This window comes from Adiantum capillus-veneris, chromosome 13 (genome assembly GCF_014529385.1).
Source record: "Adiantum capillus-veneris isolate H3 chromosome 13, ASM1452938v2, whole genome shotgun sequence".
In the NCBI taxonomy this organism is placed as follows: Eukaryota; Viridiplantae; Streptophyta; class Polypodiopsida; order Polypodiales; family Pteridaceae; genus Adiantum; species Adiantum capillus-veneris.
The window spans coordinates 10810986-10955164 of NC_140943.1; the positions used below are offsets into that span (position 1 = coordinate 10810986).

The 144179-nt window shown below is 42.6% G+C and overlaps 1 protein-coding gene across 1 annotated transcript; it reads right to left on the reverse strand.

The window, feature by feature from the left end:
- Positions 1-27650: 27650 nt before the first annotated feature.
- Positions 27651-95902, reverse strand: LOC147443602 (receptor homology region, transmembrane domain- and RING domain-containing protein 2-like). The gene is made up of 5 exons (XM_086526412.1): positions 95504-95902; positions 55211-55438; positions 28255-28650; positions 27998-28189; positions 27651-27916 (listed from the first exon to the last, which is right to left on the reverse strand). Exons 1-5 carry the CDS (start codon positions 95700-95702, stop codon positions 27903-27905), a joined length of 1029 nt encoding a protein of 342 aa, XP_086382538.1. The 5' UTR covers positions 95703-95902; the 3' UTR covers positions 27651-27902.
- Positions 95903-144179: the final 48277 nt, after the last annotated feature.

The following is a 144179-nucleotide window of genomic DNA, read 5'->3' on the forward strand; positions in this document are numbered from 1 at the left end:
TATTTTGTTTATTTTTGCATCTTTTGCTAACCTGAGATGCCCTTGATAACTTGTTGAAGAAGCACTTAATTGTACACATTTGGATAATCTAATGCCTATCTAGTTCTCTAACATTATTTTTGTGGTAGTTAGTTAAAATATATTTAAATGCTTTTGTATGTGGTGTTTTTGGACAAGGTAATTAGACTTTTATATGAATTTACAATGGTATTCTTTTTGGTTTGTAGTATTATGTAATGGTGGCATAGAAATAACCAAGCTAGCGATGATTAGGCATGCCAACCAAGGAAACTATTGAAAGTTGGCTTGCGAGCTGAATGCTTGAATGAAACTATCAAGTTTTCTTACTCTTGCTTTCAAAGGAAAAAGAAGAGGGATTAATGTGCTTGTGTACTCTCAAAGAGTCGAACTGGGGCTTTCTCTTGGGGAATTGAAGGTTTTTGGGTGTGGTCAATGGACTCAATCTCTCCCTCTTTTGAAGAGGAATTATTGGGGCGTGTTTTTGGGAAAGGAAGTGCAAGCTTGAGTGCAAAAGGATGGATGCCAATTCTTGAGGATAGTACCAATTTGTGATCATAGAAGAATTTGAGTGTATGTTGGTATGAGGGCTTGAGCATAGAACAAGAAGAGACCATATTCATGATCAATTAGAAATTAGGAACAACTTCTTTTCACTTTTTGTTAGTGTCGGAGCTCATGTCAAGACTTTTGCCCATGTTTTTACATATTTTTGGTGATCATTAGGGTCGAATCGATCATTTCTTGTACATATTCTCATCAATTTACTAAATTCAACCTAGAGTTAGTGTCGATTGTTGTTTTCTCTCCGTTTCTTCTCCTCTTATATCTCTCACAACTAGAGGCATGACACGTTCCCAGTCTCCTTGGGAGAACAACACACTCTGATATGTTTTCGATATGTTTTTGGTGAACCTGACGCAAATCTGTTGATCGAGGTGAGAGAGTGACGATGGAGTCGCAGATAGGGATGAAGAAAATGCTACAAAAAATTACAAAAATTAGCACAACCATGCTTCTTCAAATAGATTCAAAAAGATACTAGGTTTTGCTGTATTAATGCAGAGGTTCAATGCTTTCTCAATTAGTAATAAAGAGGTATATGGATCAAAGCAAACATAACTGGATGCTATGGTAGGAGTGTTGGACCCTATGCACATCGAGTGCAACCTCTTTGAATGTTACAATCCAAAGGATACCTTACATGCTACGAGATAGTGATATGGTCACGAGGGGTACTAGAAGAGCTTATGGCCAAATTATATGGGCGGGTGGTAATTCCAGACTTCGAGAAATAGATACAAGGTCTTGCGAGAGAATATGGAGACTTCTAGGAGTATTTTAAAGAAGTTGTTTTGCATGCAAGCGATGAATACATGGCTAAGAAGATAGGATACAATGATGAGCAAGATTTAGGATTCGAAGAACAAATTGAAAGTATACCAAGCTGATATTTGGGTTTAGGTTCTAGCAAAGCTGGAAGCAATGGTCATTTCTTCAGCTATATGATTTTTATGGTCATTTCTTCAGCTATATGATTTTTCCATAGACGTTAATGCTTTGAGAAATGCAATGGAGATTGGTCATTAGAAGCCAAAACTAAAGTCAATATTAAATTTTCACAGATGCCTAAAGCTAATGGCTATACCATTAATAGCCCAGGTGACGATGTGAATGATGATGCCTATTGTTTTTTGATGGGCTTATAGAGGGTATATCTATGGATTATCTATAAGATGCCATGGATGTATCACATGAAGGAACACAAACCTACTCTTATTGCAAGAGAGGCCCAATGCGTACAATAATGGTGCAAAATAGGAAGAGGATGTTGTTAGTGATGCTTTCATATGTGGTTTATATGCATATGATTCGGCCTGTGAGGATACCCCTACTGATGGGAATTCCTATTCAAAGGGGTGGAAGGTATTGCAAAGTGAGGACGGTTCTCCAATTGACACATGAATTTTTGAAGAAGTCCATATAACGGAATTATGTATAGATAATACCTTGTGTATGACATGCTATTTGATTGACGAATGCAACAAAAGATATCAAGGAAGATTCTATATGCCTTGTGCAAAGTTGTATGAAGAAGAATTCAAAGCTTTTGCATATGATGATGGTGTGCAAGATTCTACCATTGTAGAGGATGATACTGAACATTCATCAAGGAGGGTGCTATGATATCTATGGTTTGGGGCAGGTTACCTACATGTGCTATGAAGCAAGGGATTTCTTGGTTATTGAGTGCCTATGCTCTATTGATGACAAGTTTTTATGCTTTCCATATCATCATGGAGCGATTTTGTTACATATTGTGGTTATTGATTTCAATGCAGTCGGCAAATGTCGGAGGATGTGCAAATTAGAATGGATAGATGCCGTGACACTCCACGTCTAGAATGGGAAAAGCAAAAAATAATAAATTTTGCGAGTGTTCAAAAAATGTGTGTCTTAGTTCAATTTTGAATCGGTTGAAAGGAGGTTAAAAAGGAAAAATCCTACCTAGAGTTTTGCAAAAAGATAGTGCTTAATGATTGGATTAAAGGGATTTGTGTATGCATGGAATGAAGGTTTTTTCAAAGCAGTATACGAGCTTGAGGAATGGTTTAATGGGATTAAGGTATGTCCATGATAAAAGATTTTTCAAATCGCTATCTTGGACGACACATAGCTTGGGCAATGACTCATAATCTTTTGGTCTTTGGATATTACAATTCTTTTTTGGGCTATTGGGAAATTGAATTTGGAGATTGGGACTTTGGCCACTGTATGGCTTCCCATGTGAAATTAAGGGAAAATAAGCTCGAGATAGTGTGAAGGGGGTGAGGAGGGAGAGATTAGGCTCATGTTGAGTAGGGAAAAGGTTGGATGGCCACGCTCCAATGAGGAGAACTCATTAGAAGCCATGGCAATTTGATTTGGAACTATTGGGATTCGGCCTGCCACATCATCATGGGGTCTTGCAGGCCTTGTCACGACACTGTGACAATAAAAGATGGATGTGCCAAAAAAAGAGATTTTGGAGGGGCTATTCTTGGGAAAATTAGGGGTACAAAAAGGAGACGACGAGGAGGAGGGTGTTGGCTTTTTTGCTCTCGGCTAGGATTTGGGGTGGCTCTCTTTGGTGGAAGCTGTCTTATGGTGAAGGTAAGAAGGAAAGAAGGGCTCATGAAGGAGGAAAAGGAGAGGAGGAGAAATCTCTTAGAGAGATCTCTCTCGATAAGAGTAAAGCGGAAATTTGTGCTCTTAGATGGGGGAGAAGGCTTGGCTTGTCCTTTTGGGACGAAATTGATGGGTTTTCCTTGCTCACTCTCTTGGAGAGTTGGAGAAGAAGGGTGTCCTCTAAAAGGGACTTTTGGCTTGCTTTGTGTGCAGGCTTTGGTGATCTCTCTTGGGAAGAAGGAAGGGTTTTTTTTTTTGGGGGGGGGGATAGATTGTGATATTGTGCTCTCTCCCATGTCGACAAGGCATAGCTTGGGAGAGCTCACTAGGGAGGATTCATATCTAGGTTTGGACAATTTGACAAGGGAGAGCACTCTCATGGGGAGTGGAAGAAGAGAATAACTTGGAGGAATCTCTCACACAGTTTGATGGGTTCTCTTTTGGTGATTTGAAGAAGAGGTTTTGGCTTGCTCATATGCAAGGATTGGGGTGCTCTTCTGATTTTGAAGGGAAGAAAAGAGGGATCGGTGTGCTTGTATGCTCTCGAAGAGGTGAATTGGGGTTTTTTCTTAAGGGAGTGAAGGAATTTTTGGGTGAGGACATTGGAATCTCTCTCTCTCTCTCTCTCTCTCTCTCTCTCTCTCTCTCTCTCTCTCTCTCTCAGGAATTATCTGGGTGTCCTTTTGGGAAAGAAAATGTGAACTCGACTGCAAGAGGATGGATTCCAATGCTCGAGGATAGTACCAATTTGTGATCATAAACGTGCTTGAGTGTACGCCGCTATTGAGGGCTTGAGCATATGTTGAGAAGGGATTAAAAAAAATGATCGATTGATAACCAGGCATCAGCTTTTCATTTTTTGTTGGTGTCGGAGCTCATGTCGAGAGCTTTATCCATGGTTTTTCTTATTTTTGGTGATCACTAGGGTCGAGTTAATCATTTCTTGTACATATTTTCATCGATTCAATAGATTCAACATTAGAGTTGGTGTAAGTTGCTATTTTCTCTCTTTATCTTCTCCTTTCTCATATCCCTCAGAGCTAGAGGCCTGGCACCTTCCCAATCTCCCCTAGAGAACAATGCACTCTTGACATTTTTGGTGAACTTGACACGAATATAACTGGGGTGAGAGAGCGAATTTGATGATTAGGGATGAGTTGATCATTTATTAAACATATTTTTATTGATTCAATAGATTCAACACTAAAGTTGGTGTCAATTGTTGTTTTCTCTATTTCTTCTCCTCTCACATATCTCTCACAGCCATAGGCTCAACGTCTTCTCGGTCTTGCCAGAAGCACATCGCACTCTGATATCATAACAGAGCTCAAACCTTCCGATCATCCTCGAGCAATCCCAGCTTGCATGCAATCTCGATCTCGGTCTCAATCACAATTTTGATTGCACTCCCAATCACAATCTCAATCACATTAGGGTCTTGCTAGAAATAGGTAGTTTTGTCGTTAAGAAAAAGAGCATTGAGCTTTCCAGCTCCAAAAATAGCCCCAAAAGAGGATCGTCCACTCGCACGCCTACCACTTGCCAAAATTAGCCAAAACACATGCACATATAAAAATAACATATGCGATGGAAAATTAGAAGATTAAAACTTTTTTTTTTTGGTTTAAGTTTTGGAAAGGGGCCCTTTTTGGAGACTTGTAACTCAAAAGCACGAGAGAATTTGCGTGAGCTTGTAAGTTATCAAAATGTTCATCTCTAAACAATTATCATGAGGACACTCCACAAACGAAATCATGATCCTTATTTCAGAATCAAGCGTACAATTTCAAAATACCTCTAGAGTGGCCTAATTATGCATGAGTCTACTCACAACCCTCACTTTTTTTTGTAGTACCAAACAAGCATCGAAATCATAGAAACAGAAAACACTCAAAGAGACAAACACTTTTTATATACAAAACAAAAATTTCACCGATACAAAACTTCTTCAAATTCTCTAGAAAGCGTTTCAAACCTGCGTGCAAGATAGGACCTCAACAAGGTGAAAAAAATTCAGTAATCAAAACTAAACTTTGTCTATAGACTCTAAACATTTTAAAAGATAATTTGAAAAAAGAATTATCATGCTAGCATATTACATTCTCCCTAAGTCAAAACAAACTTTTTTTCCTCAAAGTTGAAAGCGAAATACTTAAATCTACCCAAGAAGTATCTTTTAGTGGATATACATTTCATTTGATTAAAACTTCCCTATTCTTAAGGTGCTAAGCTTGCTTATCCAAAATAAAACTGGGCTTCACTCTTAACGATCCATTTTCCTTTAGCTTAGACTTGTCTTGAAGCAACACGATCAGTGTAAGCAACATACGGTTTCAAAATCAAGGTGTACTTTAACATGTAAAGGCAACTCAAGCTAATATACAAGCGATTAAATTATTTCTAAAACTTTCAATAGCCCATCGAAAAGGGGAGAAAGTGTCTTATCATTTCCAAGAATGAGGTTTGATCTTTTTGGAATGGATTAAAAAAAACCATCTTTCCAAGTTTGAATTCAACACGTCTTTCGTGCTTATCATAATACCCTCCCTTTTATTTGGGCATATCTGATGTAGGCTCTCACTTTCACTATTCCCCTTCCATCTGCTCAAGTATCTCCTTAAATATCTACCTTATTAACAGGGTCACAAAACTAACTTGCACAATTATAACCATACATTGCTTTAAAAGGAGTCGTATGAAACATGATAAGAACTATTGATGAAAATTTAATCAAAGGCAAATATTTGTTTCCATTAGTTTGATTTTCATACATGTATGTGTGTGTGTGTACACACACACACACACACACACACACACACACTAAGTTACATTATACGTTAAGTGTTAAATGTATTATATGCGTTTAATGATCGTATACTACATTTGATTAAATAAATCGGTATTATTATATGGTGACATGTCATTGAATTTGGTCCTTTGTATTATTTCTCTGCACTTCAATCAAAGTGTACAGTTTATATATGCAATTGCCAGTGCCTCTCCAGTGGTATTTCACACAATAAAGCATCAAACTATTTGTAAAAAGTGATCCTCTTCTCCCCAAAAGAGGCAAGATATAATTATTCATTAAATTTAGTTTTAATGATATGATTAAATTTCAATTATTATAATTTGTAGTAGAGTTTGTTTTTGTCCTTAATTTTTAAAATTGAATATTTTTGAATAGTTTAAAAAATTAGAACTGTGCTCTTTCTATATTGGTGTTTTTTCACACTTAAAGAGGAGAAGATTAGGTTTGTAGCCATCTATGATTGTCTTGGAGTATATACTCACACTTGAAGATGGGTATGTATCGTAAATAGAGATTATTTATCTTTGTGATAGAGTAAAAGTGTTTACTCTTGCACCGAAGATAATCAGTTGTTTCGCTTTGATTAAGATTTAGGAATTAAAAAATTCTCCTTGTGTTAGAGTGATAGAGTCACACATAGTAGAAGTTTGATCAAGTTTTTAATTGAGGCTTTTTTATCGTACTTGATGCTTATCTTATAAGGTTAGAAGTGCTTCAACTATGATAATGTTATCACCTTGTTGTGTTTCAGCAGTTGCTCACACTTTCGAGAATATTTTTGATTAAAGTTTCTTGGCTGTACTTGATGTTTATCTTGTCGCTTGAAGTACTTCCATCACAATGATGTTATCACCTTGTTGTGCTAGAGTAGTTGCTCACACTTCCATGATGATATGCAATGATCAATACAGATTATTTTTACCAATGTAATTTGTAAAAAATCAAGATAATGTAGCTACAATCCAAAATTGATCGTTGGTAACCATCGCATTGAGTTAGAGTATTATGCTCACCTTTCGAGATGGTCCGATGCAACAAAATATTGTTTAGGATATGATTCTTATCATTTGTAGGTGTAAAGTATGCAAAATTTATTTCAAAGACCTAAATAGTGAATTATTTTATCTTTTTGGATGTGTGCGTACAATGAAAAACTGTTGTTGGATACGATTGACTATATACTTTTAATTTTTTGACATAATCAATTAATAGATTGTATACTTTACATGTGATTAATAAAAGGATCAACTTTACAAATTACAATTGTCTATTTTTTACAAATCTCTTTCGTGCAACATGGTTCATTGTTTCAAAGTTGTGTGCATGCAACTCTTATGGCCGGAAGGGAGAAAATATGCATTTCATCAACACGTTGACTATGCAAATAGGGTTGGTATGTTTGCTGATCTTTGGCACATTAATGCCATTAAAAAAAGTCAGCACACCTATGTGGTGGAAAGAACTGGTGGAGAAAAGATAGAATTGCAATATGTAGCTGTCAGAGTATTATTAGTTGGTGCTTCAAGTGATAGTTGCAAGATAAATTGGTCTCCATTTGACTTCCTACACACTAAAGAGAAATAGATTAAAGCCAAAACAACCCGAGACTTTGGTATATGTGTTTTGTAACATGAGATTGTTACATGCTCTAACCAACATTGCGATGAGAGCAACTGGACATTGCTTTGGTATAAAGCAAATGCATGAGGTAGTTGCTACTGAGGTGCAAAGTGATGGTGAGTCAGAGTGGGAGGTAGCTTTAGAATGTTCAAACATGGAAGTAGTTGATGACATGGTTCCGGTGTTTGATTGTGATGACATTGTTTAAAATCACTTTTGGTACAACGTACTTGTAATCAACTTGGGTTTGTTGGCCATATCTTATGGTCTCTCTCTTTTTACCATGTTACTTTGTGTCGTATTGTCTATCACTTACATTTTCCTTTGCGTGGCCACTTTTCTTGATGAGTGTATTTTGAACAAAATAGTTCGGACATAAGTCTTTGCATTGTTGACGACTCAATGGCTCGCCCTCCAGTATTGATTCATCCTTTTGAATACATAAGTCTTTGCATTGTCGACAACTCAAGGGCTCGCCCTCTAGTATTGATTCATCCTTCTGAATGCTGGCAATAACTAATAAGTTCGAACCTCCACATCGAATTTTCTCCTCACTGATAATTCATTGTGCCTCGTCGTAATTAAAGTCTTCAGCCATATCCGCAAACAAAACACTAAAATTTAGCAACCCTATAACCAAGGCAAATCTTTTGCAAGTTAAAATTCACAAATTAATATACAAACAATGACATAAATGTCACTTAAACCAATTTCAATGATATAATGAGCTTGAAGTTAAAAACATTACCATAAACTGTCACTTAAACCGTGATGTGATACTTAAATTAGCATTGCATTAACAACACAATGAGAATTTTAACCCAAAAAAAGATGTTTGTATTCATTCATTGTTTGGTCGTAGACTAGAAGAAGATACAACATTTATTCCAATTGTGTGGGCTCCATTTATACAAAGGGACAAATCAAAAGTTGAAGGTCGATTTTGGGGATTTCTATCTTTGCCTAAATCTAGAGTTTTATGTCTTTTTTTTTAACAAAGGTTCTTAGATCTGGATCACTTGGCTCTGCAGAGCATGCAATTAAGTATGCGTTTCAGAACCCAACATAGAGAATATACATCCGTGGCTTTAGAAAAGGGAGGAGGGTTGGTGGAGATACACTCGGGGGAAGCCTAAGGGTAGTCTCGAAGGTGATTATATTTCGATACTCCAAAGACAGATTTGTTAGCTTTGGAAATGTCTTTGTGGTTGGGAATAAGCTAGAAGTGTCCCAATTTGTAATGCTGCAATAAACACCCTTGTCAGCAAAATGCAACATAATGTTGCGAGGGTGCAGTTCGTTGTGCAAAAAATCATGGTGATGTAAGTACTTCAATGTTTGCAATAGAGCATTGAAAATGTGTATGATATTGTCTTGAAAGGCTCTATATAGCCAGATGTCTGCAAAAAATCTTTGATGGCAAGCTTGCTTCCATCCGAGTGACATGCTTGTATCCACTGCTCCACATGGCCGCCGTTCCAGTATATGAAGATAAGCATTGGTCGTGGGGAGTGTCGCACGATGCCAAGTGGCAGGATAATGCCTCAATTGTTGATATTTAAAGCTGTGGATTCTTCCATGGCTTGTTGTGTAGCAGTTGGCCCATGTGAGTGGATCTTGAATACTTTAGCTGCATACACAAGGTATGAGAAGGCAAGATGTAGTTCACGAACTTACTTGACATATGCCCATCTGCCTTCTCTGAGTTAAGGTGCTTGCAAGTGGAAAACATGCCAGTCCTACAGGAGATGCAACACTACTGGATCATTGCCTTGGGCTAGTGCTCCCACGGCGGTAGGCTGAGCGGGAGTTTCCACTTCTGTCAAAATTTTGTCAACGTATTGACAAAATCATTGAAAATGGAAGGCTTTGCAATTTCAAAACATCGACGTGACTGCTTCTCTTCAACACCATGTAGATAACGAACAATAGCTTTAGTGGCGCTTTTTTTATGTGCTTGTGATAGCTTTGTCTCTGACATGGCTATCAAAACAAACAGTGATATATTTAAGAGAGAGAGAGAGAGAGAGAGAGAGAGAGAGAGAGAGAGAGAGAGAGAATAAATCAAACATGCTAAATTATGAAGACATGTTTTCTAATATCAGTGTTGAATATTTAGAGAGATGACCTTGCACACTGCTTGACCTTGATGTGATGAGGCTTTGAATATATGTGTTTGAAAAAAATGGAAATTCCAAGGGCTCCTTTTGTCAAATTTTGAAAATTGGAAGCCTTGGTACATTTTTTGGCAAAGTGTCCGTGTGAAAATGGATTTTTGCAATTTTATTTGATATATGAGGCCAATACAACATGTACAAGCAAGGCTTAACAAAATTTTGGCAAAATGGTGCATTTTTTGGCAAATAGATAATAATCACGATTATTATCGCGGTTATTATCTATGCTTGAAAATTTTTACCAAAACTGATATTTAAAGTTACACACAAGCTCACTAGGTCTAGTACATAAACTTTAGCCCACTCAAACTTGAATTTATTGGCTTGAAGTAGATTCCCCCACTTGGCTCTCTAATATCTCTAGTGTTGTCTCCGACTGTTAATAATGATGACTTTACGTACTTTGGAGTTATGAGCTTGTACGATAGGTCATGTAGATCCCCCATGTCAAATTTGGATTGATTCACATTTGATTTTTTTCGGTGGGTCAAAATTGATGCTTTGCACACCTTTGACCGTTTTTTGATGCCATAGGTCATATTGATGTTTTTCCAAGATCCCAACTAGGTACATTGTCTACATACTCCATATAGAAGCCCCTTGTGAAGTTAGAATTTGGTTCGAACACTTCGGTCTATGCTATGGCCCCCCTCAAGTTTGGTTCACTTTGATGCACCCAGCCGGTTGCATTTTGCATCTATCTATCCCGAGGATGCCCTAATGACCTAGTTTTTTTTTGGGCTACCCATTTGATGATCCCACAATAAAACAAGTTATTAGTAGGTTAGGAGCTCCTCCCTTATGCCTTGTGTGAGATTGTGCACTGTCGAGTCCGTTGGCTTACAAAGGCGAGTACAAAAAGATCTCCAAGAGCTCTCTCCACAAAAGTGACAAGTAAAAATAAAAGTAATTTTGGCTTACTAGTATATACATACATGGACCTGTATAAATCAAATTCTCTCATACCTCTTGATTAGTACCATCAAGTCATGAAATATGCTTTCTTTTCAAAATCTCATCATTTCAGTTTTTGGAAAAATTACAACTCTAGGCACCGTGGGCCTAATTGGGCTTCTCCATCACCGCTATCAAAATTGAACAAGATTTGACATCCTTGTGTTACATATCCTCATGATCATTAGGGCACATCTCGTTCCTCCATCTGAGCCCGTTTGCTATATATTTATCATTAAATTACAATTCCAAACCAAAAAAATAAAATTTCAAGCATAAAATTAACAAAACATACTTAAATACAATATTTGTCCATATTTTTCTAGATAGATCCATTTTGATTGATGTTTTGGCTATAATCATTAATTTATAGACTCCAAGAGCAAGCCTTTCCTCGTCTAATTGTTCAAGGTTCCCCAATATTTTTGATAATTTGTGGCCCATCCAGTCAAAATATTTGGCAACTCTAGGTGTTGGAAGCAAGATTTCCATGGGCCGTATTGCATCTAATCCATAGACATGATTGAAAGGAGTAGCATTTAAAGTAGTTTTGTGTGAAACTTTATAAGCCTATAGAGCTGAATGTAGGATCATTTTCCAATTTGTGCATCCAAAACTCACATTTTTTTGTAAAGACAAAGCTAAGGATTTTGTTCATGTGCTCTATTTGACCATGAGCCTAAGGATGGTACGTTGGAGATTTATTATGGAGAACCATAAAGCCAATTAGCAGGCTCTCAATCACCTCACTAAGAAAATGAGTACCTTGATCACTCAAATCTTGATTGGAAGTCCATACCTCATGAAAACACGTTCATCTAGGGATGCAACCATGGTTCTTGTATTATTATTTCTAATAGCACTTGCTTCAACCCACTTGGTCAAATACTTTGTGGCCACAATAAAATATTGTGCGCGTGTTTTGTAGGTTGGTGGTTGTATAGGATTGACAAAGTCTATCCTCCACTTTGCAAATGCTTTAGCTCCCATCATTGTTCATGACGACATGCTGTTCATTTGGGTTGGCATTTTAGCATGTTGGTGGGCATCACATCATCTTAAAAACTCTTTTGCATCATTAAACATTGCTGGCCACCAAATCCCAACCATTAATACCTGCTCTAGCTACGGTTTCATGATAAAAGTGACCCCCCCCCCCCCGTTAGAGTTGCATGTGCTTGCTCTAAGGTTGGAATATATTCATCCTTGTTAGCACATAGTCTTAGCTATTGACTCATTTATACAACTATTTTCCATTGGCATCATGTATTTGACCACTTTTGTCTCAATAGCCCTTTGGTGACATTTACTCATATCTCAAGGGAAACTCCTGTGTGTTAGGTAGTTGACCAAATATTTGCTCCATTTTGGTAAAATGGATATTTGGAATAAGGTAGCGTGAGGTATATGTGTTTGTTTCTTGCATTGAGAGAAATGTTCTACATAAGCATGAACATCTCCTCTGATTGTTGGCCAATGTACCCCCAACCATGTAAAAATTCTCATGGTTTGGTCTTCAAGAAAATGGAATCTAATTATCTTTGTATGGGATTGATTTAAGTAGTTGGCTTATTCTTCTAGAATTATGCACAAGAGTAGGATCTCATCCTTGTTTTTCTTGGATAAAATCTTCATGGTAACAATTGATTCAAAGCAAATTTCTCAATCAATTTTGGTGGCGTAGGAAGAGGAATTTGTGACTCTACTTGTTCTTTAGTAATCATAGTAACTAGATTTTTTGACTATCTAGGGATCATTTCTATGGAGGATAGATAAGCATCAAGAAAGTTATCATCAACTCCCTTGGAAGGTTCCCCTGAGGTGATCTTAGATAAGTGATCAACTCTTTGATGTGTGGTGCCCATTTTAACAACCATTGTAAAATCAAACTCCAGTATAACAATGAATCATCTTACTATTTTTCCTATATTACGTGGCTTGTTGATTAGATGGAATAGTGCCTGGTGATCCCACAAAGTACACAAACTTATTTGCCAATTAATACCTAAAAATTTTGAAAACATAAATCATTATGAGGCCCTCGCATTTTGTTGTGGTATAAATCTTTTGAGTTGTATTCAATTGCTTGCTAGCATAAGAGATTAGAAAATCCATAGTTCCATCTCCTAATTGTGCTAGTATGTAGCCAATACAAAATTAGAAGCATCAACATGCACATGACAATATTTATTTAGTATGGAGCTTTCAAGATTAGAGCAAAGGAAAAGCTTGCTTAAGCTTTTGAAATGATTCTACGTATTCTTTGGTGGAACAAACTGTGTGATTAAGCCATACATGTGTTAGCGGATTCACTAAATTGGTGCCCACCTCGCCGAACATCATTTTCCCACCTCCATTTAGAAAGCCCTAGGTATAAAAGTCAATAATTTCAAAGTAAAAGGAGGCTTATCTTTTGAAAGAAAAAAATTTCTTGTACATATGCTCAAGCGACCAAGCAGCTTCAATTTGTAATCAACATAACTAATGATTTCGTAATCTGGTTTTGATTCTAATATTTGATATGTGTTCCTCTTTCTTTGCTCTTTCATTCAAGTGTAAGCATTGTCAATTTTGTTGTGGTTTGCGACTACGTATCTACAAGCTTAATCTTTAGATTTGAGTGCTTAAATCACTATTTTTTGACGTTTTGACCATAGGAGAGTGTTATTAGACCTTAGGGAGACCTGTTTGGGCTATTTTGTTGCAATTTTTTTGACTTGGATGATGATGGATCGCAATCCATGTACCTTGTCAGAATGCAACCATACTTTGTAGACTTGTCCCTTTAGGCCTATGAAGCTTCCGTTAAAGTTTTGTGACGATCCAAGTCTATTTAGTCACTGGAATGGCGTGATCACCTAGAGCGGTGAGAAAGGACATATGAATAATTTTTAATCATTGAGTGGTGATTTGCTTGTTAGGTTCACTTCTTGAGGACTGGCAACCTCAAAGAGTCTCCATGCCCCATCCAAGTCACTTCCTTGAGTATTGACATATTATGTTAGTGCCAGATAGCTATATTACAGACGTCCATCTTGGTGACTCCGCTAATATTGGCACCATTTTCGGGAAATGATCCTTAGATGGTGAGTGACGTAGTGTTGGTGCATCCAAAGTGTGTTGACCATAGCAAAGGGCACAAGCAGTGATGTGTATGCTAACAGGTGCATGGAAAAGGGATAAAGAGGGTGTGAAAGTCCTGGGTAGACAGCTTATAGCTGAAATGTATGCTTAATGTGGTTTCATAGGCCAAAATGGCTCCAAAGTGGGCCAAATGGGATGGCAAGGAAAGATGTTCGAAGGGTTGGCATTTTACTTGAGGATGTAGTGCTTGAAGTTCTCTAGAGCTAGTCTAGATAGCTCATCAAACGGAGCCCAGATCATGGAGATATTATGAATTGAAGTTGGTGCCAGTTGCCTTCGAGGTGACGACATATGAATTTTGTCGGTTTTGGTGGCTTCAGTTTGCAGTCTAGGGAAGGTTGAAGTGCAACATGGACAAGGTGGGTTTGAAGCTAGTGTCGTGAAATTTTAGTACGACTTGACGGCTTGGTCATTGGATTGGTGGGCAGTAAACTGTAGACTGGTGATTGAAGGCAGAGGAAAAAACAATGAATTTTTTGTGCCTATTGTGGCAACTTTGAAAAGATTGGAGAGTGGTTTGATGATGAGCTGCCATGTGGCACTCAGCATATCCTGCATACAGATTTTGGAGGTAAGTTCAAGGGTAGTTAGCCTAGATGGCGCATTCACTTGGGACACCAAAGAGAAGTGGGAGCTCATGAGCTCCTTGGCTATGATGGCATGTGGCACTCAACATATCCTGCATACCGAGTTTGGAGGTAAGTTCAAGGGGTATTTAGCCTAGATGGCGCATTCACTTGGGACATCAAAGAGAAGTGGGACCTTGTGAGCTCCTTAGATATGGTGCCCCATGTTGGCGCTGCCTGCACGGCCACAACCGATGCTGCTACGGGCTTTAACAACAGCGGTGGTCATTCGTGATGGTATACAACTTTGTGGGCACTGTGGGCATCGTTGGCGGTAGTTGTGACAGTGATGATGTGGCATGGCCACTGGGGGCAGTGTTCTCGCGGCCCAAAAGGGTGCCCAATTTTTTGTTGAGGATATATGGCAGAGTCCCACCCTTGTCACGGTGTCATGACAACAAGGGGGGCCCTCCCATGAGCCGTGAAGGGAAAGCTTGCTGAGAATAGAAGTTGTTGGCCACATGCAAACTTCAAGCTAAAAAAAGAAAAGTTGTCAAACAAAATAGAGGGTGGTTGCACATGCCCTTAAGGGTCAATTTTTTGTAGTTTTGGAAAAAATCTTGGGGCCAACGAGAATGGGTAGAAGAAGCACATGCAAATTCAGGTATGACTGAGAAAACTCCATTGGTAGGTGCTAGAGATCAAAGGGTGCGGTTTGCAGATGATATCAAAGCGGGAAAAGTAGAGGAAATCCCAGATAAGGAGAACGAAGAGGAAGTGGAAATTGATGATAGCAGTTCTATGGATGTTGATACGCCATGGGAAACCGATTCGTCCCCCTCAAGGTATGAGGAGTTTGATATCTTGCATGTGGATAGAGATGTGAAAGATGTATTTGTAAAGCAGGAGGAAGTGCAAACCAATGTGCTTGATGAAGTCTAGTGGAGGAATCTAGGCCTACAACAGGGGACATGCAGGTGAGGATGCTATGCGGTGCCATGCCGATGACTATGCTAGTTAAGATTGCTATGGAGAGTGCTACAATGATGCAACAAGTACGGAGTGTTGCTGTGAAAGATGAAGCCAACTTGGCTATGGAAGGAGACCAGGGCAGTGCGGTAGAGGATGATTCTCTAGGCTTCTTTGGTTGAAGATGAAGTGGAAGGGAAGACATATGAAGTTGCCAAGGATGAGGAGTTGGTTGATCTTGAAGGACCTAATGATCAAGAATGGCTTAATGATGTTGGCATTGAGTTCATTGAGGATGTGAAGGAGATCATGCAATGGTGAAATCAATGTAGCAGAAATGTTCTATGGCAGATGATGGAGATTCCCACATTGTGTCCAAGCTTTCAAAGAAGGTACGTGATTCTTGGTTGTAAAGTATGCTTGTAAGTGCAGCATTGCAGTATGTTATCCGCCAGATACGGGGTTCCCTTGAGAGGACCTCTACTTTAGATGGTTAGGAGGGAGGCTCATACGTGTTTGTTGGCTCAAATGTGTTTGCAGAGCTAGGTGTGTTAAGGAGGCAGGCTGATGTTTGAAGAGGTGCAAAGGTGCTATGGGTCTATTGTGTGCATGGATGGCTATGTGTTTGGATAAACCATTGTTGGAGGTTGATGCAGATGGATGGAAGAGAGAAAAATCAGGCCTTTGATCTAGAAGGTCAAGCTATGCAGGGGGTGGGGCAACCCACTTGAGGTTTGGCGGCAACATGGAGGAATAAGACAATGTACATATGGTAGTTTTTTTTGTTTGGTTTTCTCATGGTGTTTGCTAGTTTTACAATTTCTAGGTGAATAAAGGCTTTTTTTGGTTGAACATGAATGTTCAACAAGGGGCTGGGCAATGATGGTGCAACCAAAGTGTGTCGACCATAGAAAAGGACACAAGCATTGTTGTTTATGTTGACAGGTGCATAACAAAGGGCTAAAGCAAGTGTGAAAGACTTGGGCACGCAAATGATAGCTGAGATGTATGCTTAATGTGGTTTCATAGGCCAAAAAGGCTCCAAAGTGGGACAGATGGGATGGCAGGAAAAGATGTTTAACGGGCTAGGTTTTTTCTTAGGGATGTAGTGCTTGAAGTGATCTATGAGGTGGTCCACAGATCATGGAGATTTTGCGAATTGAAGTTGGTGCCAACTGCCTGCAGAGTGATGACATATGAATTTTGCCGGTTTTGGTGGCTTCAGTTTGTAGTCTCAAGAAGGTCAAAGTATAACAGGGACAAGGTGGGTTCAAAGCTGGTGTGGTGAACTTTTAGTAGGACTTGATGGCTTGGTCATTGGGTTGGTGGGCAGTTAATTGTAGATGATTGAAGGTAGAGGGAAAAACAATGAATTTTTTGTGTCTATTCTAGCGTGGTGAACTTTTAGTAGGACTTGACAACTTGGTCATTGGGTTGGTGGGAAATTAATTGTAGGTGATTGAAGGCAGAGGAAAAAACAACGAATTTTTGGTGCCTATTCTGGTGACTTTCAAAAGCATGCAAATCTGGCGGCAATGATCCCCCCCTTGGGATACAATAAGAAAGATGTAAAGTGCCACTCAAGTAGCAAAAAATATTCTTGACAGCTTGCCAATGCTTAGACCCTTGGCTATGCATAAATCTGCTGACTTGTGAGACTACAAATTGAAGATCCGGCCTCGTGTTGCATACATAAATGAGGCATCCAACAAAAGTTTGGTAAAGAGTGGCATCTGCAGGATCACTAGCATCATGAAGACTCAATTTTAAACCTGTTTCCATGGGAGTGCCAATAGGTTTGCAATCCTCAAGTCCAAACTTACATAGCAATGTCTATACGTTACTTTTCTTACACAAGGCAACACCACCATCACACTGCTTAAACTGTATACCCAAGTAATGATGCAACAGCCCCAAATATTTTATCTTGAAAGTAGCATTCAAATCAGTCTTAAATTTAGCAATATGTCTCTCATTTGGTCCAGTGATTAGTCAGTGATCAGCAAATAATCCACGTAGAGAACCACAATTATAAGTACATCACCCTCACGCTTTACATACAATGTGCTTTCTGTTGAACTGATACAAAAGCCTCGTTTGACCAAATGAGTGTTAGCCTTCTCATACCAAGCACGAGGAGATTGCTTCAACCCATACAAAGCTTTGTTACATTTGCACACCTTATCCTCTTGTCCTTTCTTGATAAAACCGTGAGGCTGCGTTACATAAACTTCCCACCATTCAAGAAAGTAGTAACAATGTTTGACTGATGTACATCCCAACCAAAATGAGCTGCCAATGCACATAGAAAGTGCATAGTAGTCATACGACAAGTGGGAGCAAAGTCTCTTCATAATCTATGCCTTTTTGTTGTGCATAACGCTTTGCAACAACTCGAGCATTATAGTGATCAATCTCACCATCCGGCTTGTGTTTCAACTTGTAAACCCACTTCGTACCAATGGCCTTTTTGCCAGGAGGCAAATCACATAAAGTCCATGCGTAATTTTCTATAAGTGCATCATATTTTGATTACATGGCAACCATCCAATTTTTTGAATTATGTTCTTCATCAAAAGACAGAGGTTCCTCAACATCATGTAAGCTAGACACAGCCAAAGCATAACAATATGATGCATAAGATGCATGGAGAGAGCCTGAACGAGTGCGACTAAACAAAGGTGCATCCAGTTTACTGTCACGCAATGTATGCACCAGCCATTTTGGCATACCTCTAGCCTGCTCATTTTCAGCCCTTTCCTCATCAAGTACATCATGTACATCTGCATTAGTAATAGACTGATTTGTAACATTTTCAGAAACCCTAATAGGCTGTACATTTGCGTCATTGAATCTACATTCGAACTTCCACCATTGAAAAGAGGCAACAAAGCGTCATAAATGTTCTATGAGCTTACATTATTGTCTCTAGCACATGACAGCAAGGGCTAAACAGAATCTTCCACAAACACAACATCCCGTGAAACCATAATACACTTTGTTTGTGGATGACACAACCTATAACCTTTGCGTTTAGCACTATAACCAACAAAAATACATTTGAAAGACTTTTCATCCAATTTTCTTTGTTGTGTTTGTAGCACCAAAGTATATGCAAAACAGCCAAAAACACACATGTGCTAAATAGAAGGCTTTCTATCATGCCATGCTTCATATGGAGTCATAGATTACAAAGATTTTGTGGGACACTGGTTTAGTACATAAGTGGCACACATGATGGCCTCAAGCCAAAACGAATGCAACAAAGCTTGACTTTTAACCATAATCATGCCACTTTCGTAAGTGACCTGTTTTTCCTCGCATCAATACCATTTTGTTGAGGTGTGTAAGGCAGTGTACATTGGTGTTTTATCGCATGACTAGCCATAAATCTATTAAATTCATAAGACATATACTCCCCCCCTTGATCAGAACGGAGGGTGCCCATAGTACATTTTGAGACATTTTCAGCCGTAGCCAGAAATTGTTTGAAGCACATAAATACTTTGGACTTTGCTTTAAGCGCCTGGAGTAATCATCAATAAAATTCATGAAGTAAAGGTAATTGCCCAAGGACGGAGTTTGCATGGGCCCACAAACATCACTATGCACAAGCTACAACCTGCATGTGGCCCTAACTGAACCATCCTTGGAAACTTAGAATGCTGCATCTTACCCAAAATACATCCTTCACAGACATGTTTGATAGGTGCAAAGAAGCAACCATATTAGATTTTTGCAAACGCAGCAAACTGGCAAAATTCAGATGACCAAAACATGCATGCCAAAGTTTTGCATCTAAAATAGCCTTTGAATCCACAACCATATTTGAAAAATTCTACCCACACTTGTCGTACTAAGTGAGCTTATACAGCCCACGGCATAAAATGCCAGATGCAATAATTTCATCACAAAAATTGAGATCATGTAATGTACATATTTCATCCACAAATTTGACTACAAGACCAAGTCTAGCAAGTGTAGATACAAACAAACGATTCTTCTTGATCCCAGGTACATAAAGTACATCAACAAGTGTGAAAGAATTGCCATTTGTAGCAGTAAGCACAATATTTCCAACTCCCTGAACCGGATAAGAGGCATTGTTGGCACAAGTAATTGAATTTCCATGAGGGACAGGCTCAAGAGAGGTGAACAAGTCATGATGTAAGGTAATGTGCTTTGTAGAACCATTGTCAAAATACCCCACATGTGCATTTGGAGCAACTTGACAACTTCAGGTTTTCCTTGGGTCATAAATCTCCAAGTACTAGCAAAAGTCTGGTAAGAATCTGGCAAGGCATCAAGAACTGTCTGCACAAGGGAACTGTGTGAAATGACTTCACCTGCAGAAATAAGTTGCTCATTGATATCCTTGACACCAGCAAGGAAAGTTTCTATATCATCTTCCTCATGCATAATCTTTGACTCCAGCTCTTTACGCAAAAATGCAATTTTTGCCTCATGGCGACTTATAAAGACTAGCTAGAATATCCCAAGCTTGTCTTGTAGATTTTTTTGAATGAATGTGAGGAGTAATAGTCCGCTTCACACACAACGCAATCAATGCATGAGCCTACGCAAAACAACTCTAACAGCAGCGATCCTTGCGGCAGGACTTGCAACATCCTCAAGATCGCCTACATCCTCAGAACTAGGACGTACATCAATGCCCAACACAATATTCCAGACACCCTTTGACACAAGAAAATGTTGCATCATTTAAGCCCACATAGGGTAATTGTTTCCATCCAATCTGTCCTCAGCAGTAAACATCTTGAACACATCGTGTTGTTGTCGGCCATGGCGAATGCCCTGCAGAGCTGATGTGAAAACTGCCGAAAAAGAGGAGAAACAATGCGAGAACAATACGTGCTATATAGCACAAACCGTAGAAGATTGTAAGGGACTTGTTATGCAAAAAACAACACTGACAAAAATTTTGCACAAAATGATGAATTAGCTTGCGCAGTACTGCATGTAGTGGAAACGGAGGCCGTAATGAGCCCGAATCAGAAATCTGAGCAGACTAAGCTTTTCGAGCTTACCCAATAAAATTGTGGACCTATGAACGCTCGTCAAAGCTCATAGAAATTGGAGAAAGTGAGTAGGCATGTGTTGGAGCTGCCGACGACTAAGCCCGAACGCAACCTCCTTTGATATCAATTGCGTTGCAGGAAAACACACACAGCTTGGAGAAGACGAAGGAATATCAAGGCACACAATAGAGAGTGTTTTGCTTAGTGTTCAATGGAAAGATAGATAGCCCTAGAATGATGGGCGTATATACAATGCACGGGGGAGAAAATCTCCCGGTGAGGGAAAAAAAATGCCCCGGTGGTCCTAATTGTATTCACACACATCATATGGTAACATTGAGATGCCCAACCCACTGCTCAGAGAAAGCTAACTTCTCATATACAGTCTTTGTTGAGGGAGAACAAAGTGACTTCCCCCCAAGCCACTTCCACGCCTTCCACTCGACTTATGTGCAGCAAGGTGGGAGGAAGATATGAGAAATGAGGTTCAAGATTCTTCCAACAAGGACCTCTTCTTGGAGGGATAAACTATTCACCTCTATCAATGGTTCCAGAGATAGCCATCCTCCTTCTTGATGGTTCCACAAAGAGGCTAGGGTTCCAGACCCTTTGTTGTTAAGTCGCCTTGCAATCTCGATCCAATGGCGATCCGGAACAAAACCTTGTAAAATGGGACTCCAAGGAGACCAGTGCAAGGCAGTGTTTTTCCAGTATCCGGTCTCTGTCCCAAATGAGAGTGGAGGCGGCCAACCAATGTCAAAGTTTATAGCATCTAAAGGGCAAGTGGGAAACCCTGTTTTATTGATATTTGACCTCAAATGCACCCACAATCCTATGGTAACTTCACTCAGAGAGAGTATTGCTAAAGGGGAGATTCAAGGGCTTACTCTACATAACAAAGACCAACCTTTTGCTAAGCTTTTGTGGTTGACTCCCTACTTTTCCTTAAAGTGTACCCTTAGGTCATCATGAAAGCTCTTGAAATTGTGCAAAGGGGAGATTCAAGGGCTTACTCTACATAACAAAGACCAACCTTTTGCTAAGCTTTTGTGGTTGACTCCCTACTTTTCCTTGAAGCGTACCCTTAGGTCATCATGAAAGCTCTTGAAATTGTGCAAACATATGCCTTAACATCAAAGTTGAAGTGTAGTATTGAAAAATCAAGATAGATCTCTCTTTGAGAATGACTCATTTGATCTATGAATGTGGTCTGGGGAGATAGTGTCAAACGGGAAGATTTTTAGGCACTTGGGAGCCCCTCTCCAAGTGGACGTGACCCACAAGAAAAGCTTCATATGGATTATGGAGAAAGTAAGGGACAAGATGCGGAAGGGGGGGTATGTGCTTTTCCCTTTTTTGAGCAGAGTTAAGGTAATCAATTCCTTTATGCTCCCTTATATATCCTTTAATGGTCCATTGCTCAAGCTAGCCAAATGCAACTGGAAAGAGTTCTTGAAACCAGTAAAGAGATTACTATGGAAGAACAACACTAAAGACTTGACATCTTGGTAGATTCGAAGGATTGGTTCTCTCTGACTAACAAGCAGTGGGACACTTGCCGTAGTCAAGATGGAAGATAGTCGTAAAGAACATTTGGCATCCGCAATGGCCACATGGGATGAAGGTCTTCATATGGAAGGTTTTATGGGGAGCCATGCTGACTGGGGTGAAGGTTCTCACCAAGGGAATTGGTTCGGATAGATGCTCGCAGTGCAAAACGGCTAGTGAAGACCTCCTTCACTTTTTTAAGGAGTGCCCCACGATGTGTGGCCTAGTAGGAAAGATTTGCAAATGGGTTCAGAAGACCTGGAAAATAGGATTCTTCAATAATGATCTCTTCTTGGAGAGAAGGTGATCAAGGGCCAAGCGCTACTCATCACAACACAAATTGTGAGATTTTTCTACTTCAAACACATGTTTGAAGACAAGGAACTCTCGGGTTTTTGAGAACACCAATTCATGAAGATAATCCAAGAAAGCAGAGGGGGGGGGGGGGATCATTGCCATTGGAAAACAAATAAACTCTGATGAGTGGAATAGGGCCATGGGCGCCGCAATGATCAAGTTACATGGGTAAATGTGCGGACTCATCCCTTGTCATGGGATGGCTCCCTTGTCAATTGATGTAGCTATGACCGTTTGAAGCTGTCATGGCTCGTCACGAGCATGGCAAGAATTTATATAGTTTTTTGGTTATGATAATATAATCTACTCACAATTGTGAGTTTTGCAAAAACGAAAGTTTATAGCATCTCAAGTGAACATCCCATTGTGATCCCAATATTTATTTTGGCTTTAGGTCTTCATTCATCATCTTTATTTTACCTATGTGTCAAATCTTGGGTAGGGCTATATGCTAAGGTGAGTATATAAGCACACCTAGCCCCCATTGTAGAATATATTAATTTATTTCCATGGTTGGTTGGTTCAGAACTCTCTCTCTCTCTCTCTCTCTCTCTCTCTCTCTCTCTCTCTCTCTCTCTCTCTCTCTCTCTCTCTCTGCCTTCTGCATCATCAACTCTTACACTTGGGTAAAGGCTGCCATGGCCTCCAACCCGCGTGTAGACTCCCTCCACACTCTAACTTTACTAACCCTTTTGACATTCCTCTATGTAAAAAAGTGCAATAAAGAGACACAATCTAAGATCTACATAGCTGTGTGTTTCCCTCAAACCTCTAGCTCTCCTCTTCTTCTCCTTTCCCCCCTTTCTTGCACGCACGTGCACGGGGCATCAACCCCTTTTGTTAGTTTATGCGTTGATTTTGTATTGTCGGGTTTGAGATTTTGTTGAGGAGACCCTGTCAAATTTTTCCTACGAGTCGACCATATGCATTCCCGACACATTTGACTACTTATAGCCAGTGATTCTGCCGCATTTTGTCTTGATTTTCTACTCCTATTTTAGGGAAAACTCTACCAAAATTCTCCCATCACTTTTTGCCATAAATCTTTGGTCATTTTATCTTGAGTTATGGCTGCTAATAGTGCTTCGCAAAGGGAAGACTACTACATAAAAAATTTTGATGGCACAAACTTTACGATGTGGAAGCAACATATACTTGATGTCTTGGTCAACAAGCTGGCATCGTCATTGAAAGAGCGTAGAGAGAATGCTTACATTAATGATCAGTGGGAAGAGTTGGATGCCCGTGCTATGGCCACAATTAGATTACATCTTTGTGAGACAATATTCTTCACAATTATGGACAAGACTACAACACAAAAGATTTGGGACTCTCTATGTGCAGCTTAGGATGGAAAAAGTGCTTCTAACAAAACTTTCTTGATGAAGAAACTTATGTGTTTGAATATGAAAGACGGTAGCAGTGTTAGTGCACACTTGAACAAGTTCAATAGCACATTTTCTCATGTGACATCAGAAGGGCTGAATTTTGATGATGAATGAAGACCGTTTTCTTGCTATGCTCTTTGCCTTCTTCCTAGGATACATTCAATACTGCGATTAGTAACTCCGTATTAGGCGATAAACTGAAGTTTAGTGATGTTACTAGTGCACTGCTGAGACTGAAGAGATTAGACGTCAATCTCTCGATAGTGGTGGGCATGGAGATGCATATATGGCAAGTGGCCATAATCACCTTAGGCAAAGATGTGGACGTAGTCGTAGCCGCAGTAATTTAAAGAAAGATTGCCGTCTTTTACAACGTGAAAAGGACAAAGCTATTGTGAGGTCTGACGCTCCAAAGACCAGTGTAAAGATAGAGGAGATCAATGTGGTTGAATCTCCACCTCTAGAGGTTGTTCTTGACGTGCACCAGCCATTAGATGTACTTTTTTTCAATCTCGATTTGCTTTACACGATCCATAAGGCCTGGTCCAGTCCTCACTACTGGATCAAGAGCTTCGATAACCCTCACTACTTATCCCAAAATCTACATAGCCTCATTTGCTAGCTTCCATTCTGCCAAAATCTCTATGCCACCACATGATTTTCCCTTTCTCTGAACCAAACCATTTTATGTATCCTGGCATAAAGCGACAATAAAGGGCTTGAATGCCAAGGCTTCAAATGAGCATTGGATATTATCCTCTCGAGCAAAATGAAGTTATAGGCATATGAAATTCTTTATAAATTGACGCTCTGATTTTGTGACTTTTCCCACCACGATGTATGATAGCTTTAAATTCAACCATCCATTTCGATTGAGTAAAAAACTACTTTCTATAGAGGATCCAACCATGTTGAGTAAACAATCCTCGATACCTTCGTTGTGGTCTTCCAGTTGCTCACATAGTCTACACACCTACGTGAGGCATCAGTTGCTTGTACATCCACATGTAATTGGTCTTGCCATTGGCCCCAAATTCAATATACACACATGCCTGTTGCACTATTGAGATGTTTTAGTTTATCTATTATTTATATGAAATAGTATTTTCTGTTATTACTATGATCACCTTATAATTGTTTGTTGCCGCCTACTATGTGTCTAGCTATGGTACATTTATTCACAGGAAATTTTTGTGCACCCTTGAGAACAATATTCCTTGCTTAATTCTCTCGTTAAAGCTAGTCAGAGTTGGAAATGTCCTCACTGATCGGGTTTCTCTCGTTTCTCTCTTTCATTCATTTTTTCATTGCACTCACTCAACAACTTTGTTGGAGTGTAGGTCCATCCTCTATTTATATCCAAAGGCAAGGGATTTTTGGTGTTATAGGGCATAGAACCTACCATTGTAGCTCAAACTAATACATGCTCTCTATTTCATACGTTTGTATATACATTCTTTTGATAATGTAGAATCTTTGTAGGAATTAGATGCCCATGTCCTATCCTTCTCATTTAAAAATTTGTTTTACTATGTTGTGATGTTGTTTTGCATGTACTTCTCAACTTGCATGATTGAGGAAAGCATGCTTCCTATTTCCCTTAATTCATAACATTTTTGGTAGGGGTGCGCCATTTGTTCACACGACAGTTTTTTAGTTTGTCATTGCTAAGTGATGGATTTTGTCTATATAATCTTTGCAAAATGTTTGCATTAATGGTGGTTTGATTGACATAAGGTAGGGGAAGACTCAAGGGAGATAAGGTGTGATTTTATTGTAGGGGTACTGCCTCACCAATAGAAGGGGGAAAAAGCTTAGAACATCCTCTCATGGACCAAGGGTTTTGAGTTTACTACACCATCACTATTGATGGATATGTCGTCACCTTTACATACACTGAATATGAACTAACGTGGAACTATAGAAAGTCCCTTTTATCTGGTCATGACATCTAAGTGGTGCGATTCGAGAAGTGTCAGCACAAGCTTAAAATGGCAAGGACACACTTTTTAAAAAAAGGAGTTTGGATGAGGTTCTCCCCCCCCCCCCCCCCCCCAAAGAAGCAAATCCCGACCTTTAATAACATGGTGTCTATTTCACATGACACCATGTGAAATAGACCCCTAGCTCACCTCTTTGAGCCCACCTTTGCTCACAAGCCTCGTAGTCGAACCCAATTACCATGGCCACTCATGGGTTTGCCCACCTTTTTAATCTCCTTCAAATGGAGCGAGCGATACTTTGAATTTGCGTTCATGTCCTCTACATCACTTGTCTTGAGTATCACTGTAAAAGAAAATCTCTCTAAGCAAAAAGTATCACAAAAGAAAATCTCTCTAAAGTGGGACCCTAACTTAAGGAGTTGCTTCAACCAATTTCATTCAATGCCCTTCTTCATTATTGACTTATTATAACTTATCTTCGACTTGATACATAAATGGTAGACATTGTCAAGAATTTAAATTGAAATTTCCCAATAGATATCAGTTTAACTCTAATTGTATGATACAACAAAGCAATTGGTGAGACCACGAATGAGTAGCTTTGGCATTGCCCTATGTCTAATTGTCCTATAGGACTATTCTTAGAGACAAACTTTTCTCTAGATTCCTTAACTGAAATGGTGCTTAGGATGCCGTCTCTAAGCAACTCTTCTATTTCCTTGAGTATTGCCACAATTTGAATCCAATCTACCCAAGTCTTGATAGGCCATTCAAATTCCTCCCGTGGCAACGATAGCGAACATAGGGAAGAGAAATGAGTAGGTGCCAACAACTTATTAGACAACTTTCATTGTGCTTTTGGGATATTCATCCGTAAAGGTAGACACTTTGCCAATAGAGTAGCCACCAAAGAAATCCCATACCTCCACGCTCCTACAACCACTTGCTTCTGCAAAGTATTTAATAGCACATGGCATTACACACAAGCGACAAAAACCCAACAATAGGGATTGGGAATATTGAGGTGACATCATTAAGGACTACGATTAAAATATCAAGAATTGATGACTTCTCTAACCATTAGGTATCCCCAATCTTGGAAAAATAAAAAACGTTTCAAAACATGTTAAGTGCGTAAGTGAAGGGTGAGTTTAGGAAATGAGAAGACACATGAAGGTGAAAAGTCAAAAGACTTTTTGTGCCCATGTAAAGAGGTGGTCGACTTCGTACGTTAGTATTTCTTTTCTCCTTTATTTTTCTTTTAGCGTGTTCTTGCACTAGGTAGGTAGTGATTTTTTTTATTTTTTTTGAAGCCATTAGGAGTACTTTATTCTATGGTACCCAAACAATACAAATTATCAACATACAACAAGAGGGAGCAAAAGTCGCATCAAAATCAAATATATACTTGTGCAAATGCTACCATCTGGCTTACACTTCTTGTATTAATGGCCTTCTCGAACGAAGGCAGACAATATAAATACCATGTGCCCTTCTTATCAATTGCATTATACACAACTTGCATTGTAGCTCTGCAATTCTTTAGGCTATGTGCCTCTCCAAATAAACTAGGGTCTTTCTTCATTCAATGCTCCTTTTACATCAACATCAAATAATAAGTTGACTCCATGGACACGTTTAAAACCTGCATAAGCTATGTCACTTGCGTGTGTGTGTGGGTGTGTGGAGAGAGAGAGAGAGAGAGAGAGAGAGAGAGAGAGAGAGACCTTGTCAGAAGCCAAAGGAGACATTACCTGACAAAGCACGAAGACAGCCTACGCATGCACTTAAGTCCGAAACAAAGCACTCTTGAGTCACAAGTAAATAAGATAATGCATGGAAGGGGCATCGCATACGCAAGCAGCGAGAAAAAGTATCATAACTTACACAACCCTAGTTACTCTTGCAAAGCTTCAAGCATTCCAGCCTGCTCACTACACACACAAGTTGCTTTAAGTAATTACGAATTTCACCTCTGAACTTTGTTGTTATGATATACAGGATAGGCCAAAAAAAATTGTAAACATAAAACCCTCTCAGAGAAAATTCTATCATACATATCAAACCCTGAGACAATCCAATACTTGCACACCAAGTATGATTAGCCAATAAAGTGAGCAAAACAATCTGGCGTCAATCTCAAACTTGGGACCAAAAGGCCACTGTAGATGCTTGGGCAGATTCTCTGAACTAGTCGTTCTAGCAGATTTCACCTGCATTATCCAATTTTGTAAATGCAGAGTTACGACCAAAGCGAGACTAAACCCTGCTTCATAAAGTACTAGCAGATCTACCTGCAGAGTCATTGGCCGATGCTGATGTGGAGGATGATGTGTTGGATGGATCCGCATGCCTGGGAGCAGTTAAGAGTGGAGTAGACTCTGAGGGAATTGGTTTGGCATCCTTGTTGCGAGAATCTCTTTTACAGATGGGACAAAAAGGCCTGCGGGTTGTGAGCCACTGGTCTATGCATGACACGTGAAATTCTGCACAAGACAGTACATCAGCGCTACCCATTGGTACATAAATGCTCGTCAAGCAGTCACCTTACCATGATTGCATGGCAGTACTCTGAGCTTTTCACCATCGACATATTCTTCCAGACAGATAGCACATGTCTCAAGGTTCATGTTATCTTTTCTATTGAAAACAGAGACAGGAAAAGCTTTAAGGTCGCCTTTAGTCAGTGCAGGAGAATCATGTGAAAGAAGCTGGGAGTTATCCCGTCTTAGGCGCTGCCTCCGAACGAAAAAAAAAGTTGAAAGAACTGCTGAAACTGCAAGCAGTGAGATAAAGGAGACTGCCATCACTGACCAAGCGGTGTTCTCAAGTGCTGGAAGAATATACAATCTAGCATTTAGGTCCCCAACATACTGCGATAATATGTCCCCAGCTTCTTTGGAAACAAATACTGCAGGTATTTCAATGCCATAACCATTTCCAGACACTGCAAAAACGCAGAGGATTTTAATACCATAAGAATGTGCAGCAGACAATCAAAAGCAACTACAAATAAAGTTTCAAACACCAGGTGGGTATCACTACGCTGAGAAATGCATAAAAACAAGAGGCTTTGCAAGTGCTTCAAAAGCACACGAATTGACTGCTTTCAACAAACCTGGCGCCCAAAACATCGCAGAAAGTCAAGGCCTTTATGACTTTCTATAACTCAAGCCCAAAAAGCATCTGAGCGTCCAGCCTGCAACGTCAGCTCTTCCGCACACTGTCAGCGTGAAGCCAGCCACAGCGCATTTTCTGCCACGTTTTGCCAGCCCGTCCGTACGTGCAGGTCTGGCTCTGGCTTTCAGGTTGGTAAACTAGGATATCTACCGAAGAGAGCATCGCAGCCTAGAGACACTTTGTGCCTGACCCCCATATACCACAAACGTTAAAGCCTAAGAACTCCAATGTTCTGCCGCTCAACACCGCGCCCTACCCCCCCCCCCCCCCCCCCCCTCTCCACACACACACTCTCTCCCAACTTCCCCACAGATCGTTGCACCATATACACGAGTTATACCCCAATCGATCCACTTTCTATACCACATCATAGTGGAGAAGACTAGAGGACACAACAAAAACGAGATCCATAGTCCAAAAAGAAACATGAGGAGAGCACCCTCCAATCATGCTCCTTCAGATGTATACATGTCCTATTAAGTCGTATTTATCAGCAAATAAATAATCTGTCATCAACAAATGGTCATCTCCTTTCATAATCTGGCGCCCAAAAGCAGCTCCAGCGCAAAAGCGCAGTCAGCCCTGTCCGTACACGGCCACGTTAGCAATCTATACACATGCCGCATCAGCACTTGCAATTCGCGCTTCCATATACAGGCAGCTGCTCATGGGGTTGGGCATGAAAATCTGCCCCAAAAACTCTGCTCCGATTCAGCTATACTCTGTCTAGTCCGATATTGTCATGCCACCTCAGCACTTTCTGACACATCCCCCCCCCTTCAACCCCTCATCTCCCTCGATTACACCTAAAAACACACAAAACCAATCTTTCAGTCGACACATACTCCATGTAGACATGCCAATGACCATCCCCACTAAGACAATACATTCGCAAAGCATGCACTGGCACATATCCTAATCCTCACCGGATTTCATATAACAATCAACAATCAACAATCACGTAGTTCATACTGAACATTCACATCTTAATCCACACTGGATTTTAGATGACGTTTCACATTCACTTTCTCATCTTGGTCCGCACTGGACTTCAGATATCACATTAAGCCCACACTGGATCTATCAATTTAGCCATCACATCCAAGCCACACTACCTCTATGCAGATGTCTCTCGTGAACTAGGATCACCACGCTTCTCAGTTCTTTCCAGACAGAATGCTGCAAACATTCTTATCATGGAAGTTCTTAGGCACAATACAAGTTCCTAGGCACAATATCGTCAGCCCCAATACCCTGATTATGCTAAAAAGACATAACCATAAGCCTTCATCATCAAAAAAAATTGACACGACATGACTGCACCGGTCTATACACCTACCATAAATTAATTGCTTCATCACTGTAGAAGAGTAAGACGACACAAAATACTTACTTGAGCTTTGAATTGGATGAGAGTGGAAGCGGAACCGTAACAGAACTGTCCGCCCATCTCAAAGTGCAGCTGCCGCAAAACACACCGCGAATCACAAGGCAACATATGAAGTTCAAATGTACCATGCTCATGGCACTGCATATGGTTCTCACGGCACCGTTAAGGATGCCTGTGGGAAATACACAAAGGTGGAGACGATTTTCGATGAGGAAGACTTGGACAACACCGACAAAGAAGAAGAAGAGATGCCTCATATCTAAAGCCACACAAGCCCAAAAAGCAACAACTATAAAAAAGACTAGCACCCAAAAGCTGTAGTGCCCCTAGAAAGTCGGCGTTTTCAATCAGGGTTGATTGTTGACGGTCACCCTTGCTCTTCAAATTTCCAAGATTTTATGATTTTTAAGACATTGGGTCTATTGTCTGAAGGATAGCAAACTTATTTACCCATAAAAATGTTGAAGTCGAGCATAATCGTAGAGAAATGGAGAGAATGCACGAGAGAGAGAGAGAGAGAGAGAGAGAGAGAGAGAGAGAGAGAGAGAGAGAGTTTATGGACCAACCAACTTGTTGTTTGAAAATAATATTTGACATTTGTTTGAAATGGATTTTATCTGTTTTGAACTTGTATTGGTGCCGATTTGAGATTGCTTGCTTCCTGCTTCTGGTTTTGATATTGGTTTTGATGATGCCTGAATATTTTCAGCTCAGGCTTTCCTGAGAGGAATGTTCATGTTAGTTATAGAACCTCTAAACGATGTAGACTCGTGGTCTGGGGAGCCTTTAGTTGTAAGTTGGAAGCCGTTGAATGACGCAGACCGGTGTTCTCGGAAGCATTTAGTTGTACTTGGAGCCCCCAAGCGACGCAAGTTGCGGTTTGGGGAGCGTTTGGTTGTATCAATCCTCCAATCTCATGGCCCGGACCTTTTTAGGTTATTTGCCGAGCCCTAGCCCACATGCAAATCCCAACCGAGGGGCCTAAACCTAGCAGAAGAAGGAGAAGCACAAAAGGTTTACTAGCTTACAAATCTCTGCCGAGTGGCCCAAATAATAAATGGGTTAGGATCAAGAATCCTAGCTCGCAACAACTTATAGGAATCGGCCGAGGGGCCTAAACCCTTAAAATAAAACAAAACTCTCTCTCACACACACACAAAGATTGTGTGGCCAAGATGATGACATGGCAGTTGTACGGATGGCGCGCGTTTTGCAGAGCCCTATGCCACGTGGCGCTAGCTTTTGGACCAAACTTATTGCTTTTCATGTAACTACTTTTGGATGTGCCTAGGACCTTTAAATATGTGTTATGGACTCTCTCTCTCTCTCTCTCTCTCTCTCTCTCTCTCTCTCTCTCTCTCTCTCTCTCTCAGACTACTTGTGGGAGGTGCAAAGTAGAGCCACAGAGTTGCACATTGTGGAAGCAATATAAAGAAATACTAAAAGAGGCGCCATCGTTTGGGGCCATTGTAGTCTAGGAGTGGAACTCCGCCACTCTAGGTCTCGTGTGGATTCTCTCTATCTTCTAGTTCAATTATTTTGAAGTGCTAAACGTCTATTAAAGTCTGTTCTTTCAATTGCCACGTGGTGCACGTCCTGTTACATGAGCATTGCATCTACGACAAACAAACTCTCATCGCCATTGAATAAAAAGTGTTTGCAGCCACTAGAACTTGTTCATAGCGACGTTTGTGGTCCTATGCCGACCAAGTCTGTAGGGAGAGCTAGCTATTTTGTGACTTTCATAGACAATTCCATTAGGAAGGTGTGCGTTTATCCTTTGCGTCATAAGGATCAAGTCAATTCCATTAGGAAGGTGTGCGTTTATCCTATGCGTCATAAGGATCAAGTCTTCTCTACTTTCCAGAAATTCTTAGCATTGGTAGAGAATCAGTTTGGCAAGAAGATCAAAAGCTTGAGGACTGATAATGGTGAACACATCTTCGTAGAGTTTTTGTAATAAACTGCTCACGTGTCAAAGCCCTGAAGAATGGAGTCAACTTGCAGATGCCGGCCGAGGGGCCTAAACCCTAAGAGAACAAGTAACAGAAGAAGAAGTCCAACTTATGGGGACCCCGTCCGATGGGGCCCCAATGACATAAAGGGATTAAAATAAAGCAGGACTCACACACACACTCACGCAAAGCTGATGACGTGGCAACTCTATGGAAGTTCTGGAAATTATGTTGGCTGATGACGTGGTAGGCTGTACGGATTTCCGTGATTTACGTTGGCAACTTTTTGGCTTTGCTTTTGGACCATATGCTTTTGAGTTTGAAGGCTTTTCACTGTAAACTGCTTTTGGGGCCTAGGGCCTTTAAATATGAGGTTAGGGCTCATTCTTTGGCATGCTTCCTGGAGAAGGTGCAGAGTCTGGAGTACCGGCTTGTACCGTGTTGATGAAATATAAAGAAATACCAAAGGGGCCAATACTCTCTGGGGTGGAATTCCGCCACTCCGTGTCGTGTGTCGTCTCTCTCTCTCTCTCTCTCTCTCTCTCTCTCTCTCTCTCTCTCTCTCTCTCTCTCTCTCTCTCTCTCTCTCTCTCTCTCTCTCTCAGTTCAATTGTTAATGAAGTGCTAAAAGTCTCTTCTTTTCTATTGGCACGTGGTGCCCGTCTTGTGACATTTGAGAATTTCTATAGCAAGAGAGATATTAAGAGGCGGCTTATTGCTCCTTACACACCCAATCAGAATGGAGTTTCAGAAAGAACGAATCGAATGATTCAAGCGCAAGTAACATGGCGAATCTCACTGAAGGTTTTTGTGCAGAAACAAAACTTACAGCAATACCTATCATCAATCGGTCACCTAGTACGCCATTGAATTACCAGATTCCAAAGGAGTTGGGGTATGGAAAGAAGCCACATTACGATCATTTGTGTGTCTTTGGATGCGAGGCATATGCACATGTGCCGAAAAAGCTTCGGAAAAAGCTAGACTCAAAGTTACACAAGTACATTTTCCTTGGTTATGGTACAGATGAAGAGATTGGATATCGTCTCTACAACCCGGAATCTCGCAAAGTAATTCGCAGTTCACATGTTATGTTCAATGAATCAAAGATGCACAAGAAACCTATCAAAGAGGTCGAATATAGAAAAATCACATTCGAGAACATTGCCCCAGAATCTGTGAAAACTGAGAAGATTAGTCATATACCTTTCACTAGCAGTGCTCTAATTGACAGGGCAGAGAGCAATAGTCAGGCTTTGAGACGATCTAGTCATAGTTTAAGGGATTGTCTATTTTTAGGCTCTCGTTTCCAGTTCCGAATCCCCGTTCCATGTTTCAAACATGAGTATTGTCACAAACTGCTCACGTGTCAAGCCCTGAAGAATGGAGCCAACTTGTAGACCCCGCCCATGGGGCCTAAACCCTAAGAAGACGAGCAACAAGAAGTTTACCAACTTATAGGACCCCGTTCGATGGGGCCCAAGTGACATAAAAGCATTTAGAAGAAAGTTGGACCCTCACACACACACAACGTGGAATTGATGACGTGGCAATTGTACGGAGGCTCCGAAGATTACGCTAATATTGCTGATGTGGCAGGCTGTACGGATTTCTACGTTTTGCGTTGATTGCTGACGTGGCAGTTGTACGAAATTCCTTGATTTACACTGGTAGCTTTTTGGCATTGCTTTTGGACCACAAGCTTTTGAGTTTGAAGGCTTTTCATGTAAAACTGCTTTTGGGGCCTAGGGCCTTTAAATATAAGGCCATGGGCTCATTCTCGGGCATGCTTCCTGGAGAAGGTGCAGAGTCTGGAGTACCGGCATTTACTGAATTGATGCAATATAAAGAAATACCAAAAGGGACGCCAAGGTTTGGGGCCAATACTCTCTAGGGTGGAATTCCGCCACTCCGTGTCGTTTCTATTGGCACGTGGTACCTGTCTTGTGACAAGTATCATAACAAGCTATGGCATTTCATGCCCATTGCCGTTCCCCGTTCTGATTTTCCGTTCCTGGCAACTATGGATGTAGTAGATCCTCGTATCCACCTCAGCGGTTTCAACCAAGGTTGGACTATGTTATGCTGACAGATTGCAAATGAGCCATCTTGTTACAAAGAAGCCATGCAAATGGATGACAAGGTCAATCCATGCAATCTGAGTATAACTCGATTGTGAACAATGAAACATGGGACTTGGTTGAATTGCCAGAAGGCAAGCAGGCTTTACCTTGCAAATGGATTTACAAGAAGAAGCTTACATCTGATGATCCCAAGCCCAAGTGCAAGGCTAGATTGGTTGCTAAGGGATTCAAGCAGCAGAAGGAAGTTGATTATAACAAAATCTTATTGCCCGTGTAAAAATGACCACACTACCTACAGTGCTTGGCCTAGTATCCATTGAGGACATGGAGCTTGTTCAAATGGATGTGAAGACAGCTTTTCTTCACCGTTATCTAGAAGAGGATGTTGACATGAAGCAACCTGAAGGTTTTGAACAACCTAGCAGAGAGGAGCTTGTATACAAACTCAAGAAAGCGCTTTCTAAATTAAGTAGGGTTCAAGGCAATGGTATCAAAAGTTTGATGCTTTTATATGGTCCCAGAGATTTAGGAGTCAAGAGGATCATTGGTTGTATACAGAGAAACTCAATGATGGTCCTTGGGTCATTCTCATCTTATATGTCGATAACATGCTCATTGCAAGAAAGTCCATTGAGGAGATTGCCAAATTGAAGCAAATGTTCAATAAAAACTTTGCTATGAAGGATTTGGGTGAAGCAAATCGTTTTCTTGGTATGCATATCAAGAGAGACAAGAAAAAGGGAATTCTTGAGTTGTCTCAAGAATCTTATATCCACTAGGTATTGCAACTTTTTAGTATGCACGGGAGGAAGGCAATGAATATCCCACTACCGTCATATTTGAAACTAAGCAAAGAAGATTCTCCCAAGTGAGATGCTGAGAGACCAAAAATGGCAATCCATATTCTTCAGTTGTAGGCAGTCTTATGTATGTTGTGGTAGCTACAAGGCCAAACTCCTAATCCTAGCAAGCAGTAGTGGATAGCAGTGAAACACAACCTCAAGCAGGTGTTTACGCTTCGGTAACATTGATGCATCTATTATTGGTTACACGAAAGCAGATTATGCGGGTTGCAAAGACAGTTGGAGATCTATATCTAGCTCCATATTCATATTTGTAGGAGGAGCCATTTCTTGGAGATCATCTCTTTAAGATTGTACATCTTCTTCCACTACAAAGACTGAGTACGTTGCAGTGTCAGCTGCAAGCAAGGAAGCTATATGGTTGGCACGAATAGCGGGAGATTTAGACATTCAGTAGGTTCCAGTTTTGCATTGTGATAGCCAAAGTGCCATTGCTTTGGCAAGAAATCCCATGTTTCACTCAAGTCAACACACATTCAGGTGAGGTACTATTTCATTCGGGATGCGTTGATGGATAAGCGATTGGAGCTTAGCAAGGTCCACACTAATTCAACCCAGCAGATGCTCTGACAAAGAGCTTGGCTGCAGAGCGGTTTGCACATTACATGAGATAATGGGTGTAGGATGAACATAGTTGTACAAGGGTGAAGTTGTCGCGCTTCACAGTTGTACATACTACCTTTAGTCATAGTCACTTGCGGCCACATTGACCTTTAAGTCGGAGATTGTTGGGGTAACACACACTTATTCTCTTGGTGTGTTGTTTCCCCTAATTACTCCTCTTCTTCTTCCCTTCCCTCGTACACACGCACGGAGTACACTGCCTCCCTCACACTGGTCCCAAAGCATACGAAAAAGAACACACGGGTAGGCTGGTCCACCCATAATTTGATCAAGAGAAAGCTTTTCCAGCTCTCAATGCAAAGTGGATGGGGGAGGATAACTTTAGAGATTCTCTTCAATTTTTGAGTTGTACCTTTACGCTTTTGGAATTTTAGCAATGTCTATTCCTTAAGTGCACGTCGACTCAGCAGGTTGAATAGATGCAAGGCGAGCTGCACAACGAGTCCTGTCTTTCTTGGCGTCGCGCTTCTTGGTGTAGCATCATGTCCATCATTGATTTGACCAAAGCCTCCATAGGATTTGGTGCAATCCTTGGCGTAGATGGGGAAGGGGGAGGGTCAGAAAAACCTCCTGGTGCGGAGAATTCTTCTTCGCCACTATCATGCTCATCACCTCCATGCGAAGTATCCATTCCGCTTCGGGTAATGACCATACATGATAATACACTGAAGTCTTGGGTTCGTAAGTTCACGAGGAACTTGGGTTCTTGAGTTCTTACGGTTCTTGAGGTTCTTCTTTAGCTTGCAACTTCTCTTTACCCGAGTTCTTCTCTTTTTCGCGGGCGCACCCCTTGGCGGCCTTGCCCTCACACCAAGGTAGCTTTTTCCCACCTCAAGTCCATTGGCCAGCCGTGTCACGTGCACATTTAACCCTATGTGTACGTGGACAAGCTACTTCATAACATGGGTTCAGTTCAGTTGAGTCAGTCTAGAATAGGAAGTGATCTAGCACCATTGTGAGTCTATTCGCAGACCGTGCATGTCCAGACACTTAGATTAGATGCATATCCTCTGGTTGCACACAGGATGATCATCAGATTTCCATCATAACCCATCAGGAGCATTTTTACAGTGCATAGACCTATTTTCCCTATTTTTGACATTTTTCATTTATTATTTTTAAGTGACTTTTGTTGGGAACTAGGTAGGGCAATCTTACTAAGCAAGTACATAAGAAACCTAGCGCTAGCACTTTCTGGCAGAAGAGGCAGCAGGAACTGGTTCAACAGGCACCTTCTCAGCAGGATCCCCAACAGACCTAGCATTTTTGCACCAGAAGCAAGGACCTAGCGTTTTTCATCCCCAGACCAGCCCTGACGTGTTTGCAGTGCAGATCAGCCCCGGCGATAGCAAGAAGAGAGATCAGCCCTAGCGTTAGCAGATTTCCACCGCAAGGACAGAACCAGCCATAGCGTTTTTGCATCAGCCTGGCATTTCAACGTTTTGCACATTTACCGCGGAGGAACCAACACAAGCACCAGCGTTTTACGTTTTCAGCACTTACACACAGCAGAACAAGTCCCGAACCTCGCAAATCTCACCTTCCCGCAGCAGATCCTCGCCGCACGGTCAGATCCTGCAAAGTTTGCACATTCAGCCCGGAAAACGCAGATTTCAGCATCTGCGTTTTCAGCGCGTTGTCGTCGCATCGTCGTCACCGACTTAGAGTCAAATTTCAGTAGATAAAGATTTGCAGATTTCAGCCCGTCTCGTCGTCGTCCTCATTGTCGTCGACATCGTCGGCAAATCCAAAAGCATTGTAGAGATTTGTGCAATCATAAGTAGCGGATCTCGCCATAGAGAGTGGGGCCTTCGGAGGAGGGTTTGACAACTTTTCTGGTGTCGTATTCTTCTCTCTCTATCTCTCAGTCTCAGCACCTTCATTCACAGTGTTTACCACTTTGTTTGTGTCCATTGCACTTTCTCACTAAAGGAACGGAAGGCTCTTCCTACCGTAAGTAAAAAGGAACCTTGTAACACGAGACGAATTGTAAGATGGTTCATTGTGTTGCTGAGTTTGATTTCACTTCCGCTGCACCTTACAAGCCGGTAAGTGTACGGTCCGCTCTCAATGAGTGAAAAGAGAAACAAGGGGAGGCTAGACAAGCCCTTCTTTCTTGGGTTTCCTGTCACTCTTCAAAAAACACGATTAGAAATCGACACGCCCAAGAGGACTCGGGTTACGTGCGACCGCAACAAGCAAAAAAAAAGTTATGTGGTTCTTGTGGTTCTTTCCTTGAGTGATACAGAACACTGCAAAAACTTTGATACCAATGTAAGGTGCAACGGAAGTGAAAGTTGAACTTTGCTCAAGATGAGTGCTCCGAACAATGCTCAAGGTTCCTTTTACTTACGGAAGGGAGAGCCTTCCGTTCCTTTAGTGAGAGAGTGCAATGGACACAAACAAAGTGGTGAACATTGTGAATGAAGGTGCATGAGACTGAGAGATAGAGAGAGAAGAATACGACACCAAAATGTTGTCAAACCCTCCTTGGAAGGCCCCACTCTCTATGGTGAGAGTGGTCTACTATTGATTGCACAAATCTCTACAATGCTATGGACTTGCCGACGATGTCGACAACGATGAGGACGGCGACGAGACAGGCTGAAATCTGAAAACGCTAAGGGCTGAAATTTGCAAATCTTGTATCTGCTAAATTCTGACTCTATGTCGGTCAAGGTTGTCTTCGTTCGTCGAGCGGAACGTTCCGTTCGTTCGGTCCCGTCCCGTGCGTTCCGTACGGGACCCGTTTGTTCAAAAAAATCTCGCCGGTGTAAGAAAATTTTGACCGTTTTGAATTTTAAACTTTTTGAGCGTCGAACGGCTACAGCTTTTGAACGTTGGGGCCTTGGGGCATCATAGGCCCTTAGAGCATGATGCATCAAGCCTCTCTCTCTCTCTCTCTCTCTCTCTCTCCCCCCCCCCCCGCCCAACATCCACACACACATGAAGCCACATGGGCCATGGCCATGGCACATGAATCATGATCTCTCTTTAACCCTCCTCTCCCTCCCCCCTCAAAACCTATATAAGACTGCCCACCCTCTCCATATCTCCCTCAAGCTCTCTCATTCATCAACGCCCCTACTCAAGCTCCCTCAAGCTCTCTCCATTCATCAAGGGCCAAGGCTTCAAGCTCCCTTCATCTCCTTTAAGCTCTCCATTATTCCTTCAAGCTCCCTTCCCACCATCACGATTCACTCTCGTCACCATCCATCTCCTTCAAGCTCTCCATTACTCTCAAGTCCTCTCATCACTCCCCATCCCCTACAAGCTCTTCATCACGATTCACTCTCGAGTCTCAAGTTATCTCATCGCTCCCCATCCTTCAAGCTCTCCATAATGCCGCCCGCTCTTCATGAAGCCTTCACGAAACATTGCCACTACTTTGAAAGGGTGAAGAGTAAGCAAAATGTTTGCAAATGGTATTGCAAATATTGCTCCAAGACCATGACCTCAAGCGCCACCTTCCTTATCATCCACTTGACCAAGATGGGAGCACAAGCCGGCCCTTGTCCAAATATCCTCGACGACATTCTCCAAGAGTGCAAAGCAAAGTATCTCCCCTTGAAGACGCGCAAGGGGGTTACAAAGGCATCAGAGGAGGTGGTACCGCCCGACCATGATGTCTCCGATTCGGGAGAGGATGCTTCTCCATCAATGTCCGTTGCATCCGGACATTGATGGAGAGGATGCTTCTCCATCAATGTCCGTTGCATCCGGCGCCGCTACCATGGCCTCCACCGACGGAGGTAGTGTCTCAAAGAAGAGCAAAAAAAGTCATGGTGGGTGGCCTCCAAAGCAAGCTACTCTTGCACAAGCGGTGGGTGGAACTTCCGGTCCATTGTCTTTCCTCAAAGAGAGGCAACGACAAGTGGAGATAGAGATTCCACACACCATCATTGAGTGCAATCTCTCTTTCCATATTCTTCGCATGGACCGTTGGAAACACATGGTGAAGACTACTGCCGCAGTTGGTCCATGTGAGGGGTGGACGGGAGTGTTATACCATGACATGCGCACCAGGAAGCTTGATGAAGAGAGGGGGCGAATCGACAAGTCTCTTGACTCCGTGCGTGTCGGATGGGAAAAGTATGGTTGCTCTATTCTCACCGATGGATGGAGTGACCGCAAGAAGAGGGGAATCATTAATATCCTTGTCTCATGCCCTCTTGGCACCTACTTCTTGCGAGCGGTTGATGCGGGAGCAAGGGGGAAAAAGGTCACGGGTGCCTTCATTTACCGCCACATCCATCAAGCCATAAAAGAGGTAAAATTTTTGATCCCACTCTCAAGTATCTACTATTTTCAATTTTATCTTTTGCCTTGGCTCTTCTCACTTTCCCTTTTTCTCCATATGTAGATCGGTCCAAGCAATGTCATTCAAGTAATCACCAGCAATGCATCCAATTGTGCTTCCATGGCCAAAAAGCTAGAGGCGGAGTATCCACGCATAGTATGGACTCCATGTGCATCTCATTGCATTGACCTCCTCTTGGAGGACACCGGCGACCTACCTTGCGTGAAGGACATTCTAACCCAAGCCCTCTCAATCGTCAAGTTCATCAACAAAAAGGTGAGAGTACTTGCGATATACCGCACTTACTCCGGCTTGGAGTTGAAGAAGCCTTCCGCAACACGCTTTGCCGCTATGTGGCTCCTCCTTGAGCGCCTCTATGATGTGCAAACCAGCTTGCAAAAGACAATGGTCTCGGATGAGTTCAAAGCATGGATGGAAGAAGAGACCCAATCGGCCCAACAAGATGCAAAGGCCATCCAACGGCTTTGCTTGAAGGAGGAGTTTTGGCAAGAGGTCAAGGGGCTTGTCATTGTGGTATTGCCATTGTATAGGGTGCTTTAGATGACCGACATGGAAGGGTCTACCATAGGTCTCCTTTACCACTTCATGGAGGAGGCTTACAAGGAGATTGAGAGATCCACCATTCTTGATGGAGCACCCAATGGTTCACGGTAAACAATTCACATTATGATTTATCTACATTGTAAGTTGTCTTTTTCCAACTACGGTTCTACCCTTCCATGCTTCACTATCTTTCTCTCTCTTTGTAGTGATTTGTTGGAGGACTCTCCAAAGAGAGATGACATTCTCTTCCTTGTTAAAAAGCGGTGGGATTGGATGAGGTGACCAATCCATGGCTTTGCCGCCCTTTTGCATCCGGCTTTCAAAAAGCCATCCATCTTTGCGGATCAAGCACTTCAAGAGGAGAGTGACAAGTACCTTCCAAAGATACTCAATGAAGAACACCATGGAGAGTTTCTCCAAGAGCTCATCAACTATGGAGACCAAAGAGGCACGGCATTCGCTTCCTCGGTGTGTTGGAAGAGGGATTCGTTAGTGAAGCCATTTTTTTGGTAGGAATGTTTTGGCTATCAATTGCCTCACCTTCAAAGGGTGGCATTGAGGGTTCTTGGACAGGTATATGATATATATTATACCATAAATTATAAATTTATAATCTCAATCATGTCATCATTTGACATTCATGTGACATGGATCACCTCTCAATTCCCATAATTCAAATCTCATGCCTCTCTTCTATCATCTATGTGCTCTAGGATTGCTCATCGGGTGTGCATGTGAGCGGAATTGGTCGGCGTATTCTCTCATACACACCAAGCTTTCTACGAAGCAATTGGAGCGGCTTATCTATTGTCGCTCCGATTTACGCATGTTGCGGTCCATGCATGAGATGCCAATGGCTAGGCAGGTAATTGAGTTGGCTATATCCTACTCTTTATTTATGCTTTCACATGTATGATGTGCATTGCGCTCATATTTTTGGCATGCCAAATTGCTAACTCCATTAATCTTCTTGCATGTTGTAAATGAAAAATAGGTGAATGTAGATGAATGCAAGCTCTCCATTGAGACTCTTGAAAGTCACAACAAAGATCGCGATCGAGAGGAGGAGCAAATATTTCGAGACCTCTACTTGGAGTTGGAGGAAATTGATCGCCGTGTCTCTCGCACACGGTCCTGCAAGAAGGTGGTTGTGCGAGTTTTGGCAACTACAGGTAGAGGAGCTTCCACTCTGGTTGCTCGTGGGAGTGGAAGAGCGTCGGCACAGACACCCAGGACCTATGTAGGGCGAGGCTCGGGTAGCGGATCTACTATGGCGGACACCATTTTGGAGAATGTGTCCATTTCTAGGCCTGCGGATCCTAGAGCCAGAGTTTGATGATGAGGGCAACATCCTTAGTGAGGGAGATTATGGTCTTGCATCTAGCGCATCTGATGCAAGTAGTGATGAGGATGATGCAACTACTACAAGCTCAAGCTCTAGCTCAAGCTCGGACCACAACTCCGGTGATGAGAGCGATATGAGCACTTAGAACTCTCTCTTTATGCTTTAAAGTTTGTACCCATGGGCCATGAGACTATGAGCTCTGTCACTACTTTTTTGTACTACTTTTTGTCACTTGTATCTCTCGAGCCTCGACTCTCTACTTATGTAATGAAATCAAATGCAATCATGATCTACATTATCGTTTCCAATGTCCATGGCTAAATATTTAATGTTCTTACTTGTAAGACATCTCCTTTAAGTTGTAAGTACTTAATACTAAGTAGTTACATTACAGGTCTATGTCACGACTCATAATAGAATATAGGCTCTAAAAGATATATGATTTATTTTTTTGCATCGTACGTTACTTCAACGTACGTCTATTTTTTTTTTAGTTCGATTAGTACCGCACGTCTTTGTACGTGTAACCATCGTACGTGACCATACGTGTCAACTATGATGTCGGTGACGATGTCGATGGCGACAATGCGACGACGACGCGCTGAAACGTAGATGCTGAAATCTGCGTTTTCAGGGCTGAAACTGTAAACGCTCGTTGATCTGACCGTGCGGCGAGGATCTGTTGCGGGAAGGTGAGATTTGCAAGGTTCGGGGGTTCTACTGCGGAGTCTTGATGCTGAAAACTGAAAACGTTGATGCTCTTCTCGTTTCTGTCGCGATGGAAATGCAAAACGCTGGGCTGCTATGCTGCTCGAAAAACGCTAGGGCTGATGTGTGTCCTGCTGCAAAAACGCTAATAACGCTAATGATCTGATGAGTCTTGTTGTCGCCCGTTTGCCTGCAAATGCAAAACGTTGGGGCTGATCTGTAGTGGAAGAAAACGCTCGCTGTTCTTGGTTGAAAACGCTAGGTCATCTGTCGGGGGTCTTGCTAAGAAGGTGCACTGTGGATGTTAGGTCCGTGCTGCCTCTTCTGCCCAAGAATGCTAGCGCTAGGTTTCTTGTGTACTTGCTTATCAAAATTACCCTACCCAATTTTCTAACAGACTTGAACACTCCAAGTCAAGAATCTACCGCAACAGCACTAAATAACCACTTCAAAACAGTTCACAGTTCACAAATTTATTCGACAATGGCCCGACGGAGTTCCGTGCCTAGAGATATTGGCCCCAAAGACTGGCGCCCCTTTCGGTATTTCTTTTTGTATTAATCTTGGTTCAAAGTACAAGAGTGCGGGCAAGCGCTCACACTCAGACTCTGCGTCCAGATGCTCTGAGTTGTGAGGCCCTGGCCACATATTTAAAGATTGCAAGGGTTGCTAAAAGCAGAGCCCCAAAAGCTGAAAATCAAAAGCCCAAAAATAAAGCAAGGCTCTTTCTCTCTCTTGCTTATAAAATAAAGCAAGTTCCAAAAGCTGTACATAAAAAAAGCTTTTAAAATAAAGCAGAAGAGCTCTCTCTCTCTCTCTCTCTCTCTCTCTCTCTCTCTCTCTCTCTCTCTCTCTCTCTCTCTCTCTCTTCAATTTGCATAGCCTAAAAAGCATGCCCGAAAAACACCATTTCCGTACGCTCAGCCACGTCAGCACTGTTGCCGCAATTCACGCCGCAAATCACGGGGGTCCGTACCGCTGCCATGTGCCTTGCCACGTCAGCAGTTCGGGATTTTTCATGCAAAGGGTGTACGGGAAGCCACGTCATCATTTTGTGACATACCCCCCTCTTGAAAGCATTGTAATTGCCCTCGATTACACCTGCAAAACAGACAAAAGCCATAAACTGCCTTAGCAGACACTGACTGTTAGTACCTACGCACTAGGAACACACATCTAGCACATGTAGCAATCGACAGTCACATCACAGGACATTCAACATTCATTCGGATCTTAGACCATGATTTATCAACAATGTAGCTAGCAATCGCATCTAGATCCACTCAGGACCTCATCGATGCCCGATTGACTAACCCCTATTGCAACCATGTCTATTCGAGATCATTTAGACCAAAACGCTGCAATCATTTCGTCTATCAGTTCCTGTACTTAAAAACAAGTCAAGAACAAATCAGTTTCATATTCCGGAATTCCATTTCATAAAGTGCAGAATACTGTTAGCTCTTAGTATCCCTGAAGCTCAAAGAGACATCAGTGACTCTAGTATTCTAAAAATCAAGGCATTTGTTGACAAAGGAGCGGAGTAACTGTAGCGCGGATAATGTGTCGTGCTCTCTACTGTGGGTGGTCCTCAGTGCAAAGTGCGTGACAATCTCACTCAAACAGACTGAAAAGAAAGGAAACAATAGACATCAACAGAGCTCACAAAGGCACAACAGCAGACCAGAACATATGACTCGACTATCTCAAAGACTGATACAGACTCTGGCGTGGCAGCACACTCAGCTCCACCCCAGGACTCACAGGTACAATGGGGGTGTCGAGGCTCAGATGTACAGGGATGGTGAATCAGTGCTCTGTGTATAGACTCACTGCTCTCGACGACGATGCTGGACCAGAGGTGAAGATAATCCCGATGACCAACCGCTACTACTCATATGTAACACCATAAAGAGCCACCAACGGCTCATAAATGTCAACCATGTGGTGACCTGGCCACGATGTCCACTAGACCACCGTCGATACCCTGCCACATGTCACTCCCCAGCCCAGAGGGTCCGTCCAGTGTGAAACAGCCTAGACCAACTGTACTAACTGTGTCCTATGAAAGTGACACTGTAGCCTGCTATTACAGGTTGCCCGCCACAAGACCGCTCACCGTCTCAGTGAGAGGAAATACTCAAAAACCTGTGAAAGAAAACCATTAGGTACTGCATCTGTACATCTTTCTTGAAGCAGGTTCTAGGCCCAAAAGTGGAGTTTAAAACACACTGCACTACTTGCAAACATTTTAAGCCTTTGAATAGGCGGGACTCAGTATGATTGCATAATCCAAGAATCCCAATTGGCAAAACAGAATAAAGCAGCAAGCTCCACAGCAAAGGCAACCAAAGACTTGGTTTTCGTCATAAGTTCTGCAAAAGTCTCCTTTGGCTGGAGCCCCATGTTGGCCAACTCATCCAACACCTTCTCCTGGTAGTCACCTGGCCTGAAAGCTGCACAGAATTGTTGTCTTAAGGTTGCCCAAGTTGCAAAATGGTTCTCTGCAAACTGGCTGTACCATTTGTTTGTTAAGCCATCCAAGGTGGATGAAAAGAGTACCAAATAAGCATCTTCCCTGTTAAGACCACGACCCCTATAAAGAGATACAAACCTCCTTGCATGGTCGTCAGCATCTTCTGAAGAGAGTCCTTTGAATGTAGGGAACTTGATGTTTACCTTAGCCAAAACGCTAGCCAACGGCTCCATGGCCCCTTGTTGAGCCTGTTGCTCAGTAGCCTGCCGTAGCAGAATAGGAGAGAGCTTTACTGGAGAAGGTGATCTGGAAGATATGGAACCGGAGGGAGGAATGGGTGATGTCGTATGTGGAGGTATGGGTGATGAGGTTGATGGACTTCTAACACGTTCCAAGGGTCGTCTTCTCTTGTAGTACTTCAGAGGACTCGGGAGTGCGCTTTGACGCTCGACTGACCACCTTGTATGGGTCATGCAGGGACCACCAAACCAACCAAGCTTTGGGCAAGAAAACCTTGAACTGGCTGAAGATTGGTCTAGACTCTACTAGACCAGGCTGGACCAGGGAGGAGGAGGACTAGACTAGGGTCAAGGAGGTCTAGACCAGGGACGAGGACAGGTTGGACCAGGGCGAGATGACTAGAGCGAGAGAGGACTAGACCAGTTGGACCAGGCACGAGGAGAACAGTGCAAGGCAAGGTCGGCGAAGCTAGGCAAGGTAGGCGAAGCTAGATAGACCCAACTAGCTTCAAATAAGTGAAAATTGGCTAAAATAGGTCTATGCACTGTAAAAATGCTCCGAATGGGTTCTCATGGAAAACTGATGATCATGATGTGTGCAACGAGAGGATATGCATCTACTCTAAGTGCCTGGACATGCACGGTCTGCGAACAGACTCACAAAAGTGCCAGATCACTTCCTAATCTAGGCTGACTCAATTAAACTGAACCCATGTCATGAAGTAGCTTGTTCATGTACACATAGGGTTAGATGTGCACGTGACATCCCCTCCTTTTCAAAGTGAGGTACTCGTACCAAACTGTATGGCGTCGAGGGAGATCGCCAACAGCGTCTAGAATCCTGGAAAGGACTCTTCGCCAGCCCACTTTGATGCATGGGTGGACAGGTAGTGTTCCGCTGGCGACGATGGTAGTCCCAAGCCATAGCAATCATAGCACCTCCAGGGTCATCAACTCGTGAAGAGACATCTACTAAGAGATGTCGAGAAATTTCAAGTTATAGTCTGCTAGGGTTTCCATGGGAAGCATTTCAAGATACCCGACTCTGCCAAATGTTACACTTCGAAGGAAGATGTTAGAAATCATATAACTTCGAGCAAAAATTTTCTTGAAAGCTTGCCAAGTCCTTGGAGTGTGTGGCTTGGTAGCTATAGACATCATGTCACGTGCACATCTAACTTTATGTGCATGTGGACAAGCTACTTCATGACAAGGGTTCACTTAGCTTAGGAAGTGTTCTAGCACCTTTGTGAGTCTGTTCGCAGACCGTGCATGTCCAGACACTTAGAGTAGTTGCATTTCCTCTGGTTGCACACAGCATGATCATCAAATTACAACCATCAGGAGTATTTTACAGTACATAGATCCCATTTTCCCTATTTTAGCCATTTTTCACTTATTATTAATAAGTGACTTTGTTTGGAAACTGGGTAGGGCAATTTTGCAAGTGACTATATAAGAAAAGCTAGCGCTAGCACTTTCTGGCAGAAGAGGCAGCAGGAGTCCAACTCACAGGCACCTTCTCAGCAAGACCAACAGAATCCCTACCGTTTTCAGCCATCAAGAAGCCTAGCGTTTTCAGCAATTGCAGATCAGTCCCAATGTTTTGCAGATTGCAGATTAGCCTTGCGTTAGCAGTTTGTAGCATATTCCCTAGCGTTTTTGTAGCAGACAATAGACCATGCCTAGTGTTTTTGCAGATTGCAGCCCAAGCTAGCGTTTTGCAGATTCCCGGCGACATATCAGCATAGAGCATCAGCGTTTTGCATTTTCAGCACTTAGACTCCGTACCGCAGTCCCCCCCAAACCTCACGGATCTCACCTTCCCGCAGCAGATCCTCGCCGCACGGTCAAATCAGCCAGAGTTTGCAGATTCAGCCCGCTATTCGCAGATTTCAGCATCTGCGTTTTCAGCACATCGTCGTCGCGTCGTCATCATCGCCGTAGTCACCGACATAAGAGTCAGAATTCAGCAAACACAAGATTTGCAGATCTCAGCCCCTAGCGTTTTCAGTTTTCAGCCCGTCTCGTCGTCGTCAACATCGTCGGCAAGTCCATTGCATTTAGACCATTGTACGAGGATTGTGCAATCAATAGCATAGACCTCTCTCGCCATAGAGAGTGGGGCCCTTGGAGGAGGGTTTGACAACATTCTGGTGTCGTATTCTTCTCTCTCTATCTCTCAGTCTCAGTACCTTCATGCACAGTGTTTACCCACTTTGTTTGTGATCATTTGCACTCTCTTCACTAAAGGAACGGAAGGCTCTCCCTTCCGTAAGTAAAAAGGAAACCTTGAGCACAGTTCGGACCACTCATCTTGAGCAAAGTTCAATATTCACTTCCGTTGCACCTTACATTGGTATCAGAGCTTTGGCAGTGTTCTGTATCACTCAAGGAAAGAAAAACAAGAATTTTTTTTGTTTGTTGCGGTCGCACATAACCCAAGTCTCTTGGGCGTGTCGATTCCTAGTCGTGTTTTTGAAGAGTGACAGGAAACCCAAGAAAGAAGGGCTTGTCCAGCCTCCCCTCATTCCTCTTTAACTCATTGAGGGCGGACCGTGCACTTAGCGGCCGGCCAATCGATGTGAGGTGGGAAAAAGCAACCTTGGTGTGAGCGCAAGGCCACCAAGGGGTGCACCCGCACGGAAGAGTAGAGCTTGGGTAAGAGAAGATCCTTCTCTAACACAGATTGCAAGCTAAAGAAAGAACCTCAATACCCCCAAGAACCTCAAGACCCTCAAGAACCACAAGAACCCAAGTTCCTCGTGAACTTCAGAACCCAAGATCTCAGTGTATGGTCATCACACGAAGCGGAATGGATCCTTTGCATGAAGGTGCTGAGCATGGAGGTGGTGAAGAAGAATTTTCCCCACCGGGAAGTTTTTCCGACCCTCCCCCTTCCCCATCTACGCCACGGTTTACACCAAATCCTATGGAGGCTTTGGTCAAGTCGATGATGGATATGATTTTACAACAAGAGGCGCAACGTGCGACCTTCGATCGCGAGCAAGCGTACTTGGCAAAAAGAAAGAAGGGTAGCCATGGAGCGTGAGCGTGAGCAAGCGTGCATGGCGGCCGAAGAAAGATGGGTGGCCTTGGAATTAGAACGTGAGGTACAGAGAGACCAACGCATGCAAGAGTTGGTCCTACAGGTTCTCACCTCGAAGTCCGAGCCACTCAAGGACATGGGTAAATCATCGGGTAGTCGAGAAGCGGATTCCAACAACCCCCTCACGGAGAAGTTGACATTTAGTAAGTATAACGGTAAGATGGATGCTAATATTATTCATTCTTGGTTGCATCAATTTAATGCTTATTTTGCGACAACTAAGAAGACAGGAAATAGCGAAGTTTTGACGGCAACCATGTATCTTGCCGGTGAAGCTATTAATTAGTATCAAGCGTGGCAAGAGGAGCAATTGGCCACGCACCTAGAGGAAGCCGCAGACGGTGTGCCGCTTTCTTTCAATTGGGCTGACTTCCAAGACAAGCTCAGAGGTTCTTGCCACCTCGGTACCTAGCGTGGTTAAAGGAAGATTGGCGAAATCTCAAGCAAAATGTTACTCCAGTCATGTCTTTTTCTAACCGTGTATTGCAACTTGGCACCCAATTACGCAAATCGGATGCGAAGCGCAAAGAGGCTTTTATTTTCGGGTTGGACGACTATATCAGGTTTGATGTCGAAGTCTTCGATCCCGTCGATCTCAACAAGGCGGTAGCGATTGCTCTCGCACAGGAGATGAAGCACAATAAAGGAAAACCTAAGGAAAACAAGACTTCTCAAAGTACCAACCAGACTTCACAGAACGGTAAGAACGGTAAGAATGGTAACTCTTCTAGCCAATCTTCCTCTAATCCTTCGGAAAAGAACTCTCAAAATGAATCTAAGGGTAAAGCTAAAGCACCTGCAAAACCTAAGCTAACCCCGGATGAAAAAGCCGCACAAGGAATTATAGGAGGACCCATAACGGTTGAAGAACAAGTGATTTATGCTAAGGAAGGTAGATGTTATCAATGTCACGTCAAGGGTCACATTAAGAAGGCTTGTCCTAAGACAGCCCCACCTAAAGAACCCAAAGAACCCACAGCTACCACAAGCACTTTAATGAATCAATCTACGTTATCACATGTTTCTGAAACACACATTGATGAGTCTCTCATGAAGTGTTATGGTCATGTGAAGGATCAACGCTTTGTCATATTGTTTCATCCAGGTAGTATGCATGATGTGATTAGTGCCTCTCTTGTAGAGAGAGCCCGCCTAGAGGTTAGTCAGACATCTCCTCTTGACGTGCCAGGCTTCGCTCCCGGTATGGACTCTCTCATCACGCAAGATTGCCTTGATGTGTTGTTCACTGTTCAAAAAGCTTCCTTCCACATAAAATTTGTAGTATCTCCTCTCTCAAGATGTGATATGCTTTTAGGCATTCAATGGTTTCATAAGCACAACCCTCTAATTGATTGGGCAACCAATACTTTCACTTTCATTACCAAAAGTGACTCTCCCATTGTCATTCGTGGGGAGGAAATTGTTCATTCTTCATCTCTCATTTCTAACGTGCAGGCGAAGATCGAAAAGAATCAGAAGACGGGGACTCTCTCAGTCTTTTCTTCTCCAAAGCACGACACATGATTTGCATGATCAAAATGTGATTATTCACAAGCATGATGATTTGTAGCATAAAGAAGTGATTGTTCACAAGGATGATAGTTTAGTTGATGCTTTTTCTAGTGAAGCTAACCTACTTGCAGATTCGATCAATCATGAAGAACCGATCTTGGTTCTCGAGTCAAGATCTAAGGAACCCCCACCGGAAGTATTGTGTATGCCCATGATTAGTCCGTACGCATTGTTCGAGTGTTTCATTCGTGATGGTTTCCTGTATTTTAGTCATCATCTTTATGTGTTCCCTTTTCATAGGCATGTCATATTGTACAATGAACACAATTCACTCATGAATGAGCATGAATGTCTGCGGATATTCACGAAAAGATGAAATGTTTGCATTTAAGGAATTCACATTCCATGTTTTTTACTTGGAATGACACAGTATCCGAAAGAGCACAAGAAGGAATGAGCATCAAGCATCGGCATTTCCATTGTGATTTGCCACAATTGATAGATTTAGATCAGAAAGACAAGTTTCGATTCCAATTTTTGTGTGTGTGTTTGATGAACGGTTTGGCACTCCATCTCTTTGTTCATCTACATTGCATGCACAGTTTTTTAGGAAGACTAGAATTTTTTTCCAATCACTTTACATGCAATGGGTATGTTCATGTTTTTGTGTTGGAAGTGGTTTCAGGAATTTTCCTCCTCGGAGATTCTTGAAGAAGGTCAATCCACGACTATAGCCGAAGTTAAAGCTTTGACGTAGCCACAGATGACTTTGTGTCGCTTTCGGTGCGGCCCAAAGAAGCAAGCATTGTAGACCTTTATGAAGTTCAAGTATCGCACGACCCACGCATCAGAGTGGGCCGACGTAGAGTCCTTCCCAAGATTCCAGACACTGTTGGCGATCTCCCTCGATGCCATACAGTTCCGTACCAGTACCTCACTTTAAAAAGGAGGGGATGTCACGTGCACATCTAACCCTACGTGCATGTGGACAAGCTACTTCATGACAAGGATTCAGTTAGCTTAGGAAGTGTTCTGGCACCTTTGTGAGTCTGTTCGCAGACCGTGCATGTCCAAACACTTAGTAGTTACATTTCCTTTGGTTGCACACAGCATGATCATCAGATTACAGTCAGTACCCATCAGGAGCATTTTATAGTGCATAGAACCCATTTTCCCTATTTTAGCCATTTTTCACTTATTATTTACAAGTGACTTTGTTGGGAAACTGGGTACGGCAATTTTGCAAGTGACTATATAAGAAAAGATAGTGCTAGCACTTTCTGGCAGAAGAGGCAACAGGAGTCCAACTCACAGGCACCTTCTCAGCAAGATCGGTAGAATTCCTAGCGTTTGTAGCCATCAAGAAGCCTACCGTTTTCAGAAATTGCAGATCAGCCCCAGTGTTTTGCAGATTGCAGATTAGCCTAGCGTTAGCAGTTTGTAGCATATTCTCTAGCGTTTTTGCAACACACAACAGACCATGCCTAGCGTTTTGCAGATTCTTGGCGACAGATCAGCATAGAGCATCAACGTTTTGCATTTTCAGCACTTAGACTCAGTACCGCAACCCCCCCAAACCTCGCAGATCTCACCTTCCCGCAGTAGATCCTTGCCGCACGGTCAGATCAGCCAGAGTTTGCAGATTCAGCCCGCTATTCTCAGATTTCAGCATCTGCGTTTTCAGCGCATTGTCGTCGCGTCATCGTCATCGCTGTAGTCACGGACATAGAGTCAGAATTCAGCAGATACAAGATTTGCAGATTTCAGCCCCAATTTTCAGTTTTCAGCCCGTCTCGTCGTCGTCGTCGTCAACATCGTCGGCAAGTCCATTGCATTTAGACCATTGTACGAGGATTGTGCAATCAATAGCATAGACCTCTCTCAATATAGAGAGTGGGGCCCTGGGAGGAGGGTTTGACAACATTCTGGTATCGAATTCTTCTCTCTCTTTCTCTCTCTCAGTCTCAGTACCTTCATGCACAGTGTTTACCCACTTTGTTTGTGATCATTTGCACTCTCTTCACTAAAGGAACGGAAGGCTCTCCCTTCCGTAAGTAAAAAGGAAACCTTGAGCACAGTTCGGACCACTCATCTTGAGCAAAGTTCAATATTCACTTCCGTTGCACCTTACACATCAACATCTGCATGGCACTGCTTTTGAGAAAAAGAGTGACTCCAAACAAATCTTGGATTCTTGCCTTGCAAGTAATCTTTTTGGCTTATGCCTTGTAAGACATGAGCGGTGAAGACGGGAGCGTGCCCGATGCGCGATGAAGTGAGGGTGGGAGCGGCTAATAAGTACGAGATCGGGCTCGGGGTCGGAGATACTTCGGGTAAAATTCCAATAGCTCTGTCTGCTCTTTTGCAGGGCCGGTATGCTTTCAAAAAAGCACACGCCTGATGCTCTGATACCACCGTCACAAGACAGGCACTACGTGCCAATAGAAAAGAACAAACTGAACAGACTTTTAGCACTTCAATAACAACTGAACTGAGAGAGAGAGAGAGAGAGACAACACGCGACACGGAGTGGCGGAATTCCACCCCAGAGAGTATTGGCCCCAAACCTTGGCACCCCTTTCGGTATTTCTTTATATTGCATCAACACAGTACAAGCCGGTACTCCGCTTTCAGAAAAGCACACGCCTGATGCTCTGATACCACTGTCACAAGACAGGCACCACGTGCCAATAGAAAAGAACAGACTGAACAGGCTTTTAGCACTTCAATAACAACTGAACTGAGAGAGAGAGAGAGAGAGAGAGAGAGAGAGAGAGAGAGAGAGAGAGAGAGACGACACGCAACACGGAGTGGCGGAATTCCACCCCAGAGAGTATTGGCCCACAAACTTTGGCACCCCTTTCGGTATTTCTTTATATTGCATCAACACAGTACAAGCCAGTACTCCAGACTGTGCACCTTCTCCAGGAAGCATGCCAAAGAATGAGTCCTAACCTCATATTTAAAGGCCCTTGGCCTATGAAAAGCAGTTCACATGAAAAGCCTTCAAACTTAAAAGCATTTGATCCAAAAGCTGCCAACGCATTTTGCGGAATTCCGTACAACTCCCACGTCAGCATTGTCAACGCGTTTTGTGGAAATCTACCACGTCAGCACAGTCAGCGGAAAATCCAAAAAAATGCCATGTCATCAACTGCTACATAAATCCTTCTTTGTGTGTGTGTGGATCCTTCTTTATTTTTACTCCTTTATATCACTTGGGCCCCATCAAACGGGGTCCCATAAGTTGGTAGGACTTCTTCTGTAAGGTGCAGCGGAATGAATGTTGTATTTTCTCAAGATTAGTGATCTATATTTGCTCAAGGTTCCTTTTAGTTCTTAGGGAAGGAGGGAGTCTTCCGTCTTTATGGAGAGTGTTATGATCACGGACAAAGTGAGTGGATATTGTGCGTGCAAGTGTATGAGACTGAGAGAAGGAGAGAAAAGAGATACGACACCCGAGAGGTTGTAAAACCCTCCTCTGAAGGCCCCACTCTCGTCGGCGAGAGTGGTCTACTTTTGATTGCACAAAGGTGTACAATGATGATGCATGGACTGATGCAAACGGGGACTATGCCGATGACGACGATGATGACTTCAAGGCTGAATTCGATGCTCTTCTATCTGCTGTCCACAAAGGGGTAATGGCTGAGAATCTGGACCACTTTGGGGGGGGGCTGAAAATGACTGGTTTACTGCTGTTTTTATGGCTGAAAATCCCTGATTTGTCAAGGCTCATACGGTGATGAAAAACACTGAGGTTCTGGCACTATCAAGCTGCGTTTTTATGGCTGATGTCGAGGGCTGAAAACGCTGTCTTGCTGCAGGGCTTAGGCTGCGTTTTCATGGCTGAAAAACGCTACCTCTTTCATGTGTTGCCAGCGTTAGCAAAACGCTGAAGTTGGGCTGCCGGTAGTGGAGGGAAACGCCAAGAAGGGAGCACTTGTAGCGATGGCTTGCTGGGGAAGAAACGCCAAGGGAGAGAGGAGGTGTGGCGATCCCAAAACGCTAAGGGGCTGAAGGGGGGTGGCCTCACCAAGGCAAGCTTGAAGAGGTTCTTGTTGAGAGAGGGAGGGAGTACCTGTTGCTTGGAAAGCCTGCTGTGCTCCTTGCTCATCTGCCCAATTGTGCTAACTTGGGTTTGCTTATATATTAACTTACCCAATTTGCCCTACTTAGTTCCCAACAAAAGTCACTTAATAAATAAGTGAAAAATGTCAAAAATAGGGAAAAATAGGATAAAGTCACTTGAAAAATCCCCAAACTGACTCTGATGGAATCTGATGGAAATGCTTATGCTTATGCGGTGTGCAATCAGAGGATATGCATCTACACTAAGTGACTCGGCATGCACGGTCTACGAATAGACTCACAAAAGTGCCAGATCACTTCTAATCTAGACTAAATGGACTGACGGGAACCCTGTTATGGTGTAGCTTGTCCACGGACACGTAGGGTTGGATGTGTCACGTGACATCTTCTTCTGTTGTTGCTGGTTCTTCTTAGGGTTTAGGCCCTTCGGCCGTGATCTGCATGTTGACTCCATTCTTCAGGGCTTGACACGTCAGCAATTTGTGACACCTGCCACCTCAACATCCGGCACTTTACCCTCTGGTTAAGAGGCATACTTGCAACTTTCTATAGCCTCTTCAACTATCAAGGATCCTAGGTTATGGAAACATATTGCCGTTTGCTGAGGTGTTAAAAGTCTCTTGGATCTATGTGAGTACTGAAATGGTGGAAAAAGCAACCACAAACACTTAAATTTTAATTCTTTGCAAAAGGAGAATTCCCCCAATTAAACATAATTAGGTCTCATAAACAAAGTGTTACTTTGCATTGCCACAGCTCTAAACCCTTTCATGATATGTTAACATATTCTAAAGCTCCATGCTTTCCATTTGTTTACTTTCATATGCATCTCATGCAATCAATGCATGATTGCCTTTGTATTTGGCAGTTTCTTTATATATATTATATACATTAAAAGTTTTCTCCCAATGCTTCTAAAGAACAATCCAACTCCCAAAAGTAGACTTTACTAATAGAGCTGAGCAATTTGCAAAAGCAACATAGCTGCATGCGTGAAAAAAAGGGGAGGGGGGGGAGGGGAATAAGAAATTATCTTAAAAGAGTTCACAAGCTTCTTGTAGCTTACTTGTGACCAGGTCAAAGCTCATTTCATTGTTGTAAACAATAGCTGCTGAGTAACCTGCATCTTGAGCCAACTGCACCTTTGTCACAAAATCACAATCACCGCGTTCAATAAGAAGAAATGCTGGGAGAACTGTTTGATTAGCCGAATAAGCTTGAACAGTTACACACGCATGTGATGGATTCGCTGCATACAACAATCCTAACATACCAGATGTCGGAATTTTGCGGCCTGCAAAGTAGAGTTCAAATTTAGAAAGCCTTCCCAATAAACATGAAAATTTAGACCAGACGTCAATTAGCAACCCTTTCCCACATTGTGCAAACAGCAGGAAAACAGCTCCCTACATCCACTATAGCACAAGAAATTCAGACATATTTCATCTCCCCAACCTTATCCAACTATCACAAATGAAAAAATGATTTGAATCCAAATGTCAATGCCAAGAATTGCATGTTGGCATTTCAAACCTTATGTGAATCAATCCAAGACCTCAAAGGACACCTTCTGGATAAGCATCAGAAAATCTAGCCCCAAAAAAAACTCACAAAATCCAGACTAACAATCACAATTCAATGGATCAGACATTAAAGAGATTGCATATCCTTACCTAGAACTCAACTGCATGTGATCGTTTCAGACTAACAATCACAATTCGATGGATGAGACACAAAAGTGATTGCACATCCTTGCCTAAACTTCTACAAAAGTACTTTGTCTCACTTTTTCTCTTACTCATCAAATATGGATGCTTAAATCAACCTTGTTAACGAGACATTCACATGCTTTTCAGTTCTGGTTGTTTTGTTTTGTTTCGTTCTGGTTACCTACATCATGGGGCAATTCTGATAAACAAACCACAACACACCAGAATTGAGTTCCCAAACTTACAAGGCAGACCCCTCCGTTACATACTAGATTCACCCCCAAGAACAAGGGAGATTGCTGCCATGGCAACTACTCAAGATGAAGCACCTTCAGGACTACTCTGATGCACCAATGAGAATCGTCTTGATGTGGGCTGCACATCAGGGGCGGACTTGCAAGAGTTAAAACTGACATGAGAGGATTCCAACGTTGAATGCCGACTCGGAAATGCAGATCTAATGTAGCAATGTGATCCGGCTCTCAACGCCGGCTATGTGTGGCCACTGCAGGAGAGTTCCGGGGCTGATTTGCACAACCAATGTGAGAGGGATCTATGGCTGAATGTTGGCAGTAAAAATGTAGATCTGGCTGCAAAAAGAAGCAGGTCTGATGCGTAGATGAGAGGCTGATGGCTGAAAACTGCAGCTGCTAGGGCACCTCCAATGTGCCAGGGGATGGGTGGTTGATTGAGAATGAAAGAGATAGGGTGTAAATTTGGGCTAGAAATGCTATCTTGCAGATCATGGACAGGTTGCAGATCATGGGCAAGGGGCTGCTTTTATAGGAGGTTTAGGGCCTCGAGTTCCCTAAATCACCAACTAGTTTGTGTGAAAAAAAAGCAGACCTTGAATTCTAGAAGAAACAAACTTGGGTGTGTGACGAAAGCAGACCTCGAAATCCCTAGATCAATGGGTGCACTCTGTGTGGGGAAACAGACCTCGAGCTTTGATGCACAGGCCTCATGGCTCGCAGTAGAAAACCCCCAAAGTTCGCATGAACAGACCTCAAAGTTTGTGGCTGTTGACTTTTCCCTCTATATGCACAAAGTGCACATGCCCTTATCTCCCAACCTAGCGATCCACTTGACTAGGGAACTAGACCACGACGTTGCGCTTATCCTAGGCTAGTTTCCAGATGCCCACCGGTGTAGCAACACCTATACGAACCGTGTATGCAAAAGAGTTCCGAAATGGAAAATCCTATCTAATGGACTTGTACGGACCTCATCCACGCGCACCTCCAATTTCAACTCGACTATGGAAAAGATTGGTAAGAGTGATCCTCTTAACAAGTTCATGAAGTTGTCTATACAAAATCTTTCAGACTTAATAGACACGTTTGGCTCTAAAGACATAGTAGTAGCATGTCCATGTGGCACATAGAACAATGTGCAAGTGACAAACAAGTAGCATGCAAACATTCACATGCAAACAAGTAGCATGCAAACATTCACATGCGCGTGGGCACAAGGAAGCACACACCCCAAGCATAGGCAAAGCGCACAGCAATACAAGCAAACAAAACAGGCAAAAACAAGGAAGAATGAAGAAAATCACCTAGGTGAAGAACAAAAATGAAAGCAGCAAGATAAAAAACACCACAAGCCGATCCCGGAAGAAGAGGGGGGGCAAGCAGCTCGCAAAGGAGAAAGGGGGCACACATGCGACAACAAGCACCAGCTAGGCAGCACACCAGCACAAGCATATGGCAAATGGCAGAACTCTCTCTCTACAGTAACCTTTTTTCTAGTACCTTTTTATTTTTTGGTAGTCAAACATTGTATCAGATTCACCACTTTGTAACTTTTTGGTCTCATAGGTCACTTTGGCCTTTTGAAGATGTTGATATACTGGCACGACATAGGAGCCGTCCCGACAGTGTGCCTACCCTGGAGGACATTAAATCTCTATAGCCTTTTGGATACTGATGTATTATGTATATGATGCCTCGACTGTCAGAGAGCTCCATTATTGTATCAGCACACCCTTTGTATTCCTTTGTATCAGCTTTCGCCCCACCCCTACAATATTCTTTTCAATTCTTTGTACTTTTTGTACCCAGACCTGGTATTAGATTCACCACATGTAACCTTTTGGTCTCATAGGTCATTTTGGCCTTTTGAAGACGTTAATATTACATTTCATCTCTCTCTCTCTCTCTCTCTCTCTCTCTCTCTCTCTCTCTCTCTCTCTCTCTCTCTCTCTCTCTCTCTCTCTCTATATATATATATATATATATATATACAGAGGATCCACAGGATTCTAGCACAACACCCAAAGTATCGATCAAGATAGACTTCATGCTACTGCTATATTGTATCATGGTGACCCTTATCCCCATTTTGTACCTTTGTGGCATTATACCATTGCTCAGCTTACCAGCTACCCATAGGAGTCGGTAGCACTCCTATCTCAGTTTCTAGTTTGTAGTTTTCTTTGTTTGTACCCAGACTTGGTACTAGACTTACCATTGTAATCAGTTTGGTCTCATAGGTCATTTTGGCCTTTTGTAGACGTTAATATATCATTTCATTTCATCACCTCTCTCTCTCTCTCTCTCTCTCTCTCTCTCTCTCTCTCTCTCTCTCTCTTTTTTGGAAAAATCAGGGCTATATATTACTGAGTACAATATGATCCCCAACGGATGCCAAAATAGCCTGTCACGTGGGGTGTACAAGCTGAAGGTAAGAGTGAGAGCCACTATAGTGGCAACTCGGCTAGTACAATCTCATGGTGGTCTCTCTCTCTCTCTCTCTCTCTCTCTCTCTCTCCTTTATAGGTGTACACATCATGCTGGTATGCACAGATGTCATCATGGTTCCAGATACATGGCTTCAGCATGGACAACTTGCCTCCCTTCCAATACTCCCTCGATGCAACGTCGTCGTCTCCTACACGGGTGGAGATTACTAAACTCATTCGCCAAGACTTGACCCAGTTGGACACCAAGAGGACATGGGTAGAGCCGACACAAGAGTTGAGCACGAAGATGGCTTTCTATAGAGAGCATCTTCTCACAGGGGATGGGTTCATGATTAATGGATACACATCTATCTCATGGGTTACGGTGTACCATTGGTCAGATACAGACATCTTCACACCAGCTTGAGATTAAAACTCGTAGATTCTGAGGGATACCACCAGCTAGCAAGATATGCCGCCTATGCCATACAGAGCCAGAGACGGAGATGCATTATATATGTCAGTGCACAATGTACTACGAGATACATGGTCGCTTCCACTATCTTTTTAGAGAAGGATTCACACCCTTCTCTAGAGCAATGAGCTATCAAGATCATAGAGATGTCTTGGATTGTATCTACTTGAGTTACACAGACACAGAGATAGTTTATTGAGGAGATCTGGAGAGAGAAAATACCAGAGACAAATTACTGATTTCTTCACACCAAACACTAGACAAATAGAGGAGCAGCCACCACTGCAAAACTTAGCTCATACTCACACCCACAGTACTCTCATTGACCGCGCATTGGAGCTAGGGAGATCGAGACACCCATGACTAAGGAGAGGATCTTCACAGCATCAATGGAGACTACAACTGAGAATTTGAGCCATACTATCTCGACATCCAGAGTACAGATGAGGATGGATTCATTGCCCATACGAGCCCATTCTTGTCTTCATTGCATCTTACGGTTACCCACCCGCCCCCCCTCCCCCCCCCCCCCAAGACCTTGTATTGGACACCCATGGATCACTACCCCTTAATAGATTCCTATCAGTAGCACTATTACATTTTATTATTTTGTGCATTTGCCCTTTTGCAATACATAGATGATACCCTATCATGTAGAATGTTTTGTCTCATAGGCCGATTTCGGCCTCTAATAGACGTAAAAATCTCTCTCTCTCTCTCTCTCTCTCTCTCTCTCTCTCTCTCTCTCTCTCTCTCTCTCTCTCAATAAGAGTGGAGCCTTGACCTTTGCATTACATGAAACTAACCATAGGCCATATACAAGAAATATAAGAAAAAATTGAAAGATATACAATGAGATCATGAGGCATTGTACATAGGAACAAGCGGAACGCAGCCCAAATGTTCCGAAACAGCGTTACGAGGTCGGGAATGGAACGCTGTCACGAGGACGTGCCAACTGTTAACTATGTCACGAGGACGAGGCAGCTGCTAATCTTCCCAATGATTTTTGTTTAATTTTTCAGACCCTCTTTTTGAAGTTGCAAATGGTCGGACATTGTATGGCCAATGTGAACGGTAGTTTCACCCGCAGACGGGAAGTTGGTCGGCATTGGAACTCGTATAGTAAGAGGATGTCTAGGCTCAGTTCAAGATCATGCAGGTTCCCCCGTCGCACTTAGCAAGTTGGTGGATACTAGGAAGTGAACTCAATAAAGGCATAGTACCAAGGGAAAGTACCCGATAGTAGCTGGGCCACATTGCATTTTTGGATGCGGTCCCAGTGGGGATAGATGGTCAGATGACTAGTGGGAGTCCAACGGAAGTATCCCCTAAAATTTAGGAAACTGCTAATTTAGACCATAAAATCTGTTCGCGTCATTACCTTCGGAATGACACGGGGAACATTTTAGAACTCTGTTGCAAAGTCAACTCGGCAACCAATCGGGAGATTTTTAAGCGGAAAGCTCAAAACGGGAAATTCCTGTAAATGTGCCAAAGTGGCACTTTCTGATGCACTTTCCTCATGCAGAAGAAGAGGGCGCTCGATTTCTAGCTGGAAAGGCCTCATTTGCAAGCTTGTCACAGGTTAAGAGCTACTAATTGCCAGCTATCCCTCTCATGTTCAGCGTAGTGCAAGAAGTCATGTCCTGCACACCCTACACTGCTCTCTCTCTCTCTCTCTCGCCTACGTGCAGTAATGTGATGCCCCACAAGAGGGCTCTTCATTTGACTCACGTATAGCTGTGTGGTCATATGCGTTTTTGTTGAGGGAAGAGTCTCTCTGAGCAGGAACAAGAGTAGCTAACTGCTCCTCCAAATGCAAGCACCGGTGAGGGTGATAACCTCACCGTACAAGTGCATTTTCAGTGCTCGTTATGCGCTGAATTTGGACTGTTTTTCAGCCATAAGGATGCCAGAACCATTGGGAACAGTGCCCCACTACTAGAGGACAGTTCAAGGACTGTTTAGGGCTGAAAACAGGGCAAATACTAGTTAATACAGCGTGCTGAATTTACTGTTTTTGGGAGAAATCAAAGGGTTTATGTCAGTGGAAGGGAGTTCCAACAGGGGAATTGGTTTCGGGCAAGTTTTGGGGTTGTTATGCTGCCTAAATTTCGCCAGAACAGGTGGTATCTAGCTGGATACACGTAAAGAATTCCCAGGACTCTTCTTATTTACCCTCTTAAAGTATACAGAAATACCAAGAGGGGCGCCAATTTTGGGGCCTACGGGTTGTCGGCGTCTGCTCGGAGCATTCTAGCTTCCGAGCCGTGTATGTGGTTTAAGTGTTAATTCCCATCGCAGGTTACCTTTCCAAAGTTCTCTCTGTGTGTGTCTAAAGTAAAGAATTTCGGGTGAAAGCCAAAGTCTACCGCCCTACGGGCCGGTTTCATGGTTCCGTTGCTGGGACAAAATCACTTTTTCTTTTTCCTCAAGAAGTGAGCCTCGGTTGTTTTGGGTAAAGACACAAAGTACAGGAACGTGGGATTACACTATGGCCGATAAAGGGAAAGGCATTATGGAAGAGGGTTCGTCTCCGCAGGACAGGCATAAAATTTCTATGAAGGTTGGCAAGAGTCTACACCTTTTCCTAATGAAATTGCTCCTCCAGTACAGGGCTTTATGACTGGGCAACTTGAGGATGATGCGTTCAGGAATCAGTTAGTTGCCACGGTAAATGTGTTTTCACGGCTGGTGCAGAACCCAAGGTTTATGGAATTCTTGCAAGCGCTATCAATGACACAGCAAATAAGGCAACCTACACCGCGAACAGAGCTTGTTGAAGCTCGATGCCATGTGCACATCTAACCCTATGTGTACGCGGACAAGCTACTTCATGACATAGGCTCAGTTCAATTAGATTAGGAAGTGATCTAGCACTTTTGTGAGTCTGTTCGCAGACCGTGCATGTCCAGGCACTTAGAGTAGATGCATATCCTCTGGTTGCACACAGCATTACCATCAGAATCCATCGGGAGCATTTTCCAGTGCACAAAACCTATTTTCCCTATTTTAGCCATTTTTCACTTATTATTTTTCAACGACTTTTGTCGGGAACTAGATAGGGCAAATTCAATAGCCAAGTATATAAGTAAACCTAGCCCTAGCACTTTCTGGCAAAAGAGGCAGCAGGAACTTCAGTTCAACAGGCACCTTCTTATCAGGACCCCCATCAGCAGACCTAGCGTTTTTGCATCAACAAAGAGCTAGCGTTTTTGCATTAAAGACCAGCCCTGGCGTTTGCATTGAAGATCAGCCCCGGCAACAGAAAGCCAGCAGATCAGCCCTAGCGTTAGCAGTCCTCCACAGCAAGACACAGATTTCAGCCAGTGTTTTTAAATTGCAGATCAGCCCCTAGCGTTTTGCAGTTCCATCGCGACAAGATCCACAGTAGAACCAGCGTTTTCAGTTTTCAGCAGTCAGAGCCCGCAGAACAAGTCCCGAACCTCGCAGATCTCACCTTCCCGCAATAGATCCTCACCGCACGGTCAGATCCCGCGTAGTTTGCAGATTCAGCCCGGAAAACGCAGATTTCAGCATCTGCGTTTTCAGCGCGTCGTCGTCGTATCGTCATCATTGACATCAACACCGACATAGAGGCAAAATTCAGCAAATACAAGATTTGCAGATTTCAGCCCTTAGCGTTTTCAGGTTCTAGCCCGTCTCGTCGTCGTCCTCATCGTCGTCGACATCGTCGGCAAGTCCAAAGCATTGTAGAGATTTGTGCAATCAATAGTAGACCGCTCTCGCCATAGAGAATGGGGCCTTCCGAGGAGGGTTTGACAACATTTTGGTGTCGTATTCTTCTCTCTCTATCTCTCAGTCTCAGCACCTTCATTCACAGTGTTCACCACTTTGTTTGTGTGCATTGCACTCTCTCACTAAAGGAACGGAAGGCTCTCCCTTCCGTAAGTAAAAGGAACCTTAAACACAGTTTGGAGCACTAATCTTAAGCAAAGTTGAACATTCACTTCCGCTGCACCTTACATTGGTATCAGAGCTTTGGCAGTGTTCTGTATCACTCAAGGAAAGAACCACAGAATTTTTCTTGCTTGTTGCGGTCGCACATAACCCAAGTTCTCTTTGGGAGTGTCGATAACCCAAGTTCTCTTTGGGCGTGTCGATTCCTAATCGTGTTTTTAAAGAGTGACAGGAAACCCAAGAAAGAAGGGCTTGTCCAACCTCCCCTTGTGCCTCTTTTCACTCATTGAGAGCGGACCGTGCAACTTAGCGGCCGGCCAATCGACGTGAGGTGGGAAAAAGCAACCTTAGTGTGAGCGCAAGGCGCCAAGGGGTGCGCCCGCGGGAAAGAGAAGAACTCGGGTGAAGAGAAGATCCTTCCTCTAACACAGATTCCAGGCTAAAAAAGACCCTCAAGAACCTCAAGACCCTTGAGAATCCCAACATCCCAAGACCCACAAGAACCCAAGTTCCTCGTGAACTTAAGAACCCAAGACTTCAGTAGATGGTCATCACCCGAAGTGGAATGAATACTTCGCATGGAGGTGATGAGCATGAGGGTGGTGAAGAAGAATTTCCCCACCAGGCCAAGGATTGCACAACTCCTATGGAGGCTTTCAACAAGATGATGATGGACACGAAGTTAGAAAGCGAAGAAAGAATAGCAGCCACAGAGCACAAATATGAAGAAAGAATGGCAGCCACAATGCGTGAGCACGAGCAAGCACGATTGAAAGCCAAAGTAAGAAAAGCCATATTGGATCCTAAGCACGAAGAAAGACAAGCAGACTTTGATCGCGAGAACAAAGCAAGAAAAGCGATGAGCGACCAACGCATGAAAGAGTTGTTACGACTTTTTTCTAATGTGCAGGCACAGATTGAACAAAATCTGGAGAAGGAGACTCTCTCGGTCTTGTCTTCTCCAAAGCACAACACACAGGAATTACATGAATTGCTTGATAATGATAAGCATGATGATGTGCATGATCAAGATGTGATTATTCAAGAGCATGATGATTTGCACGATCAAGATGTGATTATTCACGAGCATGATACTTTGCAGGAAGAAACTGTGATTGTTCCCAAGGATGATGTTTTAGTTGATACTTTGTCTAGTGAAGCTAACCTCATTGCAGATTCGATCAATCACGAAGAACCGATCTTGGCTCTCGAGTCAAGGTCCACAACACCCCCACAGGCAGATTCGATAGATCACGAAGAACCGATCTTGGCTCTCGAGTCGAGGTCTAAAGAACCCCCACATGAAGTATTATGTGTTCGAATGATTAGTCAGCACGCATTGTTCGAGTGTTTCATTCGTGATGCTTTCTTGTATTTTAGTCCCCATCATTATGTGATCCCTTTTCACAGGCATGACATATTGTACACTGAGCACGATTCACTCATGAATTGAGCACGGATATATGCGGATTACTCATGGAAAGATGATATGTTTGCACTCAAGGAATTCACATTCCATGTCTCTTCCTTGGCATGACACAGTCTTAGAAAGAGCACAAGAAAGATTGAGCATCAAGCATCGGCGTTTCCATTGTGATTTGCCACAGTTGATAGATTTATGTCAGAAAGACAAGTTTCGAATCCATTGTTTGCGTGTGTTTGATGAACGGTTTGGCACTCCATCTACATGTTCATCTACATTGCATGCACAGTCTTTAGAGAAGACTAGAATTTTTCCAGTCACTTAACATGGAATGGGTATGTTCATGTTTTTGTGTTGGAAGTGGTTTCAAGAATTTTCATCCTCGGAGATTCTTGAAGAAGGTAGATGCATGACTAGAGACGAAGTTGAAGCATTGAAGGAGCCACAGATGACTTTGTGTCACTTTCGCCACGGTCCAGAGAAGCAAGCGTTGCAGACCTTTATGAAGTTCAAGTATCACACGACCCACACATCAGTGTGCCGGCGAAGAGTCCTTCCCAGGATTCATCCAGACATTGTTGGCGATCTCCCTCGACGCCATACAGTTCGGTATCAGTACCTCACTTTGAAAAGGAGAGGATGTCACGTGCACATCTAACCCTATGTGTACGTGGACAAGCTACTCCATGACATGGGTTCAATTCAGTTAGATTAGGAAGTGATCTGGCACTTTTGTGAGTCTGTTCGCAGACCGTGCATGTCCAGGCACTTAAAGTAGATGCATATCCTCTGGTTGCACACAGCATTACCATCAGAATCCATCAGGAGCATTTTTCAGTGTACAAAACCTATTTTAACCATTTTTCACTTATTATTTTTAAGTGACTTTTGTTGGGAACTAGGTAGGGCAAATTTAATAGCCAAGTATATAAGTAAACCTAGCGCTAGCACTTTCTGGCAGAAGAGGCAGCAGGAAATTCGGTTGAACAGGCACCTTCTCATCAGGACCCCCCATCAGCAGACCTAGTGTGTTTGCCATCAGCTCAGAGCTAGCGTTTTTGCATTGAAGGGCGTTTGCATTACAGATCAGCCCCGGCAACAGAAAGACAGCAGATCAGCCCTAGCGTTAGCAGTTCTCCACAGCAAGACACAGATTTCAGCCGAAGTTTTTTAATTGCAGATCAACCCCTACCGTTTTTGCAGTTCCATCGCGACAAGATCCACAATAGCACCAAAGTTTTCAGTTTTCAGCAATCAGAGCCCGCAAAACAAGTCCCGAACCTCGCGGATCTCACCTTCCCGCAGTAGATCCTCGCCACACGGTCAGATCCCGCGTAGTTTGCAGATCAACCCGGAAAACGCAGATTTCAGCATCTGCAATTTCAGCACGTCGTCCTCGTACCGTCGTCACCGACATAAAGTCAGAATTCAGCAGATACAAGATTTGCAGATTTCAGCCCTTACCATTTTCAGATTCCAGCCTGTCTCGTCGTCGTTCTCATCATCGTCGACATCCTCGGCAAGTCCAAAGCATTGTAGAGATTTGTGCAATCATAAGTAGACCGCTCTCGCCAGAGAGAGTGGGGCCTTCGGAGGAGGGTTTGACAACATTCTGGTGTCGTAATCTTCTCTCTCTATCTCTCAGTCTCAGCACCTTCATTCACAGTGTTCAGCACTTTGTTTGTGTCCATTGCACTCTCTCACTAAAGGAACGGAAGGCTCTCCCTTCCGTAAGTAAAAGGAACCTTGAGCACAGTTCGGAGCACTCATCTTGAGCAAAGTTCAACATTTACTTCCGCTGCACCTTACACTCAAGCCCAAGTACTTCATGCGTCTTAGCAGGATAGGGAACACTCGCATGTTGCGGAGTCGGGGGCTCCAAAACAGGTTCCTCCCGTCCTTGAACAGGTTGTTAGGACGCCTAGTCTACACGCTTTGCCAGTTCAGCCTGCCACCTTTCAAAGCCCGCATGTTGTCTTGAATGGACAGGGAACTGGTTACCAGGCAATGTATCCAGGAGAGCCGAGCAACGAATAAGGAGGGCAGCAAAAGAAAAATTCAGCGAAGAAGCTCTTTGTGAAAATGGCTCCTAAAGCGTCACAGGGGTCAGAAAAAGCCAACAAGGATAAGGATTCAGCCCAGACTTCTGGAGCGCAGGCAAAGAAACAGAAAAGGGAGCCTTTTGTGCGTAAGTCGCTCGAGGAAGAGAAGATCTTAATGGCTGAAAACAAATGCTTTATATGCGAGCAGCCTAGTCACTTTGCTACCAATTGTCCACATGAAAAGACCAGCTGACTCAGATGATAAAGAGGACCAGAAAGGCAAGAAGCCTAAACCCACGGCAGGTTTGGTGCCACATATGGTGGGTGACAGGCCTAGTACAGATGCCAACGAGTTATGCAGAGCATGGGGTAAAGTTAGAGATCAGACGGCACTCATCTTCTTTGATCCAGGTGCCAAAGCAAACTTTACCTCACCGGGCATCAGAGCTGAAGAGATGGGGTACACGGCAGAGGCACGATTGGCATGTCCTGGCCACTCACAGTGTGTTACTCCCATTATTGGAAAGTTGCGTCTGCATATTCAGTCATATGTAGACACACAAGAATTTTATATCATGCCATTGGAAGGGTGCGATGCGCTACTTGGAATTCCGTGGATGTTCAGAGTACATGGCGTGCTGGATGCCTTCAGCAAGACAATCACCCTTCAGCATAGGGGCAAAACTCATGTTTTGGATGTAAAGCTCAAAGGGGAGTCTCTCCCTATTGTATCTGCTTCGGCTATCACTTCTGTAATAAAGAATCATCTTTCTGTGTACTTGATTTTTGCACGTGATGTCTCAGATAATTGTCAGTCAAATTTATCTGTGTTAGATAAAGAAAGGTCAGCATTTTTGCCAGAGTTTAGTGACTGTTTTTCTGCTTCATTACCATCGCAATTGCCGCCAGAGAGACGTAAGGACCATCGGATAGATTTTGTGCTAGGGTGTAGCCCACCAAATAAACCTCCCTACAGGGTTAGCGCGGCGCAGCAGAAAGAGATTATGGGCCAGGTTGAGGAGTTATTAGAGAAGGGGTTGATCCAGCCTAGTTCTTCACCCTTTTGCTCCCATTGCTCCCAGTACAGAAAAAAGATGGCTCATGGCGCATGTGTATTGATTATCGTAAGAATACCATCAAGAATAGGTTTCCTATTCCAAGGATTGATGATATTCACGATCGTTTAGAGGGTGCTGCAATTTTCCGCAGGATAGACCTTAAGAGTGGATATCATCAGATTCGTATAAGCCCAAAGGATGTGCACAAGACTGCGTTTAGAACGACATTTGGTCTCTATAAGTTTCTAGTGATGCCGTTTGGTCTAACAAATGCTCCTGCCACGTTCAACAGAATGATGGACCGGATTTTTCGCTCGCATCAATAGTTTGTTGGGACATTCTTCAATGACATGATAGTCTATTCGAAGAATGAAGAGGAGCATAGGCGTCACTTGACCATTGTGTTCGAAGAGCTACGCAGTCACAGGTTACTTGTCGATCCTACGAAAAATGAATTCTTCCTGGAAGAGATCCACTTTCTTGGCCACTTAGTGTCAAACGATGGTGTCAGAATGGATCCCGCAAAGGTCGAAGCTATTAAGACATGACCAAACTTTAAGATTGTGCACGATGTCAGAAGCTTCTTGGGATTTTGTTCCTACTATAGAAGGTTTATCAAGAATTTTGCAGAGATAGCATCACCTCTTCACGCTTTGCAAAAGAAAGAGGTCACTTTCAGATGGACCCAAAAAGAGATTTCAGCCTTTAGTCTCTTAAAGGAAAAGTTAACTTCAGATCCAGTAATTGTTTTGCCAGATCTGAGGAAGTCGTTTGTGGTCCACTGTGACGCGTGTGGCAGTAGCATCGGAGTAGTGCTAATGCAAGATGGACGGGTAGTAACTTATGAAAGTCGAATTTTGCAAGGGCCAGGGAAGACTATCCAAGTCTATGAGATGCGCTTTCTAGCTGGAAGCACTACCTCTTAGGTGCTAATTTTGTTGTCCAAACAAACCATCAGACCTTGTGATACTTCTTGGCACAATCAAAGTTATCCGAAAAGTATATGCGATGGGCAAACATTCTTTCTATGTTCCACTTCCAGATTATGCATGTGGAAGGCAAGAAGAATGTTGTGGCTGATGCGTTACCAAGGAAGCCACAAATTTCAGCTGTGTCAATTCCTTATCATCATGAGCTGGATGAACAATTGCTACTGATGAAGATTTTTGCAAGGATCTTTGAACAGTTGCAAGAAGGGCAACATTATGAGCACTACCTCCTCAGAGATGATTTTATGATGATGCATGGCAGACTCTGTGTCACTAGGCCATTGCGACATAAGGTCATGGTAGAAAGTCATGTCCCACCGTATGCAGAGCATCGTGGTATTGATGCGACAGTTAGAGCAATAGAGACATTCTTCTATTGGCCTACCTTGAGGAGAGATGTGGATGCCTTTGTGCGAGCATGCGTGATTTGCCAAAAGGTCAAGGTTTGATAGGCAAAAGGCACTAGGGTTGTTACAACCACTGCCGATTCCAGATAAGCCATGGGAAAGCATTGCTATGGACTTTATCTTTGATCTTCCAAGAACCCCAACAGGGAATGATAGTATATGGACCATTACCTACAAGTAACAAGCAGGCCCATTTTATCCCTGTCAGGAACAAGATAAAATCTGATCAGATGGCACGCTTGTTCATGTACAATGTGTTTAAATACCATGGTATGCCACAATCGATTGTCAGTGATCGTGATCCTCGCATCACAAGTTTGTTTTGGAGAGGATTCTTTGAGAACATAGGCACTACACTCAAGTTCTCGTCTTCATTTCATCCACAAACTGATGGACAGTCAGAAGAGGCTAATTCTACTGTCTTGGATCTGTTGAAATCCTATGTGTCAGATAATAAGGGCAAGTGGGAACAGTATTTGCCTATGCTTGAGTATGCATACAACTGTACGGTGCATTCGTCGACTGGCAAGGCACCTTTTGAGATTGTTGAAGGCAGCAAAAAGGTTCCTCCCATTTTGCATACAAAGGACAAGTTCTTTGAAGCAGATCGATATGTTGAGAACATGGATGAAATGTACAAGAAAATTAAAGTTGCCTTGGAGGAGACTCAAGCAAAGCAGAAAAAGGTTTCTGATCGTCACCGTCGTAAATTGCTATTATCAACTCGTGATTGGGTTCTGCTAAGATTCGAGAAGGCATGGTTAAAGAAGATGAAGGGCAAGGAATGGTTGTTTCCTAAGCTCAGTATGCGTTACTATGGGCCTTTTCAAGGGCTTGACAAGATCAGCGATGTAACTTACAGGCTGAAATTGCCTGATGCGTGGAAGATTCACAATGCGTTTCATGTGAGTCTTCTAAGACCCTTCGTGGGTGATGTGCCTGAAGATATGCCATATGAGTATCAGCCAGAAGTTGAGGAACTTGATGAGATCCTAGTACCTGAGCAAGTTTTGGCACATAAGGAAAGAAAAGTTAAAGGACAGGTTGCAAGACGCTACTTGGTGAAGTTCAAGAACTATCCACCTATGGATGCAAAGTGGATGGAAGAGCATGAACTATCAGAGTCACCAAATGTATTGCAGCTTTACCTTGAAGCCTTTGGGTTACAGCCTACTTATGCCCCAACCCAACGTGTGCAAAGGAGGGGTAATGATAGAGCTAGCACATCAAATGTATATATGAATTCAGTGTAATAGATGGAAATGACAAAAGTATGAAGGTCTCATTAATCATTTGTATCTATGTGTTTCGACCTTTCTTGCGGATACATGCGATGATAAAAGAGTGCTAACAACAGAAGATCATCAAAGGCATGTATTTATGGTATGCAATCGAGAACGTTTGCAATTTCAAGAGGGGGGTATGTCACGAGGACATGGCAACTGTTGACCTTAGTTGTTGGTTTCTTTCCAATGATTTATGTTTAATTTTTGAGACCCTCTTTTTGAAGTTGCAAATGGTTGGACATTGTATGGCCAATGTGAACGGTAGTTTCACCCGCAGACGGGAAGTTGGTCGGCACTGGAGCTCGTATAGTAAGAGGATGTCTAGGCTCAGTTCAAGATCATGTAGGTCCCCCGTCGCACTTAGCAAGTTGGTAATTACTAGGATGTGAACTCAATAAAGGCATCAAGGTGGTAAGGTACGTAAGGTACGGTACGTATTTAGTACGACCTGTACGTAGTACCGAATGGATAGAGTTGTTAGGTATGTAAAATTCGTAGGTTTTTTTTTTTAAATGCCAAAAACCTACAATACTGTCTGTACTTGATAAAAAATTCATAAGTATCACTCCAAGGATGTTAGTTCACTATTCTATAAACCAAGGCAAAGCTTTCATACGAGTTCCTGATCGTGCTTGCCCTCCTATATTCACCACCGCAATGAAGTTCGTGTCTGCTCTACAAATGCAAGTTGTGTCGAAATGTCTACAAAACTAAGCGTTGGGATAAGGCTAAAGAAGGGCAAACCAAAAATTCCTGCCACAATAGGGTTTATTTCCACACATTACCCACAGCACTGCGCAAATCCGTACAAATCCGTACGGTGCGGTATCGTGCAGTACGGACGTACTGTACCGTACAGATCCGTACGTACGTACGGATCCTACCTTGAAAGGCATAGTACCAAGGTGGGGTCACTGAGAGAAAGTACCCGACAGCTAGGCCACATTGCATTTTTGGATGCGATCTCAGTAGGAATAGATGGTCAGATGACCAGTGGGAGTCCAACGGAAGCATCCCCTAAAATTTAGGAAACTGCTAATTTAGACCATAAAATTTGTCCACTTCATTACCTCCGGAATAACAAGGGGAACCTTTTAGAGCTATGCTGCAAAGTCAATTGGGCAACCAGTCGGGAGATTTTTAAGCGGAAAGCCGAAAACGAGAAATTGTCTGTAAATGTGGCAAAGTGGCACTTTCTGGTGCACTTTCCTCGTGCAGAAGAAGAGGGCACTCAATTTCTAGCTGGGAAGGCCTCATTTGCAAGCTTGTCATCACAGGTTAAGAGCTATTGACTGCAAGCTTCCCCTCTCATGTACAATGTAGTGCAGGAAGTCATGTCCTGCACACCCTACACTACTCTCTCTCTCTCCCCTACGTGCAGTAATGTGATGCCCCACAAGAGGGCTCTTCATTTGACTCACGTATAGCTGTGAGGTCGTATGCGTTTTTGTTGAGGCAAGAGCCTCTCTGAGCAAGAACAAGCGTAGCTAACTGCTGCTCCAAAAGCAAGCACCGGTGAGGATGATAACCTCACCGTACAGGTGCGTTTTCAGCGCTGGTTATGCGCTGAATTTGGACTGGTTTTCAGCCATACGGATGCCAGAACCATTGGGAACAATGCCCCACTGATAGAGGACAATTCAGGGACTGTTTAGGGCTGAAAACAGGGCAAAAACCAGTAAATACAGTGTGCTGAATTTACTATTTTTGGGCAAAAATGAGAGGGTTTATGTCGGTGGAAGCGAATTCCAACAGGGGAATTGGTTTCGGGCAAGTTTTGGGGCTGTTATGCTGCCGAAATTTCACCAGAACAGGTGGTATCTAGCTGGATACAGGTAAAAAATTCCCGGGACTCTTCTTGTAATTTACCCTCTTAAAATAAAAAGAAATACCAAAACGGGTGCCAATTTTGGGGCCTACCTGGGAATCTTCTTGTAATTTACCCTCTTAAAGTATAAAGAAATACCGAAAGGGGCGCCAATTTTGGGGCCTACAGGTTGTCGGCATCTACTCGGAGCATTCTAGCTTCCGAGCCGTGTGTGTGCTTTAAGTGTGTTAATTCCCGTTGCACGTTACCTTTCCAAAGTTCTCTCTGTGTGTGTCTAAAGTAAAGAATTTTGGGTGAAAGCCAAAGTCTACCGCCCTACAGTCCGGTTCCAAACGCCATTCCGAAACGAGGTGTAACCGGAACGGTGTTCCGGAACGGGGGGGGACGTGGGCGGAATGGCAGAACGAGCAAAAGTAGGCATTTGGGGGCAAAAAAGTAGGGCATTTGCGGGAAGATTTGGGGGACATATTTGGGGTATTTTGAAGACAAGTTTGGGGACAAATTTGGGGGCAGTTTTGGGGCTGTTTGGGAGTTGATTTGGGACTAAGCTGGATGGAGGTAGCTCAAGCCTTACTCTGGTCGACCATTCCGGTCCCCTCGCCTCCTCCCCGTTCCTGTCTCGTTCCGGACCCACTCATCATCCACCACAAAAGCCAAGGGAAGGTATCAAGATGCACACCTCTTTGATCAAACCAACTTCCCCAAGGCCTCACTAAACCAACTCTCGAACATATCTGCCAATTGTCAAATATCCATAAAGTACTTGGCCTCAACCATTGTTTGCTCCTATATGGTATCATAAGCACCCTCCCTCGTCCAAAAAGAGTCATCATGTAAAACTTGCACTCTAAATCTAAACATGGGAGCTCTCACTTGACCAAGGGAAATGTTGCATGGACTTGACAACTACAGAAAAAACATGTCGACACATAGTGGCCCACTCCTAAAAGAGACATCTAGAAATCTCCATGGAACAACCGCAAAGAGCTGTGCAGGCAAGATCTCAAGACTCGCTCTCTTGCTCCCCCTCAATAGTACCTATTGTAAGAGGCACCTGCCACAGAATTTCCAAGAGATCCGAAGTCTACTAAACTCGCCTATCCTGGGGCAATACAGGCTGCTCCTAAAATGCCATCGATTGCTGGTCCTAATGCTCTATCCCTATGTCCACCTGCTACAGGACCCCTATGGATCCTAATCTCGTAACCTCTCTTTAGGAGATCTATCTGGGGCTGCTCTACATCTTCCAGCCTTTGTCTCACTACCCGTTCATAAACAAAAATAGGATGTGCTTGTACTTGCCTATCTCTGTCCATGTGTCGAACCAACACTGATGTTGTTGAGCACTCTGCTATCGTTGAAACTCGACTCTAAGTCTATGACCCCTTCGATCTCTTATCATGTTATCGCGCAAGGCCCTACTGTTATGCAGAACTCGGCCACATCTGTTGTGGTTGTGAGGGTTGTCTCCTCTTGCAACGAGTTTATCTCTATTGTCAATGGTCACTTTGTAGGCCAATCCCTTACCAAGAGCCCCATCTCATGACATCTAAGCATTGGTTCTGTCAACCCATAACCACAATTCTCTGCGAGTGTGACACCCCTTTTGACTCAAAAGTGATGGTATCTGGAAAGACTGTGGAAGGGGTGGTAGCCACCTTTATAGATGGCACAAATGTTTGAATCTGTACTGAATATATGATGGTATATCAAAGATAGAACCCATCTGCCCTAACATGTATGACAACCAAACCTGTGCAAGCAACTCTAAAAAACTAACAATCTGCCTTAACATGTATGACAACCAAAATTGTGCAGGCAACTCTAGAAAAGCTATTTTTACAAGATACTTTGCGACTTGGCATTTGTCCTCAAAAGGAGTTAATGTGCAATCGTCGTACCACAGATGCTAAAAAACCAATCCGTCTGTGAAGCCGAGCAGAGTGCTACTGACCACCCTAGAGGCAAGCTCCTATGATAAGAAATTAGCAATCAAAGTACCTCTATCGAGCAAGATAATGTCTTCCACTTTGGCTTCATCCAATCCAACTAGAGTGCACGTGAGCCACTTCTGGAGGTAGACACGAGCAAAGAAACATCCAACCAAGCGGCCGAACACCCCTCGTTAAGAGAGTGCGTCAATACAGTCGATGATTTTCTGTTGAAGGTCCTCGAATATGATGAGTTCCACGTGCACATCTAACCCTATGTGTAGGTGGACAAGCTGTAACTCCTACTTCACAGAGTTCTACATGTTTCACCAGAATCGACCTGAAAAGTGGCTATCATCAAATCATGATTGGTCCTGGAGATGTACACAAGACCACATTCAAGACATCCTTTGGATTGTACAAAAATTTGGTGATGCCTTCTGGTCTCACAAATGCTCCTGCAATGTTCAGCAAGATGATGGACCAGATTTTTAAAAGGGTGCATGGCCAAGGTTGCTTCCGTACGCACGGACAGAATGTGCTATATGAATCTGTATATGTACGGAACGATCTGTACATACGGATTTTTTTTAAAAAAATGGATTGGTTGCACCACATTTGGCCATCTAGTGTGTGAATTTGGGGGCTTTAGGGCCTCTCAGATAAGTGCTACTGATCTTTTTAATCGCTCTGCTAAAAGTTATACTCTTGAGGCCTCTCAGATAAGTGCTACTGATCTTTTTAATCGCTCTGCTAAAAATTTTACTCTTGAGAGAGCAATACACAGACACAGAGAACATGCAAAGTTCAAATTGAGGTGCAGAGAGTGCATAGTGCACAATCCAAGTACATTCCACTCACCCTCTCTCTCTCTTTCTTTCCTCGTGCACGATATTGGGTGTTGATTCTTGCGTAAAATTTTCTAGGATTTGCCATAGGAGGCACCATGCCTAAGCCAACCAACCCTCTTTGGGCACTGCACACCAATGTTATCTACATTGTCAACACTCCAAGGCAAATTTGGCGATGGCAATGCAAGCACTGCAACTTTAAGTTAACTAGCACAATTTCTCAAGTCATAAAGCACTTGACAAGCATTGGCACAACCAATAACTCTCGAGGGTGTAAAAATGTAAGGTGCAGCGGAAGTGAATGTTGAACTTTGCTCAAGATGAGTGCTCCGAACTATGCTCAAGGGTTCCTTTTACTTACAGAAGGGAGAGCCTTCCGTTCCTTTAGTGAGAGAGTGCAATGGACACAAACAAAGTGGGTGAACACTGTGAATGAAGGTGCTGAGGCTGAGAGAGAGAGAAGATTACGACACCAAAATGTTGTCAAACCCTCCTCCGAAGGCCCCACTCTCTATGGCGAGAGCGGTCTACTTACGATTGCACAAATCTCTACAATGCTTGGACTTGCCGACGATGTCGACGACGATGAGGACGACGAAGACGGGTTGAAATCTGAAAACGCCAATGGCTGAAATCTGCAAATCTTTATCTGCTGAATTCTGACTCCATGTCGATGACGACGATGCGACGGCGACGCGCTGAAAACGCAGATGCTGAAATCTGCGTTTTCCGGGCTGAAACTATAAACTTCGCTGGATCTGACCATGCAGCGAGGATCTACTGCGGGAAGGTGGGATCTGCAAGGTTCGGGGGTTCTACTGCGGAGTCTGACTGCTGAAAACTGAAAACGCTGAGTCTACTGCTGATTGCGTCGCGAAGATCTGCAAAAACGTTGAGGTTGATCTGCAAACCAAAAACGCTAGGGGCTGAAATCTGTCCTTGCTTATGAAACTGCTAACGCTAGGGCTGATCTGCTGTCTACTGTCACCGGGAATCTGCAAGTGCAAAAACACTGGCTGATCTGGTGCAAAAACGCTAGGCCTTCTGGTGAGAGAAAACACCAGAGTTGTCGCGGGGCTTGGTCTTGCTGAGAAGTTGCATGTTGAACAAGGTGCTCCTGCTGCCTCTTTTGCCAGAAAGTTCTAGCGCTAGGTTTCTATATATACAAACTTAGTTGCCCTACCTAGTTTCCAACAAAAGTCACTTAAAAATAATAAGTGAAAAATGTCAAAAATAGGGAAAATAGGTTCTGAGCACTGGAAAATGCTCCTGATGGATTCTGATGGTAATGCTCATGGTCATGCTGTGTGCAACCAGAGGATATGCATCTAATCTAAGTGTCTGGACATGCACGGTCTACGAACAGACTCACAAAAATGCAAGATCACTTCCTATCTTAGACTAGCTTGACTAAACTGAACCCTGGTCATGCTGTAGCTTGTCCACGGACACATAGGGTTCGATGTGTCACGTGACAAAAAAGATTCCAAAGGACATCAAGGACAAGTTGCATGCCACTCCCAAAGTGTATGTCAGCTCCCTAAGAGTCCAAACTCGACACAAAGAGGAGGTTGGAGGCCATGTCCGGAACGTAGAGCGCCTCCACTGAACTGAACTTCAGGTCTACGAAAGAGGGTAATCTAGCCTATGCCAGACAGTGGAATCTCATGGTTGTCACCCATAGTGACGGTTTGCGCACGAGTCTCCCCGAGAAAGCTAAAACAAGACTATTGGGGAGTCATGTGAGTGGTAGCTCCACTGTCAACAACCTCAGTACCTGCCTACATGTAGCAAGAGCGTGGTCCATTGTCGCGACAAGAGCCGTCCCCGCCGTCTCGTGAGAGGCTACAATTGCAATGGAGGTTGTCTATTTCTCCTTGTTGGCCTCTTCTCTCTTCTTCTTTCTGCATTCTGATTCTTTGTGCCCTTTCTTGTGGCAGTGATAACATTCAATGTCCTTGTTCTTCTTCTTCTTCTTCTTACCTTTGCCTTTCTTGTTACCTCCTTGAGCGATCAAAGCTCCTTTTGCACCAACAGCACCTCCGGCTCTGAATGCGGAGTGCCCCTCGATCTGTCCGAGGGAAGGGAGAATCTCGTCCCAGGTGAAAAAAGAGGTACATCCAGATGTGAGCGAACTCTAAAAGTAGGGATCAAAGAGAGGGGGAAGCTTGAATAGTAAGAGGCCAGCCATGCGTGCCAAGGTGATGTTGCCTCCGGTAGAGACAAGGTCGCCCAGAGTTCCCGCATGCGGCGGATCAACCCATAGAGTGAGTTGAAATCCTTGAACTGGACGTTGTACAACTCCTGTTCAAGTGTGATCTGTCTAGCAAACGAGGTCTCCTCAAACTGGTCAAGAATTCGTCTCCACAATGGATGTGCATGCTCCTCTTTGGAAACTTCCTTTGTGATGCGGTCTGAGAGGTTCATCATAAGAAAGGTGAAGACTCGTATGTCCCGATCCACCCACTCGTCGATCTGCTCCTGAGTGGCGGTGGGAAGGGTAGGCTTCGTAGCCGAATGGGTGAAATCATTCAACCATTCCCAGAGTCAATGGTATGCAAATTTTGTGCGGACTCGTGTCCTCCGCACAGCATAGTTGTGTAAATCCAACTTCTTCTCCTCATCAAACTGGGTGAGGGCATAATGTTGGATGTTGCGTTGGCAGATTGACGTAGTCGCAGAAGTGGAAGTGCCCATTGTCGTAGTGGACGTGGTGGCCGTCGCGTGCTCAGAGAATAGTCCCAAGGATCAAAGGATAAAATCTCACGTCACCGTAGAAGGTACCGTTTCCAATGTTGTAGCAGTCCAAGATAACCGCTCACACAACCACCAGATGGTGTTCTAACAAGCAAGGGAATGATCAACCGCACAAGAGGCAAAAAAATCAGCCTATTGTCCGCCCAAGAAACGCTGCAAAAGGGGGTGAAAACGCTGCTGTAACAGAGAATTCAACGTGCCTGTACGCCATCGATCAATACGGGAGCGTCGCAGAGGGTCAGAGGAGGGGGTTCTCGCAGTTCGCAGCCATCAAGAGGGCTGAAAATAGAGAAAAAATAGCTAGTAATAAGTGCCAGAAAAGCGCCGGTTGGGTGTACATACCTGACCAAGGTGTAGAACTGCAGATGCCAGGCGGTGTAGGAGACTCCCGTGGACGTCTTGGTCGCTCCCGTGTGTGCAAGAGGCTTAGCGTTTGCTGAAAACACAGCAACCTCAGAAAACGCAGCAAGTTCTGAAAACGCAGATCTGGTGCAGAAAATGCAAGGATGATCTGAAGCCTATCTGCTGCCTTTTGTTTTGTTGCAGGGAGGGGACGCCAAGGAGGAAGCAGGAGATCCCTGCCTGTAGAAGCAAAAACGCAAGGCTGATTTGCAAAAACGCTGGCGTTTTCGAAAAAACGCTAGGCAATGCAAGAACGGTAGGTGTTCTGCACTTTCCCCGCGATGAAAGTTTGCAGAAACGCTAGTGCTAGCCTTGGTTTGCTGGATCGTAGAGGTCCTCACTTGCTGGAGACTCATACCATGTGAGAGTGAGCAGTAAAGAGGGTGAGAGCCACGAGCGCCGAAAACGTTGGAGAGAGAGAGAGAGAGAGAGAGAGAGAGAGAGAGAGAGAGAACGCTAGATGCACAAATGCTCTCAATAACACAATGAATGACTACAAGACCCCAAGCATTGCTTTTATAGAATGTTGGGTTGAGGTAAGGCAAAAATCTATAATTGGTGCAAAAAACATAAAAGGCCCAAAATGGCCAAAAATGTGTGTGCACCCAGCCAGGCTCAAAAATGACCGGCTAAAGTGTCTGCCAGTGCAACCTATGTGGTGTGCAATGGGCGGCCAACCCGGGCAATCATTGTCACATGCTAATCTAACCCTATGTGTATGTGGACAAGCTACTTCATAACCACGGTTTAGTTCAGTTCAGTCAGCCTAGCTTAGAAACTGTTCTGGCACTTTTGTGAGTCTGTTCGCAGACCGTGCATGTCCAGACACTTGAGTAGATGCATATCCTCTGGTTGCACATAGCATGATCATCACCAGTACCATCAGATTCCATCAAGAGCATTTTATAATGCAGAAAACCTATTTTAGCCATTTTTCACTTATTATTAATAAGTAACTTTGTTGGGAAACTGGGTAGGGCAATTTGACTAAGGATATATATAAGAAAACCTAGCGCTAGCAATATCTAGCAGAAGAGGTAGCAGGGACCTTACATCCAACAGTGCACCTTCCCCCTCCCGACGGATGACCTAGCGTTTTCAGCCAAGAACAGCCAACGTTTTCTTCAAGAGCAGATTCAGCCCAGCATTTTGCATTTGCAGCAGCCTGGCGACAGCAGGACACAGCAGATCACTAGCGTTTTTGCATCAGACCCCAAATCAGCCCTAGCGTTTTAGGATCAACAGGACAACCTAGCGTTTTGCAAACCCGCCACGACAAGACCATCATTAGCACCAGCGTTTTCAGTTTTCAGCAGTCAGAGCCCGTAGAACAAGTCCTGAACCTCGCAGATCTCACCTTCCTGCAGCAGATACTCGCCGCACGGTCAGATCCACCAAAGTATGCAATTTCAGCCCGGAAAATGCAAATTTCAACATCTGCGTTTACAGCACGTCATCGTTGCATCGTCGCCATACCGACGTAGAGTCAGAATTCAACAGATACAAGATTTGCAGATTTTAGCCATTAGCGTTTTCAGATTTCAGTCCGTCTCGTCGTCGTCCTCATCGTCGGCAAGTTCAAAGCATTGTAGAGTTTTGTGCAATCAATAGTAGACCGCTCTCGTCATAGAGAGTGGGGCCTTCGGAGGAGGGTTTGAAAACATTTTGGTGTCGTATTCTTCTCTCTCTATCTCAGTCTCAACACCTTCATTCACAGTGTTTGCCACTTACTTTGTTTGTGATCATTTGCACTCTCTCACTAAAGGAACGGAAGGCTCTCCCTTCCGTAAGTAAAAGGAACCTTGAGCACACAGTTCGGAGCACTCATCTTGAGCAAAGTTCAACATTCACTTCCGCTGCAGCTTACATTGGTATCAGAGCTTTTGCAGTGTTCTGTATCACTCAAGGAAAGAACCACAAATTTTTTTTTGCTTGTTGCGGTCGCACGTAACCCAAGTCCACTAGGGCATGTCGATTCCTAATCGTGTTTTTTAAGAGCGACAGGAATCCCAAGAAAGAAGGGCTTGTCCAACCTCCCCTTGTTTCTCTTTTCACTCATTGAGAGCAGATCGTGCACTTAGCGGCCGGCCAATCGACGTGAGGTGGGAAAAAGCAACACTCCATCTCTATGTTCACCTACATTGCATGCACAGTCTTTAAAGAAGACTAGAATTTTTCCAGTCACTTTACATGGAATGGGTATGTTCATGTGTTTGTGTTGGAAGTGGTTTCAGGAATTTTCATCCTCAGAGATTCTTAAAGAAGGTAGGCGCATGACTATAGAAGAAGTTGAAGCATTGCAGGAGCCATAGATTACTTTGTGTCGCTTTCGGCGCGGCCCATAGAAGCAAGCGTTGTACACCTTTATGAAGTTCAAGTATCGCATGACCCACACATCAAAGTGGGCCGACGAAGAGTCCTTTCCAAGATTCCAAAAGTTGTTGGCGATCTCCCTGGACGCCATATAGTTCGGTACCAGTACCTCACTTTGAAAAGGAGGGATGTCACGTGCACGTCTAACCCTATGTGTACATGGACAAGCTACTTCATGACCAGGGTTCAGCTTAGTTCAATTATCCTAGCTTAGGAAGTGTTCTGGCACTTTTGTGAGTCTGTTCGTAGACCGTGCATGTCCAGACACTTAAGAGTAGATGCATATCCTCTGGTTGCACAGGGCATGATCATCAACAGTACCATCAAATTCCATCAGGAGCATTTTACAGTGCAGAAAACCTATTTTTCCTATTTTAGCCATTTTTCACTTATTATTAATAAGTGACTTTGTTGGGAAACTGGGTAGGGCAATATGACTAAGCATATATATAAGAAAACCTAGCGCTAACAATATCTGGCAGAAGAGGTAGCAGGGACCTGACATCCAACAGTGCACCTTATCAGCAAGATCCCCCCCCCCCCCAGCGTTTTCAACCAAGAACAGCCAACGTTTTCTTCAAGAGCAAATTCAGCCCAACATTTTGCATTTGCAGCAGCCTAGCAACACTAGATCACTAGCATTTTTTCATCAGACCCCAAATCAGCCCTAGCGTTTTTGGATCAGCAGGACATCCTAGCGTTTTGCAGATTCGCCACGACACGACCATCGTTAGCAACAGCGTTTTCAGTTTTCAGCAGTAAGACTCCGTAGTAGAAGTCCCAAACCTCGCAAATCTCACCTTCCCGCAGCAGATCCTCGCCGCACGGTCAGATCCACCGAAGTTTGCAATTTCAGCCCGGAAAAACGCAGATTTCAGCATCTGCATTTTCAGCGCGTCATCGTCGCATCGTCGCCATCGACATCGTCACCAACATAGAGTCGGAATTCAGCAGATACAAGATTTGCAGATTTTAGCCATTAGCGTTTTCGGATTTCAGCTCGCCTCATCGTCGTCGACATGATCGGCAAGTCCAAAGCATTATAAAGATTTGCGCAATCAATAGTAGACCGCTCTCGCCATAGAGAGTGGGGCCTTCGGAGGAGGGTTTGACAACATTCTGGTGTCGTATGCTTCTCTCTCTATCTCTCAGTCTCAGCAACTTCATTCACAGTGTTTGCCAATTTGTTTGTGATCATTTGCACTCTCACTAAAGGAACGGAAGGCTCTCCCTTCCGTAAGTAAAAGGAACCTTGAACACAATTCGGAGCACTCATCTTGAGCAAAGTTCAAGATTCACTTCCGCTGCACCTACAATCACTAGCCGTACAAAATGGCGAAGCAACAGTGGTGTAACTCTAACAAGGAAAAGGTGTTGACGAAATGCCATAATGTGCCTTTTGTTGGGCATAAAGGCATCGAGAGTGTCACAAACTGCTGACGTGTCAAGCCAATGTAGAACGGAACCAACTTGCACATCCCGATCGAGGAGCCTAAACCCTAAAAGCAGCAAAATAAGTTTTAACAGCTTGCAAAGTCTTGCCAAGTGGCCTATGTTTAAAGAGGAGTTCCCACCAACTTATGGGACCCCGTCAAATGGGGCCTAGGGGACCTAAAGACATTAAAGTAAAGCCGGCACACACACAGACACGCGCGTGTGTAAAGACCTGATGACGTGGCAATTGTACGGACGTCCGCATTTTGCGTTGACCTGTTGATGTGGCAGCCTGTACGGAATTCCGCATTTCACATTGACTGTGCTAACGTGACAATCTGTACAAATTTCCATGATTTACGTTGGGCAGTTTTCAGCACCAGCTTTTGAGGCCATATGCTTTGAGTTTGATGCTTTTCTTGTAATTGCTTTTCATAGGCCAAGGACCTTTAGATTTGTGAAAAGGGCTCAATCTCTAGCATTCTTCTGGGTGAAGGTGCAGAGGGTGAGTACTGGCATTGTACCGAGTTCAAGTAATATAAAGAAATACCGAAAGGGGCGCCAAGGTTTGGGGCCAGTGCTCTCTTGGGGTGGAACTCCGCCACTCCTTGTGTCGTCTATCTCTTTCACTTCAATTGTTATTGAAATGCTAAAAGTCTGTTCGGTCTGTTCTTTTCCATTGGCATGTGGTGCCGATCTGGTGACAATGGTGTCAGAGCATGTCACAAATTGCTGACATGTCAAGCCAATGAAGAACGGAACCAACTTGCAGATCCCAACCGAGGAGCCTAAAACCTAGAAGTAGCAGAAGAAGTTTTACCGACTTGCAATGTCTTGCCGAGTGGCCTATGTTTAAAGTAGAGATCCCACCGACTTATGGGACCCCGCCCGATGGGGCCCAATGGACCTAAAGACATTAAAGTAAAGCCGGCAAACACCCACACGCACGAAAAGCATAGTTAACTGGGACGGGAAATGGAACAGGGACCACGGAACGGCAACATGCATGAAATGCCCTTCTCTGTTTCGGATATTCACGTCTAAAACATGGAACGGGGACCCGAAACGGGAAATTGGGATGGGAATGGGGAACAGAGACCTGAAAATGGCCATTCTTTGTAACTATGGCGTAAAGACATGATGACCTGGTAGTCATATGGAAGCCTACATTTTGCACTGGCTTGCTGACGTGGCAGCCTGTACGGAATTCCGCGTTTCATACTGACTGTGTTGACGTGGCAAATGATTTACGCTGGGCAATTTTCAGCATCGGCTTTTGAGGCCATATGCTTTTGAGTTTGATGCTTTTCATGTAATTGCTTTTCATAGGCCAAGGGCCTTTAAATTTGTGCAAAGGGCTCAGTCTCTAGCTGTCACAGACAGGTGACGTGGCTGCCCAGTACACACACACACACACACCCTCTCTTGGCATGGGACAGTCCCTTGCGGGCAGAAAAGATGACGTGGCTGCACTGTACGGTTCCGAAAAATGCGGAAAGCTGATGACGTGGCCTACTGTACGGACGCCCGTGTTTTACGACAGTTTTTGAGCAGCTTTTGGGCTACACAGTGCAGGGTTGTTTCCTACGCAATTTGCCTTGCTTTTGTTTACGCAATTGTTGGGACAGAGAAAAAGAGAAAAGCTCTACTTTATTTTATTAAAGAGAGAGAGAGAGAGAGAGAGAGAGAGAGAGAGAGAGAGCTTGTGAGAGACGGAGGACTTTTACTTTATTTTAAAAGCTTTTAATTTTCAGCTTTTTGGGGCTCTGCTTTTGGCATCCCTTGTAAAACCTTTATAAGAATATTTGGGCTCTCACTTCTCAGAGCATCTGGACGCAGAGTCTATGAGTGAGTCCCGAAGACTCACTCGTACTTTGAGTTGCAGATTAATATAAAAAGAAATACCGAAAGGGGCACCAGTCTTTGGGGCCAATATCTCTAGGCATGGAACTCCGCCGGGCCAGTGTCAAATCAATTGTGAACTGTGAACTGTTTTGAAGTGATTATCTGTGGTGTCGCGGTAGATTCTCGCTTTGGAGTGTCCAAGGCTGTTACAGTGGTATCAAAGCACGGCCGATTTCTCTTCTACGGGAAGTCCGATCTTTTTTCTTTTTCCGCGACACCTATGGCTTCAGGCAAAGATCAGTCGACTCCCTCTGCATCCGCAGATTCGGGAAGGGATCACAACGAAGATTCAGGCAAGGAGTACGGCCTGCCTCGGCCTACTTCGGCGGAGCGTCGAGAGATGGAGCGTCAACAATTGATTGGCGACACAACAAAGATGATGCTCAATTTTGCGAAGGATCCAAAATTTGCAAAATATATGAGCGAGACCTCTTTTAATGAGGTGCATACGCAATGGCAGAAGACCACAAAACCACCCCCCAAACCCGCTCTCAAGAAACCTCCTACCCCCAGGAAGTATACAGAGAAAGAATTAGAAGAGGTGGTTGATGCACAAATTGCTCAGCTTTTTGACGCGCAGAACAAAGTTAAAAATCACAACAAAAAGCAGAAGAAAGGCACTGACTTCCCGAGTTATTTGGGTCGTCATTCTACTTTTAAAAACGTAAAGAAACAGAAGAAGCGTGTTCGATTTGAAGGAGTACCCAGTTATCTTCTGTTCGATTTGAAGGAGTACCCAGTTCTTCTTCTTCTTCTTCTTCTTCTTCTTCTTCTTCTTCTTCTTCTTCTGACAATTCTTCTAGCTCATCTGATGCGAGCGAAGAAGAAAGAAAAGGTAAAAAGCGAAGCAAAAAGCAACGCTTCGAAAAGGGCAAGAAAAAGGCAAAGAAGTCTAAATCTCGCCCCGTGAGTGACAGTTCTACAGAGGACTCGTCTACAGATAGTTCGGACTTTGATGAGCAACTTTTACGCAAAGAAGAAGAATTTTTACAAAGCCAACCAGTATGACTTTCTGGAAGAGGGCTCTGCTTTTGGCATCCCTTGTAAAACCTTTATAAGAATCTTTGGGCTCTCACTTCTCAAAGCATCTGGACGCAAAGTTTGAGAGTGAGTCCCGAAGACTCGCTTGTACTTTGAGTTGCAGATTAATATAAAAAGAAATACCGAAAGGGGCGCCAGTCTTTGGGGCCAATATCTCTAGGCACGGAACTCCATCGGGCCAATGTCGAATCAATTGTGAACTGTGAACTGTTTTGAAGTGATAATCTGTGGTGTCGCGGTAGATTCTCGACTTGGAGTGTTCGAATCTGTTACACTAGCACTCTTCTGGGTGAAGGTGCAGAGCGTGAGTACCGGCATTGTACCAAGTTCAAGTAATATAAACAAATACCGAAAAGGGCACCAAGGTTTGAGGCCTGTACTCTCTCGAAGTGAAACTCCGCCACTCGGTATTTCTTTATATTACCGAGTTCAAGTAATATAAAGAAATACCGAAAAGGGCACCAAGGTTTGAGGCCAGTGCTCTTTCGGAGTGGAACTCCGCCAGTCCCAGTGTCATCTCTCTTTCAGTTCAGTTGTTATTGAAGTGCTAAAAGTTTGTTCAGTCTGTTCTTTTCCGTTGGCACATGGTGCCTGTCTGGTGGCAAAGAGTACCTTGAAAGGGGTGAAAAAGTAATTCTATTGGCCTCAACTATCAAGTGCACGAGCACACACGGATAATCAGCAAGCTGAAAATAAATAGACTTTCAACCTGTCACGTGCACATCTAACCCTATGTGTACATGGACAAGCTACTTCATGACATGGGTTCAGTTCAGTTAGCTTAGGAAGTGATCTGGCACTTTTGTGAGTCTGTTCACAGACCGTGCATGTCCAGACAGTAAGAGTAGATGCATATCCTCTGGTTGCACACGGCATGATCATCAAATTACAATCAAAATCCATCAGGAGCACTTTTACAATGCATAGACCTATTTTCCCTATTTTTGACATTTTTCACTTATTAATTTTAAGTGACTTTTGTTGGGAACTAGGTAGTGCAATTTGACTAAGCCATTATATAAGAAAACCCAACGCTAGCACTTTCTGGCAGAAGAGGCAACAGTGTTAGGTGCAGCGGAAGTGAATGTTGAACTTTGCTCAAGATGAGTGCTCCGAACTGTGCTCAAGGTTCCTTTTACTTACGGAAGGGAGAGCCTTCCGTTCCTTTAGTGAGAGAGTGCAATGGACACAAACAAAGTGGATGAACACTATGAATGAAGGTGCTGAGACTGAGAGATAGAGAGAGAAGAGAATACGACACCAGAATGTTGTCAAACCCTCCTCCGAAGGCCCCACTCTCTATGGCGAGAAGGGTCTACTTATGATTGCACAAATCTCTACAATGCTTGGACTTGCCGACGATGTCGACGACGATGAGGATGACGACAAGACGGGCTGAAATCTGAAAATGCTAAGGGCTGAAATCTGCAAATCTTTATCTGCTGAATTCTGATTCTATGCCGGTGACGATGTCGATGACAATGGTACGATGACGAGGCACTGAAAACGCAGATGCTGAAATCTGCGTTTTCTGGGCTGAAACTGCAAACTTCGCGGGATCTGACCGTACGGCGAGGATCTACGAGGTTCGGGACTTCTTCTAACTGACTGCTGAAAATTGAGAACGCTGAGTCTAGTGCTCATTCCATCGCGAAGATCTGCAAAAACGCTAGGGCTGAAAATCTTCTGCTGCGGTAGAAATCTGCTAACTGCTGTAGAATCTACTAACGCTAGGGGATCTGTTGTCTCCTGTGGTCGCCGGGGCTGATCTGCTGAGCAAAAATGCCAGGGGCTGGACTATGGTGCAAAAACGCCAGTGTTGATGCTGTGTTGCAAAAACGCTAGGCCTTGCGGGGGGGGGGGGGAAGTCTTGCTGAGAAGGTGTCTGTTGAGCAAGTGCTCCTGCTGCCTCTTCTGCGAAAAAGTGCTAGCGATAGGTTTCTATATATACAAACTTAGCAAAATTGCCTGTTAGGTGAAGCGGAAGTAAATGTTGAACTTTGCTCAAGATGAGTGCTCCGAACTGTGCTCAAGGATTCCTTTTACTTATGAAAGGGAGAGTCTTCTGTTCCTTTAGTGAGAGAGTGCAATGGACACAAACAAAGCGGTGAATACTATGAATGAAGGTGTATGAGACTGAGAGATAGAGAGAGAAGAGAATACGACACCAGGGAGTTGTAAACCCCTCCTCCAAGGGCCCCACTCTCGATGGCGAGAGTGGTCTACTATTGATTGCACAATCTGGTACAAGATGCTGATGCAAATCTAATGGGGCTATGTCGAGGCCGACGGTGGTGCCGACGATGACGAGACTATGGCTGAAAACTGAATGCTTGGCAAATCTGCAAGGGTCGACGTGACGAGCTGATCTGCTATTGCAAAAACGATGGTTCGTGCTGCGACAAAACGCTGAAATGCTGTCCCTAAAAACGCTGACTTGTTGGCATTAAACACGCTGGTCCTGATGTCATGAAAACGCTATTGATTGGTGCCAAAAACGCTGAATACGCTGCTGTAAAACGCCATGTACAGCAGGCTGAAAACGCTGAGTGCAGGTCTTGGAAAACGCCAGGCTGCTTTGTTGAAAACGCCAGGCTGATGGGATCCTTGTCTTGCTTGAGAATCGGCATGTTGAGCAATGCTCATGTTGCCTCTTCTACCAGAGAGTGCTAACTCTGGTTTGCTTTTATATTATCTTAGCAAAATTGCCCTACCTAGTTCCCAACAAAAGTCACTTAATAAATAAGTGAAAATGTCAAAAATAGGGAAAACAGGTTTAATGCACTGGAAAAATGCTCTTGATGGGATCTGATGAAAATCTGATGGTCATGCTGTGTGCAACCAGAGGATATGCATATAATCTAAGTGTCTGGACATGCACGGTCTGCGAACAGACTCACAAAGGTGCCAGATCACTTCCTATTCTAGACTGACTTGACTGAATTGAACCATGGTCATGCTGTAGCTTGTCCACGGACACATAGGGTTGGATGTGTCACGTGACATCCCCTCCTTTTCAAAGTGAGGTACTGGCACCAAACTGTATGGCGTCGAGGGAGATCGCCAACAGCGTCTGGAATCCTGGAAAGGACTCTTCGCCGGCCCACTCTGATGTGTGGGTTGTGCAATACTTGAACTTCATAAAGGTCTGCAAAGTCTTCTTCTTTGGGCCGTGCCGAAAGCGACACAAAGTCAGTTGAGTCTCCTTCAATGCTTCAACGTTGTCTATGGACGTAGGTCCATCTTCTTCAAGAATCTCCATGTCTGAAAATTCTTGAAACCACTTACAACACAAAAACATAAACATACCTATTCCTTGTAAAGTGACTGGAAAAACTCGTCTTCCTCAAAGAGTGTGCATGCAATGTAGATGAACAAATAGACGGAGTGCCAAACCGTTCACCACACACCCAAACAATGAGATCAAATCTTGTCTTTCTGATCTAAATCAATCAACTGTGGCAATTCACAATGGAAATGCCCATACTTGGTGCTCATACTTTCTTGTGCTCTTTCTACAACTGTGTCGTGCCAAGGAAGAGACATGGAATGTGACTCCCTTGAATGCATACTTTTCAGCTTTTCATGAATAATCCGCATACATCCGTGCTCATTCATGAGTGAAACGTGCTCAACGTACAATATGTCATGCCTAGGAAAAGGGATCACATAAAGACGCTGACTAGAATACAGGAAACGATCACGAATGAAACAGTCAATCAATGCGTGCGACTAATCATGTGAACACATAGTGGTTCTCTGGACCTAGGCTCGAGAGCCAAGATCGGTTCTTCTTGAGGGGGTTCTTTCTGAGGGGGTTCCTTGGACATAGGCTCGAGAGCCAAGATTGGTTTTTTGTGATTGATCGTCTCTGCAATGAGGTTAGCTTCACTCGAGAAAGTATCAACTAACACATCATTCTTGTGAACAATCACATCATCTTCATGCAAATCATCATGCTTGTGAGAAATCACATCTTGATCATCATGCTTGTCATTATCATGCAATTCATCATGCTTGTCATTATCATGCAAATCATCATGCTTGTCATTGTCATGCAATTCTTCATGCTTATAATTATCATGCAAATCATGTGTGTCTTGCTTTGGAGAAGAGGAGACTTGAGAGAATCTCCTTTTCCTGAATCTCTTGCATCTATGCCTGCACTTGAGAAAAAAGTCGCAACATCTCTTTCACGTGTCGGTCGTTCATTTCTTTTCTTGCTTTGTTCTCGCAATCAAATTCTGCTTTTCTTTCTTCGGCTTCCAAGCATGCTTGCTCGTGCTCACGCTCTATGGCTGCCATTCTTTCTTTGTGTTCTGCCTTTCTTTCCGCTTTTCGTGTTTCGCGTTCTAACTTCATGTCCATCACCATCTTGTCGAAAAGCTTCATAGGATCTGGTGCAATCTTTGGCGTAGATGGGGAAGGGTCGGAAAAACTGCCTGGTGGAGAAAATTCTTCTTCCCCTCTCTCATGCTCATCACCTCCAAGCGAAGTATCCATTCCGCATCAAGTGATGACCATTCTGTGTTAGAGAAAGATCTTCTCTTCACCCGAGTTCTGCTCTTTTCCGCGGGCACACCCCTTCGCAGCCTTGCGCTCACACCAAGGTTGCTTTTTCCCACCTCAAGTCGATTGGCCGGCCGCTAAGTGCACGGTCCGCTCTTAATGAATGAAAAGAGACACAAGGGGAGGCTGGACAAGCCCTTCTTTCTTGGGTTTCCTGTCACTCTTCAAAAACACGATTAGGAATCGACACACCCAAGAGGACTTGGGTTACGTGCGACCGCAACAAGCAAAAAAAAACTATGCGGTTCTTTCCTTGAGTGATACAGAACACTGCCAAAGCTCTGATACCAATGTTAGGTGCAACGGGAGTGAATGTTGAACTTTGCTCAAGATGAGTGGTCCAAACTGTGCTCAAGGATTCCTTTTACTCATGGAAGGGAGAGCCTTCCATTCCTTTAGTGAGAGAGTGCAATGGACACAAACAAAGTGGTGAACATTGTGAATGAAGGTGTATGAGACTGAGAGATAGAGAGAGAAGAGAATACGACACCAGGGAGTTGTAAACCCCTCCTCCAAGGGCCCCACTCTCGATAACGAGAGTGGTCTACTATTGATTGCACAATCTGATACAAGATGCTGATGCAAATCTAATAAGGCTATGTCGAGGCCGACGGTGGTGCCGACGATGACGAGACTATGGCTGAAAATTGAATGCTTGGCAAATCTGCAAGGGTCGACGTTGACGGGCTGATCTACTACTGCAAAAACGCTGGTTCATGTTGCGACCAAACGCTGAAATGTTGTCCCTAAAAACGCTGACTTGTTGGCATTAAAAACGTTGGTCTTGATGTCATGAAAACGCTACTGATTGGCTACCAGAAACGCTGAATAGGCTGCTGTAAAACGCCAGGTACAGCAGGCTGAAAACGCCGAGTGCAAGTCTTGGAAAACGCCAAGCTGCTTTGTGGAAAACGCCAGGCTGATGGGATCCTTGTCTTGCTTGAGAATCGGCATGTTGAGCAATGCTCGTGTTGCCTCCTCTGCCAAAGAGTGCTAACTCTGGTTTGCTTTTATATTATCTTAGCAAAATTGCCCTACCTAGTTCCCAACAAAAGTCACTTAATAAATAAGTGAAAAATGTCAAAAATAGGGAAAATAGGTTTAAAGCACTAGAAAAATGCTCTTGATGGGATCTTATGGAAATCTGATGGTCATGCTGTGTGCAACCAGAGGATATGCATCTAATCTAAGTGTCTAGACATGCACGGTCTGAGAACAGACTCACAAAGGTGTGCCAGATCACTTCCTATTCTAGACTGACTTGACTGAACTGAACCCTAGTCATGCTGTAGCTTGTCCACAAACACAAAGGGTTGGAAGTGTCACGTGACATTGCCCTACCTAGTTTCCAACAAGTCACTTAAAAATACCAAGTAAAAAATGTCAAAAATAGGGAAAATAGGTCTATGAACTGTAAAAATGCTCGCGATGGGTTCTGATTGTAATCTGATGATCATGCTGTGTGCATCCAGAAGATATGCATCTACTCTAAGTGTCTGGACATGCACGGTCTGCGAACAGACTCACAAAAGTGCCAGATCACTTCCTATTCTAGACTAACTTGACTGAATTGAACCCTTGTCATGTTGTAGCTTGTCCACGGATACATAGGGTTGGATGTGTCACGTGACAAACGGGAACTTCGCGTTCAACAGGCACCTTCTCAACAAGATTCCCTACATAAGCAGAGCTAGCGTTTTTGCATCTGCAAAGCCTAGCCGTTTCATCCATCCCCCAAGCCTTGCGTTTTTGCATTGCAGTTCAGCCCCGGCATTGGTAGACAGAGCTGGACATAGCGTTTTGCAGCAAGATCAAAGATCAGCTTGATTCAGCCCTAGCGTTAGCAGATTTCCACCGCAAGACAACATTCAGCCCTAGCGTTTTTGCATCACCATTGCCATCCAGCGTTTTGCAGATTCACCGCGACGGAACACCAAGAAGCACCAGCGTTTTCAGTTCTCAGCACTTAGACACAGCAGAACAAGTCCCGAACTCGCAGATCTCACCTTCCCGCAGCAGATCCTCGCCGCAAGATCAGATCCAGCGCAGTTTGCAGTTTCAGCCCGGAAAACGCAGATTTCAGCATCTCAGTTTTCAGCGCGTCGTCGTCGCATCGTCGTCATCACCGTCATCATCGACATAGGATCAGAATTCAGCAGATACAAGATTTGCAGATTTCAGCCATTAGCGTTTTCAGATTTCAGCCCGTCTCGTCGTCGTTCTCATCGTCATCGACATCGTCAACGAGTCCAAAGCATTGTAGAGATTTGTGCAATCAATAGTAGGCCGCTCTCGCCATAGAGAGTGGGGCCTTCAGAGGAGGGTTTGACAACATTCTGGTGTCGTATTCTTCTCTCTCTATCTCTCAGTCTCAGTACCTTGATTCACAATGTTCACCACTTTGTTTGTGCATTGCACTCTCTCACTAAACGAACGGAAGGCTCTCCCTTCCGTAAGTAAAAGGAACCTTGAGCACAGTTCGGAGCACTCATCTTGAGCAAAGTTCAACATTCACTTCTGCTGCACCTTACACAACCAAAAGAGACGAGGGAGAATATCGACACAGTATTGGGGTCCAGAAGATGGGTTGGTCCCTCCCCTTAAAGAAAATCTTTATTAGGGAGAATCTTTTTACAAGCACAAGACCGGAGTCACCCCTCCATTCTAAATCTCAGACTCAATGGTCAATTCCTTCCCGTGCGGGAAAATTCCGAGACACGGGCTCTCAATTCCGTTTCCGTTTGTATTGAAAGTGTAACGCTCCACAAACCGTTCCGAATTCCGTCCCGAAATCCCTGAGCATAGGCCCGAGGCCTCCTTGCAGTATCTCCGTGAGACGAAATACCTCCAAACGCACAAAAACAAAACAACAACTCGTAGAGCATATTCACAATTGATACATGTCGCTCCAAGTGCGGAAAAGCAACCTTCGCACGCTGACTTCGCACAATCTCCTGCAGATTCCCGCCGGCAGAGTCTCCAAGAGCTAGCGCTCGCAAAACCGGGAGCAACAAGGAGAGCGCTAGAGCTTTTGTAGCCTCTGGAGGGCGGCAGGAATAGAGGTGTGTTGCTGGCAAAAATAGAAAGGAAGGGGGCACTAGAGGAGAGATAGAGCTGGCGGCAAATTTGGCGAGGCCAGAGGAAGAGAGATCGCATATATATTTTCAGCCCAAAGAGAGCGCTAATTTTATAAGTAGCCTTGCTTTATTTTTGCAGTTGGCTGCCCACTTATTAAGTGGACGACTAGTCATCTTTTAAAAAGTGTGTGCCTGTTTAAAAACTTCAATAAAACTCAGTGAGCTGAAAACTGATGCCAGACAACACTTCCCAGGCGTCCTTGGATGCAGTTCTCAGGCACAAATGCAATGCAAACACGGATTCCTCGCAAGAAACATCTGCTTTTCCTGATAAGCACTTCAAAATATTCCGCTTTTTAGAAAAAAGCTTCTCAGAACCCATCTTTATTATTGTGCTTGCAGCTTTCTTTGTCCACTTCAGATTTCCTGCCAGACCAATAGAATATTCCCTTTTCGATGCACTTGTCACCCATCATGTGACGCATCAAGAATATCCACTTCTCGGTCTCTCCCACCGAATTAACAATACAACCCCTTCGTGATGCTTAATGTCATCCATCATATTATGAGAGTGCGCATGTGCGGAAGCGTGAGAGAGGGGAAGAGAGAGGAAGACAGAAGACAAAACGCTAGATGTGAGAGGAGGGGGCTAATCAGCCCCCCATGACCACCATAACCACAAGACCTGTAATACAGCGTATCAGATAACTGACAGTGGGTGCCCCCCTTGGTCCCATATATAGGTGCCCAAGGGGAGGTAGGGCAATGCCAAAAGAAAAGTCCCCCATGACCCAACAAGGAATAAATGAAATATGAGGGCGCCCGGACAAGGTCGGCGGTCGGCCCAGAAGTGGGCGGCCTGACAGTGCAGTCTGTATGTGTATGCAAAGGGTGGCCAGTCCAGAGGCACACTACTCGTACATGCATGCCCTAGACCTATGAAGCAGCAGAGTGGTGTAAATCTAACACCCCCTCTCAGCACCTGATGCTAAACAAACCGCATGAAGCCGAAGATGTGAGGCAAATGATGAAGATATCTACTGCGACGTCCACTGAAGAACAATATTCCAGCGAACTTTGAGAGTGTAGCAGCAATCTGGGGTGTCACAACCTCCGAGAGATCTCTATGATAAAGTGCCGTCACGAGCAGTGTAGCAAACTGCTGTACTCCGCCATTACAGTTTGAAGATATTGCGTGAAGGTCCCGAACTGAGTGTGAAGACAACTCCTCATCGTAAACGAAGTGCCAATAGACCTGCAAGTGTCCTGTCTAGTAGGATCTATGGTGTCTGTAGTCAAACAATCTAGAGAAAATGAAGAAGCCCAGGAACCGTCATGAGAATGATCGGAAGCCTGTCAATGTACGAACCTGTAACCCACTGTGGCCAGGTGGCTAAGCTGTGTAAAACTCCAAGAAGGCCAGATGTAGCAATTTGTGCCGTGGACGTCCTCCGAATCAAGGAAAGCCAGACTAAACAGTCTGCACTGTAGAAGCCACTGTAAGCTGCAGCAGTCACTGATAGACCGCACGGACCACCACCTGATGGTGTCCTGTCAGTAGGTAGGGTAATCCAAGATGAGGGGAAAGCCAGACTCAACAATCTGCGTTGTGAAGGGCCTTTGAGAAGAGGTGTGATTAGACCAAGCTGTCTGCACCGTGATCATCCTGTAGAAGTAGGGAAGCCATACTGACCAGTCTGCGTTGTGAAGATCCTCTGAGAAGAGGAAAGGCCAGACCAATCTGTTTGCGCATCTTGCTTGTATCTCCTACTAAGCTAGTTTTTGTCCTTTGTCTGTTTTGCAGGGGTAATCGAGGCTGATTACTATTCTTTCAAGAGAGAGGTATGTCACAAGCTTGTGATGTGGCATGGCCTTTAACTTGCAAATATTGCCAGAGGGACTAAAAGGGTTGGGTTAAAACCTAACCCCACCAAACTTATCAGAGATGGCTAACGAGCCTAAAACCTCTTCAAATACATCAAGTTCACTAAAAAACACGTACAACTGTTGAAGTGGCATTCCATACACAACTGACCGAAAATCACGGAATCTGCTAACGTGGCAGTGCGGACAGGCCTCGGTTTACAAAAGTGCCTAGAGGACGCTAGCTTTTGGGTTTGGAGCTTTTGGAGGCCAGAGCTTTTCAGTGGTTTGCTTTTGGGCCAGAGGCTACAGTAAAACCTTTATAAGTGTGCCAAGGTCTCTTCTCTTGGTAAATTAGCTTGGGAGCAATACACACAAAGCAGGCACAAATATGCAAGCAACTCGTGGCCGCACAAATCAGCAAGGATGAGCACTCACGCAGAGCAAGCAGGTAGGGACGTTAGATTAGGGTTTTGCAGTCACGCGACAGGGTTAGGGTTTTGTTGTAGAAGGGTTCACAGAGGGAGTATTAGGGTAGGTAAGGGTTAGCACAAGAAAGCTCCACGACACTCTCTCTCTCTCTCTCTCTCTCTCTCTCTCTCTCTCTCTCTCTCTCTCTCTCTCTCTCTCTCTCTCTCATAATGTTCATAAGTGTTACTTTGTGATATGTAGCTCATCCTCACGGAGCATACACTTTAACTTAGATTCTTTTCTATATGCATTCATGGCATTCCCGAAGGAGACGATTATATACCTTTAATCAACTTCAGCCTCAGTAAGACGTTAAAGACTCATCAGATAGAGCTGTGAGGTCTCCTGGAATTGTTCCTATGATGATAAAAGTTCTCTTCTTTTCTTTTCAAAAAGGGTTGCACTTTTGTTTGTTGCTTTGCTATACATTATGATATACATCACTCCACAACACGATATTAAATACTCATGTTTCTGATTTATCAGGAGTCACGCCCAGTCTAAAGCCTAATGGTTGATTTGATTCAACCCATTGAAATTTCAGGTAAGTATAAGAACATAGATAAAGCTTAGGTTTGCAAATTTACACATTAATAGTATTATGTGTACGCTATCACTGTGGGATCTACTAACTTAGTAATAGACCGTATGCACAAAGCCCAGTACCACTTGATGGAAATTAAGCAGCGTTGTGAAACGTCTTTTACAGGGTTTTCAAATTTCGTTTGGAGCGCTGGGCATGCAAAGTCCCCCCCTCCCCTCAAAGAAAAAACAAACAAGCAAACAAAGGCAGGCCATTAATGGTATGATAAAGAAGCTAAAGCTGCAACTTCGGAGAGAGAAGGGAAAAAAAGAGCTTACCGAAGCTAGCTTCGACATCTGGGAAAGGCACAGTCTCATTGGTGGGCGTAATGAGGACAACAGATGAGCTGCTGACGCGCCCCAGAATAAGCGTAAGCACCACAATGGAGAGACCCGCCAAGCTCACCATCACTTCTCTGCGGGTGACCATCCAAGGTGTTCCCCCGCTCCCATGGTGTTCATTATCTGAGTTGGGCATTCTCTGTGTGTGCTGTAACTCAAGACCTGCTCATCTACCTTTCAAGATTTCTTCAAACCGATCTCTGCTGGATAAGCTCTCATAATTGCTCGTTTGTCGCTTCTTCTGTTACGGATGCAAATCTCTGTCTGTCTCTCGCGGAGTTTACAGGGAACCGCACATCAACACGTCGACACTCGCACGCTTCCCTCGTGTCCAAGCTCTTATAAGAAATACGAATTTTTTTCTAACGTGTTGGCTTGGAGCTTGGGTTAGCTTGCAACAAGGGCTCAAAATTCCATACACGTGGGGATCCAAAGTCAATGAGTGGATACATTTATGCGTCCCTTCATCTAAAGACACTAGAGAGAGATGTGATGTTTACACTTGGGCTTGAGCCTGGGTGGCCTCATAGCCTTGGAACTAAGGTGTGGTGATCTAAAGTCAAGGTGTGACATATTTATACCTCCATTCAAATAATTTCAGATTTATTGACGATAAGTTGAAGTGTCTTGTGTGCCCTTTTGTAGAGATGGCCATTCCTTTACACTCTCTCCATTGTGTGATGAGATAATCGTGTGGATCCTATCATAAAGTGGGAATTTGATTTGAATGATCCAAAGGTTGCTGTTGATTTTTCTACTGAGATTGATGTTCAAACGGTTGAAGGCAAACAATTCTCTTATATACATCATCAGGCAACGCAAAGAACTCAAAGAGGAAACTCAGAAGGTGAGGACCTCTTTATACAAACCACAATAGAGGAGGAGAAGATGAGACAAGCACGACATCTCAATGTGCGAGTGGCAAGCATCATGGACACACCCACCTCTACCCTTGAAGAAGAAGAGCTTTGCCTCAAGCTAGGATACAAAAACGACTTTACCTATTCTAGCATCGATGAATGTACAAATTGTTGAGATATGTAACCATCTTCTATGCCTCATTAGGATATTTATTTATCTACTCGTATTAAGCCTCTTTTGGGCTACATATCACTTTGTGGATATGTGCATGCAAAATTATCTTCCAAATAAGGATTCTTCTTTTGTTGATATGCATGTAGCTTAAATTTGATGATGCCTTCTTTGCCTACTCTTGTTTGTCTTTCTTTGATTCAAAAGGTTCGGGCAGAGAAAAAGCATGGCCTTGTCATTCACATATTACGAACTTGATTTGTCTAAATTCTTCCAATTCTCCAAGATGGTCTTCTCATGTGTTTCTTGGATTATTATGGAGCTCATAACTATAAGTAAGGTGATTTTTTCTAGAGACTTTGTTAACGATGATGTCTAAATGTTCTTATTTGATCGATTTAGAAACATCGTATTTCTGCTTTCGTATAAAACAATACTTGTTTGGTCCTTGGTTAGCTTTTTCTATTGATGCATATTTTGACTTTTTTGGTTCGATCTTGTTGATTCATACAAATCCTTTTTCGGCTTTTGTATGTCTGATCTTTTGAGAAGGATTCTCCATGGCTCACTACATAAGTGACCTAGGGGGCTCTCTGTTCTTTATCTTGTATTATTCATAGAATTTTCCATTTACAGTTATGGGGCTGGCCATCCTTTCTTTTATTTGTCTCTCTTTCTGAAAGGGCGGTGGTAATGCGTATGCTAGTCTCCACCCAACCGTGCTATCTTATAGCCTCCCCCTAGCATACACACTGTTCGGCCGTGCCGGTGGCCTTGCCCGTAGGACCCATGTCCTTACATTACCCCCCCCCCCCTTGGAGAATCGTTTTCGTCCTCGAAAACGAGCGTAGGAAACCATTAAGTGTGGAGACATTCTCCCATGTAGAACCTTCTTCAAGTCTATCTAGCCATTTTACCAACACATGTCGTCTGGAATGATGTCTAGTGCGAAGCTCATGAGAATCCAAAATCTTTTTGGGCTCACGAGGGATGCTTTGCGGTTCGATAAGCTCAACTAACACACCTATGTCAATGACATTATCATTATGTCCTAGTTGTTTTCGTAAATGGCTAACATAAAAAACAGGATGAACTCGTGAGTGCTTTGGAAGAGCTAACTTATAGGCCACTTGACCTATACGTTTGAGAATGGTAAACGGTCCACAATAGCGTGGTGAAATTTTAGCAACTTTTCCTGTCTTCAGACTTTCTGAATGCTCCAGAACTTTGAGGAAAACCTTGTCTCCTTCTTCGAAAGTAGCAAGATGACGATGCTCATCTGCGTACTTCTTATATCGATCTTGAGCTTGCTTAACATTCTGTCGAGCAACTCGAAGCATGTCAAAATGGTCTTGGAGAAAATCCTTCGCTTGTTGTATCTTCTCCTTAGCCAACCCCACCAGAACGGGTGATTTAGGTTGAAATCCATATAAAAGCATAAATGGACTAAACCGTGTAGTCACATGCTTTGAACTATTATAAGAAAATTCCAATAAGTAGTCTTCCCAATTGGTTTGCTTCTTGCTAACATACGCTCGTAGCATATCCTTTAGCACTTGATTGACTCTTTTGGTTTGACCATCTATTTTTGGATGATCATCCGTACTTAGATTAAGTTTAGTATCCAACTTTTGGAACACAACTCTCCAGAAGTGATTATCGAACTTTCGATCTCTGTCACTAATGATACTAGCTAGAAGACCGTAGAGTTTATATATAGTCTACAAATAGCCGTGCTAATTTCGGTGTCTTAACCGTAGTCTTAGTGGGAATGAATCGACCCATCTTTGTGAGAGGGTCTACAATTACCCATATGGCATCATGGCCACGATTTGTAGTAGGTAGTCCTACTACAAAATCCATAGAGATACTCTCCCACTTACCTTTGGGAATCTCTAAAGGATGTAAAAGGCCACCTACCTTGAGGCGCTCTTTGCCTTATTAACTTGGCACTGTTGGCAGTTTAGTACGTACTCTTGAACATCATGATGTAAGCCCGACCAATAAAATTGTCGTCGAACTAAGGCATACGTCTTACGAATACCTGGATGACCAGCACTTGGACTATCGTGACACTCAAATAAGATTTGGTGCCTAGTGTCTGAGTCCATTGGCACACATACTCTACCTTTGTGAAGTAAGTAGCCATCATCAATGGAAAAATTCTTCCATCGCTTAAGCTCTTCTTGAGTAGGGGTTGAGCTCTATGTGTTGGAGTTTTTATATGTGCGTGCAGAGACATGTTGATTTGGCTGTTCAAAGACATGTGAGTGTGAGGGATCCCTTTTTAAAACTGCACTCCACACTTTAGCATATGATTGATCTTGTGCACACTTGCCACGTAATGACTCCAAAAATCCACTCTTTATTTTCGTAAAAGCAAGTGAATTAATTTGAGGCATCTGACTTAGTGCATCCGCTACTGCATTATATCGCCCCTTGCGATATCGTAGCTTACAATCATAATCTTGAAGGATTTCGGCCCATCTAGCTTTACGGCCCTTCAAGTCCGTTTGAGTAGTAAACCATTTGATACTCTCATGGTAAAAAAACTACTTCAAACTCGGCACCATATAAATAGTGTCGCCACTTTCATAAAGCGTGAATTATGGGATAGAGCTCTTTCTCATAGACAGAATAATTATGTTGAGCTCTATCTAACTTTTTACTTTCAAAGGCTATAGGTCTTCCCTCTTGGAGAAGTACCGCACCAATTGCTTTATCACTAGCATCGGTCTCTACCACAAACTGCTTAAGTGGGTCAACGATTGCTAGGATGGGAGCAGTGGCTATTGCTACCTTGAGCTGTTCGAAACTGTGTTTTTGGGCTTCTTCCCAAGAAAATGTCTTACCTTTTACTTTAAGTTGATCCGTCATAGGAAAAACAATTTTGGCATAATCACGGATATACTATCGATAAAATCCAGCCATGCCTAAAAATATTTGAAGCTCCTCAACCGTGTTGGGATGTGGCCATCGAAGAATGGCAGCGACCTTGTCAATGTCCATTTTGATGTCAGAATAAGAGATCACATGACCGAGGTAATGTATCTCTATTTTAAAGAAATCACACTTGCTTTGCTTGCATACAACACGTGAGCTCGTAGCTGTTCGAACACTAATCATAAGTGTTCTATGTGTTCATCTTCAATCTTACTATAAATGAGAATGTCATCAAGGAAAACCACAATAAATTTTCCAAGATAGGGACGTAAAACACTATCCATGTGTGTCATAAATGTAGCTAGAGCATTGGTTAGACCAAAAGGCATAACCAAAAATTCAAAATGCCCGAACCGTGTTCTAAAGGCAGTTTTGGAGATATCTTGCAAAAGGATACGCACCTAGTGGTATCCTGAACGAAGATCTATCATTGTATAGTATCTTGCCCCATGGAGTTGATCAAACAACTCATCCACTCGAGGCAGAGGATACTTGTTCTTGATGGTTATGGCATTTAATCCACGATCATCTACGCACATGCGCATAGTACCATCTTTATTTTTCACCAATAGAATTGGTGATGCCCAAGGCAAAGTGCTTGGTCTAATGAAACCACGAGCAAGGTAGTCAGCCAACTGACTCTCAACCTCCTTGGCTTCTTTAGCACTCATACGATAAGGTGGTTTACTCACTGGTTTAGTGCCTGGCAAGACATCTATGCCATGTTGCACATCGCGTGTAGGGGCTAAACCTGGCGGTAAATCACTTGAAAATACATCATTATACTCCGTGAGTAAGTGAGTCAGCGTTTACCGTGCAAAAGGAGAAAGTAAACTAGAGTTATGCTGGGATGGAGAATCTTGTAATTCCTGTAATGTTTGTTTTACAACAGTTGCACGTTGCTATATAGAATTAAAATTGAGTGCACTTTGCTCGTTAGATTTGTTAACACTTTGCTTATCATTAGAATTCATTGCACCTTGCATACCACTACTAGAATTCACAACACTTTGCTCTTGAGAATTCACAAAACTTGGAGACAAGCACTAACACAAAAAGACTTCATTTATTAAATTTGGTTTCTGCAAAAGAAAGCTCGGATGTACATATAAGAGGTGCAGATGGTATATTTTTCTCACCAAGTAAAAGCACATGTTTACCATTGGCCATGAAGGATCAAAAGTTGTGTTCATAACTAGTGTGCAATGTGTTTCCTAAACCATACAACAACTCACATCCTAAAACTACATTAGCACGGTCCATGTTCATAACTTGGAAGTCAAGGGTCATCGTATGATCTTGAACAATAAGCTCAACCCCTTGAACTACCATGTCCTATACTTCTTTATCATTCCTAGACATCTGCTCCACCACATATTTGTGAGAGCAGGGGAGTCTGTGTAGCTTCAATTTCTTGACTAGCTTATAGTTCAAGAAGTTATGAGTTGCACCATCATCCACGGAAATATGAACACGTTGTCCGTTAGTAGTGCCATGCATGCGAATGTTACAAGACTGGGCACCCTCCTGTTGTAGTGGTTAGCTGCAATTGGGATAGCTAGCGTAATGGTTAATTATGTGCTGTCTATTTATTTTACTAATTGAGTTGATGATGATTTTGTAGAGTGGAATGCGGGGAGTTGATGAAGAGGCGACGGCAATTACTCTTTGCCATTTTATATTTGCACAGTATTTTAGAATATCATTTCAATAAGCCACTATGGCTTTGTAAATAGTTGTAGTGGGAACTCCCCTTATGGGCCATGCAAGAACTAATGAGCTTCACTCATTTACAAAATGAAGTGGTTGTAAAAGAGGGGATTCAATTTTTGGCACCTAAAACTCAAAAATAATATATTAAATACCAACTCCACAAGAGAGGTGCCGTGGAGTTTGGGGTTAGATTTAGGCCTTTCTCTTGCAGATTCTCTTCTTTACTCTCTTATGCTATGGTTATTTTGCTGTGTACTCTCTAATCTAGTCTCCATCCCTTACACATCTCTTGCACTCTCTTACAAGCATGTCTATGTCAATTCTATGTTTATTGTGTGTGTGTGTGTGTGTGTGTGTCATAGTCTAGGTGTGAGTGTGTGTGCTTGGAAATTGGAAGAAGAGGTGGACAGGTTGATGGTGATGTTTGGGAGCTTGTGTTGAATAATTTAAGCGGTCGATCTCCCCCCTCTTCTCCCAACAGTGGTATCAGAGCTTCAGGTTCGAGGAAAAATTGGCATCAGATTTCAAGCTCAAGAAGGGATTCCTCGAATCGACAAAATTCAAAATTGCAATTCATCGACTTGCAATTCTCAGATTCAAGGATTCGTGGCAATTCAAAGATTAATCAATAGAATTTGCAAACGAAATTTTTCTTGGTCGTTGATTGGCGAAAAATCGGCTACTAATCAGCAATCAATTTTCAATTTCGGCTTCAAGACGATCAAGAACGGGTATGTTCAGCGATTAAATTTAAGCACTAGCTAAGCTTGCGTATACATGAAGATACGGACGAGAAAGTGAGTCGACGCATAATTGAAAGAAGTCGGAACGCTAATCACAACTTTGGAAGCGAAGTTGAAATTGGGAATAAGAAGGCGGATTATGGCTTGCTAAAGGAAAGAGAGAGCAAGAGTCGAAGCAAGCAAAGAAATTTGAGTCACGTCGATTCGGCTTGACATTGGGAAGCGGCATCGGAAGGCGTAAACGAAGAGAAGGAACAAGGCGAGACAATTCTGTGGGAATCCTTGCTTACACACACACAAAAAAATCCTTGTCGACTTGCTCGAAAAAGCTCGAAATTGCCATCAACACGGACGTCCGGGCTATGTGAGTATTATTGCCTCCTTGCACGCGGGCCGAAACGACACCCTTCACTCACCATCATCTCCAAAACAAATAGGCTCTGTCGTTCTCTGAACCTCCACGTTGCCTTGCTATATTGGTGAGTGGACATACCTTTTGATTAAAAGGAGTGGCTTAAAAGCCTTTTGGGTAAATTGGTCGACGGCCCACTCCAGCCTTCAATTCTATTTTAACATAAGCCTCCAAAGGCTTTCCATTTCTATTGTGGCATATTGGCATTTAAACTTAAGAACCAAATTGGCTTTTATTAAGGATTTGTGCACCCTTCTCTAATTCGCTTGGTCGGTCTTTGCCAACCCCAACCCACCGACTCCATTGGCCACACAGCTTTCTCTCTTGCTGTTCAAGGGAGATATTGCCTGTCCATTCCTCGCCGATCATATCCAACAACATTTGGTGCTTCAACTTTCTTCATTATAATTTCCAGAGTTTCGCTCTCACCAAAGATAGCCGACTTTATGAACCGAATTTTATAGCGAAAGCTAAAATTACCTTTTGGGATACGGGAGATCGGGCGCTATGAAATTGGATCAGCTCGCTGACGCACCGTCGGACCACTCCCTTTTTCTGGCAATTTCCTAGCGCATCGCCATTCCGGACTGGACGCCACCGCTATTTCCTAGCTAAGTATATTACATTTCTGTTATTTATTTTACTCTTTTATTCCGCATATTGCATTTGTGAATATCACCAAATAGCCCTTTTTAAGCATTATTCTTTTTTTTAAAAAATTAAAAAAATTTAAATTTATTTAAAAAAGAAAGAAAGAAGAGAAAAACATAAAAAGCACGCAATCACGGCACACCTTCCTTAGGCACCCACGATTGCGGAACAACTTTAAAATCTGCAACAATCACTCACATATGAACGCATGCGAAGGCAAGAACTTGAAGATAAATTATTGCATTCTGCACGCACCGAATCTGCACCGGCACCCAAGAAAAACAAAATCAACAGAAAAGCCTTCACTTTCAAGGATTTCGATGGCACTAAAGATGCTAGCACGGTTCTAGCATGGGTTAGTCAACTAGATGACTATTTTCATGATGAAGACTTTCCCGAGCGTGAAATGGTAAAGTGTGCATCAAATCATCTCACTAGCAGCGCTGCATTGTGGTGGAATGCCACCAAACAACATGGAAGAAGACCACGCACCTGGAATGCATTTAAAAAAGTGTTTTTACCCCAATTTTTGCCCACACAGTACAAAGCTAAAGCACGACGTCAGTGGGATTTAATTCGACAGGGTAGAAATGAAGATGTATAGGGTTACACTGACCGTTTTTGGAATTGTTTAATTTAATTGCAAGCTATTGAACATGTTAGTCGCAGGAAATTGAAGCGAAAGTACATATCAGGCTTGACACTACAAATTAGTGCTGAGGTAGATATGTTCAAACCAGATTCTCTGTCAAAGGCCATTAATTTGGCTCTCAACGCAGAAAAGAAGAAAGGTGGACATTCCTCTCACACTGATCAACCTGCTAACACTAACCGCAACAAGAGACCTCCTTTCTCTACTAACTTTGATAGAAACAAACACCAAAGCCGTACGTTTTTCAAAAGACGTAGATTCGACAATTCTCCTACAACTGCTCAACCTCATACGAGCAACAACAACAACAACACCCAGCAACGAGGCACCAAAATTCTTTTAACCAACGTTCTCCTCCAAATTCTAATGGTAACAAAAAGGTGAAGTGTTTTAAATGCTTTCAGTATGGTCACTATGCAGATAAGTGCCCAAATGGTCATGCTAAGGGCAATGGTCAATCCAATGGCCATTCCAATGGAGTCAACATAAATGCAAGTCAAAAATCCTTCAACAACAACCGCCCCAACGAAGCTACTCTTAACCTCATCGAAGATGCTACACCCGAAGACAATGAAGTGGAAGCTAACTATGGTGAGGGATATGATCCTGATTATGATAACGATGACAACCCATCCTCAGGTACTCCTATATCTCCTCACACTTTGTTTAAAGTGCAAGGCATTGTGAAGGGTGAAAATGTCACAATTCTGTTAGATGATGGTAGTAGCCATGATTTCATTTCCACACGATTGGCACAGCAACTATCACTCTCTGAAATCTCATCACCTCACAAGGTCAAAATTGTTTTTAATAATCAACGTTTTAATTGTAAAACTCAAGTCATCGTTGAAGTTTGCATTGGTGAGTTCACTCAAGCACGTACATTTTTGGTAGCACCATTGATGGTCTTGATATGATTTTGGGAATGCCATTTCGTCATGAATTTGACCCGTTGATTAATTATAAAACACGTACAATGTCTCTCACTCATAATAATAAAAATTTCTCCATCCAAGCAACATTGGCACATCAAAAATTTCCACTCCTCTCTCACACTCAAGCCAAACGAGCAATTCAAAAACAGGGGAAAACATATCTAGTATTGGTAAATCAATTTTCTGCTGAAACTGAAACTTCACGTAACTCCACACACGATGAATTTCTCTCACAATTTAAATATAGTTTCATGCATGATCTACCACCTAGAATTCCACCATCACGCCCAGAAGACCACAAAATTGACATCATACTGGGTAGTGAACCTCCTTGTAGAGCACCTTATCGTGTAAATCCTACCGCACACAGGGAAATACAAACTCAAATCACTGATTTACTTGACCGAGGCCTAATCCGACCTAGTAGTTCACCATACGGAGCTCCAGTACTTCTTGTCAAGAAGAAAAATGGAACCTTTCATATGTGTATCGACTGCAGGGCTTTAAACAAGATCACCATTAAGAATAAGTTTCCTATTCCTAGAGTGGATGATCTATTAGACAAACTGAAAGGGGCAAACATCTTTAGCAAAATTGACCTTAAATCAGGGTATCACCAAGTCAAAATGTTTGAACATGATGTCTACAAAACTGCTTTCAGAACACAAACTAGACACTATGAATTTCTTGTCATGCCATTTGGTTTGACAAATGCACCAGCCACATTTACACGCATGATGAATCGAATTTTCATTGACCATCAAGATTTTGTGATTGTTTTTTTTATGACATTTTGGTATTCAGTAAATCTGAAGAAGAGCATAAACAACATTTAACATGTGTATTTGATTTGCTTGCACAAAATCACTTGTATTTGAATCCTGAAAAGAGTTTATTTGGGACACATTGTATCGGGTAAGGGAATACATGTCGATCCAAAGAAAATTGAAGCCATTCAATCATGGCCTAGACCCAAAAACTTGCATGAGCTACGATCTTTTATTGGTCTTTGTAGCTATTACAGGAAATTTGTTCGTAATTTTGCTTACAAAGCACATTATTTGACTCTCTTGTTGAAGAAAAACACGCCTTATGAATGGAGTGATTTGCAAGAAAGCTCATTTAATGCACTTAAACATGCTTTGACTAATGCACCTGTATTGCAATTGCCTGATTTTGAAAGACCATTCTTTGTGGTAGTCACTGATGCTAGTGGAAAAGGTATCGGTGCAGTCCTTATGCAAGATAACCATCCAATTGCTTTTGAAAGTCGTAAATTCAAACCGTCTGAAGCAAAGTTTAGTACTTATGATAAAGAGTTGACTGTTGTGGTACATGCATTGAAAATTTGGAAACACTATGTAATGGGTACTGACTTGATCATTAAAATTGATCAACAAAGTATCAAATATTACTTTCTCGGCCCTTAATAGATGATAGACATATTAAGTGGGCCGATTTTATTCAAATTTTTCAGCCCAACATTCAATACCAACCTGGTAAAGAAAACGTTGCAGCCGATGCCTTGAGTAGAAGACCCTCACTTAATCATCTATCAACCATTACGGGAACTTCGTTTGACACCATGCCTGACACTTATGCACATGATGATGACTTCAAAACGACATGGTTGCACATGCTTGATAATTCTGTACACACATTTCTCGAATACACCATTCAAGAAAACTTCCTTTATTTCAAACAAAAATTATGTGTGACTAAACCTTTTCGTACATTAATTATTGAAGAATTGCACAAACCACCTTATGCTAGACATAGAGGATTTGCTGCAACTTTTCACAATTTTTGTCGTGATTTCTATTGGCCTACTATGAGAATGGATGTTAAACAGTATATTTCAACTGGTTTGATTTGTCAAAAAATCAAAGCAGCCTACAGGTAAGAAACTGAGACTTTGACACCCTCTCCCCATTCTTGAAAGACCTTGGGAACATATTTCAATGGATTTTGTTACTGGTTTCCCACTCACAACGCACAAACATGACATGATATGGATTATTATTGATCGTTTCTCTAAACAAGCGTACTTTGTTCCGTGTAAGAAAACACTCACAACACATCAAGCTGCACTTTTGTTTCTTAAGACTGTTTTCCCACATCATGGTTTGCCTAAAGTGATTATTTCTGATCGAGATTCAAAATTTTGTAGTGCTTTTTGGACTCAGTGTGTTTGAAAATCTTGGCACTACACTTGACTTCACTTTTGCATTTCATCCTGAATCTAATGGTCAAACCGAAGTCACCAACCGCACTATTATTGACTTGTTAAAGGCTTATGTTTCTTCTCAACCTAAGAAATGAGATGATTACCTACATATTTTGCAATTTGCATACAACAACACCACTCACACTGCCACGGGTAAGTCTCCATTTGAAATTGTATATGGTCACTCTCTTCCTACTCCTGCTTCACGTCTTTCTAATGTTGTGCCTGCCCGTCGCTGATGATTTCATTACTGACTTTCATGATATTTATGCAAGTGTGCATTCTGCCATTAAACACTCACAAGAACTTTACACCAGGCATGCTAACAAGCACCGCAAGGCACACCAATTCAAAGAAGGTGATCATGTTTTACTTCGCATCAAAAAACGAAGGATCAAAAGTGTTGATACTAACGTCTTTGTTAAGCTTGCTCCTCGTTTTTATGGACCTTTCAAAATTTCAGCTGTCATTAATGATGTTTCTTTCCGTTTAGAACTACCTGCACATTGGCACATTCACAATGCCTTTCACATTAGCCTTTTACGCCCATTCCGAGGACCCCTACCTACACACCACATTTATGAAGACCCACCTTCACTTGTAGACCAAGAAGAGCAACTCATCCCTGACAAAATAGTTGACCATGAGACCACCACTACACGCACTGGAATGGTTTATAACCGTTACCTTTTGACTTTCAAGGGCCACCCTAGAGAGGATGCCAAATGGATGCCTGAAAAGTTTTTTCGCAACTTTCCTAACCTTCTCCACACTTTCCATCACTCACGGTCCAGTTGGTTTCTCTATTGAGCAACCGAGGACAATTGCTATCCCTGGTGGGAGGGATGTTACGAGACTGGGCACCCTCCTGTTGTAGTGGTTAGCTAAAATTGGGATAGCTGGCGTAATGGTTAATTATGTGCTGTCTATTTATTTTACTAATTGAGTTGATGATGATTTTGTAGAGTGGAATGCGGGGAGTTGATGAAGAGGCGACGGCAATTACTCTTGGCCATTTTATATTTGCACATTATTTTAGAATATCATTTCAATAAGTCACTATGGCTTTGTAAATAGTTGTAGTGGGAACTCCCCTTATGGGCCATGCAAGAACTAATGAGCTTCACTCATTTACAAAAGTGAAGTGGTTGTAAAAGAGGGGCCTCAATTTTTGGCACCTAAAACTCAAAAATAATATATTAAATACCAACTCCACAAGAGAGGTGCCGTGGAGTTTGGGGTTAGATTTAGGCCTTTCTCTTGCAGATTCTCTTCTCTACTCTCTTATGCTATGGTTATTTTGTTGTGTACTCTCTAATCTAATCTCCATCCCTTACACATCTCCTACACTCTCTTACAAGCATGTCTATGTCAATTCTATGTTTACTGTGTGTGTGTGTGTGTGTGTGTGTGATAGTCTAGGTGTGAGTGTGTGTGCTTGGAAATTGAAAGAAGAGGTGGAAAGGTTGATGGTGATGTTTGGGAGCTTGTGTTGAATAATTTAAGCGGTCGATCTCCCCCCTCTTCTCCCAACAGCGAATCAAATCATGGGGCCAAAAGTGGGCTGCCACATTGAAGCAGGCACACAACACTTGTGCTTTTCTTCCATATGAAGAACCTCTACAACACAATATTTAGGAGATGAACGAATTTGCCTTGGTCGCCCGCCTTAGTCTTGCGCTGTGGAGGACCGCCGCGATCGGCTATCACTGTCTATCTGCACGCTACGCACGGGAAAACGTGCCTGCATTTTGCACAGCAGCAGAGACGTCGCTGTCTGCGAAATGCGGGAGAGAAGCAGCGCGACGCATGCACATGCAATCCGCTTTTCTCCTCCTCCAAAAATAGCTTTGATACCAGTGAAAGGGTGGTGGTAATGCGTGTGCTAGTTTCCACCCAACCGTGCTATCTTATAGCCTCCCCCTAGCGTACACACTGTTCGGCCGTGCCGGTGGCCTTTCCCGTAGGACCCATGTCCTTACACTTTCTCTCATGAGCCATTGTCTCGTTCTCTCTCCTTTTGTTCTACACTTTGATATGATATTAGACCAACATGTGTACTGAGTCCATATATATATTGCCCTTGCTTAGGAGACTTGTCCATTGGTATCATTGTGAAGGATTGCATTCGCTTTAGCATTTTTCTTTCTGATCATCATTTTGTGACAACGCCCTCTCTTGCGGAGATCCTCTAATCACCCACCCTCCCTTGACCCTAGTGCCACCCCTCCTAGTCTTTGACTTATGTACACTTTATTATAATATTCAACGAGCATCTTTGTCAAAGACTTGAGAGCATTGTTTTCTATTGATGTGGGGGACCTTTATGTTCTATATATTGTGACTGGCTTTTTCCCTTGGATTAGCGTTTCTTCTATTGAGCCTCTCCACTTGTTAGCTGTACCCTCCTTGGCTTTGGTGACTTCTATCTGTTCCTATTACCTCCCCCTCTCATGACCTTGTCATCAGCTTTGGAGTCTCATCCTTGCCTTTTTTTAGCTAGCTCTACCTTTTCCTCTATATTCCGTTACTTCCCAGCCATCATTTGGTGCTTCTTCATTGACATGCAAGATGCAAAAGATGAAGGAGAATCTCAAGAGTGCACAACACGGGGAAGTAGTATTACTCAGTGTGCTAATACAAAGATTGTACTTACCCAAAAGTATACAAAAACCAAGGAAAATACCTCCTAAAAAGGGGAAAAAGTGCCCTAGCCGTCCTAAGCGGCTCACACACATCACTCCCATAATATGGTAGCTTGAGGTGAAGCACGTCGCAGCAAGAGCTTATGCAAGCAATAGAAGCAGTAGGGCAGAACCGGGAGCAGCTTGGTGGGAGTCGACCATGCTGGAGCATTCTTGAGAAAGGGCCACACAAGCACACACGCGCTGTCTGAACTCGGTTAGATGAGCCACGAAGAGTCAGGCAAACGGAGCAGCTCCTTGAAGGCTTGTGAGCAAGGCATGTTGGCACCGAGACCAAAGCAAGCAATTGAGAAGTCGACTAGAAGCTTGTGGGGAGTGGCGACTTGAAGCTTGTGGTGGTGTTGGTGCACGCGCATGCACACACACACACACACGCACACACACACCCATAACCCCCTACAGTCGACATACGACAGAGAACGCTGCCATTTTGTCAGAATTGCAGGCTTCAACACAGAGCAACAAAAAAATCATTTTAAAAAAAAATTGGTTGCACCCTTGCACACTACTTTGTGTGCAAGGGTGGGTGCAAACCCCCCCCCCCCCCCCCCCCCCCCCCAATCGACTTGCAGTCAAGGGCTTGATCCCGCTAAAGACCCTCGACACCCCGACAACATCGACTACCGACCCTCGGCCCCCGCCTTCCCCCTCGAGTTCTCGACATTGGAGTACATATCTCTCACTGTGAGAGAGCTTGAGAAATAAAGCGAAAGCGAGTGAGTGAGAGTGCAAGCGAGCATGTGAGTGAGAGATAACGAGCGAGTGAGAGGTAGAGAGAGAGCCCTTTTTTTGGAGATCACTCACGCACACAGACACATGCGTGTACAGGTACGGGCAAGTAAGCCCGTGCATCACCCGACATCATCCCAATTTTGTCGATCTTCTCGGCAATTTTTCTTCTACTTCTTGACATCGATTTCGACACAAATCGTGCGGCTATTCGGCTAGCGCATCGATGACTTTTCGACCTCGACACAGTAGGTGATGATAGAGCGAGAGCAGCATCGACTCTCCTCTAGCGCCTGTTTTGGAGCGGATTTGGTTCCGACGTAGTCTCCACGGCGCTTCAACTTCGACGTTCCTCCAATTTTCGGTTTCAATGGCACATACCGACAGATACGGCTCTGATGGACCATTCGAGAGCAGGTTTTTGCCTCGAGCGTTCTTAGCTCTTGGCATGTGTTTTTTGGTCGATAGGTTTACTGACCGAAGAGGTAGTGTTTGCCAGTTTTCCAATGGTTTTGCTCACAGGTTGCACAGTCTTTGTAGTACAGCTTATGCGGCACATGTAGTGTTCATGTACGACTGTGTGGAGCATTTCAAAAGAGCCTTTTTTGCACAGTTTGGTGCAATTCCAGGCTATGTATGCATTATGCGGATACAGTTTGAGCTAGCGATTTACAAGTGTTTTTGGATAGGTATACGTCCATAGAGCCACTCGCTCAAGAGTGAGCTATTATGCCAGGGTTTTGGTAGTGCTATGTATGCCATTTGTGGATTTTGCTACTGAGACATTGAGTGTCTATTTTCATGCGGATTTGGTGAGATTTTTGAATTTTTGCTCAGTTTTCAGGGGAAATTGCCGGATTTTTCCCAGATTCTCGCCATAGTTTATGCGTATTTGTAGTTTACTCTCTGATGGTTTAGTGATCGAGTTGACTCCCACTCTGTCAGTTATCTGCAGTTTTTTGGCTTGCGGTTTGCATTGAGTTTTGACTCATTTTGCAAAGGAAATTTTGTTCATTTTTCCTCATCTTCGCCATGAAAGTTTGCAGTGCTATGCCATCTCTTACAATGGTCAATATATTCCCACTTTGACAGCGATCGAGTGTTTACTCTCACTTTTGACAGGTTTTGTCAGTTTGGACACAGTTTGTGTTCTTGCACCCACTCTCGCAGGAGTGAGGATTACGTATGCTTGTGTGGCTACAAACTTTTCTAGTCACAGGTTTCACAGGTTTTTGTAGGTAATTTCTTTTGTGGGATGCGTTTTGAGCTAGTTTGCTCTCTACTTGCGTATATGGCTATGCGCTTTATGCTTGGTTGAGTAGTTTGTCCCAGTTTATGCTTGTAGATAGCAGATTGTGGAGTTCTTTTATGCATATGTGAGAGTAGGTTTTGATGCGATTGGTCGTGATTTTCATGATTGTGTAGGGGTCGAGTGATCTCCCACTTTGTTGCCATTTTGGCATTCACTTATGGCAGCAAACATGTGTGACAGTGAGAACCAATCAACCTTGGCAAGAATGCATATACAATGGAGGCAAGGGGTTGCTTATATAGCAACCTCAATAAAGTGCCCTACCCAAAATTTGACAAATAAATAAAATAAATACCTAAAGCCAAAAGAAATAATGGGACCACATTGGGCAGTTCACTTGAGATGCCAAAACTCTAACACCCTCTCGCAGCTCATAGTGGACATCAATAGTGAGACCAAGTCGATGAAGAAGCTACCATGGTCACCCCAAAAGTGGCCACCGACTGGATACACCTCAGCTTTGCTACCATCAACTTTGTCCCTGAGAATAATGCCATCTTGAGCATTGGTTTCCTCTGTAGAAAATTTGAATTGTAGACCAAAAATACATCCAAGAATCCCCATTCGTGAACTGTGAGCACATCACGTCCAAAAACCTAAATTTTTCCTTGAGTTATCAACACGGTTTCCTCCTCAATGAGAAAAGAGTTAAGATTATCAAGTTCCAGCTTTTCCTTTGTACTTGTAGCCAAAGTGTACTAGACATCGTTTCATACTCCTTAGGCAACTTCGTGAGAACCAAAGAAACCAACCGAGTGCTCATCTCAGTGAACTTTTCATAGCCGATATTTGATCATGAAACTTTTGCCTTCATAAGAAATGATTGCATGGAATTGCCTAGTGGAAACTGGATGGAAAATAAATGTCCAAGAAGGGTGACTGCTCGCATCGTAGAATCCCGATCAAACATTCCAATGAACTTGAGCCACATATCATTGGCAGTTTCCAAAGTCTGAATGGCTGGAGAAAGGTCCTTTGTAAGAGATTCTGCAATGGCCGACATTGCCTTCGCATTAGCCGCATCCCAATTGACACATGATTTGAGATATTCGTCATCTTGAAGGCGGGTGTACATGTTGTTGGGATCCCTCATGGGACGGGTCTTCGAGCCGTTTACAATATCCCATAAGCCTTTCTGTGAGAACCAGAGTTGCATGATCAAATTTCAATGAGCGTAGTTATTGCCGTTCAATTTATCATTGGCGCTCAAGCAAGGGGGGCCCATGATGAAGTTGCAAGATCTGGAACTCTCGGAATCCTTCTCGTACTCTAAGGGTGACTGCACAAACCAAGCCAAATCACCAAAACAATGCTCTCTAAAATAATTTCCTTCAAGGTCGCTCCTTCCAAGCCAATCCACGAAGCTTCTCTCAAAAGCTTGAGCTTTGAACTCCTCCTAAGCCACTCCAAAGATTTGCAAAATGGGCTCCCAAACCTCACCTTCCCAAACCACCAAGTAGAATTTGTCCCTCTCTTCTTCCTAAGGGTGCCCACTCACAACCCACAACATTCTAAAATGCTGGGATCACTTTTTTGGAACGAGGGAGGCAGTTACGCCTTTGGCCACTAGCCTAGCATTTTAAAACATTGGCCACAACGCCTTCAGGACCGACGGGTCGGGGAGGGGTCTGAAGTGGAGCATTGGCAAGCCTAAAAATGCTAGCGTTTTGAGATGCTTCTAGGGGAGAGGGGGGTGGATGACGTCGACAAGTTCTTCTTCGTGGTGATCTCCTCCAAGCAGCTCAATCTTCACCAAGGGTCTTCAGGCACAGAGCTCCACCGAGGGCTCTAACACCATGTCAAAGTTGATGACGTGGAAGCGTAGAGACCAAGGAAAGTGCACAAGAGAGAGAGAGAGAGAGAGAGAGAGAGAGAGAGAGAGAGAGAGAGAGAGAGAGAGAGAGAGAGAGAGAGTCTCCTGAACCAATCAACCTTGGCAATGAATAACTCAATGTATATACAATGGAGGCAAGGGGTTGCTTACATAACAACCTTAGTAAATTGCCCTCCCCAAACTTTGACAAATAAGTAAAATAAATACCTAAAAGCCAAAAGAAATGATGGAACATATTAGGCAGTTCACTTGAGATGCCAAAACTCTTAACACTTTCACCTTGGACTCGTAGAAGCTGACGACACTCCAAACAGACAATCCATGAGAGAGATATGTAGAGTGCACGGTGCATGCAAAGTGCGAGAGAGAAGAAGAGCATACAAATAGAGTGGGTGGAGCACAAAGTGAGGATAACGATACCTCATAGCTCCTTATTCTATTGTGTGTTAAAGAATAAGGTTAGATGGGTTAGTAATGGATGTGGGCATCCAGGTAGTTGGTTTGGAGCCCAACAATCTCCCACTTGAAGGCCAACGTGTCCCAAGCCTTATGTATGTACAACATGTAAAACCATGAAGCATTTCAATGGTTTCACCGTACACCCATCATCTCAATGCAATGTGCAAACTGCTATGAGGTTAGGCTCTTCATGAGAGAATCTACGGTGTTGTCATCCATATGAACCTTGATGATCTTGATGCACTTGCTAGCCAATATGTCCTCGATCACATGATACCTAATTTTTATGCGTTTTGACTTGGAGTGAAATATGGGGTTCTTCACTAATGCAATACCACTTTGACTATCACAATGCAACACTGGAGTCTGATAAATGCCAAGTTCTCCCACTAGATGAGCTAACCATACAACTTCCTTGCTAGCACCAAGAACTGAAACATACTCTGTGTTTGTGGTGGAAGACAAAGTTCAATCTTGTAGACACGATCTCCATGACACATTTTCTCCATCAAATATGAATACATAGCCAAACATGGATCTTTAACTATCCATACACCTTGCATAGTTTGCATCTATGTAGCCCACTTTAGATGCATCACTATTCCCAAAGCATAAGCACTTGCTTGCTGTAATCGTAAGGTATCTCAGAATGTAATTCACTTCTTCCCACTCCTTCCTACTAGGATTTTCCATAAATTTGCTTGCCACTCCCATTGCAAATGCATTTTCTAGTATGGTGGCTACCATGGCAAACATAAGACTACCTATTGCTGAAGAATATGGCACGTTGGTCATTTTTGCTTGCTTAGCATAAGATTTGGGAGCATAATTCTTGATAAGTTTTACATATGCTTGCATTGGGTTACTCAATGTAGCTTCCCCTTCTACATATTAAAAGATTGCAAGACCTTGTGGATATATGTTTCTTGAGATAACTCCATTATTTCATGTTTTCTATCCCTCTTGATACACATACCAAGAAAGTGACTTGCATTGCCCAAATCCTTCATAGGAAACTGTGTGCTAAGTGACTTCTTCAAGATGGAAATTTTTATTTTAAACTCCTGGCAACGAGCATATCATCCACATAAAGTATCAAGATGATAAGTGAACCGTTGTTCAACTTTCGGGTATATCAACAATGATCTTCTTATCTCCGAACATAACCTTGGGAATGCATGTACTTGTCAAGTTTTTGGGACCACTGCCTTGAGCCTTGCTTTAGGCCATACGATGCCTTATGCACTCTACACATCAGCTCTACTCTCGTAGGATTTTTAGGTTCAAATTCAAAACCCTCCGGATATTTCATGTTGACATTGTCTTCTAGACCCTCATGAAGGAAATTTGTCTTCAGGTCCATCTGGACAAGTTCCACAGCCTCAATGGCTACTAGTCCAAGCACAAGATGCAAGGTAGTCATCTTGACTATTGGAAAGAAAATCTAATCAAATTCCGCTCCTTGAAACATTAGCAACCAATCTAGCCTTATACGTAGGCGCGAGATCTTTTGCATTGTATTTCTTCTTATACACCCACTTCCAAGACAAGGCTTGTTTGCCCTCTAGAAACTCTATCAATTCCCAAGTCTCATTTGCCATGATCGAGCTATACTCCAATTGCATTGCCTCCTCCCACTTCATGCTATCTTTCATTTGAATAACCCCTTGGTAGTAGGTAGGCTCTTTGCACTCAGTGACCAACAAATACTCTAACCTTGGCTGAAAATGCTGAGGGGCATTAGAGACTTGCTCTCTATGGAGCACTACTAGTGGTAGAATGTCACTAGTAGATTGAGCAATTTGTTTAATCTCACTTGAAGCTACGTCCTCGAGTTTGACTTTACAATAAGCCTCTTTGACAGGTTGCATGTGCATCTTTGATTCAGTGAAAATAACTTGTGATTTGCAAATGAGTCTTCTAGATTTTGAGTGCCAAAGACGATAGTCCATCTCTTCAATTTCCAATGGAGATGCATTTGTGGGGTTTGGAGTCTGGCTTCTTGCGTAGCTCTTTAGGGACATGTGAGAATCCCTCACACCCAAATACATGTAATCTCTTGTAGTTTGGCTTCTTGCTAGTCCACATCTCCTACGGAATCTTTTAGTGCAATGGCATACTAGGTGATTGATTGATGACATAAACTACTGTCATAACAATCTCTCCCTAAAACTTTGGAGGTAAGTTTTCCATAAACAACATGGTTGTGACTCTCTCTTGAATTTTCCTATTCATACGCTCACAATACCATTCTAAGTAGGTGTGTACGACGTAGTAAATTGATGTCTAATGCCTCTTTTTCTACAAAAGTTCTTGAACTCAATGGAGATGTACTCTCCCCTATTGTCAATGCACAAAGCCTTTAACCTCTTGCTTGAGTGTTTCTTTACCATTGCAAAGAACTTTTGAAACGTAGCAAAAACCTTTCTTCTTCAAGAGGTAGACCCACACCTTTTGAGTAGAGCGATCTATGAATTTTAGGAAACATAGTACCCCCCCCCCCCCCCCCCCCCCCAACCCCCAAAGATGTATGCAACATAGGCCCACATAGATCACTGTGTACCAAGTCTAGAGGATTCACTAACTCTTTGTTCAATGGCACAATGGTGACCCTAGTCTATTTTTCATTAATGCAATGCTCACAAACACTAAAATTAGAATATTTTAAGATAGGTAAGTAGTCCAAATGCTAAATTTGTTTCATTCCTTTCTAGCTCATATGACCAAGCCTCCTATGACACAACTCAGTAGAAAGCATATCAAAAACATGAGAGGAATTCTCTTTCACAAAAGAGACATACAAAGAGTACAATGAGCCAGACTTTTGGCCTTTCAAGATGACCAAATTACCCTTGCAAATCATCTAGGAACCAGTTCCCAAATCTATAGTATAGCCCAAATCATCAAGCTGTCCTGATGACACTAAGCTCTTAGTCAACTTTGGAACATGTCTAACACCTCAAAGAATAAATTCAATCCATTATGCATGCATAACTTCACATCTCCAATGCCACAAATGTCAATCCAATACACGTCACCAAGCTTGAACAAACCACGCATAGAAGCATACTTGGAGAACCATTCCCTATGGAGAGTAACACAAAAAGTGACACGTGATTCAATGATCTAGTTTTGCACATAACACTCATCAAGATCCAATAATGCATTTGGAAATAATTCAATTGTCAATATCAAGACGTTTCACGACGAGTGGTGGAGACTCAACTACATTGAGCTCCTTGATTTTCACATTGCTTTTAGGAGGGCCATACTTGACAATGGATTTACCCTTTTTATGTTGAAAAACGTGACAATCTTTCTTAAATGGAATATCTTGTGGCAAGGATAACATTATCCATTTTACACATCATGTCCACAACCCTTGCTACAACATTCTTGCAATGTTGTGATCGACCACAACTTCCACTGCAACCTCTTTGCTAGGGCCGACCATCATTAGCCATATATGCATCACCATGCCCACTACTATCAAGAGACTGATGTTGTTGTGCAGCCAAAGTTGGTTGGTGCTGTGAAGTGGACTATGCAATGTTGTGGGTGCCTAAAAGTGCATGGTGAAGTTCTAGAGCAGGTACAGAGGACCTAGGCAGGCAAGGTGATCGGGAGATGTATGCTTGATGTGGGTTTTCAGGACAGGATGGCTCTAGAATGGCCAAACAAATTGGTGGATTGAGGTGTCCAAAGTGCTGAACTTTTGCCTTAGAATGTGATGTTTGGGATGCTCTATGAGCCTATCTAGACGGCCCCTCAAACAAAGCTACGATGTGAAAGATATGGCAGTTCAAAGATGGAAGGCTTTGCAGATCCCCAATGGGTGAGTTCAAACGGAGTGTGGGTTCAGTGTGGTCAAAGCCGATCAAAGGGTCAAGGTGGAGAGAGAGAGAGAGAGAGAGAGAGAGAGAGAGAGAGAGAGAGAGAGAGAGAGAGAGAGAGAGAGAGAGAGAGAGAATAAAGTTTGAATGTTTCTAAGTGCCAAGGGGCACTAGCGAAATTGCTAGTGCTCCCCCCACTCATGGTAAAGGAGAGCAATTGGAGCAAGTCAAGCAAGAGGGCGGTGCCCCCCAAGCTTTCCAAGGTCGAATTCCAAATGGACTAATGGGAGACCAGATACCAAAATGAGTGGAATGCCCCTATGAAGGATAGTGTTGGTACAATTTTAATGCTTCTTGACCAGGGATTTTTGGGAGCCAGTTGCAGAGAGCCAAGTGGGTGCTTTTTGTGGGGCTTCTTTGTGCAGAGGTGTGTGCCTGCAGAGTACACGTAGAGTGAATTTGAGTGTGTGTTTTGCTTGACAATCAAGTGGGTGTGGTGTTATTGTAGAAGAGCTTGTGCATGATGTTTTTGGAGTGGGATCAATATTCCATAGCTATTTCTTGAGTGTCATTTCCCCCCACCCCCTTCTCTACTTCTTTTGCTTTTGTGTCTGGTGCTTGCGTATGTGAGCAACGTGCCCCTCGTGCCATTTTGTGTGCAAAATGGAAGTGAGACAGAGGTGTTGTGTGCAGCAACAGTGTGTGGTTTGAAATGAGCTATGAGTGGGTAGCTGATCTTGGCAGATGTGAGTGTGTAGTGTGTAACCAAATGGTGATATACTTGTGGTGAGCATGTTGGTGCTTTGGTGTGTGTGCGGACGGTGGTTTGATTGTAGAAGTGTGATCTTTTGAAGGTGTTTTCCAAGAGGACAAGGGTGTTGTGTATCCCTTGAGTTGTAGAGAGGCCTTATGTTGTGTTCTGGGTGTGTTCCCCCATTCCTCCTCTCCATCTTCTGGTGCCCCCACGGAGGAGCACACTAATTGCTTCTAGTTGAAGTGGAAAGTGGAGTTTGAAGCCGACATACGATTGGCGGACGGCGTGGTAAAATGTTCATTGGTCAAATTTCAAGCTAGCAGAGATGGTGGAGCCAAGCATTGGTCCCATTTTCATAGGATTGAAGTAAAAGATTGGGTAGTAGATTTTGAGCTATGGATGCTATCGATGGTCATGGTGATAGATGCAGAGAAGTTGCAGACGGTGCCATTGCTAATGTGCGAACGTGCAAAGGTCTTGCTTGATGGTCTGAAGAGTGGAAATTGAAGCTCACAACAAGAGTTGCTGACTCAATTTCTTGGGCGGTTTCGGAAGACGATTTCTTCGGCGGAAGCAAGTGCAAAGGTGAAGGAATTGCGTCAAGATGTAAGTCAAGATTTTACAGTTTATATGGAGCAATTTAAAGTTTGTTGAAAGCAGTTGGAGGTTGCTATGGGTTTTAGAGGCAACCTATTGCTTCAAGTTGTCTAAGTTCCCTGATCGCTTACACCCAAGGATTAGAGAAAAGGTGGAGTTTGGTGAAGATAGCTATGAGGATATGGTCTATTTGGCCAAAGTGAAGAGCAGGAAGGTGAAGTGAAAGCTGGAGTTGGGCTTGCTAAAGTCTACAGTTGTGGCGATAGTGTGTCCTATAGTTCAATCAAAGGTGGTGCCTACTGTTTGAAGTGTAGAACCTGTTGAGGTAAGGTCAGTGGTTAGTTATGTTCCTTGGAAGTTTCTTATTTGTGGTGTGTCTATGCCGATGGTGGACGAGCTTGTCAACGAGGATGGGCATTCCATAGAGGAGAACCTATTTGATAAAGAGCTAGCCGATGTCGAGTCTCAAGAGCAAAGTGAAGAGGTAAAAGAGACAATTCTCATAGAGGTTATGAATGGAAAGGTAGCAGGGTGTAGCCAAATTGCAGGTACTAAGAGCCTGCAGGTAGATGAAGAGTATGTGCAAAGCCAAGATAATGGTCAAGCTTTTGTGGAGGAGCGAGAAGATGAAGATGCAGATACGGAGTCGGCATACGATGATGACAATGATGATACATACTCAAGCTTTTGGGAGACGAGCAAAGATGGTAGCTGGGAGGATGAGCCCACATCCTATGGAAAGTAGTCAGATCTAATGAGCCTTTGCTATCGAGGATGGCATGCAGCACCATGTTGATTCTTTTTCTAATGAGGGTTGCAGTGGAAAGCATTATAGCGATGCAACTAGTTCGCAACTTTGCAGAGAAGGGCAAGGCCACGTCTATGGATGGCCAAGATGGCCTACAAGGTCGACAAGGAGACGACAATGAAGGGGAAACCAAGGGAGTTGGGCACCCTTCTAGTGCTCATAGGGTGTTAATTGTTGAACAAAGGGAGCATCTACAACCGCCTATGGATCACTTTGGTGATGCCTTGGATATAGGGTCTTTTGATAAGTAATGTATTGAGGAAGAGTTTGATGACCGAGTGGTTAATATGGATGAAGAGTCGCAGGTGCTTTTTGATAAAGATTTGGCTAGGTGAAGCAAGGGTTTGCCTCTCCACAAATAGAGTTTCCTTTGGGTGAGCAGTGGTTAGCTACTATGGTTATGCATGTAGAGGCAGGCATGGAGGAGTATTTGTGTCAGTCACGATGCCCTTTCGAGGAGATTTCTTGCATGGTGGAGGTCGTTGCTTCACATGGTTGGACGAGAGGGTCATGTACAGTTTTTTCATGTGTGAAAGTGCAAGATGAGGATATAGCTGAAGGCAGCTAGAGAGAGTAGGTTGGTGGTTGGGTGAGTCCATATGGAAGGGTGTTACATGTGAAGGGTGAGGACCAAGGTTTCCTATTTGACCCAGAAGGGGTTGATGATTGTTTGCATGGTGCACCGAGTAATTGGCAGTTTGATCCAAGTGGAAATCGTGCTATGATGTAGGGGGTTGGGAAACCTGGTTGAGCAGAGGAGGAGTAAGACTTTTAACATATGGTAGTAGGTTTTATGTGTGCAGAGCGTTTGTTTGGTTGTGCAGTTTTAGAGTTCAATAAGCAGGCTTGTGGTTGAACATGAATGTTCAACAAGGAGGTTGGGCAATGATGGTGCAACCAAAGTTGGTCGATGATGTGAAGTGGACTATGCAATGCTGTGAGTGGGTGCCCACAGGTGCATGGTGAAGTGCTAGAGCAGGTATAGAGGACCTGGGAAGGCAAGGTGATCGGAAAATATATGCGTGGTTTTTTTAGGCTAGGAAGGCTCCAAAATGGCCCATCAGGTTGGCAGATTAAGGTGTCCAAAGTGCTGAAAATTTTCCTTGGAATGTGGTGTTCGGGATGCTCTATGAGCCGGTCTAGAGATGGCTCCTCAAACGAAGCTACGATGTGAAACATTAGGAAAAATATGAACCCTTTGGACTTAAGGTTAATTAGAGTCCAGCCAATATGAAGAGCTGGTTGACACACTCTATACCCTCAAAAAAGTAGGGGGACAAGGTAGTCGTACACATCTTAATTGCTTCTTACCTAGTGAGAAGGGGGGGGGGGGACCACTTTGACCTCCTTTCCCCCCATTTTTGATCCGGATTTGAAAATACCCTAAAATATAATTTTTTTTTCAATTTCTTCAATGAGCAACTTATTTTTGCAGGTAAGGTCATTTCAGAGAGTTCACTTGTGTAGACTGTTCTTGATGCCTTACCAGATTCTTACCAGACTTTTGCTAGTACTTGGAGACTTATGACCCAAGGAAATCCTGAAGTTGTCAAGTTTGATGCATTATGCACATTGCTGTTGCAAGAGTCACTTTCCCGAAAAAACAGGAAGCGTGCAGTTGAACAGGCTTTTATTGCTTCTCAAAGAAAGGGTGGTAATAGCAATGCAGCCACTTCTTATGGTTCTACTACGAGTGGCAAAACTTCTGTTTCAACTTTCGGCTTGCGTTTCAACTTGTAAACCCACTTGTACCGATGGCCTTTTTGCCAGGAGGAAAATCACATAAAGTCCATGTGTCATTTTCTATAAGTGCATCATATTCTGATTGCATGGCAGCAATCCAATTTTCTGAATTTTGTGCTTCATCAAAAGACAAAGGCTCCTCAACATCATGTAAGCTAGACACAGCCAAAGCGTAACAATCTGATGCATAAGATGCATGGCGAGATCCTGAACGAGTATGACTAGGCAAAGGTGCGTCCAATTTACTGTCATGTAAAGTGTGTACTAGCCATTTTGTCATACCTCTAGCATGCTCATTTTCAGCCCTTTCCTCATCAAGTACATCATGTACATCTGCATCATGTACAAATGTACCCCCATAGGGTGTACATTTGCCTCATTGGAACTTACATTCGTATTTCCACCACTAAAAAGAGGCAACAAAGTGTCATAAATGTCCTATGAGCTTACATTACTGTCTCTAGTACATGACATCAAGTGCTGAACAGAATCTTTCACAAACACTACATCCCGTGAAACCAGAGTACGTTTTGTTTGCGGATGATACAACCTGTAACCTTTGCTTTCAGCATTATAACCAACAAAAATACATTTGACAGCCTTATCATCCAGTTTTCTGCGCTGTGTTTGTGGCTCCAAAGCATATGCCAAACAGCCAAAAGCACGCATGTGCTCAATAGAAGGCTTTCTATCATGCCATGCTTCATATGGAGTAATAGACTGCAAAGCTTTCGTAGGACACCTGTTTAGTACATAAGTGGCACACATGATGGCCTCAAGCCAAAAGGAATGCGGCAAAGCTTGACTTTTGACCATACATCGTGGCATTTCCGTAAGTGACCTGTTTTTCCTCTCAGCAACACCATTTTGCTGAGGTGTATAAGGCACTGTACATTGGTGTTTTATCCCACGACTAGCCAGAAATGCATTGAATTCATGAGACATATATTCCCCCCCTCGATCGGAACGGAGGGTGCCCATAATACATTTCGACACATTTTCAGCCATAGCTAGAAATTGTTTGAAGCACATAAAAACTTTTGACTTCGCTTTAAGCGGAAATACCCATGCATGCCTGGAGTAATCATCAATGAAAGTCACGAAGTAAAGGTAATTGCCCAAGGACGGAGTTTGCATGGGCCCACAAACATCACTATGCACAAGCTGCAACCTGCATGTGGCCCGAACTGAACCATCCTTTGGAAACTTAGAACGCTGCATCTTACCCAAAATACAGCCTTCATAAACATGTTTGATAGGTGCTTCAAGAGGCGGCAAAGAAGCAACCATATCAGATTTCTGCAAACGCAGCAAACTGGCAAAATTCAGATGACCAAAACGTGCATGCCAAAGTTTTGCATCTGAAATAGCCCTTGAATGTGCAACATCATTTGCAAAATTCTGTCCACACTTGTCATACAAAGTAATCTTATACAGCCCACGGCACAAAAGGCCAGATGCAATAATTTCATCACCAAAATTGAGATCATGAACTATACATCTGTCATCCACAAATTTGACTACAAGTCCAAGTCTAGCAAGTGCCAATACTGACCATAGATTCTTCTTGATCCCAGGTACATAAAGTGCATCGACAAGTGTGAAGGAACTGCCATTTGCAGTAGTAAGCACAATCTTTCCAACTCCCTGAACCGGATAAGAGGCATTGTTGGCACAAGTGACTGAATTCCCATGAGGGACAGACTCGAGAGAGGTAAACAATTCACGATGTGAGGTAATGTGCTTTGTAGCACCACTTTCGAAATACCACACATGTGAATCTGCAGCAACTGACAAGCATGCATCATGGACAACAGGATTGTAAGTGCACTCTGTGCTAAAAGACCATTCTGCATCAACATCAGCAACACAGTCTCCTTTCACAGAAGACTCAACAATGGCTGCATTTGTAGTGGAACCAGCATTTGCAGTGGAACCACCCTCTTTCTTCTTAGCCTCTTTGGCCTTCAACTTAGGACACGACTTGATGAAGTGATCATTAGCTTTACAATAATGGCAACGCATTTTCTTTTTGCCCTTATCACCATAATTGCCAGACAAAGTGCTGCTAGCAGAAGCATTAGGAACATAAGTTTTGCCACTCGCAGTAGAACCATAAGAAGTGGCTGCATTGCTATTACCACCCTTTCTTTGAGAAGCAATAAAAGCCTGTTCAACTGCACGCTATCTGGTCCTTTTTTTTTCTAGAAAGTGACTCTTGCAACAACAATGTGCATAATTCATCAAACTTGACAACTTCTGGATTTCCTTGCGTCATAAGTCTCCAAGTACTAGCAAAAGTCTGGTAAGAATCTGGTAAGGCATCAAGAACAGTCTGCACAAGGGAACTATCTGAAATGACTTCACCTGCAGAAATAAGTTGCTCATTGATATCCTTAACACCAGCAGGAAAAGTGTCCATATCATCTTCCTCATGCATAATCTTTGACTCCAGCTGTTTACGCACCAAAGCAATTTTAGCCTCATTGCGACTTGCATAAAGACCAGCCAAAATATCTCAAGCCTGTTTTGCAAATTTTGCTGAACTGATGTGAGGAACAATGGTGCGCTTCACAGACAACGCAATCAATGCATGAGCCTGCGCATCCTGTACATCCCAACGAGCTTGTTCTGTCGTAGGCAAAACAACTCTAATAGCAGCAATCCTTGCAGCAAGACCTGCAATGTCCTCAACATCGCCTACATCCTCAAAACCAGGACGTATATCAATGCCCTGCACAATATTCCAGACACCCTTTGACACAAGAACGTGTTGCATCATATAAGCCCACATAGGGTAATTGTCCCCATCCAACCTGTCCTCAGCAACAAACATCTTGAACACATCTGTGTTGTTGCTGTCAGCCACGGTAAATGCTGCACCTGATGTGAAAACTATCCGAAAATAGGAGAAACGGAGCGGGAACAATACGTGCTATATAGCACAAACCGTAGAAGACTATGAGGCACTTGTTATGCAGGAAACGACACTGACAAAAATTCTGCAAAAAATGACGAAATAGCCTATGAAGTACTGCCTGTAGTGGAAACGGAGGCCGAAATGAGCCTGAATCAAAAATCTGAGCAGACTAAGCTCACTGAAATCGGATAAAGTGAGCAGGCGTATGCTGGAGCAGCTGGCGACTAAGCCCGGGAGGACGCAACCTGCTCTGATACCAATTGTTGGAATTAGGGTTGCAGAGAAACGCACACAGCTTGGAGAAGACGAAGGAAGCTCAAGGCACACAATAGAGAGTGTGTTACTTAGTGTGCAATGGAAAGATAGATAGCCCTAGAGTGATGGGCATATATACAATGCTCGGGGGAAAAAACCTCCTAAAGAGGGAAGAATGCCCTGGCGGTCCTAGTGTGTTCACACATATCACTACCACATGTATATGGTAACAAAGCCGGATGGTGAAATCGATCGCCATAAGGCTCGACTTGTTGCAAAGGGTTATGCACAGCAAAAAGGCATAGATTATGAAGAAACTTTTGCTCCCACTTGTCGTATGACTACTATTCGTTTTCTATGTGCATTGGCAGCTCATTTTGGTTGGGATGTACATCAATCAGACATTGTTACTGCTTTCTTGAATGGTGACATATTTGAGGAAGTTTATGTAATGCAGCCTCGCGGTTTTGTCATGAAAGGACAAGAGGACAAAGTGTGCAGATGTAAGAAGGCTTTGTATGGGTTGAAGCAATCTCCTCGTGCTTGGTATGATAAAGCTGACACTCATTTGGTCAAACGAGGCTTTCATAACAGTCCAACAGAAAGCACATTGTATGTAAAGCGTGAGGGTGATGTACTTCTCATTGTGGTTCTTTATGTAGATGATTTGTTGATCACTGGACCAAATGAGAGACATATTACTAAATTTAAGATTGATTTGAATGCTACTTTCAAGATGAAAGATTTGGGGCTGTTGCATCATTACTGGGGTATACAGTTTAAGCAGTGTGATGGTGGTATTGCTTTGTGTCAGAAAAGTTACATAGAGACATTGCTATGTAAGTTTGGACTTGAGGATTGTAAACCTATTGCAACTCCCATGGAAACAGGTTTGAAATTGATTCTTCATGATGCTGGTGATCCTGCTGACGTGACTCTTTACCAAATTGCTATTGGATGCCTCATTTATGTATGCAACACTAAGCCGGTTATTCAGTTTTGCAGTCTCACAGGTCAGCAGATTTATGCATAGCCCACGGTCTAAGCATTGGAAGGCTGTCAAGAGGATTTTGCACTACCTTAGTGACACTTTACATCTTGGATTGTTTTATCCCAACGGGGGATCATTGCCGCCGGACTTACATGCTTTTTCGGACTCATATTGGGCTGGATGTTTTGACAGCGAGTGTCCACAAGTGGTTTTTGTTTCATGCTTGGCAATTCATGTATATCATGGTTGAGCAAGAAGCAACCTACTGTGGCCACTTTGAGTTGTGAGGCTAAGTACAGGGCAGTCTTCACAGCTACGGTTGAGTGTGTATGGCTCAGACGCCTTATGACTGATTTGGGTGTTGGACATGACACCGCCAACACTATCTACACTGACATTCAGAGCGCATTGGCAGTTGCAAGGAACCCAATTTTTCATGCTTGCACAAAGCACATTGAAGTGCATTACCACTATTTCAGGGAGAGGCTCTCAGCAGGAGAGATCAACTTGGCTTATGTGCCAACACAGGACAACATTGCAGATCTTTTCACAAAGGCATTGTCTCGTGAGAATCTCGAAGCTTTCCGCAAAGCTTTGGGCTTACTCCCCTTTGTGGACTGATCATGTCCTCAGGGCATGGCACTTCCCTTTACTCATGTGCCAGCTCTTGGTCACCGCATCACCTCAGGGGGGATTTGTTACCATATACATGTGGTAGTGATGTGTGCAAACACAGTAGGACTGCCGGGGCATTTTTCCCCTCTTTAGGAGGTTTTCCTCCCCGTGCATTGTATATACGCCCATCACTCTAGGGCTATCTATCTTTCCATTGTACAATAAGTAATACACTCTCAGTTGTGTGTCTTGAGCTTCCTTCGTCTTCTCCAAGCTGTGTGCGTTTCTCTGCAACCCTAATTCCAACAGCCATGCAGTTTGAGATATAATTTGAGTTACTTGTCAATACATATATATATATATATATATATATATATTTGCAGATAATGTCTCATTATAACTAAAGAAATCTTTTACATTGGTTGGCCATGGAGATCGATAAGTGAAAATACGACATGGAGGCTGAAGACAAAGGTTTTCGGTGCCCTAACCACCTTGGAGGACAAGTTAAGCAAGCTCCTTCTTTATTGTAGTACAAAAATCCCCTTTCTAAATTGTTATTCTTTGCAAAATGCAGAGCATCAAACTCCCAATGTGTGTATTGAACTCATCACGGCCCTATATTGATGTATACTCTCTTTATAAATTGTGACAATGTGTAGCATGTAACCCCTATTTTGCAATGAAAATGAGTTTTTGTTCATCAATTCTTCTCTCTCTCTCTCTCTCTCTCTCTCTCTCTCTCTCTCATTTTTTAAGGTAGTGTAACATTTAAAGTCCAATATTAATGTACTAAGCTTCTGCTGGATATAGAGGAATCCCAATCTGCGAGCGATCATGTCTAAGCGGGCACTAAACCGAGCAAACTAATTCAAATATAATGCAAACAAACAAACCCATTATTGTTGATCTTCGAGAGTTTACAAAAAAAATATAGTCAACTATATATTGAATATTTTGAAAGTTAATATGTTGTTTATGAGGCAAAGCCATAAGAATCAAAACTCCATCATATAAAGTCCTAGGATGGAAGTTCCTAAGAAATCTAAGTACAAAAATTATACTCAAATCATATGCTAAATACATTGCAAATTATTGTGTTGCTTATAAGACAACACCAAATGACAACAAATTATTGTATTGTCCCCTTTAATTTTCTTTAGTGTGAAGATTTTGGCTCGCATTGGGTGATACTTAAATGACAGTGATCGCCGGAGCTTGGGGCTTCAAGGCAAGAGCCAAAGAGTCAAGAGAGAAGAGGGCGGCCAGAATGGCACTATTGTTGAGACTGTAAGCCATCATCAAAGAGACCCAAAGCAACTCACGGCCAATGAGTGGCTTTGTGGCGTTATACACATGCAAATGCTCTCTCTCTCTCTCTCTCTCTCTCTCTCTCTCTCAAAAGAAAACACTCAGTACTGAGTGCCCAATAAACGTTTGCAGTTGCCCCAAATTTAACCCAAAACACATGGATGTATGCTTGCAACATAGACCGAATGTGAGACGATATTGTATTTTGAACGTCATCAATGATTACAGTTTTGTTGTATATCCTGTGTAAACAAAAATGGCAAAAAAGTAATCGATCTTATGTCATCGAACCTATGGATTCAAAACACAGTCGTGCTTGCTGATGCGACTCTCATCAACATGATGCATTATGTAGTGTCTTTGCAGGCTTAAATTCAACTTACCTTCGAGACGACTCATCATACAGGCATCGATATCGACTTGTGCAAAGCTTGTACTAATTAGTTGCTGTACCCAGAACGTCGAGCTGAGGCACAATGCTGTTGAGATGCTTGCAGACAAGAGGATCCATTTCATGCTCTCTCTCTCTCTCTCTCTCCACACTGTCTCCTCCCTCTTGGCACAAGTTCGTGCTAGAGTTGCTATGCAAGCTGGCTGCGCAGCCGGCGTCCGGCACATGTAGTGCCTTCGATTTGTGGCGCAGGAGTTGAGCATGAGGAGTCAAACGCAGCGAGATAGTGGCTTGCTGCGTGTAATGGCCACAATCACAACTATCTATATTGATAGTTATATTGATAGTTATGCAAAGCTACGCTCATCCTCATTACCAACAAGCTAGAGAGACCTCCAACATGGTCAAATGGAAGCTAAATTCATAGTTTCCTCATGTGTGAGTTATATGATATGTGATGGCTGGCAGTACCCATATGATCAAGGAGACAATTGCATGGTAGAGCCCACATCGCAAGCAAAACACGGAGAAAGCGATCGCTCACTAAAAAATTGCACCATGTTGAAATGACTTTAATGCCTTGTCAGATTTGTTATGCAATTATGCCAAAATTGGCATAGAAGACCTATTTACGAATTTTGAGAATTATTCAAGTTCCATTTCTTATAACGTTATTAAAAAACTTAATATTTTTGTGTAGTTTGAGCTATCATCTATTCATTGTTACACTCTATGTTTCATATACCCCTTAACACATATCTATAGGGATATGTGTATTTATATACATACTTATATGCATCAACTACAATGACATCAAAAGAATGAGGGGAAGCATGGCACTAAACTCAATTTGCATTATACAACATTATTTATGTAGAAAAAATTCTTTGAATCAGTAGCTCAGATTTGAGACATTAATGTTAAAGAATTGGCTATATCAACACTCATAAAAAGAATCTACAATAATCAAAAACAAATTTTAGAATTGAAGGGACCTCAAAATAGTGTGGTGTTTAGAAAGAAACACCAAGATAAAAAATAAAATCCAATTCACATATTTACATGGATCCAAGTATTGTACAACTCATTCGAAAAAATGATACTATGTCAAGAGGCTCAATGACTATAAATACATCATTAAACTTTGCGTTTTCTCATGTATTGCTCCAATACGTACAAGGTTTCTCTATCACAAACTATTTCATTTACCAACATTTTGCAAGTATACTCTCGTTTTCCCCTTGCATAGATCCAACCAAGTAACCATGCAGTGATTATTGTCTCCAAAAAACTTTCAAGCTCTTCTTTTGATTGATTCCACATTTTTGGAAAAATCAAGTAGGTTCCGGGCATATTCCACATTACACTGTAAAGGGCCTCGTAAAAAATTAAGGTATTATTTCCATCCAAATCATGAAAAATTCTCCATGCTACATCCAAGTTCTTGTGGTATACAAATCGATATCCAATTAGAAGATCTGTCTTTTGGCATGCTGCATGTCCTGCTATGACATTAAATTTTTGATGGTGTTGTGGAAAGCATAACTCAAGAATACGACGAGTCCTTTGCAATCTATTAGTGCTCCAAATCCACACCTCAAACCATTGCATGCAAAAAAATCAAGGAAAGTGAATGCATCTTTGCGAATAAAATGCCACACATTTGTACTCTCTTCAACGAGATGCATATGTTTTCCCCAATCTGGGCATACATCACTATGTTGCATTTCAATGGTCTTAAGTAAAACACCATTGAGTTCAAGGATCAATACTCTTCTTTGTTTCCGTATAGTATCTAAGGGTGGTGGAATCAGTTTCCTTCTAAGCCTATGAGTCCTTAATGACATTTGCCACCTCAATAGTAAATGCTTTGTACATTTGAAATCAAATTTATATGCTTCAGAATCTCCTGTTCCAAAAAAAAAGGCATGATGGTCAATGGAAGAGATATTATTTTCAATTAACACACTGTGCACCAACATTATTTATTTTATCCATGATATATATAGACTTAAACCTTGAGAAGACAACAAAAGAAAATATTTTTCTTCAATACACAGAAGAAATCTTGTACAAAGAGCTCCAACCACAAAGATAAAAGAGGGACTTCTTTTCCAAAGTTGAATAACATCTAGTTGATGAAATATAAAAGTGTACATATTTGGTTCATGTTCAAATAATTGGACCCAACACATTGTTTTAGCCGGAATACTAGAGCCAACACATTGTTTTGGTCAAAATCTTCTTAACACATTTCCACCACTCTAGATGTATGTGAACATTCCAGGTGATTGAGTCAACGCGCACGCCAAGCCCTAACTGGTTGTTTTCTTCCACCTGCAATAACAAATATGCTAGATTAGATAAAAATTTGATTTTATTTTTTATATTTTTTGATAAATCTAAAGTGAGTCCTACCCATAAGCTTAAGTAGGCCTTTTGTAGCTTTGATATGTATTCTTTTGCTGCAACTCTGCTAATGAAATGACCACGACCATACCCCAAGCTAGTAGCATAAGCAATAGCATGTTGATCACTCAAATTTTTTGTTTTGTGAGACAATTTTAACAAGTTCAGCTGGTTTGAAGATAATAGCGGCACACCAAACTTGGATGCCAACATAGCTGGATCCACCATGTGAGGTTTACTACTTTCTTGCCCCTACTTTCTTGAACATAACTTAACTTGTTATTACACAATGGTAGCTGTGAAGATGCACAAGATGAGCTTTCCACTTCGACTGAATTGTTGTCGAGTTCTTCCCTTAGAACTTGGACATTGAACATGCCCCATTCTTCCATAATGTCTTGAAACTTTGTAAATAGGTCATGAACCTCTGTGATTGGAGATTGTCCTAACCAATTGAGTGAAATAACACATTGAATTTCATCTGTATTATTTAGATTTAAAAGGTATGGTAGAAGCTCATTGCAAAGAAGATAGTCAGGCCTCCCTTGAAAACTTTCAGGATATAAGCAGTTATCTTTTCGGTTAATACATCCCTTGAAAGGGCTATCATCAATGAGCAATGTATTCTTTGTACTGCATAAATTCCTGCACTGATACCAAACCCTCAACAAAGGCTTAAACATAGCCTCAACATTAGGCTTATCCGATCTATACACTTTTCGAAGATTATGGATGTAGCAATCTTCTTGTCCCCGTACCATAAAGAAATGATATTTTTTATGTGCATGCTTTTCAAGAGTGTTCACATAAGTGCAAACATTCTTTTGTAGCATGGTGGTAATTACAACAAATGTGGTGTGACCAAGGTCAATTTTGATACAATCTGTACATGGATGCCTCTTGTCTTCTTTGCTGAGTAAAACTTCATTAGGATCAAGAATGAGTGCATGTTTCTTCATGCTGATTGCATGAGCAATATTTTTTGCATACGATACAAAAGAATGATAACAATTTAAGTTTTTACACTTATAAATCTCAAAACAAGGGACCATATATTTGCAGCACACAATTGCAAATTGCACATGTTTATTTATGTCTCATACTCCCATACTCATCTATAATGATGTCTCCTAAAAGTGATTGCATTTCTCTATTGATGTGGGAAGATTGAAAGACTAGTTTATCTCCATCTCTCTCAAAAGAGTATAAGATCCCAAGTGGCCTACGTTTTCGTGCATCAGGACGTAGCTCCTCAACGTTGATGTCTACTTGTGACACACTAGATCCTTGATTTTGAATGTCAATTTCACCTGCAAAGACAACATAATAGAATTTTGTATTATCTTCCAAAAAGGGCCATATCTATACTAATCACATTGGACAAATAAGTACCTTTGTTTTTCTCACCAACTTCAATCCCTTGCTCCCTTTCTTGAATGCTTTGGACTTTGTTTGTATTTGGTGTCGCTTTTCTTGTCCCTTTGTCAGTTTTTCTTATATGTCCTTGGTTGCAAGAGTCGCTTGGAGCTCTTCATTGGCTTCACCCTTCTTCTCACAACCCTCTGCATCCTCATCTCTTTGAGGCACGTTGTTAGTGTCGTGTGAAGGTTTTGGAGAATTTTGCACAACAAAATCACTTTGATGCTCTACCACCACCATCTCCTCTTCACTATTCCTAATGTCACTTTCATGAATTTGGGTCTCTCCAATTGTAGGTAGCATGTTCTCGCTCTCTTTATAAGTCATGTCATTTGAAGTTTTTTGTGAGGTTTGTTCTACAAGATCACTTTTGTGCTCTACAAGATCACCTTTATGAAACTGGGTCTCTCCAACAATGGTGGGTAGCACTTGTGTTGCTTGAGATATGTTATCTCCGTCTTCTATTTTGTTGTCTTCATTTGAAAGATGAAAAAAGCCAAATTTTTACCTATTTAGAAAATAGTCTAGTGGATTTTCAATAACCATAGAATCCATTTCATTTCCATCATCTAACCTAGACGTTTTATGCTAGAAAGGCTCCATTTAGCACATTAACACAAAAATGCTAACCTAGAATGATACCTAAAGCACATTAACACAAAAATGCTAACCTAAAATGATACCTAAAGCACATTTGAAAGTGAGGCTTAATCTTAAGCTCCAGCCTAAGGCTTAAGTCTCAAAGTTTAGGCTTTTGTTTCAAGCCTAAAACTTAAGTTTCAAAATTTATGCTTATGTTTGAACTTTAAAATGTAATTACTAAGCCCTTTTTAGTCTTCATCATTCACTATGTGAAAACCTTTTATACTATGTGTAATGAAGACCTATTTATACAACCCCTTATCTATGAATTTTTCAAGGTATCATCCAATTTTCTTCATAATCTATAAGTATTTTGTTATTTGTAACAATTTTTTTTGCTACAATGCTCATGAGACTGGACTCATATGGTAGTGCTACACTATCATACAAAGGCAAGGTTCGAACTTAAGTTCGATCCTACAAAATAAATTTCAATTTCTTGTTATAGATTACGACTCTTTCTTAACATATGTAATCGCTACAATAGGATATGAAATTGTGAGCTTCACTTGGAAGTACTGAGGTAGGATTCTATGACAAGGACTTTTGTTGTTGAAACTCATACACATGATCACGTGATGCTCACCTAACATGCTACCTATTTCACATTTGGATCCCGGGGGATTCACTCTATATGGACGCCACCTGCGCGAGCGGACAACTTTGATAAAACCCTTATATACGACCCATATTAGGGAGTATGATCCCCCTTTCTACGCTTATACAAAAATCAATGAAGAAAACTATCATACCCCTATCTTACATATAAAATCTAGGTCTCACATGATCTAACGGAGTAAAACTAGTCAAAGAATGTATAGCATAGTGAGTGGCAATGTACTAAGGAGCCACTTCTATTAAATAATAACTAGATGTAACCTCAATGTGTCTTAATTTGACTTTTAAACTATGTGCCTAATTAACCTGCACTCTGGCTACTCTTCAATTCTGACCCATCCAAAGCTGGTGTAAATCAACGCTTGACCTGCTCAAAATCAGCCCTTATCTATGACCGGCTTGATGAAAAATTTGATGTGTGGCCTAATACAAAATTTCCCTAAATTCATGTGAGTTCTAGTGCACATTGGTGACCAATCATTACAAGTAATCAACCCGGGTCAGGTCTCCCCCTCATAAATATGATACCCCCTCCCTTATTTTTCAGCTTGGGAGATAAATTATTGAGGGCCTCCCCCTAACTTATACACTTATGTAACTTGTAAAAAACCCCCCCTCCCTTGCACTTACGTGATGCGGGAAATTTTCCATGGTGAATCCCCCGGGATTTGGAGGTGAGGCTCAAACTTAAGTTCATGCCTAAAGCTTAAGTCTTAACCTTAAGCTTATGTTTCAAGTGTAAAGCTTAAATCTCAAGCTATGTCTAGTCTCAACGCATTCACTATGTATAAAATTATTATATTGTGCACATCTACCTATTCAATTCATCTCTTAACGACGAATTTTTCAAGGTATGATCATTTTTACTTCATGATCCGTAAGTATTGCTATTTGGAAGATTATATTACTAAAAATGCTCGTGAGATTGGCCTAACATGGTAGTGCTACACTAACATGTGGAGGCAAGGTTCAAACTTAAGTTCGAGTCTACAAACTAAATTTCAATGCTTTGTTAGGTACAAAGACATTATGAGTTTCATGTAACATATGCAAGTGCTACACTAGGATAAGGAATTTCAAGCCTCACTTAGAACAACTCAGCCATGAATTTTGTGATTGAAGTTCATACACAAGTGATTAACTATCTCTCCTTGTTAGGCTTGAACTTAAGTTTGAGCCTCATTAGTGTTTGGTAATGCTTCATTATTGTCTCATTAGTGTTTGGTAAGTTTGAGCCTCATTAGTGTTTGGTAATGCTTCATTATTGTCTCACCAAAACCAAAATTTCTTACTCTTAATACACATCTGTATGTTAATGTTTTGTGAATTGACACTTTAAATAAAGACATGTACTTTGTGATGGCTCAAACTCAAGTTTGATCTCCCCCATCATTTTTTAAAACAACATCAATTAAATCTAATTAAAATGACATACTTTTAGATAAAGACACAAGATAGTATTAAGAAAATAGTGTTTGAAGGACCCAAAGTATCACAATTGATCAATTCAATACACTATCCTGCCTTTTTACACTTTAGGGGTCTATTGGTACATGATAATGGCATGCATCATTAAACCTAGTATCAAAAATAGTCTAAGAAGCATTCGCACCTTTTTCATCAGCTACTACAATGTCTTGAGGGGCTCTATCATCCTCTTGTGCATCCTCATTTCCTGCATCATCATCCTCATTATCTTCATCATTTTCTTTTTCACACTCAACATCCACAACTAGACTCATTTCTCCAACATTGTCTCCCCCCCCCTTGATGATCAAAATTTGTAGCTTCGTGAACTTCACTATCATCCGTGTTGTCTACGTTATCATTGTCTTCATTTCCATCAACATCCTCTCCACTGCTTTGTTGCTCATCGATGTCAAGATTGTTAAGGTCTTCTTTTTCTTTATCATCCAGCTCCACTGTTTGTCTCGCAAGTGATGCCTGATTTGCACCACACCACTCTTGCAAGGACAGATCGCTCTCCAAAAGACTAGAGCATTGAGATTCTAACTCCATTGCTTCAAAATCATCTTTACATGGAGCAATTGCCCTTCTCTTCTTCGACAAGCTTTGCTCCAACACAACTCCACCGCAAAAAATTTCCAAAACATAGCTTTGCTCAGGACAAAACCCTGTGATAAGGCCATCAATGAAGTTTCTATCAATAAATTCATGATCCTTGCCACAAGAGCCTGAGGAAAAGACTCTTTTTGTATGAGCTTTGCCAATAGCCTCAAATCTATCAACCTTGCTAACAAAAAAAGCAACCATTGCAGAGTCCAGAGTTTCATCTATCCATGAGTCATCTCTTGTTGCTTGGATATTTCCATATTCAATATGGACCTTAGTTGACTGGCTAGAAACCCCTTCAACAAGCATTCCGATATTGATGAAATCAATGAAACACACTAGCACATATTCGTATTGTGCATTCAATGTGTTTAGATTGAGTGCCAACTTTGCAAAAAAATCTATAGAGAGCTTTTCTTTAGTACCATGAAGATCCAAGACGACGAATTGAAATGGTACGTGCTCTGTATTGCAAAAGTCTTTGATCTTCCCCATATCAAAGCCCACCCCCTTGATTCTCCATGGAATAGACTCATCTTGAGATATTATGCCCATATTAGCTCTATAAAGATGATTGAGGAGAGTTATTACACTTTTTGGAAGTGAGGGTGGAGTCTTCCTTGCTCTGTTGAGGGAGTCCTTGACATAGTACTGGCTATAGCTCCTCATTTGATTGTACTCATGCTCTTCTAGCTTGTACTTCTCACAAACTTGCTCCCAAGATAAGTTTTCCCTTGTCAAATCAAAGAAGAATGATATTATTGCTTCTTTCAACACTTGATCTGTTTTTAGCTTCCAAGCCATCTCATCCATGTCCTTTCTATGAGGGGTATGCTTTCTCTTGTTTAGCAAGATGGTTTTGTCCAAGATTGCATTTTGTAGTTCAAGAACTTCTTTATTCTCAAGGCCTAAAATGCACTTGAACAATGTAGGTGCCAGTGTTGCTATGCCAGGTGCTTGTCGAATCTGACCACCCTTCATAGTTAGAAATTTAGGATTTTTGTTGGAACCTTCGTCAATTGTTTCTCCCTTTGTATTTGGTAGCAAGCCTCGAGAATATTGTCTCATGATCTTGACCCAATTCTTCCATATCTTCTCATCACATAGAAGCAAATGCAAGTCGGTCTTGACAAATCCCTTTTGAAGTGTGTGCTCTGTTGTCTCAACAAAGGTCTGCAAAATTGAAAATTCCAACATCAATATTGACAAGGCTCTAACTTTGGGATTGAGATGCATACTTAATAAGTTCAAGCCTAGCTAGATTGAATTGTTTCTTTATATGCTCACATATATCTATGCAAAGTCCAAAATACATGGGTATATGTAAGTGGGGCTCAAACTTAAGTTCGAGCCTCGCTTGTTTGTGCTATAGCCTCATATGCAAGTGACACTAAATCTTAAGTTAAAACCTCAATTTAAGTTCTAAATGAGCACATGGAGGTCTTGCTTGAGCCTATGATATACTCTAGTTTACAAATAGATATTGATTAAAAAGACTCACATCCATGTTTTCAAAGAATCAAACAAGTACCTTCCAAGCCTCAAAGTCCCTCTTGGTTTGGTTGACACCAGGTGGTGGCTTAGAAGGACAACCATTTGCATGCCATTGTGCTCGTACTTGCATAAGTTGGTCAAGAAATGGCTCCTTTTGCATTGACATTGCAACAGATAGATTCGCATCTTTGGAGATTTCACGAGAGATCTTTTGTGGGCAATTGAGAATAATCTTTGATCGTCTATATTTGAATTGTTGACGCAATTGAGGGGTAACCTTTGCAACGTTTTCACCCTGCAAACGTTTTGCAGCACTAATGGAGTGTTGTCCAGAGATGATCTAGTAATCAACATTGCCAACATCCTCTTTGGCAAGTTTGTCAAGAGGATGTTTTTTGGAAGGATCACAAGGCATCAAAATTGCTAGTATCTCCTCTTGCTTTGGTTCTTGAATGAAGTCTAAAGTCAAAATCCTGACCCAATCTAGATTTAATCTTCTGTACACATAGTTTGATGGAGCAGGAAAACACCTTGTCACGTCAATGCTAAAGACTTCATTAATCCCAAAAGGATAGAATCCCTTCTTGCTTTCTAAAGAGGTCAGTGCCTTGTTATCTTCGGATGGAGTTTCCATGTCCATCAACTCCTCTTCAGAAACCTCTTTTTCTTCTGCACTCTTTTTCATCTTCCTCTTTGCTAGTTTTTGTCGATCTTCCTCAAGAGTAGAATCATCCTTTGCCTTTCTTTTTCTTCTGAGTCCTTGTGAATCTTGCCCTTGTGAGCCTTCTTGCTCCTCTAAATTAATGGTGGTAGTGATATTCTCTACATGTGTTGAAGCGCTTGCACGGGCACCTCTTGATGCTGCAAGTGCACTCCTAACTATGGATTTCCCTGTCTTCTCCACAACTTTCTTAGATAGTGCCCCTATTGGTTTCTTTGCAGGTAAAATCTTCTTTGGTAAGCTCAAGACTCGCTTTGCATGTTTCACTGCCTTCACTAGGTCTTCCACACAGTCCACACCTGAGTCTTCTTGATTAGTGAAGCTGGAGATCTTCAATCCTAATTTTACAATAGAATTTTCTTTTCCTAGTTTGCTACCATTCATGTCTGCTACATGAAAAGTGCCCAATGATAAGCAAAAGTTGTTTGCCTTTGTGGTCTCTCCAATAGGTAGCACATTACATGCAAAGCATGGCATTGCTGTTGCATCCACATCATCTTTGACACCCATAACAATCCCCATGTCTCCATATTTCATATCACCTTGTGACAAATATAGATGGATGTCACCTTTGTAGTTTGCATCTGTATCGTAGGTATATAAAAACCACTTCACTCCTTCTTCTTTTGTTAACTCCAAGGTCTTGTCAACCTTTATTCTTGGAGCAGTAGTTTTGGCATGAGTGGACATTCCAAGAACATCGAGTGTGAAGACTTGTGCACCCTGCTTTGGTATACTTGGTACATTGGAAGCCTCCATTCCTGAAACAACCAAAAAGAACAATATTAGAACATGAACAAGGAGCATATGTTTAAGTTAAATAGTACATTTTTAAAAAAACACTAGCATGTGTAGGCGATGCTCGAACTCAAGTTTGAGCCAAAAGATGTTGTTTTGTACCCTTGCTAGCCACACGGATGTCATGAGAATAGTCTTGCAAGTTAGTGCTACATTAAATTTGAGCCTAAAAGTGAAGCTCTATGATTTTTCTAGCTAGAAGGATGTCATGAGGCTAGGCATGCACCCTAGTGCTACATTAGCATATGGAGAGGAAGCTCAAACTTAAGTTTGAGCCTAAAAGTGAATTTTTATTCCCTGATGCACTTGAGGCTCGAACTTAAGATCAAGCCTAAAGGTGCTATTCTATGCCCTTGATAGCCACAAATATGTCATCAAGCTAGCCTTCCATGCTAGTGCTACATTCGAATATGCAAGTGGGGATCAAACTTAAGTTTGAGCCTCTTGTCATTGGTAACCGGAAGGATGCCATGAGGCTAGACTGACTTAAGTTCAATCCTAAGTGTTTTTCTATTCTTGCATGAATCCTAAAAGGACTAGTGAATCTAGATTTTCATGATAATGCTATACTAACATATCTAGGTGAGGCTCGAACTTAAGCTCGAGCCTCTTGCCTCTGGTAGCCACAAGGATGTCCCTTGGCTAGCCTTACACCCTAGTGCTACAATAGCATATGCAAATAAGGCTAGCCACAAGGATGTCATGAGGCAAGCCTTGCATCCTAGTGCTAAAGAATATGCACTTGAGGCTCGAACTTAAGATCGAGCCTAAAGGTGTTCTTCTATGCCCTTGGTAGCAACAAGCCCTTCATGATGGTGCTACTCTAGTATATGCAAGTGAGGATCGAACTTAAGTTTGAGCCTATTGGCATTGGTAGCCACACAGATGTCATGAGGCTAACCTTACACCCTAGTGCTAAAGTAACATATACAGTCGATGCTCAAACTTAAGTTCAAGGCAGACTTGCTATATTAGCATATGTAGGCAAGGTTCGAACTTAAGCTCGAGCCTCTTTCCCTAAGTAGCCACAAGGATGTCATTAAGCCAGACTTGCTACAATAGCATATGTAGGCAAGGTTCGAACTTAAATTTGAGCCGCTTTCCCTAAGTAGACACAAGGATGTCATTAAGTTAGACTTGCTATACTAGCATAAGTAGGCAAGGTTCAAACTTAAGTTTGAGCCTCTTTCCCTAAGTAGCCACAAGGATGTCATTAAGGTAGCCTACAATAACATATGTAGGCAAGGTTCGATCTTAAATTTGAGCCGCTTTCCCTAAGTATCCACAAGGATGTCATTAGGTTAGACTTGCTATACTAGCATATGTAGGCGAGGTTCGAACTTAAGTTCAAGCCTCTTTCCCTAAGTAGCCACAAGGATATCCCTCGGCTAGCCTTACACACTGGTGCTACAATATCATATGCAATTGAGTCTTCAACTTAAGTTTGAACCTAAAGGTGTTGTTATGTTCCCTTGGTATCCACAAGGATGTCATGAAGCTAGACTTTCATGCTAGTGCTATACTAGCATATGTAGGCAAGGCTCAAACTTAAGTTCGGGCCTCTTGCCCTTAGTAGACACAAGGATGCCATGAGGAAAGCCTTGCATCCTAGTGCTACACTAGCATATGAAAATGAGGCTTGAACTTAAGGTGCTATTCTATACCCATGGTAGCCACAAGGATGGCATTAGGCTTGCATTCTAGTGCTACAGTAGCCTATGCAAGTGAGGATCAAACTTAAGTTCGAGCCTCTTGGAATTAGTATCTCTAAAGGATGAGTCTAGATTTACTCCCTAGTGCTACAATAGCTTATACAGTTGAGGCTCGAACTTAAGCTCGAGCCTCAAAGTGTTTTTCTTTTCCTTTGGTATCCACATGGATGTCATGAAGCTATACATGCATCGTAGTGCTATACTGACATTTGTAGGCAAGGTCTACACTTAAGTGCAAGCTTTTTCCCATTTTTTGCCACAAGGATGCTATTATATGACCTTAGTAGCTATAAGGATTTCACAAGGCTAATCTTTCACCCTAGCGCTACAATATGAAACTTTAGCTTGAGTCTACTGAAACTTTAGCTTGAGTCTAAAGATATTTTGCCATGTCCTTGATATCCACAAGGATTTCATGAGGCTGTGCCCTTGCATAGTAGGGCTACATTGCAAGCAAGGCTCTTTCCATTGGTAGCTACAAGGATGTTAGGAGGAAAGCCTTGCATCCTAGTTCTAAAGAATATGCACTTGAGGCTCGAACTTAAGATTGAGCCTAAAGGTGTTCTTCTATGCCCTTGGTAGCAACAAGCCCTACATGATGGTGCTACTCTACTATATGCAAGTGAGGATCGAACTTAAGTTTGAGCCTACTGGCACTGGTAGCCCACAGATGTCATGAAGCTAACCTTACACCCTAGTGCTAAAGTAGCATATACAGTTGAGGCTCAAACGTAAGTTCAAGGCAGACTTGCTATATTAGCATATGTAGGCAAGGTTCAAACTTAAGCTCGAGCCTCTTTCCCTAAGTAGCCACAAGGATGCCATTAAGCCATACTTACTACAATAGCATATGTAGGCGAGGTTCGAACGTAAATTTGAGCCGCTTTCCCTAGAGCTATTATGCTCTGGCCCTGGTTAAGTCTCAAGCACTTGCATGAAGCAACACTATCATGCTAAAATATCCACAATAAGCTCATGAGGCCACACTAGAGTGGAATATGCTAGTGCTTTGAGAGCATTAGAAGGTGAGGTTTAAGCTACATCAATTCATTGTTCTAGTTTCTCAACAAGGAAACAAGGCACCAAAAACAAGCTAAATATCAAAAGCAAAGAATCTACGTCAAGTGGAAATGTCACACTCAGTACCCAACCAAGTAAGTGTTGTTATCTATCTTTTTCTTTAAGTAGATTAATTACTTAATTATAGTTTTAAAAAAAGTTAATTAAAGTACTTATTGATTAAGTACTTTTAGACGTAGTTGTAGTTTGATTAATTTAATGATAGAGTTTAAAAGGTGTATCAAGGAGATGTAGCAAACAATAGTGAGTATATGTAGTCATTAGAAGTAGATTAAATAGAGATTAGAAACTAATAGAATGAGATTGAAGACTGAGTTTTGAGATGCAGGTTAGGGAGAGATTAAGAGGAAGGGAGGGAGTGATTAAGAGGAGGCAAGGGAGATTACACAGAGAGATTAGAAGAGATTAGGGAGTGATTAAGAGGATGCAAGGGAGATTACACAGAGAGATTAGAAGAGATTAGGAAATGATTAAGAGGACCTGAGGGTAATTACACAGAAAGATTAGAAGAAGATATCACACACACGCACACACACGAGGGAGAGACAAAGAGGTGCACCTCGATAAGCCTTTCGAATTTGAAATTCAAATTTCAAATCTATACTCCACTGCTATATCAGATCTTCACCTGCAATCAAAAAGAGAAAGACATGCACACACACACAGAGAGAGAGAGAGAGAGAGAGAGAGAGAGAGAGAGAGAGAGAGAGAGAGAGAGAGAGAGAGAGAGAGAGTTAATGTAGAGCGTTTTGGGATTGCAAACAGAATCATAGAGGAGAGGGAGATGGGAAAGTAAAGAACCATACCTGTCACGTCGTCGTCGGTTTTTTCACAGTCTGAACAAAAAATCCAAACCCTGTTTTAATGTAGAAGAGAGAGAGAGGGAGAGAGAGGGATAGAGAATTAATATAAAGTTGTGAAAAAGAGCCTTGTGGGGCTACGAGCAGATGTGCAGAGGGTAAGGAGATGCGGGAGTAAAGAATCTCACCTGTCGCGCCGTCGTCGAATTTGTCACAGTCTGTAGAAAAATCCAAACCTATTATGATATAGAAGGTCTCAAAAGCATTAAAAAGTCTTTAATAGCTTTTCCCACCAACCCTACCAAGATTAGATTAACAAACTCACATGTGTGGACCAAAACTAATGGTTTTCATGATGGTTAAAAGAAGTGGAAAAAAAACTTTTCACGAAAATCAGCATAACTTTCACGTACGGAGTCCGATTGTTTGCAAAACTTTTTTTGTTAGCCTGTAGCTTGAGAGCGGCTCTACGCTTTCTTGAACAAACCCTGTTCAGAAAACTGTTGTCACACAACAAGTTTTATGAACAGTTTTCAAAAAAACGACGTTTAAGGGGTCAAAAACTTCGACGAAGTTAGGGGTGTCTAGAACTAGTTTTTTGAGAGGTTTGGGAAAATAATATTCACAAGTTGGACATAGTTTTGACTTCCCTTGGCTAAAACCTCTTAGGATCAATGAGTGAGGGACCCGCCTCTACCAACCCTCTTGCTTAACCGATTTCATGGCACCTTTTTGCATGTAAAATTGTCCTGCTACAACACGTAAAACACCAGGACTATAATCACCAAGAATTGATTTGGACATAAACAATTGAGGAAAAAACCTCATTGTATTTGAATGTCCATCAAGGCTCAATTTTCATAGCATAATCTCCAAGGCCACCTATACTCGAAGTAATGTCGTATCCTAAAAGAAAACTATATGACTAAGTAGGCTCGAACTTAAGTTTGAGCCACTCATGCAATTACTTTGAAGCCTCACCTTCTTGTAAGCTTCGACTCTTTTGATAGGTCATTCAAGGAAACTTAGGTTTGATGTAAAACTCATCATTACCTTGGCTCCACCTTACAACTCTTTAAATGTATAATGTAGCTCAAACTTCAATTTGAGTCTCCTTCCAAATTCAAGGCTACTTCAACATAGCTTGGGTTTTTTCTCACACCTCTTGTTGCTCGTAGATTTCTAACACTTGAATGTGAATCTATGCTCAAACTTGAGTTTGAGCCTTCTACCAAATTCCATGGGTGCCTCCATGTAACTTGGGCTACATCTTGCAACCCGTGTGACAAGTATATATTTCTAACACTTGGATGTACATTTAGGCTCAAACTTGAGATCAAGCCACCTACAAAATTCCATGCTTGCCTCTATGAAACTTTGGCTTTGTGAAACTCTTTTTATCTAGGTATGTATAGCACTTAGATGTACATCTAGGATCAAACTTGAGCTTGAGCCTCCTACTGTCGTGCGTGGGTTGACTCAATATAGCTTGAGATCCATCTTGCAACTATTTTAAGCTATAGATTTCTAGCACTTAGACCTACATTTAGGCTCCATCTATGCTCCGGCATTGTAACTTAGGCACCATCTTGGACCTATTTTCAGCTTTAGATTTCTAGCACTTAGATGTACATTTAGGCTCAAAATTGAGCTCGAGCCTCCTACCATCCCCAATGGGTTGATTCAATATAACTGGAGATCCATCTTGTAACTCTTGTGAGCTATATATTTCTAGCACTTGGATGTGCATAAAGGCTCCATCCTCCTATCAAATTCCATGGGTGCCTCTGTAATGTAACATAGTCTCTATCTTGCAACTCTTGTTAGTTTTAGATTTCTAGCACTTGGATGTACATACCGGCTCAAACTTGAGCTCGAGCCTCCTACCATCCTCCATGGATTGACTCAGTGTAGATTTTCTTAATTGAATGAGATGCAAGATTTTGCAAAAATTGTGAGTGTATCTTGGGAATGCATTAAATTTTGAGTTACATTTCAGACATACAATTTTACTGATATCTCTTGATTTTCTAAAAAATTGCAGGGTCCAAAACAAGGTGATTCAGTGTTTCTTGTTGATGGTTCCACAAGGAAAGATCGTTGGGTTATTCATTCCACTGATGCATCTCAATGTTGTGGTTTTGAATTGATTGGCACCACATGTGTGGCGATACATGTACTAGAAAGTTTTGATGACACCTTCTTGATTCCATTCATCACAATGGATGCAAGAACCATGTCTCAAGCAGTTGGAAGCATCATCAAATGGCCATTGCATAATA

Coding starts and splice junctions, on each gene's coding strand:
- LOC147443602 (XM_086526412.1), bottom strand. CDS start 95,702: ATGCCCAACTCAGATAATGAACACCATGGGAGCGGGGGAACACCTTGG. Junction 55,439..95,503: donor AGATGTCGAAGCTAGCTTCG/GTAAGCTCTTTT, acceptor TCTACTTTGCAG/GCCGCAAAATTCCGACATCT. Junction 28,651..55,210: donor GAGCTTTGACCTGGTCACAA/GTAAGCTACAAG, acceptor GCGTTTTTGCAG/TGTCTGGAAATGGTTATGGC.